At 46.4% G+C, this 143,577-nt stretch overlaps 1 protein-coding gene across 1 annotated transcript; it reads left to right on the top strand.

Moving 5' to 3' along the window:
• Positions 1–13,178: 13,178 nt before the first annotated feature.
• Positions 13,179–56,262, top strand: PLPP3 (phospholipid phosphatase 3). The gene is made up of 6 exons (XM_062581636.1): positions 13,179–13,818; positions 35,665–35,822; positions 42,845–43,128; positions 43,815–43,872; positions 50,298–50,474; positions 55,565–56,262. Exons 1-6 carry the CDS (start codon positions 13,680–13,682, stop codon positions 55,688–55,690), a joined length of 942 nt encoding a protein of 313 aa, XP_062437620.1. The 5' UTR covers positions 13,179–13,679; the 3' UTR covers positions 55,691–56,262.
• Positions 56,263–143,577: the final 87,315 nt, after the last annotated feature.

Below are 143,577 nucleotides of genomic sequence, written 5' to 3' on the forward strand. Positions count from 1 at the left end.
GGGTTTTATGAATACAGCTCTTACTTTCTCCAGCTGCTAGAAACCTTGCTCAAATACGAATTAAAAAAAAAGCCTTGCTAGACACTTTTAGTACTCATAATTCTGCTATTTTTGGTCTGTGGTAAGGAGTTCTTGCATCAGAAATCTTGGTCTGAGAGGTTTGAGTGGCTTCTTTCAAATATTATTAAATTGAAAAAAAAAAATCTGAAAGATGTATGCCTTAATCTCCCGCACCGCAATCATGAGGAACTCACTGTGATTATGTCCCTGGATTTGATGTTTCCTTAGCAATTGTTGCTGTGAAATCCTATCGCTGACATCTGTGTATGAACCTACCCTTTCTTCAGAAACCGTCGGTGTGCATTTTTGAGGAAACTGGCACAGTATGGGTTAGGTATTTCCACTAAATTAGCTGCCAGGGAAAAGATACAATTTGGATTGCAGTCCGTGCGTAGGAATCCTTCACAGCTTTTAAGAGAGCATTTTACGTTACGTCGTGGGATGAGCTTCGGTAAGAGGAGTAGGAAACCATGGTAACGTTACGGGGAGGGCTGAGGCGGGCGGTCGCGGCTCGCGCGGGGGTCCCTGCGCGGCTGGGCGGGACAGGGGCGCTTCTCGAACGGCAGGAATCTGCACCCGAATTTCTGAGCGCGCTGCGTTACCGGGCTCTTGGGCGCTGCCCCGGCCAGCTGGGCTCGTGCCTGGTTCGGGGTCGCTCCAGGCGCGCGTGGCTGCTACCCCCGGAGCACGATGTTTGTCGTGTAGCCGTCCCTCTTGCCGTAACTAACCCCATCTCTCCGGTTTGCCAGGGCTGCGGGAGCTAGGCGTCTGCAGCTGAGAAGGCTGCGAGGCTGTTCCCGCGTACCTACATATAGAGCAAAAAATTCCAGGTCTGGCAAAGCCTGAATTTTGCTTCTTGATATATATATATATATATGTATATATATATATATATTTATTATTATTCCCCCCCCCCCCCCCCCCCCCGTTCACGTTTGCAAATGTCCTTTGGAGAGAGCAGCCGGAGTCCCCAGGGACATCCATAGCAGGCAGCGAAAGCGGGAACGCGCTGCTGGCAGAAGGGCTCAGGCACGTGGTGACTGCGGGGCCATGGGCACGTCAGGACCCTCCCAGGCGTTTGCTGCTGCTGCATTCAAGGGATACAGGCAGCCAGCGGTGAAAGGAAAAACTCTGGACAAATGCAAAATCTCACCCGCTCGGATTTTGAAGATGAATAATGAATATGTGTCTAGGAGGAAAAAATCTGATTGTTTATAGGTTGTGGTGTCATTAAGGGTGGGTAGAACGTGCAGAAAATCATTAAATGGTCTCTTGTAGACCTATGCACAGCAAGGAGGGGTAAAACTGAGAGCAAATCTCTTCTTACAGATTGTCTTCGCATAGCAATGGGGCGCTAGATTTGCTTGCAACAGCAGTAGAGGTTTTTCTTTTCTGTTTCACCAGTTTGAATCCCAAACAGATTAGTGTGTGTGTGTGTGTACACATATATACATACATAAATATATATATATAAAAAATATATATATAAATATATATATACATATAAATAATAATATATATATACGTATAAATAATCTCAATCCTTTCCCAGGGGGACTTTCTTCTAGGATGAAAAGTTTGCTGTCTGCCACGGTGCTGCCAAGGCTGCCATAAAACGTATAGTCAGAAATGACTATACAGCACTGATGGTTTTTGTCTGTGATGTGGAGGCCTGGCTGCAGCTGAAACAGCATCGTCCATGTAGGTCACCAATTTTAACAAGGCGGGAACGGGAAACGAATGAATCGCTACGCTCAGTTGGAGAGAGGACTTAATTATCTATGAGCATCGTGAGAAGTAATTGCAAGCAGCTTTGATACAGCAACAAGTTGCCATTGTCAAACAAGTTCCCATCGATCAGCTGCTCCGCGGTGACATTACGTGCCCAGTCTTGCCCTGATGGAAAGGGGGAGCGAGGAGGTGCCTGGAAATACCTCGCTCTCGCTAAAGCGTGGGACACTGCACAGCAGCAGCGACTGAAGATCAGCCGAAGCATGGTAGCACCCTAATTGTAACCGCTAGATGTGTGCAGCAACGTTCTTATATGATTAGGGATATATTTTTTGCTTGGGCTCTATTGCATGTTAGGCCATCAGTGTAATTTTACAGTCTGCCTGATGTGACTGTTATATAAGCAGGGATATCATTTTGCTTATGCCCTATTGCAAATTTGTGCGTTCGTGTAATTTTATTGCTTGTTCCAAAGTGTGCTGAAAGCAAAAGCTTTTTTCCATTTACTTCAGTTTGTTGTATCAGGAGCATTGACAAATTCAAGGGATAGTATATTGTAATAATCCTAACCAACACATATGATACAGAATGTAGTCCTACGGTAGTGTTTTTGGCTCATTCTTGGGTATTGTGTAAATGAAAACAATCTTCCCAGCTATCTTCCCATCATTTTTTCTCTGTTCCTTAAAGATTAGCTCTCCTGATCTGTTTTTATCATTTTTGTGACTCAGGCACATTGTATTAAACCCCTCCGCTCTGCCAAGCTTGTGGAGCCCTTCCACTTTGAGGGTGCCTTCTCAAAGGCAAACCTCCAGGCTGTCGCAGCCGTCGGAGCAGCACTAATATCCTCTGCAGAAGGCTTTGGAAACCTACTCTGAGATAAGAGTGTTAGTTTTTTTTTGCAATCTGCTTCGACAGAAACCAAAATGTTTTTGCAAAGTTTGCTGAGTCAGGAGGAAAAGGCTGGGATAGGAGGCAGGAGGTGACATCTCTTGAACTTTCCCAGCGGGTCATCAGCACTGAGAAGCAGAGCTCCGTGTCCAGAGGGCCTAGCTGCCCCCTGGGGACTCCAGCAGCACAACGTCAGCAGCAGCAAAATAAGGTCTTGCCAGTCTCCTGGGGATGTCCGTCCATGGGACTGAGCTGCAGCTTCCAACACGTAGGAAACAACTAATGACTTTGTGCCCTGTAAGTCGGCATGTGGCAGCAGAAGCCCACTAGGCTTCAAGACCTCCTGCGTCACGTACCTTCAGCAAGGACGCTTACGTCCTGCTATCGCAGGATAGGGGAGAAGCAGAAGATGAATCTGAAGATTTTCCCAGACAAAAGGAGCTTATCAAATAATACTGGAAACAGAAGGCTCCGAGCACAGCTCAGATTTGGCCCTTATTTTGAGCTGATAGGAACTATGGCCAAAGATCAGCTGGGAAACTGTTTAACCTGCTTTGAAATCGAGCAGCAGCCATGGCCCAGAGTCTGATTTGAAACACAAGCAGTACAGAAATTGTGAGCAGTGATTTACCCAGTGATTGACAGCATGTCATGTAGGGCAACCAACAAATTCACCTCTTGAAGATTGTTCCATGTATGATCATGTATTTTGATGAGGTGGAGCTATAAAATCTGAAAGGCTATGGAGAAAAATGTGTTGCTTCTGATCCTTCTCAGCCCTTACGACATGCCTTGCCTTTCCCTTAACCTGCGTGCGTCTCAGACTCTGTTCTATGCCTCTGTTAGGGCAAGTGATGACAGAGGGATTAGCTCAAGAAAATACGTGCATCCCAATACTAAGGACTTTTTATTTGTTAAATTTCTTACTTTTTGTTCCATCCTGGCTCTCTGACTTCCAGGTCACATTCTCTTTTCCTTTGTTTGACTATACTTTTGATGGTTTTTTGTTTGTTTGTTTTTAATTCTCCAGCTTCTTTCTAGAGTGCTAGTTGGACTCTTTCTTTCATTTGAGTCTCTTCTCTGATCCCATTACCCCTCTCTGCCTACGGTTGTCCTCGTCCCCCTCCTTCTTAGGCCCATTTTCACAAACTCCTTGCTTTCCCTTTCCTCTTCCCTTCTGTCTTTTTCAAAGAAAAGGTTTTTCCCTCCTTTGATCTCTAAACCATTATAGTTCCTTTTTCCTGTTTTTTATTTTTTTCATTATAAATCATCTTAACCTTCAGCTCCTGTTCCTACTTTTTGGATTCCTTTCGCTTTCAAGGAGATTTTTCTGCTGAGTGGCCTTCTACTCCCATCCATATCAACGCTTCAGGTGAGGAAGAGCTGAGACGGTCTTCTCCATTGCTGCTGAACATCTTTTGGGGAGGATGAGGGTGGAAAGTACATGTTGTAGCTTTATTCTAAGCTGTGTTGGGGACAGGGTTGAAGGGAACAAGGGAAAAAGGGAAAAAGTAAACCGAGTCTTGGGGAAAGCTTCTGGGCTGTTGGGCAAACACACTTTTCTCCCTGTAAGTGATGGGTACTGCAACTTTCCTCCATTGTAAAGTGATCTGAGAATATGGGTGAAGAACAGTATATAGGTTCAGGGTATTTTTGGTTAATGGATATTTTAGCAATTTTAAGGCATCTCACAGCTATTGCAAAATGATTCCCCTCTAGTGGTTTAAGTGAGCTGATTTTGCAGGGCTCTGATGAGAAGGAAGAAATAAAAATCAGACCTATCTCATGCTTAGCTGTACAGTGCAATAATACCAGATGGCCAGAGTTTTATACCGAACCACATATATATTGCCCATTTCCCTCTACAGGGGTTCTTGCAGAGTAGCTGTCATAGCCAGCCAGTGCCTCAAATTCCTTCTCTCTGTTTGGTCTGCAGGAACCAACACTATACACAGGTTCATGGTAAAGTGCAGGTACTTTTTACTCTTATGGCAGTTATGATGCTTCTTATGTCCTAGTGAGGTGTTCTCAGCTGAAAAGTGGGACTCGTCACTCAAAGAGTGATTGGAAGGCATTCCATCATCTAAGACATCCAAACTTGTAGGACATGTTCTTACGTTTGCCCGGTATCTCACGGTTACTTTTAACTGATGTATCATCATCTGATGCACTGTTTATAAAACACAGTGCAGTTCAAAGAAAAGAGCTCCAAAATTCTCTTTTTTCAGGCAGTATTGTATTAACTTCTTGAACTCACTAAGAGCTAAATAAACCTTAGGGATGTGTCTCAGGAAAAGTGGAAATGAAGACATCTGCTAGGTTGTCCTCTCTATCCAGTAGAGAGCTTGTAAGGTATTTGAACAGGCCTTGTTTTTGCGTAGTACCAAACACAGTCGAGTTGCGAGCCATTGCTTGCATCCCTAAGCACTACTGCAATGCAGTTAATTAATAGGAAGCGTATACGCCTTGTTCTCTGTAATGTAATGCTGCTATTATTGTAATTATTTTGCTAATATTTAATCTTTTCTTGTGATCATCCCCTTCTGGTTTTTTAATTACCAATGTTTTATATGAAGGAATATTGTTGTATGAAAGGCTAGATAAGGAAACATCCAATGTGAGGAAGCCCAAGGCCCCCCAAGCAAAGAAAGGCCCTGCTCTATTGATTTGTTAAAGCAGAGCCTGTGTTTTATCAGCAACACATAAATCAAATAGCTGTGCGCACAACAAATGTACTTATGATTTCTAATAGGAAAAGAGACCCTGTTCTCCAAGGTGCTTCTGCTTGCTAGATGACATGAAAGAAGGAAAAGCGTGAGCCTTTTTCTTTTTGTATATGACAAATGATGGAGGAGGTCTAGGAGAAAAAGATTCACCTCATTTCAAATTTGAGGAAAGCTGTTTTGCTCCTAATTCGTAGTGATTCATGAACTGTCACACAGCAGAGACAGATCCAGCCTGGCGCTGACAAAACAGATGATCTGAATAGTTTTAAAAACTGCAGCGCTGCTAGGTAGGGTCATCTTTAAAGGCAGGAAACCTGGAATTCAGCTCCGGGAGATGATATCCAGTCTCATTTGCAGCAGAGCAAGCGACAGCTGAGGGTTTTTCCCAGACAAATCAAATGAACAAGCATCAGATGCAAACAGCATTGAGCTTATCTGACACTTGCACCCTTGAGGCTCCTATGTGGCTCCAGCCAGCACCCAAGAGAGCAAGGTCCTAACCAGCCTGGGTTGTAGGTGCAGTATAGTGGTCCTCTGGGCTTTTTGTCTCTATTAACTGGGCTGAAAAGTAAAAGTTGCCAAAAAGCAGAGAGTTCTTCAGGCTGCTTTGGTACTGCATTTAAGGAGAGCACAAGTATGGAGAGTAGGTCCAGATAATACAGCTTGAGTTTGTCTCCTGTGCCCTCAGATGGGGTCTCACGGGTGCCTACAGAGACCACATTCCCATTCAAATATTACCGGTGAGATGATCACGTGGACTATGGATGAGCCCTCCTGGGCCAGAGGACATCACGGGACAACACCTCCCACAGTGGGTCAGGCTTGAAACCTCAGTCTGCTCCGTTAGGACCCAGACCACACGGCTGGTGGGTTTGCGGTGCTGCACTTTTGGGCCATGAGTGACAAGGTGAGCCGTGGGAGGAGTGCATCCATGTAAGGTCATGCCATGGTTTCATGAGCCTCACGTCCAGGCTCCGCCGCTTTTGCCCTGGGCTGGGTGCCTGCTGTGCGACCAAGAGGTGCCAAGTTGCGCTCCGAGGAGACGCCAGGGCAGGAGGGAGATCGTGCGGGAAAATGCCATGCTGAGGGCCAGGGAGTTCATCTCCCTGAGACCAAAACCATCCTACGAGTGCCCTTTGGCAATGCCACGGGGCCTGCAGTGTCCGAGACGGCAGTTTGTGCTACACCCCCGAGCTCAGCCTCGTTGGGGACGGTCAGCGAGGGCCATGCGGGGGGGGGTGTGGCTGGAAGAAGCTGCAAAGCACCTGAAATTCTAGTTTTTTGGTCCTCTATTCCTCGCCTTCTGGCGGCAGTTTGTTTTGCTTGTGTAGTTTTCAAGTGCTAGCACATTTTCCACTTCTTTTTTTTCATTCTTTTTTTTTCTTTTTCCTTTTTTTTTTTTTTTTTTGCCTCCACTCCCCCTCAATGATCCCCAAAGAAAGGTTTTCCGTTTGAATCCACCGCGCTGCTCGTGAAAAATCTCTCCCAATTTTGCCCGAGAGCCATCCGGGTGGATTCACGCCCCCTCCCAAAGAGGCGGCTACGTCTGCACGAGCCGGTTTGGCTCTCTACGGGCCAAGGACGAGAAACAGGCACTTCCCACGCTGGGGCAGCCCGCTCTTACGCGTCGGGTAAGTTGTTTCCTGGAAGCGCCGGTTTCTTTGTGCCGATTAGAAGCAGATTCCAGGCGACCCCAGCAGATGTTCTCTGAACCGGTGTGAACACGTTTGCAGGCAGCAGTTCAGGAGAGCTTTATCCAGGCTCTGTTAGAGTTTGAAATAGTTTTCGTACCAAAAATATGTGTACCTATAAGAAATAGCTTTAACCCCAGCACTGAGTAATACCTAGTTACTACAGACTGCTGCTTGTGTGCCCGTTTCTTTTACCTACAATTACGGGGAAATTGTCGCTGTGTAAGCAGCAGACTGCATGAATAGCTTGATTATTTATTATTATTAGACCTAGATGTGTGTTTTTCTTTAGATTATATCTGCACAATAATAATAGTCTTTTGGCTGCTGGTGGACTAGCTGGGTTTAATTTCTGCGGACCATGGGACTTTGGAAGCAAGGTCCTGTTTATGGCTTTCTTTCTAAACCAGTGATAGTAAGCGGACGGTCAGGGCAGAGGGGCTTTCTCGGGGCTGCTTTCCTTTAAGAGCAGCCTGTCGTGCTGTGCTCGCTTTCCCTGCCTGGCTTCAGCAAAAGGGTCTCTTGCAGTAGCAAAAGCCACTGCACCCACTTGCTCCTCTTTTCTTTTTTTCTCTCTTCTGTTTTAATCCCTTCCACCTCCCGCCTTCAGGTAGGATCCGTAATTCAGACAGTAGCTGCTTCTGGAAATAAGACAGCACCATGTTCTTTGCAGGGGGGAGGCTTCAGCAGGAGTGGATCCAGAAATGGGAAAATATTGGAGAAATTGCATCATTTATGGGGGGACTTTTTCTTTCATTCTGGGATCTCAGCATTGCAAAACAATCTCATGATTTTGCAAGACAGGAAGGGTTTTGAATTTGACCATTTGGCATTAGCTGGGCTGCATAAAGGAGATAAAGTGGCCTGTGACGGGGCACACGAGCGGTTTGTGATCTGCTGTGAAACAACTGTCAATGAATCTGTGTCTTTGTGTGTTTAAAGTGTACTTCCTGACACTTCCTGTCAATTTTAAAGGGATTTACCCTTGGTTATTTCATAATCCCTTGTTCAGAGCAGATGTGCAGGTTGTGAAGAGCAAACGAGACCATTAAGTCCATAGGCTGAGTTCCCATATAGCCCAAGCCACATAACTTCATCCTCTTCTATATTGACCCAATACCTGGTGTTTAACATCAACACGTCCTCCGTAAAGGCATCCAGGCCTCCTGTGAAGGTGCAAAGATCAACCACGAATCCAAGTTTGTCCCAAAGTGTGATCATTATCACTATTTAAAATAAAATGGGTAATTTACTTTTCATTTTGCCTCGTGTGCCTGTGGATAGAGGAAATGTATGCTCAAATGTATCTACCTGTAAAAGCAAGTATTCCCTCAGCCTTTTCAAAACAAAGCCAAAGCCAGGGAAGATGCGTATTGCTGTGATGCTGAATCTGAAATCCCTTTTCAGATCTATGAAACCATCTTCTTTTGTAAGAAGCTTGATAGTTTTTGGCAGGGCTTCCAAAGAAAGCAGTGTCGAGGTGCTGCCGGTGAATAGGAACGTGAGTATATTAGGTACGCATTACGCAAAACCGTACGTCGGTGGAGCGCGAGATAAGATAAATGGCAGCGAAGAGCAGGCTTGGAAGATTATTGGTGAATTTTTTTGTGCACGGCACCTCTTCAAGACCCCACACGGGATCCGGTGCCCGGGGCACAGCACTGCGGGAAGGCCCGAGGGGCTGACACCCATAACGTCACGGGGGTCTCGGCTTGGCTAGGGCAACGCGGGGTGCAGCGTTGCTCTGGGTGCAGAGCTGCGGAGCAATCCCTGGGAAACCTCTTTTCCTGCCCTCCTTGTTGCCAGGGGCTCCGTTGCAGTTGCAGCGGCCGGTGCACATGGAGGAAACGTCCCCTGTAGCAGAAGTAGGCTCTACTACTGCTTGACGTCTCGGATCAAGCCGAGGCTGTGGCTAGAGCAAACCCGATCTGTGTGCCGGAGCAAATATTTGGGCAGGGTCTGGGTTAGCCCCTTGCAAACACGTTAAATACTTCAAGCTTGCTGACAATGAATTATCGAGATAGAAACTTCAGAGCAGATAAGCCCAGAGGCTTAAGCATTGTGTACAAATACTCGGCCCGACCCTTGCCACTCACGTGAGGTGGCATATTGGAGCTCTTCCCCGGAGCATCTCCCCCTCCAGCACGGGGACCACAGCACGTGGCGCCGCACACTTCGCTTTCGGCTGCGCCGCTTCGCCTCTTGATGGGCCCTACCGCTGCTCCACATAGGTCTTTTAAAAGCTTCTGCCCGCTCCCCCAGTTTGGGCTCCCCTTCCAGAGCCGCAGGCCCACGCGCAGCGTCTCGAGCCCGCTCCTCAGCTCGGCACGAGCTTTCCGGCTCCGCCGAAGGTTTACCAAGCCCGCGCCTGCCGGACCCATGCTCTCACGTGCTGTCAGCAACCGGACACTCTCTTCGATGGCTCTGCAAAAAGCTGTCAGCTGGCGCATAAAATGGTTTGTCTAGACCTGGAAAAAAAATTCTTCCTTTTTCTCTTTTCATTTGGATGCTGAGCATTTTCAACTGGGTTGTTTAGATAGTTTGCATCCAAAAATCAGTCCGGGCAGAAAAATGTGGGTGTACCTATTTACAGTATAAACCACAAATGTTTGCATCCTGGAACAAACATCTGGGAAGTGTCCAGACGAGACATTACAAACGTGTTAACTACCTTGAGTTAACTGGTAATCAATTCGGGGCTGAAAACTCGAGTGTAGACCTTTCCTCTGAGACTGCTGTTTATAAGGGGGCTTTCATTTAAATCCTGCCCTATAAGCATAATTAAAACATGTCACATTCTTGACTTTCAAACAAACTCCTGGAAGGGAGCCAGGGCAGAGCACAGGCTCGGGTTTTAGCAGCGCTGAGGCCGCTGGCCCATGTACCACCGCTTTCATTAGCTGCTGTTGACGGTGGAAACGCTTGCCCGGTATAAATCGCACAGAAGGGTGAGCTGTACATACAGCTCTCCAAGGCTGCGCTAGTAAACACGTGAAAGGATTTGAGGGGAACATCTGAAAATAGTGGTATATTGAAAACCTTCCTAATGCGACCAGTTCAGCAGAAGGAGAAGAATTTCTAATGATTAACGCCCGCGCCGCTGAATTAAGCTGCTGCTCTCTATTTCGCAGTCCAGGCTTACTCCAGTTGCTCCATGAACGTGATATTGGACCATTTTACAATTATTGATAAGGCTGTGGGAGATGAGAGCCATGATCCACTGAAAGTAGTTTCACAGAATTGAGGTTTTTGTTGTTTACTGAGCAAATTCTAAAGACGGGCAGCAGATGGTGCTGTTATTCTCTTTTTTGAGGCCACGAAGGCAGGAATTATTACCACTGCACATGCAGTATTACCGATCCCAAGCGTCCAGAGATCATAAATCAAGCTCCTTTGAATCATGGGATTTGGCCTTAAGAAAATCTGAAGATTAAATGAAAAGGCTTTTTCTTTTCTACAACTTCTGCCTTTTGATCTTTCAGATTAGATTATGAGGTCACATTTTCAAGGTTTGTTTTTCATAATCACAACATTTGAAACTTTTTTTTTAATCATGACATTTGAAACTCTTTTTTTTTCCTTTTTAATAATATGAAGTGAAATTCTGTAATCAGATAATTTCAGGAGCCGGCAAGATTTAGGATGGCTGAATTAAATTAATGGGAAACACCAGAACTGTGAAACCTGGCAGTACTGCAGATGCATTTTGTGCAAGGGGCTTTAAGGTGGCTGGCAAATCAAATCCATCTGAGGCCTGAATTTGGGACGCCAGCCACGGGTGTGCGCCCGTGGAGGTCCACATCTGTGGGTCCCCGTGGCACGTGACTGCAGCTGGTCTGCTTGAATCTGGATGCCCCATTTCCTGAGGAGCGGAAAACACATTGCAAGGATGGTATTTATCAGTGGATTTCCCTCTCTCCCCCCCAAAAAAATAAAAGATGTTTATGAGGCTTGATTCTTCACTTGGCTTTACCCGGTGAAATTGGAGAGGGCGGAATTGGCCCCTTCGGAGCTCGCTTTTATTTATCTCCCTGATGTGCAATCGCTGATCTAAGTCCAGCCTCAGCAAACACTCGCAAGCGGGGCGGCCGCGCTCGTGCCTGCTCCGAAATGGGGGATTGGGGGTGGGCTCGGCAGTGCCCCCCCAGGCTACCGTCTGCCCCACGGGCACCCCGCCGACCGTGTTTTCTCTGGAGGAGATGCAGCTGGTGGGGCCAGACCCAGCCTCGAATGGGGAAGCTTTGGTTCAGCTCTGGACTTCCCAGAAATCTGGTGGTATTTTAAACTCGTGACTCCAGATCAGGCCACCTGATGGGTGGCCCGAAACTCTCCTCCGATTTCCCCATTTAGAAGAGAACAGTCTCAGTCATTAACCATGCAAGTGTTAATGAATAAAACCCAGTTGCTCTTTCAATATTGTGGTGCTCTGAAATATTACAGTTGGGTGTAAATCTGTGCAACAACAGTTTTTACTGCAAACAGAATTTGCCTTCATATAGATTATCTCAGAGCTGCATTCACCAAGGGCCTGGTCCAGCTTACACCGAATGTCAGTGAAAACCTTGGGAGATCAGGAGTAGGTCTCTGAAAACGTACAGCAAAATTCAATGCTACTGTAAATCTAATTACTCCTGTAAATCTGCATTAAGAAAAATCTCAGTCTGTTCTAGGAATTTAGAGTATGGATGAAGAACTGAACCCTAAAAAGATAGTTTATACCATATTCAGTAATTGCATTTATGAATAAATAATCTAATTATTATAAATAATGTCTTGCAGGTTATTGACAAAGGCACAGAAGCTGCTTCTCGATGCGGGTGACTTAGCTCACGCTTGACAACGGATAACTGTAGTGGCCGTTCCCTTAAGAAATAATCCAAGATTCTGACTTATTTGGGTGCCGTTGCACGCACCAATTAACAGTAAAGTCACTTCATTAGAAGAACATATATGTTGCTAGCCTGAGGGTCGCTCCCGGACCCGGCCAAGCCTGCGCACCCCGGCTCCCGCTTTGGCAGGAAAATAATTCCCATGTGAGGAGTGGATCTGGGCCAAAACTCAAGCGTTTGCATTCAGGGCCACGCTGGGCAGCCAGGCGAAGGAGAGGCCGTTCCCTCAAAAGCGGGGCTGGAGCCGGCGGTCTCGCTGCAGGCGCAGGCATCGGGCGGGATGCGCCTCGGCGCAGGCACGGCCCCCGCGGTGGTTTGCCAGCGCAAAGAAGGAAGGTTGAGGTCAGATGCAAGGGAGGGGGGAAAAAAAAAGAAAAAGAAATGGTTAGGTGTCATCCTGACCAGCATCCTATTAGACCGCACGTTGATTTCCACCACGTGCTTTCCGCTTTCCCTGGCCTCCCTGCCTTTGCTTTGGAGTTGTTAAAATTACGATCCTTCCAGTTAGGATTCCAAGGAAGTGTTTTTTCCACTTCATGCAATTTTTAATGAGATCAAAAGGCAGATTAACAGACGTAATAATCTAGTACGCGCTCTCAACTCCCAGCTCGCGTTTGCCAACCTCCAAATGCTCTCATTTTTCTAATTTGACGAAGGCGACGTTCCTCCGCGCGGGCTGGCGAAGCTGCTGCACCCAGCCGCCTTTGGCAGGACCTGGCACCGCACCGGCTCCGTCTCCGCGCGTGGAGCAGAGATGATGGGCAGAAAAAAAAACCCACAAAGCACCAGCAGGAAAATGTTTAAAGTCATTTGTCACCAGATTTCTCCCCGTCACACTGTCACCACCTTTTGGGGGTCCTCCAGCCTTGCAAACGCTGCTTGTTTTTCTTTTTTCCTCCGTTTGGCCAGGACACTTTTCCGGTTTCTGAACGCTAGAGGCTCCCTCCTTCTGGTCTGTGAAAAACTTTAGTTCCTTTTTTTTTTTTTTTTCCTAACTTCCCTCAGGAAAAAAAAATGTGGAGTTAATTATCTATGTAAAATGTCAGATGCAGGAAAGGGGCTGTGCTTACTTGGATATCCCATCCGAAGCGAAGTGACTGATTTTTTTCTCTCTCCCCCCCCCCCCACCTCTTTTTTTTTTTTTTTTTCCTTCTCCTAAGGGGTGGAAAGGAGCTCGCTAAATAAAAGTGCAGAAACAAGCCGGTGGCTCCCAGAGCGGTCGGGGCGGGCGCGGCGGGAGCCCCCAGCGCAGCGCGGAGCGGAGCGCGGAGCCCACCTGCCCCCCGAGAGTCGCCACCGCCGCCCTGACACCTTCCCCCCCGCGCACAAAGACACTATATATATATATATACACACACATATATATATATATTTTTTTCTCCCTCCCCCTGACTTTTCCTCCAGGACTTTTCCACCGCCTTGGGACACTCGCAAACTTATCCCTTTCTCCCTCTTTCCCTCTCACCCCTCCTGTGCTGGTGGTTTTGGGTTTGTTTTTTTGTTTTTTGCTTTTGTTTTTGGGAAGACTGCCTGCCTTTTGGGCTCCTGTGCCCCAGCGGAGAGGCCGGGAGCGGCTCCGGCAGCGCGGGCAGCACCTCCCCGGCGCACCGCGTGGGAGCCCCGCGGCGCGGAGCGGAGCGGCGCGGCGCGGCGCGGCCCGGCGCGGCTCGGCTCGGCGCTCGCCGCCGATAATGCAGAGCTACAAGTACGACAAGGCGATCGCGCCGGAGAGCAAGAATGGGGGCAGCCCGGCGCTGAACAACAACCCGGCCAAGGGCAGCAGCAAGAAAGCCCTGCTCATCTGCCTCGACTGCCTCTGCCTCGTCATGGGTGAGCGGCTGCGGGGGCTGCGCGGGGGCTGCGCGCCGCTCCCCCTCCCGCGGGGCTCTGCTCTCCCTCCCTGGGAAAGTTGCGCGCAGGGCGGGCGGGCGCGGGCCGGGGCCGGGGCCGGAGCCGCGGCGCTTCCGAAACAAAGCGGCGGCGCCGGGCGCGGAGCGGGGCCGCGGCGGAGCGGGGCGCAGCGGCGCGGGGGGCTCCGCGCTGCCGGCGCTGCGGAGCAGCAGCGGGGCCCCGTGCGCCGGCCGCGGCGGACTGCCACGCTGGGGATTTACTGACTCCTTGATTTTCATTGCTTTTTTTTTTTTTTTCCTTGTTTTTTTTTTTTTCATTTTTTTTTCCGCCCTCCACCCCAAACGGAGGTGTCCGCACCCGGTCCTGGGGAGGAGCGGGGCGCGCAGCGGGGCGGCTGCGAGCCCCCCGCAGCCCGGGGCCGCGGCTCTTGCGCGGCCGCTGCCGGCGCTCACCTTTGCAGGCGCCGGGGCCAGCTCCAGGTGGAGGCAGTGCTCTGTGCGCGCAGCTTGCCCCTGGTTTATTTGGGGAGGGGGACGTAATGGCGAAAAGGAGGGCTTGCGGTTGTTTCTCTGCTGCTTGGGTGCAGTTTTTACCACTGGTTCTGCCTTTCTTCTCTCCCCTTCCTGTACCAAGTACAGGCATCTCACTGCACTGATTTCTTCCTTAAAAAGATTGCTTTGAAGTGTTTGCAGGCATCTTGTAGTCCCTGGCAGATTTCTAAGTTGCTAGCTCCCTTGGCTTTTGGAAATGGTATGGTTTGTAAAGAAACTGTCAACAGTCTGCCTCAGAAAGATTTTGCGTGCCAAAACATCAACCGTTCAATTATGGGTGCAATGCTGAATATTTAATTGAGAGATGCAGGCAGGGAAATCAGCTAGCTTCCAACAAAGAGATTAATAACACAGCAGCACGTGAGTTTAATACTCCAGACACCACAGTCTTTAAAACAATTGTTTCTGCTTAGAGCACATTTTTAAAAGACTGTCAGTTTGATTTAATTTTTAAGTAGTTTATTGATCATCTGGTGTATATTATGAGGCACTAATGTATTAAGAAGAGAGGCATGGTTTTCTCTTCATGGTCCCACAAGAATAGAGGCCAGTGCAGAAAGTTTCATCTTCTTGTATCTGGAAAAAATAAAAATAGCCAGTATATGAAGCTGATATAAGTAGAAACATACCTCACTTATTTAAACAGAAGGTTAGATTCCTAGAGTTAGAACTTGTAAGCTTTTATTTAGAAAAAATTTCTTAACTTTAGGTGTTCCTGGCGTGAGTAAGTGCTATTTGAATGAGTGAAGCTGTCTGGGTTTTGTGTTTTTTTTTTCTTTTTCCTCTGTAGACTAGGTGTCCTAAACGAAAAAGCAATTAATGGCCATATGTTATACCACTTGTAATAAGTTTTGGTAAACAAAACTTATCAAACTTCACTGGAAGTTATTGTTGGTGGTGAATAATGTAATACAGCAAATGCCGTGATTGTTGCTTTGTTTCAGATTATTGCAGGTGGAAGTCAGAAAGTAAACAAGAGTGGGGTGGGTGTTTTTTTTTTTTTTTTTTTTTTTTTTTTTTTTTTTTTTTTAAGCATGAGGAACATTTGAAAATATTAGCATGAATTAAGCAGTTGAAGGAAAGAGTTTAGATCTGGCTAATCATGTGAAAAATGAAGCGGTGGAATATAGTAAGGAAGATATTTGCGTTTTACTGCTGATGTATGTTTGTGGAAGGTCTTTCCAAGCATACTCAGATCAGTCATGTCAGACTCATTGGTGGATAACTGCATCAGTTGCCATGAAAGTTAGCTGACCTGCTGACAGCAGACTTGATCTGCTCTTAACTGTGCCTTTTGCTAGGAGAGAATAAGTTGTGGTTTCCAAGTGCTTGATTGCCATTTTTCTTCCTTCTTGGGTTTGTTACAAAAGGGAAAAAAAAAGAAAAAATTAAAAAAAACTTGTGAAGGTGAGGGAGGATAAAAAGGTGCTCCACCTGAATTATGCAAGAGAGCATTGGACAGGTATAAGAAGATGGTTATTTACTTGTTCAATAAAAATGTGAGTCCTGTGTAAGGTAATGGTGTTCAGAATTGGATGAAATGACTCATTTTAGGGTGGATGTATTCAGTAGAGGTCTTCAGCTGGTGCACATGGGCTTTGCCAATAGCCTTCAATGTGGTTAAACTGCATCACACCTCTTGTGTGTCTGCCTAAACACATTTGGAGTAACAGGGAGACAGAAGGCCTCAGGCTCTTCCCATCTGAAGACCGCTTTAGGGCAGTGCTAAAACCCATCCCTTGACTTGCAGGGGTTTATGACACAGCATTGACTTCTGCTTCTGTTGGTGTTACCCTTCAATTCTGTTCTCAACTGATTTTCTAGGAGAAGAAAAATGGAAAGCATATGGCTGAAATTTCTTCTAAGAATGACACACACCACCTTTCTTTGAGGCAGTAGATATGGCTAAACCCTTCTTTGCTTTCATACAAATCTAAACAAATTACCCAGAAGACAATTACCATAAACATCTAAGAAAGTCAGAATAAGTAAAGCAGTGCTATCAGGAGCTTCCTTCAGCTTTAATTTGGGGCGAGTGGTTGGAAGGATCCACTTTGTCTTTCATCATTAAGCACAATGGTTATCTTGATAAAAGATGGTTATCTCGCACAATGGTTATCTTAATGCATAAAAGGAAGATTTGTATCATCTTTGTTACTTGAGGATCTCAGGGAGCCAAGCCATTGAATCACTGGCAGAAACCGAGTCTCTTTACTTGCTGTCAAGCTTGCAGGCAGAATAGGTTGGACACAGACCTCCTGAAAGGGCCCCCCTCACTTCTCCTGTGCTCTTCCGCACGTGTAACTTGTGTTATCAGGAAGCTCAGTCTGTGTGAATGCCCAAGTTCTAACGAAGTATGAGCACACCTTGTATCAGGGTATCTCCAGCATCCACACCGACAAAGTCCAGGTTTGTAACACGAGCAACGACGAGTTTGGTCACTGATCCTGTGACCTTCCTGGAAATTTTGTTTCAGGGTTTTGCCTGTAAAAAGAAGCAGGATAGAACTGAGTGTGCATTTCAACCAGGTCATCTGAGGGGGAAAAGTAACTTTCTCCATCTGCTTCCTCCTCTTTGGAGGGCTCTGTTTGGAGAATTAGGAGATACTTCCTGAAATTGTTAGGGCTGCCAGGGAGCCGGTCAGCATATAGGAGTCCATACTACCCCATCTCTGCCTTCCTATGCTTGGGCTGCCAGCAACCAGCACACGTGAAGAGTGATTTTAGGAGTTCAGCTGGGCAGGCCTGGAGCTTCCCAGCTGGTCACCTCCACTCCACCTTCATCTCATCATCCCCTGCCCAGTGGTGCATCCGAGAGTCACCTCCGCTGGCCCTTGGGGTGGTGGTGGTTTGGAGGCTGTGCTGTGTCGATGAGCGATATAGGGTTAAATTTGCCTCTCTCAGGCCTGCCTTTTTGACTTGGCAGGGACTCCCTGAGCTAGGAAAACTGTAACCAGCCACCTGTGCTTTGTTGACAGGTGCTAAGTCGAGCGTTTAATCTCCAAAAAGAGGAAGGCTGTGTCAGCAAGGCTGATAGGGCAGATTAGGGTCTTCGGTAGCTTTTATTTTTGCAGTTTACACAGGTATAACAGCTTCCAAAAAGTCCTGGTTGTACTATAAAATAGAGGGATTTCATCTGGCATACCTGGTTTCTAGGCTTGTGGAAATGAGCTTTATGTGAGCATGTGTTTGAGGCTGGTTAGGTGAAAATTGTGCTTAATTTACTGCACTTCTTGTTTTCTGCCTCTGATTTAACTTTCTCTTTTCTATCAATCCCAGTTAATTTGTATAATGCAAATTTTACTGCCTTCAGGAGACTTTGAAGCAACAGATTGATAGCACTCTTAAGACCTTAATGTCTCTTTAGTTATCTCACGCATTTGGCATCGCTTCTTCTGTAGTGAGCTTGATGCTAAAATGAACTTGAAAAGTAAATTAAATATTTATGCTAGCAAGACCTTGAAATGTTTATGTAAGCAGGGGATATAATCTTGTAATTTGGGATAACAATTTAGATTAGTTTAACTTTCCTCTTACGTATAAAAAAATTACATTAGGTTCCTGCTTTTGGAAGCAGAAAGTTCTTGAGATCTGTGTGAGGCCCTGTCACTCTGTCATGAAAATCAGTGCAAACAGGACTGGGATTGTCACTTAATTGTAAGGAGTGGGAGGAATTAAAAACTAGGGATGAGGTTAGGGTTATTTGGATGCTGTAAAGAAGAATTGGATGAGCTCAGCAACTTTGCTGTGTTTTGTTTTGTTTTTTGTTGTTGTTGTTTTTACGACTATCCTGCTGTGCAGGGCTCATCTGGCTTGTAGGTAGCATCTTTCTTACACTCCTTGAGAAACTGCTGACCCAATTGTTTTTTATTTTTGGCAAGGGACAACCATATCTGCATGCTCTAAACTGATCAGGCAGCCCAAATGCCTCAGTGTTGTCTTCTCCTAATAGGTAGATGCAGGACTCTTGATGAGTTAGTCCATGCCACACATGAGAAGCTGGGTGAGTGGAGAGGCGTTATCATGGTGTGAGTATTGCTAGATCAGTTTTGGTTGTTAATGTTACATACTGCTTATTTTAATACCTGTAGGAGATTTTCTTGGCAGCGTGTTGCCTGTGCAGTACTAGGGCCCATCCCTGGCTTCGTGACGGTGGGTTTGGAAGGACTCGGGCAGAGGCAGGCTTGCAGAGGTGATGTCCTGGTGTTGGGTAGTGTGCCTTGGACAGGTTGCATCCAGCCTTGCCTGTGGAGCCTCTTCAAGCCTTGAAAGGCTTCATATAAAGTCAGTGATTGGCATCCCAGCATGATACCCATCCTTAGTTTTGCTCCCGTCTTGAAGGACAGAATTGGCTGCAGGTGCCTGAAAAAAGAAAAAAGAGGATGAAGCTGATGTGTTTTTTGTGGTATTTAAGAAGCCCAATTTGCCTTAGATTTAGAAAGACTAAAAATGCCTATCAAGAACAGGGTATTAGTGACGATTATACTTAGGTGTTAACTGCTGTTAAGCGCATATCAAGGAAATGATGTGCCTATGACAGACCAAGTCCGCGAGGAAATCCATGTGCTCGCCTCACTGCGGGGTGAGGCAGCCTGAGGATCTGTCTTGAGGAACGATGCAACCGCTTCATGGCAGTATTTGAATTGGTATTCGTGGTATCTGAATTTGGTGTACCTGTTCCTGAGGACAGGAGATGTGATCTAGGCGATACATGTATGCGTATTTTAATCATGTGCGTTTATAGTGAGCGCAGAAGTTAACGTAAACATCACTCCCAGATCGAACAGATTATTTTTATACCCATCAAATCTCGATTTAATATGCATGCCTTTCGCAGGCTATTTTGGTCTGGCTCTGTCTGTCTGGGTACAGGCTCACGGCGCGTTCGCCAGAGCCGGGTGCCTCTGCGCAGGCAGTCGGGAGCTGCTGCCGTATGCCGCCCGGGAATGGTTTGCATACCACGGTTTGGGCACCCGCTCGGCATGGGCATCACCTCTGTAAACCCGGGCTCCTCTCTGGCGTCTGCGTCGGAGCTGCTGGAGGTGTATACGTGCCTTCATCTCCCACTGAAACTGTTTGGGCTCTCCTGTTGGGCAGGGTTGGCTTATGGTCACTTTGGGGGGAAAAAAGGAAAAAAAGAAAAGCCAAAGAAAGAAAGAAAAGCCAAAGAAAAAAAAAAAGCCCAGTCGCTGCTCCGTAGCTTTCCGCAGCAGAGCACGCTCAGGCCTCTCCGTTTCATTCATACAATGCTCCCGCTTCATGGGTTTCAGTCCAGGGGGGACCGCTGCGGTCATGCAGCCTGACTTCCTGCGCAACAACAGCGAGCCTGTTGAAGGCCGCGGAGGGAGGGCGGCAGCAGCCGCCGAGCCCCGGAGCTTAGCGTAAACACAGCCCCGGCCGCGGGCTGCGCTGGGCGGCTCCCCGTCCCCGGGCCTGCGGCTGGGGGCGGCAGGGAAGCCCCCTCCCCGGATGCCGCTTGCCCTCGCGCGCAGCAGGATGCTGCTTAGCGTTTTGCTCCGAGTAGTGTCTTTTTTTTTTTTTTTTTTTTCTTTTTTCCCCTTTCCTTAGGGGCCCCACGGTTTTTTTTTTTTTTTTTTTTTTTTTTTTGATAGCTCAGCTTTCACATTTTAAAAAAGAAAAAAAAAAAGGGGGGGGGGAGGGGGAAGGCTCCACTGTGGTTACAGAGCAAGCTTGAAAGTGAGACTGGAGTAAGATAAAGCCTCAAAAAAAAAAAAAAAAGGTAAATTAAAATAATCCAACTCTTTCACTGCAATAATCATGCTTAAGAATCACTTCTTGGTTTTTAACTGTGCACCGTGGCTTAGTTACAACAGTGTGGGTCCTGATCCAGTGGCAGCAGCTCCTGGATTAGACCCGATCAGGTGGAGCATTGCCAAAAAGAGGGATTTGTAGCATCTTCCAATAGCTTTTGATGCAAAGTATTTGCAAAGCAGCCTTAAAATTAAATTTGTTATCAAGACAATGTATTGGAAAAGTTTGAAGCTCAAGTTTGGCCTTGAAGATTTGTAAGTATCAGAAATTCCTATAAACTGGCGAAGTTTGTCACATATGAGGACGTGTCTTTGGGTATTGTGAAGACAGAGGGCTGGAAACCGCCTTTCCAAAACAGAACGTGTAACTGAACTCCAAAGCTTCTGATGCCTTTGCCTCTGAAGGTGCTTATGCTCTCTGTGATCACGTGTGTTCTTATTCCAGCAGTGCCTCTGGCCCATGTACTTATATGAAGTTGTCTGGTCGGAGCATACGGTGCTTTCAATCATGAACTAGTTGGCTAACCAGGGGCTGCTAGCCGAAATCCAAACATGGCTTCAGCGGGTCTGACAGCACTGATTGAACGTGCACTGCTGGTTCAGGGGGCATAGTCCTCTGGTACTTCCTCATAACTTCTCATCCTTTGCCCCAAAAGGCACAGTGGCTAGGGTGACCTTAGTACGGAGAACCTGGGGAGATGCCTGCAGCATTTCTGAAAAAACACGCTAGCAGGTTTAGCGTGCTGTGCCTGGGAGGCACAGCAAATCTGGAGTCTGGATTGTCAGTGCACTTCCTCAAGCTGAGCTCGGCTGACCCACGTACCAGGACCTTGTCCTGAGCATCTGAGGTAGCTGTGGCCTGAAGAAGCCCTTTGTCCCCTTTTGGGAGATTCTGTTGCTGCAAAACCTTTGTGATTAACTAAATCCACTGAAGCTTTCCGTATTGGGGTCTAAGCTTGGTTTTGACATTAAACACAGGCCTGCGTAAGTTCAAGCGAGTTGAAGGGATTAGGTGCGTGGCTGACCGTGAGTATGCAGTCTTCGCAGATGGTCGGCTGTACCTTGGAGATGGTTTTGCTTTGCCGGTCAGAGGAACTGAATGCGATGTGGTTCTTCCTTCCACGAGGTTAAACAGCAAAAGTGAAAGTTCCTGGTTAGTGGTTTTGGGCAGACATCCCTCTTAAATGCTGGTGCCTTTGAGAGCTTGCTTCTCACAGCACTGTCATAGTGTAGCCTGCTCCTGTGAAAAGGAAGTGACAAATTGCATGGCTCTCCTTGTAATTAGCTTTCAAATGGTTTTACTGTAAATTAGTGAGAATAGCAGTCATTTTTTGAAGTTTTTATAGTAGTGCCCTTTGGTTTGATCATACATGTGTTAGAGGCAGGCACCACAAGTGGATATTAATTCCATTGCCATTAATCCATAGCGTGCTCATTCAGAGTTTAAGACATCATCACATGCTTTCAAATGTGTTTGTCCAACCACTTAATTTGAGAGCAAATGTGACAAATGGGTTTTGTGCTGCTTGTCTTCTTGACGTGTTGGAAGTTATTTATGACCTCTGTTCTGGGCTGGTTTGATGTGCTTTTCTTTAAACTCTCTTGTGAGGCTCAGTTCACGCTGTCGAGAAGGAGCAGCGAGCCGAGCTCCAGTTATCTTTTCCACCAGGGTTGGCAGAGAAGTCTTTGCTGCAGTCTTTGTGCAAGCACAGCAGCCATGGCAACTAGCCCCGCACCCCAAACATTTCTGAGTCGAAGAGTTTTGAAGGCTTCCAAGGCTTTTTGTAAAGCCTAGCAGAAAATATCTCAGCCTGGGCCTTCCGCTTGAAGCGACTGCTTCATAAGGGAGGGTAGAAAATATCTTGTGGTGGCAAAGCACTGCTAAGTGTGTTTTGAAGTCGTTTTAGCAAACGCTGGGTGCGTTTATTCTCTGAACGCTGTTCTGAGGTTCAGGCAATGGTTTGGGATGGTCAATTAGCTGATGTCAGGCAGCATAACTTCTCTGAAGTCGATAGCTGTGAATCAGTTTGGCCAAACTGTTTTACTAAGCAGCTCTCCGACCACCTGTTAAGTGGACCTTGCTCTTTTGGGCGTTGCTTCTCCCTTTGACTACTTATTTACTGTCTACTAGAGAACCTAACAGCTAAAAGAAGGAGTCCTCTGCTGAGATTTGAGCCCTGCTGCCCTCAGTCCTGCACAGACATGTTGCAAGAGTAGTTTTCTGCCTCTGGGAATTTCTAATCTAACAAGACAGGGGAGAACTGGAGCATGAAGGGAGTCCCACCTCCCGTGTGTAGGTGGGGAGCTGAAGCAGGGCGAGGTTCAGGCCAGCATTTTGAAGGCGGTGTTGTCATTAGGGATGCATGCAGGTGCCCAGCGGCGTTTTCAGGGGTGCCTCTAATTCCTAATAATGTCACTGCAGCTGGAAATGTAGAAGCATCTGCAAATGCTGCCAGGCCCTTACCTGCTTCTTTAGGTGCCTTTTTTGAAATCTGGCCCACCGTGATGTGCGATGGTGGAGGAGGCTTGTGGCACACTTCCCACGGCTCAGGCCTAACCATGTCCCTAGGACATGCATGCACCTGCCCCAAAGATCGAGACCTCGATTAGCTGTTCCTGTTACAGCTCACCAGTGGCCTTATTTACATGTTTCCGTGTTCGCCAGAAAGGGGAAATGGCCTTGCATTACCTGTTGCATCTGGAACTGGCTCATCTGTTCCAGCAATAAAAGAGCTATTTTTTTTTCTTTTTCTGGTTAAAGAGACGCTGAGAAAGGTGTGCTGAGACATCTGCTAAACAGTAGTATGCAGTGCAAGTAGCTAATTCTCAAAAGAAGGGCTGGGACAGCATTTCAGCCTCCTTGTAATTGCTAAGCTAAGAAAAATTTGCTTTTGCTGTCCGACCACAAGAGGCTATGTTTTCAGCAAAGCCTGTCTTTTTTTTTTTTTTTTTTTCTTTCCTCCTCTCTTAGGAAAGTTTGCCACTTCAGTGACTTTATCTCTTGAAATATTTCCATATTTTTCCTCTAATGCAACGTGGCTATTTCTTAGTTTAGCATTTCTAGTTTCTTGACTTTCCCTATAGCTTTAGCATGCAACTGTCGTTCTGCTGCAGCACCCACAGAGCGGTTAAAAACCAAGGTAACAGCAACATTTTGAGTGAAGGGGATGAAATGTGGGATAGGTTCAGCGTATTTCTTTGTCATTGTTGGAGTCCTATTCAGTTTGAGGCTGAATAGTAGGGTGATTAGCATGTGGAAGCATTTCTAAAGCATTGGTCTGGGAGAGTATTACTTATTTATTTATTTATTCCTTAAAGGAGAAGTTTTTGTGGCATGTGTTTTTCTGACTGAGCTGGCACGAACCTCTGTCAAATGAAGAAAAAAAAACCCACAAAAAAGGCAGACTGTTTCAGAGAGAGCCTCTTTGGGTGAAATCGTTGCACGCAGGGCTACAAAAAAGCTTTCCAGCGCCCAGAGCTGTAAGAGCTATTGCGGGGTCTGTGGATACGGCGCATTTTTAAAATGATCGGATAAGTAGGGTAGAATTTGGTGCATCAGGACATCCCGGCCTTGGCTCTCATCAAAGCCATGTGCAAAGCTCAGCATTGCTTGAAGAGCTCAGGATTGGCTCCACCGTCCGAAAATCCACCTGCCGGTGGATGCTTAGCAGCATCTTGCCCTCTCGAGGAGAGGTGTGTCACTGTGGTTGATTAAAAAGCTAACAGCAGCTGAAAAACGGCTCTTTGCAATGAAGCTGCTTCATGTGCTAGGCCTGGAGCTGGCTTTGGAGAAGAGGGTTCGCTTCCCCCCAGCCTGGAGGTTGCTTGTGGTGGAAATCGGGCTCAAACCACCCCGACTCAAGCCTTAGCCCGCGCATTGCTCCTTGCATGAACATACATGAATTTCTCCCAATTTTCCCAGTTTGGGGGAGAGAAAGAAAAAAGTGCCTCTCCCACTCGCTGTGCCACCTCCCCAGCAGGAGGGGTGAGCAGCGGGGTCCGTGTCCACCCTGTCCCCGCTGCGGTTGGGTTTGCCGGGGTGCACAAGGCAGCCTGCCTCCCTCATGGTGGCACCTCCAAGTGCCACCGCACTCTCGAGAAATCCCAGGAGTAATATAACAGGGAGGAGGTGCTACCAACCATCCCAACCAACCAGTAGTTGGTGGGTTTTTTCTTTCTCTCTCTTTTTTTTTTAATAGACACCAGATGGTTTTAATAGAGGAAAGCTGAACTTCTTATGACCCTTCCCTACAGACACTGTTTGTTGTTTTGTAATTGTGGCCAGGACAAAACCATGTCCCAAAACCTGCAAGTGAGTGCGAGAGCTTCGTAATTCGCTACCTTTCTCCATCCTTGCTGAGTCGCTCCTCTTCCTACCCCCACGCTCCTCCTTTCTCTGGCATTCCCCTAAATTATCCAGGGGAAGCTCGTTGGCATGAAAGACTTGAGGCTTTCAACCAGTGCCGGTTAAACGGATTAGCAAGAGTACAAATTGGAGAAAACCAAACCATCTGAAAGTAAAGCACAAGGAAGCAATAAAATGTCAGGCTGTGTTTTTTTTTCTGTCTAGTTTATTAAAAATTCTCATGATAAGCGAGAAAGCTTTCCTGACTGGACAAGACCTGTATCCTGTCAAATGCATTGAAAGGTTTATTAGAAGGATAAAGGACTGCAGGCGGTGGGTTGTACGAGTAGCCTGCTGACATCAGCAGCCCTTCGGCCATCAGCCCTTCCGGCAGGGTTAGAGCCATTTTGCGATGGCACAGGAAAGTGCGATGGGGAATCCGCTTCCCCTACGGAGAGTAAAAAACGCAAACGTACGAGAAGGGAGGTGTTTGGAGACGAAGGCGGGAGACCCGGGCGCCTGCTTCCTTAAAAACTGTCAGAAAATTAACATGGAAACCATGATTTCTGAACCTGTAATATCCTCCAGCTGGTGCCTTTGGGAGCAGCGTTCCTCCAGGCTGACCATTTCTGAAAATTCCCTCTTGCTGCCCGGTGCTCAGTTTCTTTTTTGCCCAGAGCATCAGACTTCCAGTAAATCTAAAAGATTCCTAGAATTCCTAGATAGTTAGGCACTGCAGAAATGAGCCGTTATTCCTATTCTCTTTCGTTTCCTCTCCAATAAGGTTTGCTTCTTTACCAGCACATAGGAAAAGAAAGTGATTTTAAGCATATGCTGAAAAATCCTGCAGTTGGCCAGCGAAGTTTGAGAGCAGGTATCTTAGAAGTCTCAGCTACAGTGTAACTTGCTATGGGTTTAGCACATCACCCAGTGAAACCAATGGAAACCTCTCATTGACCTTCATCTTTGGAAAAGGTACAAAAGAGTGGGACTGGCTCTTTGGTGGGTTTGAAAGCAGAAGGAAATGTTTCTGTGGGCTCGGGAGAGCCAGGGCTCAAACATTCAGGCTCATACTGGCAGTGGGGCCTGTGCCTCTGACCTGGATTTACTGTCAACCGCTTCTCCTTGCAGCGTCCTCATGCTTGCCTCCACCCTGGGGAGTGCTGAGTGGAGTGGGGTGGTGGGGCATGTGGCCGTGGAGGGTTGCGCCTGGAGCCTCTGATGGTCCATTTCCATCAAGCGTTTTGTATGAGACCTGCCGGCCTAAGGCCAGAGTGGCGGCTGGCGCTCTGGGGCCCGCTGGGAGTCTAAGGGCTTGACCACAGCAAGGCTAATCAGTCGTTAGACAGACATGATCATTTTTCCATTCTCTCGTTTCCAGCCCTCCTCTAGAGGAGGCCGCCTCCGAGCCCGGTGAAACCAGTGGAAACCTCTCATTGACCTTCAGTCATTGACCTTCAGCCTGAGGTCGGGCGGGTTTTCGGGTCCCAGGGCAGGTCGCGGGAGGGAAGCTGGCGAGGACGGTGGCAGCACAGCCCCTTGGCGGGGAGCACCTGCTCCGCGGTGGTAGCGAGAGATGCTCCACGAGGCTGGTGGTTTCTCACTGAGGAATTAGTCCCTGCGCCGCTGTTTGCGGATCAAATTCTAGACCGGAATTAAAATGCAGGAGAGTGAAGCGTTCGCTTCCGTACCATTGTGCTCGACTTCCCAGCGTCCGGCGTGCCAAGGGCCGCGCCGGAGCCAGCTGGCGCCGAAGGAGCTCTCGCCTGAAGCGCGAGAAGGGCCGTTGGGTCCGAAGATCCACTGAATAGTATATTTTCCTCTGCAGCGGATGCAGCTATGCGTATATGCTCTTTCCCCGCAAAGTAAATTATCACTTTCAGATTCCTGCTTCCTCTGCTGCTGTAGTGCCAGGTGCTGGTAAAGCTCCTGCTGTCACCGCTTTGCTCTCCGTGGTGTTAAGAGGGGTGAAATGGGTTCAATCCCCGTACGGGGCTATGCTGAGGGTTGGACTAGATGACCTCCAGAGGTCCCTTCCAACCTTACCACTCTATGATTTGAAAGCAGCAGGAATGGCAGGTAGGGGCTCTAAACGGTAGCTTAATTTTAGATTTTTTTTTTTTTCTCGCGGCAGAGGAGCGTGTCTTTCGCGCGGGAAAGCACAGGTGATTCAGCCTGTAAGCCCTCGGTGGAGGCCAAGTGACGGGCTACTCGGCACCAGCCGTCAGGACCGTCCAGTTTTCTCCGAGGCGTGTTTTGCCCGGTGAAGCGGCAGCGGATTCGCGGGAGAGCCGTCCTCGTTTCGCGGCCGCCAGCAGCGCTCTCGGCGCGGAGCCCCTCCGGCGCTGGCGAGGCCGCGACGCCTTGGGCTCGGGGCGGGGGGAAAGGGCCGGGCCGGTCCTCGGGGTTGCGAGCAGAAACGCCTCGGCCTCCCTGGCGGCGAAAAAAAAAAAAAAAAAAAGCCTTCTCAGAAACATGAAAGTGCTTAAAATAGAGGTCGGTAGGGGTGTCCGCGTATCTGGGCTCGCAGGGGAAAGGGGGCTCGGGGCAGGAGCCGCGCTGCGCGGCGCTCGGTCCGGGCGCTCGCCGCACCGCTCTTCCGTCGGCGCGGCGCTTTCTTCCCGCCGCTGGATTTCGGCCGGAGCGCTTCTCCTCCCCTTTTCGGGTCTCCTTTCACAAAGGGAGTTTTGTGTGTGTGTGTGTGTGTGTGTGTGTGTGCGCGCGTGTGGGAGGGGGAACAGTTTCCATGAAAACCTGCGATTTTTTTTTTTTTTTTTTTTTTTTTTGGTTGGGGGGGGGGGGCGCAAACATACCAGGCGGATTTCATGGCAATACCATGGTGAGGAGGAATAATGCAACTTGGCATGAAGCCCTGCCCAAAAGAAAAAAAAAAAAAAGGAAAAAAAATGAGAACAGTAGAGGCTTTGTCAAAATTTACCGCAATAGAGAAAAAGGGGCCTGCTATTCCCCTGGGCTCCCTTAACCTTTTTTCCCCAATTTATTCACACGCTTCGTGGCAGCGGGGCACGGCACTGTTGCACTGCGCCGGGTCTGGGAAGGGAAGTTGGGCGTTACCCGTTTTTATTTTTGAGGGAACGCTCTCCACGTCGCGTCCCCTGGGTCCGAGCGAGCCGCAGGCCGCCGGGTCCGCTGGGGTTCGGTCCCGTTTCAGCCGTGCCGGGAGCAAACGCGTGGGAAGCGCGGCGCAGTTTTCGCCAAAGCGGTTGAAACGGCGCGATTCCTGCGGGCCGCGAGGTAGCCGCTCGGCCCGCGGGCGGAGGCCGCGGCGAATCTGGGTGCATTGGTGCCTCCGGGTCGCCCTGCGAAGCGCGGGGCTGAGCGGAGCCCCGCGTGCTTTGCAGAGGTTGAGGTTTTGGTCTTGGCCCCGAGGGCATCGGGGCGGTCTGCGCGCCCGCGGCGCGCTCCGCGGCAGGTCCCGCCGCCGTTCCGGGCGGATCCAAGGAGTCGTCGGAGGTCTCATGGGCCAGACTCAAGAAATCTCCCGCTGAGGACTGTAAGGTCCATCAAGGATGGACCTGAGCACCTGTCTTGGTCAAGTTATTTCCTTGAGTGTGGTTTCCCCGTAACGTGAAGCTATTTCGATGAAAAGCGGGTTTTTCTTCTTTTCTAAGTAACACCAGCAGCACCAGCGCAACCTCTGCCATATCATGTATTCCTATCCCTAGGATGCTACTCCAAGCAGTCAAAACGAGGAGGAGAGAGCAAAGACATAATCTCTCCCCTTTTTTACCGGTGTATAGGCAACGCCATACGGGGCTCCGGAGTCCGCTGAGGTCAAGCTCCGATTGACTCGAGCGGCTTTTGAACCGTACGCCTATGGGTTTTGACTTGCTTTCAGCACCGAGCGCTGCGCGTTACAGCTTGGAAACGATACCCAGTCTCGACTACCGAGGGGGAAAAGTTTCATTTCCAGTTAATCAAGGGAATTGTGTAATACCGTTTTCTCCTGGGGAACTTCCAGAAAAAGAAAGAGAGGACCGGGGGCGGGGGAGGGAGGAGAAGAAGAAAGGAATTATGTTAGGCAAGTATATTAAGAAGAAATAAATTATGAATTAAAAGTGATTAGTGAACTTTTAAGGAAGAGGTCAGAAAGCACGTTTTGGACTACAAACTTTTTAAGCTTTCCGTGCTTGTATTCAGTTACAGAGTTATAGCCCTCCGTTATTTGTGCAGGTGGCCGCCGCTTCGAATCCGAAGCGGGGCTGTGCGCGTACAATAGGGACATTGACAGAACTGGGTCACAGAGCTACTTGCGGCGGTCGGGCTTCAGCCTCCTCCTGCAAAGGGGCGCTTGCTCCAAAAAACATGCTTAATTACAGCTGAAGCGCCTGCCTGGGCCGCTCGGAGCAGAGGAAACTTTGGAAGTTCAGCAGATGAATTAATTTTGTTGTTTTAAAGGGCCTGATGTTGACCGGGGGAACTGGCTTTGTTTTCACTTCAATAGCTTCTGCGTTTGCTCCGTTACTGCATTTAAATATATAGTTTATAGAACATATAGCTTGTTAGAAAGCTCCCAGATTTCCCCCAAAGCAGCTTTGCGGAGGCGCTTGCTCCGCGCGCCGCTCTTGCTCGCCCCTTTCTGGCAGCGCGAGCTTTGCTGGAGGGCTCCTGGCCGGAGTTGGCCCTGGTTTCAGCCCTTGCTTTGCAGGGAAAGCCGTGGCGGGGCAATTCACGGCAAACGTAGAGCGAACCGTGTTTGCTTCGTTTGTAATTGAAAACATAATAGTTGTTGCTGTATATCTTTCACATGATACATTTGCCCTGCGTATTGCAGAGTTCAGAGTCCCTTTTTAAATTTTTTTGTCTCCCCCTCTGTTTGCATGGGGTCATCCTAGGTCAGACTTGTCATAGCTGCTAAGATCTTCCAAAATGCTGGGATTTATAGAGGTACCTCCAAAGAGTGGGCTACACCAGGGGGATTTACTGCATATCATGTTTTATTCCTTGCTCTAGACGATCTGCAATAATGTCTCTGCTTCCATCACGTTTGACTGCAGCTTGCTCCAGATTCCTGTTTATATTGTCTTATGTAGTCACCCTCTCCAGCTTCTGCTGGTTGGCCAATCTGACTTAAATTTGTTTTACCCCATGAATGCAGAATTTCATATGTGGCTTGGATAGGTATTGTGGCTTGGATAAGACCTTCTGTTCTTGTTAATGCATTTTTGGGGTATGAAAAATACATGCACACCTTAATATAAGGCTCTTTAATACATCAGTTCATTCCAAACTCCCAGGAGGAACAACTTAACATGCTTCTTTGAATTCCCTTCTCATCTTTCTTTCTTTGTGTATGTTGTTTACCTCTGGAAATAGGTAATAGGTACTTTCTAAAGGAGCAGTATTTCTCCTAGCAAAAATGATGGCAGCGCTCCCATTAATCTGGAACATTTTGAAAAGGAGAACAAGGGGTCTGGCACATTATAGCTCCAGTCGTATGAAGAAGCATTTCCTGCCCAAGTGTTGAATCCAAAAGAATTTTGCAGTTCATGTGAATAGTTTGACATTTGGTTTAATGTATCTGTGACCAAGATCTTTTCTATAATACTCTCCCAGAATGGCTTGGTCAATCATCATAGTCCAGATTACAGACTTGGATTTGCCGCAGAAGATCGGTGTGTCATTGCCACTTCCCTGCGTGATGGTTGTGATCAGCAGGTGAAGATACCCATCAGTCATCCTTTGGAGGTCCCTCTGCTGCTGCAGGCTTCTTTAAGAGGCTCTTCTCAAACACCTGTACTTTTGGGGCTGTAAATATTATAGGGTTGTCCATATAGAGAATGAATGTTCTCTGCTTTCTTCTTGATTGCACTGGGAGGATCTTCTCACAAGGCCAAAGTGCATCTTGCCCAGGGTTATGGTGTTATCAGATCATCTTCTTATTTTTTAATAAGAACCCAGAAAATATGATCATCTGACTCAAAATGCATCTTTGTCTTCCCATGAGGAAGTATCCTGAATTCTGTAGCAGCTGGTGGATCTCAGAATAGAGGTTTAAAGTAAAGTCCCTATGAACTGGCTGAAAGGCCACTAATAATAGAGTGAAGTGTCACCCTCTTGATGGGCAGGAAGGACACTAGACAGACTGACATAGGTGGGAGCAAAGGTCAGTGCAAGTTACGTGGAAAAACATGCAGTCAAAAATGAGCTAGTGCTTTTTGTTTTGGTGGAAATCAACTCATCATGTCCATCACTTTTCTAAAGGAGTCAAATCGGTGTAATATATGCTGATCCTTCCTTTTAGGTTCTTCAGTGGTCTAAAGCAGGTACATGGTCTATAGTAAAGTCTAGGGTTTGTTTGTATATTTAGAGAATTTTTTTATCTTTGCGCATTTCTGTGTAGCTAAGAGCAGTAGAACTGTGCTAGAGTTGAATGGGAATCTGCTTTGAAAACAAAGATGTTAGATGTGTTTCCAAAATACAGGCAGATGCAAAGAGCAGTCTTCTGTACTGCTGGAACGAAGATGAAGAGCAGTTAAAATTGAGCTGAAGATGCTCTGTGTATTTCTGGTTCTAGTCTAGTTGTCTCTAGTGAATGTAGGGGCATCAGGTTCCAGATTCCACTGGAAGTCACTGGGAAGGAGGCATATCACTGATGCTTTTAAAACTTTAGAAAATCCCAGCTTAGTGTCCCGTTCCAGCCTGTGGTAGAATCCTTCCTTTGGCCACTGCTGAACCATAGTTCAAGTCACTTGAGATTAGTTTTCGGTTGATTGAACTCCTATCCCTTTGTCCCCCACCCATTTTGTTGGTGCAGGTGCAGAATCAGGCCTTAGAGTGATTGTCGGCGTATGCCTGATATCATGGAAATGTGGGAAGATTTCTGTTCTTTGGGTTATTACATTTTATAATACATACATATATATATAGCCTTGGTTGTTCACTCTTGCAGCAGCTGGTGGGGCTGATGGATTTTTTTCTGATCTGCAGTGGTGCAGTTCTTCTCTAACAGTTGAGGAAACCTCAATAAAAACCCACCTTAGCCTAATCTAGCTTTTATGCATTTAAGCATACTCGGTTTACAGTATTTGTACATAAGTTTATATGTTCCTAAGATTAGCCACTAATTCCTTCAAATAGAAAGCCTGTCACTTGCTGGAATCCAAATATTTACACGGTATACCTTGAATGAGGAATGAGATGCCTCACTCAGTCCCGCCGTATGATTTAATAATCTTTTGCATTTATTGAGCCAGACCTCTAATCTAGCAAAACTTTAAAAACACGCCCAGGGCCTGGACACTGGAAGCCAAACACATCACAGCGTGCTCGATCGAAACTACCGTTGCTTTGTTGAGATAGCCGGCAACATCCCACTGACCTGCAATGCCAAGAGATGAAAGACTCTCAGAAAGATTTATTAAAAAAAAACATTAAACCCCAAACATTAATAAATAAATAAATAAAAAGGCAGCGGTTAACTTGGACGGGGAAGGTGAGTGTTGCATGGGTGGGTCGCGGCAGGAGCAGCTCTTCCCATCCCGTTCCCTCCACGACTTTACCAAGGGGTGGCCAATCGAAGTTTATCCCTTTTATTTTTTTCTCCCACTTCCCCACCAAATCTGCACAAGTATTAACTTTTCAAAGACTCTGGGATTCAAAGCACTATATATAACAGAGAGCCCTTTCTTCTGCCTTCTTGATTTTATGCACATTTCAAGCTGCTTGGAGAGTACACTGGGGTTTTTCACTTGGGGGGGGGTTATTTTTGCTTGATAGTAGTGTTTTTGGCATTTTCCTGCATGCTGCCAGCCTTCCAAGGGATTACTGTCTATTAATTGCTTGTTGATAAAGGGGATGAACAAGGAAAGGAGCAATTTTTTTGCTCGGTTCTTGGATTTTCAAACTTGATTGGCTTTATTAAATGGAAAGACAAATAAATTTAAAGCGCGCTCTGAAATATCTTAGTGTAGGACCCCAGCAGCTACAGGTCAGAAAGTCACTTTGACTTCCTCCCGACAAAAGCAACATCGTTTTTCACCGTACAGCACCGCAACGTCCTGCAGTGCCTCGTGGAGTTCATTAGTCCCCACACCTGCTCTGTGCGTGGACTTTAGCCACCCTCCGGGTGCAACCGATAACCGAGCTCCCAGGGGCTTGGATGGGGCGGTGTCGGCCCCCGGGGGGGCCGAAATTGATGGTTTGAGATTCCTGATTATGTTGTTATAGCAAAAAATCCCTCTTTACGGTAGGTTGGAAAAACTCGTCCGTCACAAGGTGAAGGATGTTGCATTGAGAAAGGTGCTGTCAGCTCCATTTACCTCCTCGAAGGGCAGATTGCTTTGTCGTCCTCTGCTTTGGTTTGCCCTAGCTCTGAAAGGGGGATAACAGTGGGCTCACAGTTAGAGTTGCGTATTAATAAGCTAGCGTGCTAAGGTATGGTCCACAGGCTGCAGCGTACCGTCTCAGCGTGGAAACATCAGTGTTAAGGAGGATTAAAACAAATCGCTGCAGCCAGGAAGGCATGATCTGAGTTGCCTGTTAAAGGACCACGTTGGAGGGTTAGACGGTGGCACAGAAAGTGCTGAGGCCAAACTTTATCCTGGTGGTATAACCCTGCACTGGTCACCCTCCCTTTGCAGGGGTGTGTAGGCTACAGCCCCACTTTGGGATACCTTTGTCTCTGGCAGATATGCTAGCGTAAATAACGTCTCCATGGTGTTTTGCTAAGGGATCCCAAAGGCATCTCTCTCCACATTGGATTTTCCGTGTTTCTCCAGACTTCCTTCTGGAGCATTTTCTGCAAAAGTGATTCTCTGGATGCCTTTTGGCACCAAGGTAGCCGTCTCCGTGCTGGAGCCCCGTTGCCAAAAGAATGTTGGTGGTGACCTAGTCACTGAGACAACCTGTGCTCCAAGAAATAATCCCTTGGAAGAAGAGGCATCTCTAGCACCGTTTACAGTTCGGTGTGGACCGGGGCCGTCTGTCACGAGGGTAATTGCAGCTGGAGGAGCAGCCTCTCGCCCAGGCTTCAGAATTGGGGGCATGTTATGTCTTCTAAGTAATATCCGTTCAGCTATGGAGAGTATGTTTATGTTTCTCATGTTTAAAAAAGGGAGAGTGGAAAAAAAAAAAAAAGGGAATCTGAGGTTGCTGTTTTGCTGGAAAAATGTCAAGACTCGATTGGCAATATCCCACTAAACCACAAGTTTGTAGGAGAGAAAACAAAACCATTGGATTTTCTAAACGATGCCTATGTGCACTTTAAGAAAAAATACCATATAGGTCAGTCGCACTCTTATTATAGCTGTGGCAATCGAAATTGAAATGCGGAAATACTACCCCATACTGTTCAATGAATGAAGGGAAAACAAATCTTTATTATTCCTGTGTTCACATAATATATAGGAACGCTATTGTCTTTTTTTTTGTTTGTTTTTTGTTTTTTTTTTTTTGTTTGTTTTGTTTTAAGCCAGTTTTAGCTTTCAGATGTATTTTATTGTCTGTGGGAACATGTGTTTTACAGACCTGTCATGTGAAAGCTATTAGCAAGAGGAACTGGAGAAATAACAATAAGCCACGTAACCGTGGCATGTCTACTCCCCAAGTTCAACCGTTACGCTGCCGCTTCAAGTGGATGTGAAATTGGATCACGCCGAGCAGCGTTAGCTTTTCTACTGCAATTTTTCATTGGGAAGCTAAGGATTTTTTAAGTGGCCTATTAATATCATATTGCTGGCATGAAAGGCACTTCTCAGGGCCAAACTGGCTACGTATCAAAACGGTTAAATAGTGGAATGAAGATCAACTGGATTCACACGAGATGTCTGATTTTATTCGTGAAATCCGAGTGGAGCAGGCAGCTCCGAAACCTTTATTCGGCTTCACATGTGCGCTGTGAACCGCACTGCCCCTCAGAGCAGCACAGGGTTCAGTGCTTATACTAAACCCGTTGCCAGGGTCGTTACAGAAATACCTCCTGCAGATCAGGTACCCACCGAGGGGAGGGTTCACGTCTGCGTGGGGTATCTGCTCGTGTGGAGGGGGAGATGGATAACGAGGACGGTCCTTTTTGTAAAGACTAACAACAACAACAAAACCCTTAGTAATCCTGGATTAGAAAATCCTATTAGAAGTGCAGCAAAAGGTGCCAAAATCATTTGCACAAAGTAACCCAAAACCATGTTTGCATGCAGACGGGGAATATTGTTTTGATGACACTCAGTTTTTTAACTCTCTGGATGATACCTTTGCTAATTAGGTATAGCTGATCATGATCACTGAAAATATTCTGTGGTAAGTTCACAAAACCAGAGCTTTCCTTGTAATTTTAAAAGAGAAAAACTGATCTTGTAGAACTCTAGATGTGTAAACGAAAACATGAATGCTTAAGCAAGTTAGGGGTCAACAAATATTCCGTAGTGCTTTTTGTAAAATCTGGGTGTGAGACGTGTTGTTTTGGCCAAATGAAGGCATGAACTGCTCTGCTTTGCTTACCTAAATGAGATCCCCCTGTATCTTCCAGCTGGCATGGCTTATGTCTCTTGTGTTTTGACTGGTGGGCTTGTTTCCCCTTACCTGGATTTGGTTGTGCAAGTGGGAGGAAAATTTCCTCTAAAACGTGGCTTATGAACAGGTTTGGGAGGATTGTTTTGGTGGGGACGTGCTAGGAATGTCCTCTTGGTGATGAGCCTGGCAGCAAAGATGGATGGGGAAACTGAGGCACAGAGCATAGGTGTGCACAGCCCAAGGGAACATCATGCAGGAAAATAATTCAGTGCAGCTCTTCTAAGCTGGAGGCAACGCTGTACTTCTCCAAAATAGAGCCCGCTGGGCTCAGAGCTTCAAGCCCTCTGTAGAGAGAAGTGCCATATTCGTTTTCATGGCTTTTTGCAGAGGGACTACTTTTGGTGTCCTTTTCTGTAAGTTAATATTTGCAATGCACAAGGCTTAACTCAAACCAGGCAGCACAGACATTTGATAACCATAACAGAAGAGATCCTTTTTCCCCTGCAAGAGAAACTTGGAAAAACAAATCCTAAAGCTATTCCCTTTGGAAAGATATCAATATGAAAAGAAAAGCATGAAGAATGGTGCTGCCTTGTTTTCAAGGGGTTTTCTAGTTATTTTTCTGCTGGAGGGTGTTCATTTTACCTGTGTTACTGATGAGTTTTGTTGTTGTCTTCCCTTCTTTCCAGCTGGATTGCCCTTCCTGATCATTGAAACGAGCACAATCCAACCCTACCAGCGGGGCTTTTACTGCGACGATGACAGTATCAAGTACCCTCTTAAAACGATGGAGACGATCAACGATGCAGTGCTGTGTGCTGCAGGCATCCTCATTACCATCCTCGCTGTAAGTACTGCCTCCAAATCCACCTCTCTTGGGCATCCCCAATGTCTTTTTGTCAGCTCCCTAAGCCACTAGCACCAGCATGGGCTTTCCCAAATCACCAAAATGCAGACAGCGTGGCAATCTGCACCAAAGCACTGCGTCCTTCTCCAGCGTGCATTTGTAAGGCTCTATTAGGGCTATGCTTTGAACAACTGAAAAACCCCGTAGGGGCTAAGTCGTAAGACACACAACTTTCCACCTCTACCTAAGCTGATCGCGTCACCAGCTAGAGGTGGTCCCAAGGCTCTTTGATCCCTGTGAGATGAACTGATGATGAGAAGCTCATTGCAGTGCAGTGTGGCCAGTTACCTCTGACTGCTACAGGAGACTCCCCTAGCTCGGAGGCCACAGTAGAGCTGGATACAGGCTTGTACCTGGCTAATCAAAGGAGAGATGCTAAAAGGCCTGTATGGCATTAAACTCCTCTTGAAGTCAAGGTTTTCACTGGCTTTCAAAGAAAGCAGAGGGGACAGTGGAGAGGTCTGTACTCTGTCAGACTGTCTGCATTGGGACTTCAACCATCTTGCCGATGCGTCCACCCGGTCTTCAGAGGTGTGCATCTACCATGCTACTATGTGCCTTCGGCCTAAGCACAACGCCGGAAATGTTTGCTAATGAAAGCTTGTGATGGAAGGAATGAGATTACTCTTGAAGCACATAAATGGGCCCAAAGCTGTTTGGACAAGTCTGGGAGCATCACGATACAGGAGCCTTTTCACCCTCCAGTAGTAATTCAGCACAGAAACAAAAAGGCTTGAGTGTCAGTAAGGACTTGGCATGGTTTGTCCCTGTTCAAATAACTTCTGGAATTTGCCTATTTCATAAGGCTTAAAAAAAAAAAATGCATCTTTGCAGCTAACCAATGCCTGGAAAAGTTTCACAGATTAGTATTAGATTTTAAGACATAGATAGTGCAGCCATATTTATAAAGGTGGTTCAAACCTACTGAAGGGAGTCTATTCCCATAGCCTTAACTGTAAGAAGTAGCTAGTATGCCACCTTCCCAGTGTCTTCTCAGTTCTTTTTTCCTGCCAGGGTTCCCAAAGCTGTGCTAGGAAATGATTGCGTGGTGAGAGGTTTGTATTTCAGCCAAAAAGCTGAATCCAGTCAGTGGCCCTGAGAAGCCATTTCCTAACGTTCTCTATTTATGAAGACACGCAGACAGACAGCCACATGGCCCTCTGGGCGGGTACCTGGTGAAGATAGCTGCATAGTGCTCTGTGCCGCTGTCAGCAAATGCTGAAGCGAAACCAGGAGGTGAAGTTCAGTCTACTCAATAACCCTCCTGAATGTGGCAGGCTTGTCGCTGCTTGCGTACTGAGACTGCAGCAGCCCTTCTGGAGACACCCATGGGGAGACTGGTCTTGGTCGACACATCCCTGGCTCTGTGCCACCACTTGAGTCCTCTGCAGAGCTGTGGACTTTTGCATGCCACTGCTGGCTGGCATAATATAACTGGTGGGTGCTCTGATTTGTGGTGGGTGAAAGACGCAGACCCTCAGCCCCACTTGGGTTTTAAAAAGGTGGCTTTGCGCTAACATACGTCCCGTACTTGGGCAGGGTGGAAGACCTGCCTTTTGAGTGCTGTTTGAATGCCCACTTCCATCAACAGATGAAATTCCCCAGGGATGCTTCACAAAAAGTACCTACGTTTCCCTTCCCACCTGCTGCCAGCACAGCTCAGGTGTTTTCCGAAAGACGCCGTCAAAGCTGCCTTCCTCTGGTTCCTCCTAGAAATGTGGCAGTCAGAAGCATTTCTTTTCCCCTCTTCTGCTTTCATCGTTTCTTGTAGGAGCAATGCCGTGGCCCGTAGGTGTCTTAGCACGGCACAGTATTGGCAATACCCTATCACGCTTGTGTTGCTGACTTGAGCACAGATAGCCCGAGTGCCTTCCCCTTGCTCGACCTGCGTGTCCTGCCGTGGCCGCGGCCCCGCTTGCTGCGTGCCCAGGCACCGGGGTGGCACAGGATGCAGGGAGCCGGCGTGGGTGGTAGTGCAAGCACCCGGGAGCACGAGTGGAGGCTGCCAGGGTTTTCTGGGAAGCTCGGCGTATCTCCGCAGCGTGCGAGCGCTTTGGTCTCCCGAACGCGGGGGCTGATCCCTGATGCTCTGCCTTCTGCCCTCGGTCCCTTTTCATTTCCGTGGGAGTGGTGTGTGGGTCTGCTGCGCAGGCGGAGCAGCGCAGCTGCCAGGTTGCGTTGACCTCCGCGTCGTTTCCTCCCCCAGTGCGCGCGCTTAGCAAAAGCGGTCCCCGACACCGCGTTGTGCTCGTTCCCCTCCCTCCCCCGGGCAAACCCCAGCAGGCGACAAAACCCCCAAATCTATAAACAGAAGAATTTTACCCTGCAGGGGAATTACCCCCGAGTGTGGAAAAGCCATAAAAGCAAAATGAAAAAGCCTCTCATTTTCGCATTACTGCCTGACCTGTCGTCGTTGCAGCTCCACGCAGAGGGGGCTTCTGATCGGTAATGAGGCAGTGGCAAATACAGGAGTTGGAACTGAAGCTGGAAACGTAATCAGCTGCCTCTTGGATCCATCAGCTTTCTACCATGAAATAGCAGGTCAATTAAAAGGAAAAGAAAATCCCCTAAAGAGTTAGATGCTTCTGCACTGGTTTCGCTGTGCCCACAACAAATGTAACTTAATAAGGTAAATTCAAAAGCTCGGTTGTTTGCTGTTGAGTGATACAAATGGCTAACAAGGAATTGAAGGAGCAGATTTCTTTACTGTGGCAGGATGTATGGAAAATTCAAGTCAGTCTGACCTCTTTTTCAGATGTAACCCAGATACCAGAATTATTGTAGCATAATAGGAATTCCTTCCAAATCCACAAAGCGCTGATTCCTCTCCTCTCGCTCAAAACGTTTGCCTTTCAAAGGCAAGACAGCAGGATGAGGACTTTCAGGGAGATGGGATTTTGGGCAGTGAAGCCAAAATTTCACACCCTTGCTTTAAATGGCGTCATTGGCAGTCTAGACCAGAGTAAAAGGTCCAGGTCATGTTTTAAATGGCTCGAAGACAACCGGAGTTCGTGTTAAGTAAACATCAGAGACTAAGACCTTTGCTTCTACCAGGGCATAAGAGGATATGCATTTGTTTTTAAAACCTACATATTTACTGACTGAAGGCAAATTTCTCTCTTTGCCATTACGCATGCAGATGGCCCTTGAGAGGATCCTGCTCCCGGGCTTTGTGCTCTCAGATCTCTCCTAAACACTTTTGCTGTTGAGAGATGTTTAATGTGACCATGTGGGGAGTGGAGGACTGAGTGTCCCCAGGATGGCCATGCCGTGGACCAATCTCCCTGCTCAAGCAGGGTCACCTAGAGTGTGTTAGACAGGGTTGCATCCAGGCAGGCCTTGAAGATCTCCAGAGAAGGAGACTCCACAACCTCTCTGGGCAACCTGTTCCACTGCTCCGTCACTCTCACAGGGAAGAAGTTCCCCCTCACGCTCAGGCGGAGCTTCCTGTGCTTCAGCTTTTGCTCATTTCCTCTTGTCCTGTCACATGGGACAACTGAAAAGAGTTTGTCCCCATCCCCTTGACACCCTCTCTTCAGGTACTAACAGACATTGATAAGACCCCCCCTCAGTCTTCTCTTCTCTAGGCTAAAGAGATCCCTGAAGAGCTTTCTGCTCTCCCGCTGCGTTGCACCCTCTGAGCTCAAGCCCCGCAGATATGTTTGCTCATGGGTTGCTGAACAGCCTCAGGATGATAACGACTGCCAGGGTTTTCCAGTTGGGGCTTGGATCTGGACCTGTGACCTCAGGGCAGAAGGTGCTCTTCTCCACTTCATGAGCCTCTGCATCCGTATTGCCACTGCTCAAACCCCAGGTCTGCATTTCTGATGGATCGTGAGAGTGTACAGAAAAATACCCAAGAAATTAATTTTCTAGACAATCGAAGTTACGTAACTGGATTAGCTGAATGTTTTACAGTTAAAAGCGATATGCTCCAATGTGATTAGACACACCGAACAATACACCAGAGACCCAACTGATTAGAAAGATTCGAAAAGTAATTACAGACTAATTGGATCACTGAAGATGACTTACGACAATGACGACACAGGCATGAGAAGCACAAATCTGCGAAAGGCATTCATCAACAGAGAAAAGTTTGGTGTTAGCTTCTCACTAATGACCATCTTTAAGAGTCTCTGACAAATCCCCCTGGCAATTACGCACTTTGTATAGGCGCTGCGTACGTCCCAGGCTAATGGCTTGCCAGAGACGCAAGGCAGAAGAAGAGCTTAATATCTCTAAGACTTGCTTTCTCAGGATGCATTTTTCATTTGTGCCCATCTGTGTTGCATTAGTTTTTCCCTGCCATGTTTTATCAGGGACAGCATTGCCAAAATCAAATTTACCCAATTTTAGCTTTTCATTAAGGTTGAGCCATGGTTATTACTAAGTGGGGAGGGCTCATGGCTGCTCAGCGTCGTGTTAGTGAGGGAGTGAAGTCTCCAATTTACAATCTGCTACATGTGTGCAATTACCAAGACCACCAACAGGGAGAGAAAAGTATTAATCCCTAGACTTTTGTCGGTCCCTGTTTAAAATGGTTGTGTCTTTTACCAGCCAAGAGCCTTGGGTTTAAGTGCATCTATCTGGGAACTCTGGATAAAATGAGCAGGTTTCAAATGCCATCCTCAATTCAGTTAGTTTTTTTTTTTCCTCTGCAAAACCCACGCATTTTGAGCCATGCAGCTTTTTTCCCCTGTGAATTTAGGCACCCAAGGTTTTAGGAGGCTGCGGTGGGCAGCTGAGCACCCTTGTCACCGTGCATAGTGGCATCCACAGGGATGCTCGTGCTGCGCCGAATGTACCAGGCACCCCCATGGGATGCAGGAACGGCAGCCAGGCAGGAGGACTAGCCTCTCTCATGCAAATACATTTTCTGGCTGCCAGCTTGTATTTGAAGATAGTCCAAAATGGAGATAAACCTTCATCCACGTGATCTTTGGCACTTGCAAGAATTAAAAAGGCTTTGGACCAGGGTAGTGGCAGGTCCCTGGATGATGCTTGGTCCAGACCCAACTCCCAGGGGCAGATCTTAGCTGTGACTTGCAAACTTTGGGTGGCAGCGCAGCCACCCAGCACACTTCTGTGCAAAACATGCTCTTGGGAGCTCTGGCTTGGCCGGTATTTTTTATTATTGTAGTTGTGTCTCCCTCTGATAAAGCCTGCCTCGCTGTAATTCCAGCTGCTTTGGGTCAACCTTTGTTTTTCAAGCCGCGGTGCTAGAGAGTTCAAACAATGATACGGTTTCATCTCCTCTTAGTCTAATTGCCGTGCTTCTCCAGTTTATGGCTTTCCAAGCGTTGTGCCAAGCTTTTAAAAAGGTAGGCAGGGGAGCCGTGTCTCCTGCCTGCAGCTGGCGGGCTGCCACGCGGGGAGGGATATTGCTGGCTGTTTCAGAAAGGGCTTAACATGAAGGCGTTTTTCCTGATAGTTAAATTTCATATCGCAGTGCTTTCGACTGGAGCAGCAAAGGGGGCAGGGACCAAGGGGCCGCAGAAAAAAAAATACACCTCCTTTTACTGCTCAGGTATAAAAACATTTAAAGTAATGAATGAAATCCTAAAGCTGTAAATCGGGAGCTCAAAAAGTAGGTGTGTAACACGACCGAGAACAATTTAAGCCTTTGCCTCTTTCGGAGAGGTGAGACATTTGGACTTCATTTCACAGCCTGATTTTCATTAAACGGCTTTTTTAAGAGTTAGGATTACAAGAAGCCGGGCCCTCTGGTTCATACCGGAGATTTACGGCATCGTTGTCAGGACCCAACGCCCCCATAAGGGGCACGAGAAATACATAATTTGCTGCTGAGCAACTGCGAGACCCCTTGAAATTCCCAGAAATACCTGGTGTTTATGCAAGCTTTGCACTGTTCAAATTGGGTCTGGTGGCTGCAAATTTGGGGCCAGAATCTGAAACCCTTGGGGCTTTCTGAGCCTTCCCCTGTTGTTGTTTTCAGAGAGCAACGTAATAAGGCTCTGAGGTTGTTTGAGCCTTTTTTCCCCCAAAACAATTTGCCAGGGCATCTCTGGCTTCTCCTTCCTAAACAAATGCCAATTTATCTGTTTTGGGATAAATTTGTATTTCCATTAAACCACCATAGATCTGGGACACCACTGTGGTTCTTTTGTGCAAAATAGGACGCTAATGTGGGGTCCTGTTACTTCCTCTGCTGCTGGGAACGGGCAGCCAGCTCCATGCAGCAGCCGGTTAGGAAAGGAGAACGCTTTTGTGTCTTGTCATTGTGCCCGTGAGCAGAAAGGATGCTCGGACGCGGTGGTGGTTTGGTGCTAGAAGAGCAGTAGTGCCTGAGGTTTCCCGCAGGCCAACCTTGCTGAGGGCGGTTCTTCGGTGGTCTTCTCCATCTGGAGAGGTCAGCTGAGCTGCTGGGTCCATGTGGCAGCCGTCCAGTGGCAGGGACGCCCGTCTTTTGTGCCCTGGTGATGTGGTTCATGAGGGCTGTGTTAAGTCTACGGACAAAAAACATGAAACCTCTTTCTTTAGGTGCTCGTTTGGGAAAGGAGGGCAGAGGCACGGGTAGAGAGGTGCCTGGGGAAGACCTGCTCGTGCAGAGCTCCCTGCTCTTGCAGAAGCACGTTTCACTGTTTTAGCCAGGGTTGCGCCTGAGATGCTATCGCCAGCCTGAGGGGTAATGACATCTCGCAGCTCCTCTACAGGCAAATTGTACTTATCTCGTTTGAGCTGGCTTTCAAGAAGGGATTTGTGGATAAATATGTATTGTTCAGAAAGTTATTTGTCTTCTGTATGAGACACGATTCTGGCTTTCAGCCGACAAGTCGTTAAGCAGCCTGTTTGAGCTGGAGTTTGGGACCTTGCGGCTTGCTTAGTGGCGGATGTTTGTCTTGCTGTCTCAGCTGGGCATTTGTCCCCATGAGTGGTTGCACACAGCATCTTTCCTGCTTTCTAACCATGCGCTCATCTCTCTGGTGTTTCCCCACCAGATTATAACGGGAGAGCTCTACCGGGTCCACTACTTGAAGGAGAAGTCGCGATCCTTCATCCAGAACCCGTACGTGGCGGCGCTGTACAAGCAGGTGGGCTGCTTCGTTTTCGGCTGTGCCATCAGCCAGTCCTTCACAGACATTGCCAAAGTGTCCGTCGGGCGCTTGAGACCTCATTTCCTGGACGTTTGCGATCTTGATTTCTCGACGGTCAACTGCGCCAAGGGAGTTTACATCCAGAACTACACCTGTAGGGGAAGCGACAGCAAAGTCCAGGAAGCCAGGTGAGAGCCCCCTTTTTTAAATTTTGCATTAAGAAGCAAGAAAAAGAAAAAAGAAGAGACGTTTGCTGCTGCCGCCAAAATGGTGTATCGCACAACGTATTTCTCAGGGTTTCTCTGGCAGCGGTAGATCGTTTGAGCGCTTCTTTCTCGGGGAAGGCTGTAACTTCATCCAGCAGCGCCGGGCAGTTTCCCTCCGGAGCTGCTGAGCTCTGCTGAATAATCCTCCTTTTCCTCCCTGTTTACTCCTACGCCGTTGTTTCACAAGCTGTTGCTCAACGCGGGAATTGGCCGGCGGAGCCGAGTTAGGGGTGAGGGGAGAGTGCCGCCGAGGAGGAGCCGCCAGCCCGCTCCTCCCGAACCCCGCAGCCGGCTCGTCGGCTAGTTAATTCAGCAGGGGTTTGGGGGTGGGCGGGGAGGGCGCCTTTTTATTTCGGTGCGGTGTCCTGGCGTGCCTTGAGGCTAGCCGGTGAGTTACCGGGCCGGCCTGGAAGCCACGGGGCTGTCCGTCCGCCGCCCCGGCGGCGAGCGGGACGAGGACCGGGGCTGGGGGGGGGTCGCAGCGCCGGCGGCCGGGGGTTGCGGTTGCCCCCGTCCCGCTGCCTTTGGCACCCTCTCGATAGCAGTGGGCAGGCTGCTGTGTCGCGTTTAGCGTTACAGCGTTGTGATATTATATCTTTGTTTTGCAGGAAGTCCTTCTTCTCGGGGCACGCGTCCTTCTCCCTCTACACCATGCTTTATTTGGTGGTAAGTAACCTCAGCCCTGTTTGAGACCTTATTCGCCCTCCCACCTGGTGGCTCCTCCGCATCCAGCAGCAAAGAGGAAAAAAGCCAGGAGCGGCCTGGGGTGGCGGGATGTGCTCGGGGGGCGGGGGGATGCTCCGTACTGTGCATCCCGGTCCTCCTTCGTCTGTGGCTTTGCCCCTTGCGGTGGCCGCTGCGGAGAGTTTTGGGGTTGGCCGGAGCGTGGCTCCAGCGAGCGGTGGGTACGTCGGCTTTCGGCTGCTTTCCGTGCCCCGTTTCGGGTCGGCTCCGCCAGCCGGGTGCGCGAGCCGAGGGCCGGCGCTGGCTTCCCTTCGCCGGTGAGAAAGGGCTCGACCCTTCCTGCGCTCGGGCTCTGAATAGCGCGGCGTGCCAAGGTGCTTCCTGCCCGGAGCTGCTGGAGGTGCTGGGTGGACCTCCAGCCAGCTCTTCCGGAAGGGCCATTTGGATGGTGATTTGTGCAAAAAAAAAAAAAAAAGGGGGGGGGGGGGAATCCTTTAAAAAATTCGTGGCCCGCCGTATCCCCTCTAACCTCAGCTTGGAAAGCAAAGAAACAGCATTGCATTTAGACGCGGCTGCGTCTTCTGCGAAACTTTTCTGAGCCTCCTTTGGGGTGGGCAGTGAATCTTCTGGGCTTCCCGGAGGGAAGACCCTCTGGGGATTTGCCTGTGCTGAGCAATGGAAAAAAAAATAGCATGTGGTTTTCTGATGCTGGTTTGCACCGATGCCCGCTGCCTGCTTTTCTGATAGTTTTGCACCTTGCTTCGAGGGGCGGCGGGGGCCTTAGGGGAGGAAACGAGCCCTTCAGCCCATCCCAGAGTTGCAGCACGGTCCCATTCTGCTGAGAAAATGCCGCGAGGAAATCGCTTTGATCGGCTTAACCGGGAGATCGGCTCTCCGGCTCCTGAGAAGCTGCTGCAGGTCGCTGCCGTGCCGGAAGGGCTGGCGGAGACCTTTGGGAAAGGGGGAGCCTCCGCGTTTCCGGGGAGTCCCTTGCATCGGCCGCGACGGCCGTTGTGCCCCGAGAAAGGCCTTTTGGGGGCATTTATAGGACTGCGTGATTACTGCAAAAATATAACTCATTAGTAAGTGCAGCGTCTTCCTAAACTCCGCATTAAACAATACCTCATATTTGGAGACAAAGTCACTTCCTCTTTTTCCTGCCGTTCCCTAGCATTAATCTTGCAGCACGTTTAGGGTTTCGGGCTGTTTTAGAGTTGCAGGCCCGCCTGACCGCGGGGCGCCTGGGCCGGAAAGCTGCAGTTTGTCGAGGGACAGACCCCAGCTCTCCCCGCGCTTTAAGCTGAGCCCCATTTCCAATGCCGAGTCTCGGGACACGGGCAGGAGGGGTGCGCCTGTGCGTGCTCTCGCAGGTGGCAGATCGGTGTGCAGAACCTTCTCTGCAGCTATAGGTTTAGGTTTTCTCTGCCACGTGCTGACGCGGTGGAGCTGCCGGTAGGGAGAAGCGGTTTGGCTGTTGGCTCCCGTTAGGGAAATGTGAATGTATGCCAAGCACTGGAGTGCTTTAGGGGAAAAGTTGCACAGAAAGGCACTTACAACCCTGTAAAAACTCCTGGGATTTACTTATAAACACCGAGACTTCAGGGCTGCAATTTTTCTGCAGTCTTCTTGTCACCAGCACTGCCCAATTAACATCAGGCCTTTTGTATAAAAATTTAAAAGGGGAAATTACACTTGGGTAATCCTCTTTGTTTTAATTTTCCTTGCTTTGTTGCTCCTTGGCTGAGCAAACCTGTAATGCATATTTATAGCAGGCTGCGGAAGGAGAGGTAGGCAAGGGCGCCTTGCGCACAGCCCTCTGGACCTGGCCCATGCCGCATGGTTTTGTTTCGCAGCATCGTCTACCTGTAAACAGGGAGCCTTTAGCACACTATGGTGGGTGTCTCTCACTCCAGCCAAGCCCACGAGACCCTAATATGATTTTTTACAGCACTCAGTTCCCTGAAATCACAAATAACTGCGCAGAAGATGCATCATCACAAAAGGCTCATCCATGCCCCTACCAACATTGGTGGATTTGGGATAAAATGGGAGTGAAGCAGGGCAGCTTCTGGATTTAGTGTGGGATGGTGGGTGAAGCTGAAAACTTCAGATCAGACTAGATTTGAGTGTGTTCTACTGATTTATCTAAAAGATGACAGATGTTGGTGGGTTTTGTGTCTTTTGGTGAACATGAGGTTTTGCGTTGGGGTTTCCTACTGAAGTCGAGGTGTAGGGGTGAACTTCTGAAAGGTCCTAATGATGCTGAATTAAGAGGTGCCTGCACAAAGGAAACTTTGGTGTCCATGAACTGTGATGACCCTCCGTTAGCAAATAAAATGGAATTATATCAGGGCTGGGGCAGAGCTGCGCTGCCAAGTCGGTCATAATATTCCCACGGAGGGTGGGACGGTGCTGCTGCAGCCACTACCCGGGAGCCACGTGTTTCGCTGGGGATGCTGATGCGCCTCGTGTCTGGTTTACAGACCAGGATTGGCTTTCCATGCCTCGCAGGCCAACCGAGCTGAGATTTCCCCAAATGTCCTTACCCCGTCCCACCTGTGGCCACACACCATGTGTGCTGCGCATTGGCCATCACGGCATCAACTTCTTTGCAGAGCTAGTTGAAGCTGGGCTCCAGTGAGAAGGCTGAGATTTTGGTGGGACGTGGGCTGATTTGCTGGTCCCTGGTTAAACACCAGTGTTTCAGTTTGAGATGATCCAGTCAGCAAAGGGAAGGGACAAGTAAACAGCATATCCATGTGGCATGAGGAGGTCTTTGCTTGTCTCTTGTCCTTGCCAATCCCCAACTTCGATACTAAAAGTCAAATCCTATTGATTTTGTCCAGCCAGGCCCAGTGTTTTATGCCAGGAGTGAGTTTGGGTTGGAGGGGTTTTGCCCCAGTAATGCTCCTGGGTACCACTCCACTTGCAGATGAGGGAGGAGAAGGAGGAGAGTTCAGGTCAAGTCCAGATATTGCAGTCGGAAAAACATACTAAAGCCAACCATTTCCAAGAAGCAGATCTTAGCAATGAGTAAAAGATGTGGTTGCAAGAGGTCAGCCTTGTGGGCAGGGTGTGAAGTAGGATGGGATCTGTAGGTGGCAGAAAATCCCTTGGAGGCTAACGATGACCTGAGGCCATGGAAGTCCCCTGACAAGGGAAAGGCCATGTAGTGTCCCTCAAACCATCTGCTGTGCAGTAGCATGTTCCTGCCAGGAGCTGGGCAGAAGACGGGAGCTCCAGACGGTTTCTCCTGCGCATGGTCACAGATTGTTTCATCCATGCGCTCAGCAGGCATGTGCTGTCTGGCTTTCCCGACTTTTTGTGGCTGTGTGATGTTCTGCGGTGGGATTGTGGTCGTGCTTGTCCTCCCGCCTCCGGCGAGGACTTCATCCATCCCCACGTTCCCATGAAAACCTGGCAGTGCGTTGCGGCGATCACTGGAAATTTCCTCATAGCCGGTTTCAAAAGCAGGTTTGCAGATAAGCTGCCAGCAACTCCCCATTTCACAGTAATAGTGCTAATTACTGATCCAGGAAAATCCTGGCCTTTTCAGTTCCCCCTCGCCCCCTGTCTTTCTTCGCTGTTTGATCTTCTCATATTAGCTAGGTTTTTCTTTCATACAAAGGCAAAAGCAAAGTTTCGAGCACCCTGAGTCAAGCCTTTAAATTACTTATGGGCTCCTCAGCATCCTGGCGTCGGAGCACAGTCTCGTATGTAGGAAAGTGCTGTTATCCTTTTTTTTTTTTTTTTTTTTTTCATTCCTTATGAATGGAGAACCGAAGAGCAACTCTTGCAAGATTCCTTTTTTTTGTGGCAATAAAAAGGAAGTCAGTGGTGGATCCTCACATTTGTGGTGCAGTGTCTGAAACGTGCGCTGTTTTGGAAAGAGTGGCTCGGAAAGTATCCCAACCCTTGTACTGTAAATCCAGTTTCCTTACGGAAACCGTCCCCGTGCGTTTGTCAGTCTGGCAGTACGCAACTCCTGATAACTTTTGAACTCGTGGGCTGATTTCAACCGGGGCTCAGGAGTCATCAAGCGCCTGCGAGGCTGGTGGAACGAGGCATCACGTGTGTGCAAGGTTTGCCCCAAGGGAGTTTTGACCCTCTGGCCAGCTCCTGGAGCAGGACGGTGTGACGTACGGTGTTGTGAGTGCGCTGCAGCAGAGGCTGGTCGAGGGAAGGGATGGTGGTTTTGTAAGTGTTGGTAAAGAAAAGGTAGAATCTGAGCGTAATTTAGCTAATAAGTCAATTTGCCCAAAGCACAAATCTGAAGCGAGTCGGGCATCAGTCTTTCGCCTGCTGATGGAACTGTTCTTTAATCATTTTGCCCCCTTAAAAGTCTGCTTAATTGTGTGTACAAACTCAGCGCTAGCGTTTTATGGATAATTTTTACTTAATACTGTGCTATCTCACCTCTGACTTGCCTGCTTAGTCCTAGCTTGTGGGATGTAAGGATTTGAGGGGACCTACTGAATCAGACAGCGCGGAGGGGACACATGTCAGGCTGGCCAGCAGGGAGCTTGGGAAATTTCCCTTTCTTGGGGGATTTTGGGGGACATGGCCTGAAGCGTAAAGCAAGATGTCGGGTCTCAAACCTTCCTGACAGAACTAAGGAGAACAGTTGGCAAGATCTAATACTCAGCTAATTTTGCTCTGCAGCAGCACACTGGAACACAACTTTTGCGTAGTGCGTCTTCGCTGCGACATCTCCCTCCGTGTTTCCTTCCGCATGCCTATGGCAATAGAAGCGTCTTTTATACCTTTCACCTGCTTTAAAAATGCTGCTCTTTTAGCAAATGCCATCTTCTCCAGGGACATAGTCTCTGCACAGAAGTTTATCCGAGCACATCAGGCCCTCAGCCCTCCCTGCCCATCGCCGCCTTCCCCAGATACTTCCCAGCACTGTCCTGCCTGCGCTCTTCAGCCTCGGTGGCAGATCTCTAGCTGAGAAATTTCAGGACGCCTGAGCATTACAAAGTAAAGATAGTTCCTTGCTAATGCAGCACATGGCTGTTTGCTGGCAGAAGAGTGTCTGCCGTTAAACCAGTTCAAGTGACTGTGCAGGAGGAGGGTTATCTTGCAGCCAAAGCATTCGAGCCCAGAAGTGGCCGAGGGAGGGAAAGCACCTTTTCAGCAGCCACACTTTTGAAACCATTTTCAGATCCTTCTGGGCACCGCGGGGCCAAGTTTGCACGGTGTGGGGCCACGGTGCTGATCCCGGACGCTGGCTGCCTGCGCGGATGGTCCCCCCAGACCACAACGTGCGTTAGCCAGCACCGAGCTGGTTTTGTCCTGCTCCCTTCGATCCTAATGGGCGAGCAATTCTGAATAATTTGAAGCATCTGCTTGATTCAAGTGACATGATGCATCGTTTCCTCTAAAGAGCCTTGTGCATGTTCTTTCCAAAAAGGGTAAATAAAGGTTTATGCAGCAAAAGGGGCACACTCAGTCGGCTAACGCAGCAGTTCCCCCTTGCTTTCTCGTTATTTCTACTTTTATAGGTGTTACCATGCTGCTTGTGGCTTCAGGGAACCGGGCGAGAACTTGATTCTCATTTATATTTGAGGGACGCTGGCAGGTCCTGGCCTCCCTGACCCACAGCCTTCCTCGCCGGTGGCCTCCTCCCCCCCGCCCCGGCTCCGCTTCCTCGCTCCGCGGCAGGGCCCGGGCAGCCGGGCTCCGCGTGGCTTTGATTTGCGGGCAGGAGGTTCCCGTTTTCCTGTCTTCTCTTCCCATTCGGTTTCCCCCGTTCCCACAGGAACCCGGGAAGCAGGTTGCGCCTGCCACTTGCAGCGGAAACCAGCCCCAGATAACTGCCGGGGGCGGGGGGACAATATCCATTTGACGTCACGGCAGCTTCTTCTTTTTCGGGTCAGGTCATTTTGTTTTCCCTCACCGAGTCGCAGCGACTTCCCCCGCGGCCCCGGGATTTTGTGTGCCCGCAGTGCTCTGCGCCCCGGCAAACGCGGGTAGAGGGGGGCTGCAGAAGAGCAAGGGATCACTGCTACCCTATGGGCAGCCAAGAGGGAGAGTATGTCCATGAAAGCTCTCTGCGTTTCCTGGAGATGCTGGAGAACTGCACTCTTTTTCATCTGTATTATCAGTGGTCTTGGCAATGCTAAGGGAGCCGCAGTTTGAAATCCTCCGGGCTGTTCGTGTAGGTTCAATGTGCTGTATTTACTGCACGCTCGTGTCCTGCGTGGCTGAAGTTAAAAGTGCGTGGGCGATGGTGACCACGTGCATCTGGAGAGATGCATCCTTTTATCCAAAACCACCCTTCCCTTGAGCAACGGGGCCGCGTGCGCGTGTGTTTCGGGAGCTGCTCAGGGCGCTGCTGCTGTTTTGCTGCGCTTGCGGCAGGGAGAGCCTGAACTTACTTTTCTTTTTCTCTCTCTTCCCCGCAGTTTTATCTGCAGGCCAGATTCACGTGGAAGGGCGCCCGGCTGCTTCGCCCCCTCCTCCAGTTCACGCTCATCATGATGGCGTTTTACACGGGACTGTCCCGCGTGTCCGACCACAAGCACCACCCCTCCGACGTGCTGGCGGGGTTTGCGCAGGGCGCCCTGGTGGCTTACTGCGTGGTAAGTAGTGGCTGCAGGAGCTAAGGGAAGGGAAAGGCAACCGGGTGAAGGCGGGCAGGGGCTGCATCGCCGCTGAAGACGTCCAGGTGCCTCCTGCCCCTAAGAGCTCGCGTAACCCCGAAGCAGGATGCAGGTCAAGGCCCTGATAGGAGGCCAAACTTCGCAAACAGCATATTCAGGGAAAACTGCAACATGTGGGGTTTTCCCCGCCCCCCCCCCCCCCCCCCCCGGTCGGCCCTGAGCTCGGCTCCCTGCTGCAAAGGGCCCCGTTAGGCGGGCAGCGCCGGGGCGACCCGCTCGCCAGCCGCGGTAACCCGCCTTCCTCGGCGGCCGAGAAGGCTTGCGGGCCGGAGGGAGCGTTTCCTTTTCAGCCCGTGGCATTTGCTTCGCCAGCCTCTCTCGGCCAGCTCGTTTTCCCAACCCTTCGTGGGGACCCAGACGGGGCATCCCGAGCGGCTGCAGATACAGTGCTTCCCCACTAGGATCCAGCCCCAAACCGACCGTCCCCCAGGGACCGGGGAACTCGTGTCTGCCGTGCTGCAGGGCAGCAGGATGCTGCACGTTTTGTTTTGTTTTGGGGAGGGGGTTTTGTTGGGTTTTTTTTTGTTTTTTGTTTTTTTTTAGTAGCAAAAGGGCTCGTGAGAAAACGGTTAACAAAAGCCATGCTTGCTTGTCCGTGGCTGCCTGGTTTGTTCTCATGCAATTTGCTTTCAAAAGAGTGACCTGATTGCACAGTCCTTTAACTCGAAGTGACACATGTAAATGTTTAATGTAGGCAGAGCGGGGGGCGCTGGGTCTGGGCAGTGACGTGCTAGTTTTCAGCGGGGCTGTCTTGCCCTGAAACAAAGAGGCTGGGGGCTATGGGAATTTGTGTGGCTGTATGAGCTCCCAAATCCAAGATTTTGAAAACTTACCACTTTCTGTCTTTTCTTTGTGTGTATGTGTTGCCTTTTTTTTTTTTTTTTTTTTTTTGACTGATCTAAAAGTAAAGTAAACCTGGAGGCAAGGAACTAAGCTCACTAATGATTTATTTTGCAAGAAAAAAGATAGATTATTTGGCTACTTTCCACTCACTGATAACATTCTAAGGTCAAGTCAAAAATGTCATTGTTGGGAAGTTTTTGTATAGTATTATTAACCCTCTGGGTATTAGCAGAGTTTTGCCATTGCCTAGTGCCAATGTCCCATTAAGGGCCAGCGTGTTCGGAGTGAGGGAAACCTGAAGAAATATGCATATGCATGTGTATGTGTAGAGGTGTGTTTTTCTTCTTAACCTTGCTGCTTTGGTGCCTCGTAGTAGCGATATTGTTGTGGTTCCTCTGTCTTGTATCCAAATAGCATCAGGGTGTTTCTTGGAAACGTTGTGCTGTCCCTGCAGACAGGAGAAGCAGCAAGAGGTGGGTGCTGAGGGTGCTGGGGAGAACCGGCCTCGGGCAGCTTGCAGAACAGCACCACGCTTCTTCCTCGGTTCAGGTGCCTGAATTTGTGCCACGTGGGTTTGTCTGGACACCGAGCGCGCGTGGTCAGTTGGAGGAGCATGTATTTACTGCTTCATACGTCCCGCTCGGAGAGCAGGGTCAGCACAGTGTATCGGGAGCGTGGACCAGGCTGTCGATCTCTGGGTCAAAGCAGCGGCCTCTAAAAGACCGCAGGGCTCTGGATGCTCAGGACAGACGGGCGGATGCTTCCTGGCCAGTGACGAGCTGCAAATCCGGTGTCTCCTCCCCGGCCCGCAGACGGATGGCAAACGGTGCTGGGTCAGGGCAGAGGACACTGTGGCTGCCGTAGGGTGGTTTTCCTGTGCCGAGGGAAAACAGCGTAGGAAGCAGCTGGCTGGGAGCTGTACAAACACGCCTGGTCCTTCTCCCCGAGCCCTGGCATAGCGACTCTGCTCGCTGCTCTTCTGTATGTCTTCTTTCCTCTCCAGCTCATGGCGTGGGCTCGATGCCCTTTTCAGGCATGGTTTAGGGGCTGGGAAAATCTCGGGCAACAGCAAGGGATGGTAGGTTGGGTCTAGGGACCACCTTTAAACCCAGACCTTGCCTGTTCTTTGCAAGCTGATGAACCAGGACAAGATAGTCTTGTTCTTCTGAACCTTGCTTTGCTGCCATGAGAGAGGCTGGTAGATTTTCTTTCCTTTTCGGAGGTGGCAGCAGGAGACCACTGGACAATTACTAGTGTGGGCAGAGAGTTGGACTGCCTGGGGTTAGAAGAAAATGCTCAGGCTTAAAACATGGGCTAGGGGCTGTTCGCACAACCCTTGGCTCAGGGTCAAGCTCTGCATCCACTGCTGATCTGCAGTTGATTGTTGGGTGGGTTTTTTCATGTCAGCAGTGGGGACTTGCAAGTGTGGCACTGGAGGGGCATCTCATGCTGCTATGGACTGACTTGCAGCTCACTCTCTTTCAGGCCCAATCACAACATTGTCACCATCTGCAACATGAGCCTGGAGAGCTTGGACTTAGCACATGGGAGTGATGCTGCGCCATGACCAGAAGCCTTTGAGTTGGGTCTTGTGGTGTTCAAGGACAGTTAAAATGCAGTAGTTATCAGGCTGTAATTTTTGGTGGAAGCGCATTGTAGGATTTATCTCCGAGGGTTGCCAAAGCTCAGATCCAAATTGTGTTGTAGCAGGCGTGTTTGTCCTTCCTTGCCTGAAATAACAAGCATAAGACATTAGTGTCAAGCACTTCCAGCTGATGAAACATTTCTATGTGGTTCCTAGGTGAAATACGATGAGAATTTCTTAAATGGAGATAGTTATTATGTCTGTGGTAGGCAGCCTACCACGTGTCATGTAGTTTTTGTCTCTTCTGATGGAGAGGAAAATGGGGGCTTGTTGAGGAGGCATATTCCTTTCGGTGTTGTTCTTGTTAACTCAGATTAGCTTTTTTAACCTTTCTCTATGTGATTAGGGATTTCTTCGGTACAGTGAAGAGGAATTGTTAGGTGGAAATGTAAGATGTTGACTTCCTTTGTGCAGTACATTCTCAAGTCTTCTGCTGTCAAGTTTTCTTTATGGGTGGAGAGCACCTTCTACAGGAAATGGAGCTAATCCAAGTGAAAAACTTTGCACGTTTATTAGTCCTTTTTTTGTGTTAAACAGTTCAAGCATTAAGAGGATTTAACACAGTTTTAACCCTGAAAGATCATGTTTCATGATTCCTATAAGTGTTTATATAACCTCAAGCCACGTTAAAGTGAAATACAGCATAAAGAGAAATTAAAACTCTTACCCAGTCTCTGAATTAAAGCCTGAAAAGCAGTCAACAGCAGGCTAAAATACTCGGGATGACACTCGCCCGTAGCTTATTCACGTCCAAAATTAGGGCCAGGCTCGGTGCAGTCCCCATATGCTGCTTGCGCAGAGCAATCCCCTCCCACAAATTGATTTGTCATGGCTTTCTTAGTGCAGAAATTGGACATCTTTTTGATTGAATGCAGCTCTCCGAGGTGGCCAAGTAAGAGAGAGGGCATCGGAATGACTCAAAGCCAGCTGAATGCGGGTTTTACAGTTATTAGCAGCAGAGAAACGTTACCAGGGCAGTTAAACGTGCTTTTTACACTGAGAGGGCCGATTTCAGAGGCCGGGTTCGAGCTCGTGATTTGCTGTGGGTTCAGCTGGACTCTGTTATCTCCCCGCCGGCCCGCGGGATGCCCTGCGCGCTGCGTTGCCAGCGCCACGAGGCGCCAAGCCGCGCAGGTACAGCCATGTACACCCGGAGAAGTGTTTTTCCTGCCATGCTTTTCCACTGAGCAGTAAAAGCTGAAGCACAGCGAGCCCGCTTCCTGAATCCCTAGTTACAACTGTGGAAAGAAATTGCCATTTATAGCCGGTTCGCTGGCTGCGCGGCTCAGCTCCTTATCTGCCCGGCTCTGCTAGGAACTCATGGAAGATACTTCCAAGGACAACTAGACCTGCGGCTCTGGGTAGCTAGAAAACGTGGAGAGGCGAGAGGGGGAAAGCTGCTTGCTCCCTTCCCTGCGGTCCAGCCCGTAAACCCTCATCTGCTGTTCCCCAGCTGAGCCGCTCGGCTCGTTCCCCAACTTATTTTAGTGCTTGAACGTTGCACCCAAGGACCGCGGGAGAAGAGAACGCAAACGTGCTGCTGACTCCTACGACTTCCAAATACCGCGCGCTGCCCTTCCCGCCGCCGCCACCGCGGCTCCCGCGGGCGCCCGCGCCCGAGTCACCCGGGCTTGGCGCGAGTCACCGGGGCTGAGCCGGCCCGCGCTGTCTGAGGCTCTTCCCTTCTGGCGCGGGGCTGAGGGGTGGCGAGGGGGGATGCGCGCCGGCGCGGGAGCCCTGAGAAGCGCCGCGCGGCGCCCGCCGAGGGAGGATGTGGAAGTTTCCTCCCAGCACTTTTGTTTCTCGCGGCGTCCCCGCCTCCCTAAATTGCCGAGCGCCCGGCTTCCTCACGTCCGGGAGAAGCTTGTGTCACGGGGTATTTGGGAAAAAGTAGCCAGGAATAGGTCGTCCCCTCCGTGGACTTCGGCTCGCAGGCGGGCATCCAGACCAAGCGCAGGCTTCGCGGCGACGCTTTGGGGAGAAAAGTGGAAAGAGTATCGCTCACCTTTGACTCACTGCCGATAATTCCCCTTTTCTTGCGCAGCTTTGTGTTTGTGTGTGTGTTTTTTTTTTTTTTTTTTTTTTTTTTTAAGGCTTTTAATTGCCTCCCTGGTGTCTGGCCGAAGGAATTGCTCTGCACCGATTAGCTCCCTAACCCTGTTTGCCTGAGCCGGAGGTTTGGAAAGCCCGGCCGCTGCACCTGAATGCGGCCTGTGCCGCAGGCCCCTGGCTTTTGAGCCGCTTCGGCAGGCTCTTCCGCGTCGCGCTTGCTGGTGGATGAAGCTGTGCCGTCGTGGAGTTTGCGCTGGGTTTCGCGAGGTCTCAGCCCCGCTCCGTATCGCGCAGCGAGGTGGTAGCAGGCGCTCGGGATTTCACAGCGTTTGGTGTTTTAGGCAGGGGCTTGACCGCTCAAGACACGTTTGCACTTTAAAAAGTCTTATATATATATATTCTGTAAACCAGATTTGGAGCCAGGCATCCCCCAGTGTGGCTAAGATGCATTTTCCAATTGTTTCTACAGGTGTTTTATGTCTCAGATCTCTTCAAACCCAAGACAAAGACTTGCCTGCCTCCACCCCCCATCCGGAAGGAGATCCTTTCGCCTGTGGACATCATTGAACGGAATAACCATCACAACATGGTGTAGACCTCTGAAAAAATCCGATTTGTTTTTTATTTTAAATTTTTTTTTTGGTTTTTTTTTTGCAAAAATGACTGCTGACAGCAACTACCTGCTGCTCTCAAATCTCATCAGACAGTAGAATGTAGGGAGAGACTTTTTGGCCCGACCAGCGAAGTCTTACTCTGTGGTCTTTCCAACTGGCGACATTTGGATGAAAGGGGGGTTGTTCAGCTGAGTCGAAAGCAACAGCGAGAAGCAAAACAAAACGAAACAAAACAAACAAACAAAAAAAAGCCGAACAAACCAAGAGAGGTGCCGGAGTTCTGGATGTGCAATTGGTTTGAGTGTTCATGTTGTAGTGAACGCCAAATTGTTCATAGCGTAATGAACACTAAACGATTTTGTAGAGCTGGCCATCTTAGGTTTTTTACTCTGAAGATTTCCAATGCCTGTGCGAAAAAACACACAAAAAAACCCAACTCACAGCTAAATTATAGAGCACTATATACAAGACACAGCACTGAGTCAAGATTTGGGATTGGTGTATAAGAGTTGCTTTTTTTTTTTTCTTTTTAATATTTTTTTCCTCCTCCATTCTATACTGTGACTTAGTTTAGAAGAAGCTTGCCAGGTCAAAGATCTCCAGAGGGTCCCCGTTCACACTACACGAGTCTAACAAGCAGCCGTGGGACGCTCGGAGCGGAGGAATAAATCCGCCGCCCGCTTAGCTGCCGCATCTCCTCTGCGTGCTCCCTTCGCGGCGACGCCGGCTCCGAAGGGCCGTGGAGGACCAGAGCATCCCTGCGCTTCCCGGGTTCCCCCTCCCCAGCCCGCGGCAGGTTTCCGGGGCCCCCGCGGCCACCCTTGGCGGCGGGCAGCGGTTGCTCCGTCGCGGATGCGTTCGCGCGACGAGCTCGGGGCCGAGTCCCGGGGAAACTCGGATCCGGCGCTTTCGGGACGGGCTGCTGGGCGGCGCGTCCCAGCCGGAGGCGGTCGGCGCGTGCATCCCTTGCTCCGCGCCGCCGGGGCCCCGGCGCGCCCCGCTGGCTGCGCGGCGGGGAAACCGGTCGTGCATGTAGCAAGGGGTGATTTTTTTTTTTCTTTTTCTGTTATTTTTTTTTGCCCAGCAACCACAGGTGGTTGGCATTCTGCTGGAAAAGCCACGGCAGAGGTTTGCAGCCCAGTGGCAGGCCTTGCCCAAAGCTCCTTTGAAAAGGGATCATGCAAATCATGCAGAATGGCCATTTGCACATCCTTCTGCACATCCTACAGAATCCGTCCTATCATTTCAACTATAGCAAGCTATGATTTTTATATATAAATATTATATAAATAATGTATAAAAAAACCTTAAAAATTAACTATGTAAAATATTATTTCTGAAACAATTTTAGATATATCCACTATGACTATAAACTGTGTCCTGACCTGTGTTATTTACATTTTGCTGCTTAAAAAAGCATTGAATTAATTTTTTTATAGTCGACTAAAATATTGTAGTTCTGTGGTAGTAATATTTTAATGAAAATAACTACAATTAGAGACATTTGTATAAAAAAACATATTAAATTGTCTGTATTTTTGTAATGTTCCATTTTGTAAAGAGAAGAATATTCAAAGACTTTTGTAGAATACAAAATTAAAGTTTGTATCTGCGAAATTATTGCTGTATAAATGTGCTTTTTAAATAAAAGCTCATAACACAACTAAGTAACTTGTAACTTGTGTCGTGCGTTGCGGTGCATCTCCGTGGTGCAGCTGCCCTGCTTCTCCTCTCCCTTGGGACAAGAAACGTGGCCCTTGCCCAGCAGTGCGAGTCAGGGCGACCGTTCGGGGTTTGACGGCGCACAAAAGCAGCGTTATTCGGACCAGCTCTGGGTAAAAAGGCAACAGCGTCGGCTAGGCGACCCGACGCCGCTTTAGATGGTCGGGCGAGACCTGCCAAGGTCTGTCCAGCTGGTGATGGGTATGAGGAACACGCTCACGGCTTTGGATTGAGTTGCTCTTAGGGATGGCTAGTTTGGATCGCATCCCTTTTGATTTATCAGTATTATAAGCTTAAAATGTAGCTATAAAAAAAGGTTAAAGATACAAATACATTTTAATTCTGCATCCGTTTCAGCCAGGCTGCTGTGTGCGAGCTGTCTCGCACAGGTGTTACGGACAGTCGCTGCCTAGGAGGGCTTACAGTTTATAGAGAGGAGTCTATATAGGCAATTCATATCATACGGACGTTTCTATAGACTATGTACGTAGGCAAAGCAGGCAGCGTCAGCCAAGGCGAGGTAGCGCCGGAAGCTGGTTTCTTCAGCCCCACGTACTCCCTGCGCCGCGCTGCGGCGGCGGCGGCGTTGGACGTGGCCGTCCGTGCAACACGGGCCGGCGCGCGCCTGCCGGGCGTGCAGCGCTCGGCCGTGGGACCTTCTCCGGGCCCTCACCCACTCCATCCTCCCCCTCCATTTCGGAGCGCTGAAACGCCTTTTTCCTGCAGAACAGGAGCTCTGCAGCTGAACGCGAAGTTTGCAGCCTGATGGGTTGCGAAGAGGTGGGTGGAAGGGGGGGAAAAGAAAAAACCCAGTGGCGTATATTTGCATAAACGCATGTGTGTAGGTGACAGTTAAAAGTCGAGCTTGGGTTTTTTTTTTTTTTTTCTTCACTCCTTTCTACAGTAGCTGAGAAGAAAACTTAACTTCTCGGTGGTGACACACTAGGTCAGGAGTGCATTTCAGCCGCTCCTCGGGTGAACCACGTTGGCAAAGAAATAATTTGCAAGAACACATGACCGGACGTGGACACCACATCAAGCTTAAAATAAACAGCAGGTGGAAAGCAAGGAAGCAGAGCTCAGCTAGCACTTGCCATTATTATCATGATTTTTGCTAATATTCTTATGCATGGAAAAGGCTTGGTAAAGCTGCACCCGTCTTAAGCGCAAGGGAGTTTCGTAGCGTTGTATGTGATCATGTCTCTCACCTGAAAGCGCTCGGGGCTTGTCCAAGTGGCAGAAGGTAGCTCTCAGCATGGTGAAAAGCTCTGGAGATGCCTGTTTTGGAGCGAAGGCTGTAAAGTCGGTCTCTTTTGGCCCGTATCTTATCTCCAGAACCTGCTTCCTCGCTCTCGCTAACCTGGGTGTTGAAGAAAAGCCTGCCACGTCTGCCTCCGTCTAGCAGGAACTGACCCCGCGTGAACTGTTTCACTTGCAGAAATTCCTAAGGCCTGATGAAGCCAAGTTTAAGAACGTGTTGGGCTGAGTAAAGTGTTTACTTGCATCTTAGCACCCAGCGCCTCGCAAGAAAACAGGAATACAGATGTACGGGTGAAAGAGTAGGACTTGGAGAGGTGTCAAAGGGGAAGCGGCACGGGCGGCGATAAGGGCAGCGAAGAGCCCGGAGCCTGATTGCGGCGGGGAAGTGTGAACGGACGGCGCACAATGCGTGGCCTCCTCCCCAGGATGCGCGGGTCACGCCGGGGAGAGGCAGAGGAGGCTGCGGAGGCATTCGTAGGAGAAACTACGCCATAACGTTCGAGCACGGAGCCGAGCACCAGCAGCGCCGGGTCCTATTTCTGGCTGTGCCGCGGAGCTCGGGGATGGTTTTAGCAGAGTCATTTCCTCCTCGGCTTCCCCTCGACCGCAGCGGCTGCCGTGTCCTTAGCGCCCCGTGGGGTTTGCCGGCTCAGGACTGCTTTGCACGTTGCTGTCCTGGTCTCAGCAGGCCCGTGCTTTGCCAGGGCTTAGCAACCTGCAGGCTGGTTGGCAAGCAGCGGGCAGTAAAAATGCTGAAGAAGCAGATGGGAGAAGGTGCTGTGGGGACTAGGGCCCATATTCATGGTTGTGGCACCCTGCCCGAAGCGCAGAGACCTTTCAGGATGAGCAGAGCATGCAGTAAGCATTAGATGCTGGGGGATGGAGGAGCTTTGAGGACTTGGCACATGGGAGAGCCCAAGCGAGGGGCCGAGCTGCGGCGAAAGGCAGTGCTATGAGGGGCAGCATCGCACCAACGCAGGACAAGCACGGGATTTATCCCAGAGCACGAGGAAGGGGAGCCACCGCTGCCTGACAACGCTCCAGGAGGAGCCTGCAGCACCAGGAAGGGGATGACAGAGATGAACCAAGCCAAGCGTTTCCAAGAGGCCCGTCAGAAGTGAAAGCACTGGTAGGCCAACGGAGCGGAGGCTGCTCGAGCAAACAGCAGCAATGTGCGATTAATCAGCACGGGCTGGGCGGAGGCGGCCGACCTGCAGCCGCAGGGGACACCCAGGCGGTGCCCGGCGGAGGAGCACGGCGACAGGGCACAGCAATCACGACCGGTTCCGGAGTGGCAGGAAGGAAGTGAAAGAGAAATCGGAGAAATTGGTGGTGGGGGGGGGGGACAAAAACAAGATGCGTGAGTGCTGGCGGCCAAAGGCAACGGCTTCTGGTGCAAAGGCAGGTGGGTGCCGAGCAGCACCCACGCCGAGGCTGCCAGGAGCTGGGGGTGCCCCATGCTGCCTGCTCTGCCCTCCCCTTTGCTGAGCCCCCCCCAGTGAGCTCCCTATTGCAAATGCACATGCACAGAGATGTCAGAGTCACAGGAGTTTGCAGCTGCTTGGTCAGGCACCGAAGCAGTTTTCTTTCGTGCCACTCTGCAGATATCTGCAGCTATCACAGTGAGGAGGGAGCTGGATTAAAAAAAAAATCAGATCTATTTTATGCAAACAAGGAGCTTTGCTGGTGCCTGAGGCTGGATGCCAGTCGTGGCCTTCAGTGCTGCAGAATCAGGGCTCTGTCTGCACAGAGGCGAACCGCTGCTGGTGGAGCGCAGCCGTCCGCCTTTGATGCTCAGGTCGTTCCGCGCAAGGGGCCGTTCCGGTCAAACCCGTCTTCTCTTGCACCCCGACCGGTTGAGCATGCTTTAGCACGCAGGGATTCATGCATGCACCTGACTGTCATGGGAGCAGATCTTTTGTTCCAGGGCAAGAAGGGTTGAGGCAAGCCCTGGAGTCGGCAGTGTTTCAGTGTACAGAAATAGCTTCTCTCAGCAAGAATGCTTGGCCCAGCCTTCAGACGTGAAAGCTGCTCTGGTTCAGCTCAATGATTTTCAGATATGAAGTTTTCAATCAAAGGAGGGGAAAGGAGGAGATCAGGCCCACAAGCAGAGACCTGCTTTCTCATGTTCCAAGCTTGACCTGTTTTGGCCATCCAGAGCTTTCATCCAGCTGTTTGCAAGGATAAAACCAGCGGAAAACCATGGAGCCAAATAACATTTCAAGCCCTCCTACAGTTCAGATGTGGAGGGCTGATTTTAACCCCTATATCCACAGCAAGAGGGTAGCTGGATGCAGGCACAGCAGAGCCGCTTTTGAAGACAGCACGCTGCATGGGCTGCATCTCCCATCACCATCACCCCTCTCCTGGCACACCCTCTGCCCTAACTCCACTGCTCTCCTTCCCAGCAGGCAGAGGGTTCCTACCTGATGTTTATCTCTGGTTTCTAGATACTACGTCTCTACCTCCAGATACCAGATCAGAGCTTCAGATTTTGTGAATGGTGTGAATCACCCGGCTTGTTTCACGTAGCTTCTATAAACACGGGTCGGTGACCTGCTTGCAGGCACAGGCTGCAGCACGTCCCATCCAGACGTACCCACCTGGGTTCCCCAGGGCCACACCAGGGTTCTGGCACCATGCTCGCGCCTGAGTGCCCTTCTCAGGAACTGGAATCAAGGCTGAACTGAAGTTGTTGCCTTCACTGGAGAAAGTAAAGGTAGAAAACACAGGCAAAACAAACCAGCCAACCCCAAACCCTAACAACTTTCAATTACCACCTCTACACACCACCCTGCTGGCACCAGCTGGAGTGGGAGTGCCTGCTTTGGCTTGCCTAGGTTGTAATTTCCTAGGGGCACAGACTACACCTCAGTGTGTGTTTGGATAGCAGCGATCAGACTGGTTGCCCCATACTATCTATAGCTCTAAGGGGGTGAAGTCACCAGGAAGAGTGGCTGGTGCCCTTTGTTTTCCTTCGAAAGTCTTGTTCTGCGAGTTCCTGCCCTGCTCAGAGCCTCCTGGGATGGCCGCGGCGGGAGCTGGTAGGCACTTCTGCATTTAATGATGTGTAGTGGGGCTGCCTCACGTAACGTTTGGGGTTTGTCCAGAAACAACCCAGAAAACAATCATCTTGATTTTCCCTGAGTAGGTGACTCTCCATGCAGTGTTTTGGGACATGCCAAGCGCAAGTTTGTCTGCAAATTCACTTCTGGTAGCAACAACATTAGCATGTGGAGTTTTTGAAGACATGAAGTTTGCAGGGTTTGATCTCGCTTTATATTAAAGGATTCATAACCAGCAGAAGCAAGAACCACCAAAACACTAAAATACATTATGTATGTACACACACAAACAAACTCATTCTCATGGAGATACTCCTCTGACTTATTTGTATAGATGGGAATTCAGCCTGCTCCTGATTGGAAACCTTTGAAGAAATTCAAATTATGACAAAACTTGAAAAAAATGGTGTGACTTCTCTGAACGAGCAAGGCGAGGCACAGCCAGCACTCGCTTTGTACAGGAACAGGTGTGAAATGCTCAGCATGTCACCCGAGCTGGGCCACCTCCGCTCGCAGCGCTGTAGCTGTGAGCGCATGCCAGGTGAGGTCATTCTGAGATAAAATTGCAGGAGGGAGCGTTCAGTTTGTGTGATGCTGGTCTTTTCCCTAAAGAAACAACACAAACAGAACAGAAAGAAGTGTGCTGTTTTAATAAAGACCACAGCAATAAAACAAAATTTAAAAAAGAACCCCCCCATCCAAAAGAGGGAGGGAACTAGACCTCCAGGGAGCACAAGTCTTGGAGCACCACTATTTCAAACGGACTTGCTTTCTGCATAAGTGCAGAATTTGCTTCTTTTCGAGGAAATGTCAGTGCTGTGGTAGGCAAATAAGTAACGATGCTCCAGCCTCTGAGGGGCTTGTCCGAACAAGAAGGGTTGTTAAGGTTTAATATGAGGCAAAATTGTATTCCATTTCATTAAACTGTGTAGATATTCTTAGTACAGTTTTAAGCAGGATTATTGCTGTTTACCTCAAGTCAAGTAAGCACAAGTATAACTGCAACTGATACAAGCCTTGCTTAAATTAAAACAATAAGGGCTTCCAAGGCTTAGCGGGAAGTTCCCACTGGAACTTTTTTTTTTTTTTTCTTTTAAACAAAAAATGGATTTTGCTTTGATTTCTTTTTTTCTTTACAAGGTATTTCTTTCCACGGGGAAATAATAAAAGCTACAGATGATAGTCTACAAAAGTTTCACTTATAAATGATGAGACAATTGGAGCTAAAACAATACTACTTATTTCAAAGGATGCAGTTCGTTTTAGCAGACATACATAGCCTAACTGTCCTCTTTCCTTACCACTGAATGGATGCAGAACAAGCCTGGGCCAGTTAGACATGAGACGTTCAGCTCACTGATTTCTAAAAGTCAGCAAAACTGGCAGTATACAAATTAATCAATATGTCGAGGCCAGCAGGACACTGAAGCTTGATCCTTGCTCAGAAGTCATACAGCAGTTGTTGTATCCAGTCTTATACCTATGGCTTAGTTAGTGCATATCCTCTAGAAAGACGTCCAAGTTTGATGTAAAAGTGCCAGATTATTAGGATTTACCACATCCCTTGGCCTGCTGTCCCACTGGTTCTTTGCCCTCACTGTTAAAAAAATGTGTTGTTGATAATTTCCTTATTTTTCATTATTAACAATCTCTGTATTCCCATGTCCCATATCCCTTTGCTTTTATTTTTCAGAATAGTTTATTCTTATTAAATTATCCCATTTTTTCCCTAACCTAATCCCCTGGTAAGCCTTTCCTGGGATTTGCTGATAACTAATTCTTCTAAGTTTGAAGTGACTTTCTAAGTCAGCTTTTTGCTCCCTCTACAACAGTTTCAGAGAAGTTGCAAGTTAACACAAAATCAATGGTGAAGTGACTAGAAGAGGATCAATTTTTCTTTGTACAAGCCATATGCTTGTAGGTCAGATTTAATCTAATGCACTCAGAGAAGAGAGGCTCCTTATCAGGTCTCCACGCCTCCGCCTGCCAGTCCCCAGGAGCCTGGTGGCTTGATAACCTTCTCCCTCCCTGATGCCTTCTTTAATCAGGCACCTTATCTACGAGATCTCAGAGTACTTCCAACAAAAAGGACAACCCTCTCTTTCAGGATTGTCCACAGCTGCAGAAGAGGCCTCTTTTTAAGATGAACATTGCCTGCCTCCCTGTAAGATGCAGTTCTTCAAGCAAGGTTAATGGGCAGGCAGCGTTTCCAAGCTCAGGGTGGGCCTTCATCATGTCTTACTCACCCTGGTATAAATTGGGCGTGACTCTGTTAGTCATGTTAGTGGGGCTACTGTGAGCCGAGGTGCATAAGATAAAAGACTTAGAGGTTTGGAGACCACTCCTTGGGTGTGATGTGAAGCCGGAGAGCAAAGATGTCTTGGAAAGGCGGTTTTGTCATGGATTGATGTGCACCTCAAAATTCTCGGCAGCAATGCCTATAATCATTTCAGCTTTCCGAAGGAGCAGCAAAGAAACTAGAAGTTATCTCCTCGCTTAATTCTCGCAGTGCAGCTGACTTACCACTACGGTCAGAGCAAAGCCGAACGTAGATTTGACCTTGCTAGAAGCAAACAGGAGCATGTGGAGTTGATAACGGGTAACTGCACAGACACCAGCTAACGTGAGCTAAACAAAAGACTTCATAGGACTTTCCACCCACTTCATGCTAAGAGGCCGAAGGGGTTATGGGGAAGGATGCCAGACAGAAGGTTGTATCTTCAGTCTTGTTTATTAAGGACAAAATATTCAAATCACTTGCATGCCTTCTCCTTGTCTGAACTGGCACTGAAAATAGGAATGCAATTGTATTTCTAAGTTCTTGTAGGAAGATTTGAATAAAGAAGGCAATGTTACTTGAGGTATTCAGCCATGCATGCCTTATCCTGCAATAAACGGAGCAGTTCCCAGCAGGAGTGGGCCAGGCTAGGCACCAAGCAGGTGGATTAATGGTTTAGGGGAAAGAGCATGGAAAGTACTTCTCTCGCAGAGCAGGTCTCCATGCAAAGAAGAGTGAGGTAGCATGGACTAATGCTCAAGCTAATGAACCACCCGCCAGACTTCTCCAGCAGAAGGCATTAGCACAGAGCAGCATGACCTTCGACAAGCTGGTACTTCTGCAAGGAGCCAGAGGGATCCCTGCACAGTGCACTGCCTATAGCCAATCGACTAATATTATACTTTATTGGCAACATAACACAAACATTTCCAGCACAGGACCCATAAAGAGCTTTGAGTTCGCCTCAAGATGTTTTTCTCCCTAATTGCTTATATTTATGAGCAGCTATTTCTGTTTAAGTATGGAGGGGAAACACTGAATGGCTTTACTCTACTTGCCTAGTGTGTCACTGCCAACCCATGGGTGCCAGCATGGGTATGGGGAGACCTTTGGAGGCAGTTCACATTCCTGCGTTGGCTGTTGTGCTTTACCTTTCCTCATGGGGGAAAATATATGTAATTTGCTCGTAAGAGGTTGGCAGTCAAGAGGTTTATTAACCAGTCAATGAACTGAAGAATGCAGGGCAGGCAAAACCAGTCTCCACGTCCATGTGGCATAGTCCTGAGAGAGAAAGCCAGGGCAGACAGGGGCGAGGGGCCATGTCCTGCTGGTGGCCCATGGCAGAACATTCGTACTCTAGAGATTCCAGGAAACTGAGGTGGTTGTAAGGCATTAGAAAGGAAGTCCATCTGCAAGGGATGGCTGTAGATTATTCCCCCCCCCCCCCCCCCCCCGCCATCTACACTGTCCTCTGAAGTGTAACTTTATGTGAAGGAAGCAGGTTTGCGGGTATTTCTAGTTACCAAAAATGTTGAGGGTTTCTCTGAGCCATTCCTCTCTTTATTAAGACGGCTTAGAATTTGGAATTTCTATCCCATGGGACTTTCTGATATTTTACTATGTATTTTCATTCTTGAGACCTAAAGTCAAAATATGAAAATGGGAAATTCCAAGCAATTTCCATTAGGAAATATTATACATTTCTTTGTAGGTATTCATATTTTCCTTACTAGGATTCAGAACTCATCTAGCTGTAGGTATGAAAGCCAGAAGAAGCCTCATGCACCACAGAATCACTTATTTTCTTTCCTTTTCTTTTCTTTACTGCCTCACCTGCAGCAAAAGTTAAGTTCATGTTTGCTAAAGCAATTTCTGGGCAAGTACATTTGCTTACCAGCCTGCGTCTCCACAGCGAGATACTGCCTGGAGCCTCACTGCTGAGTTGGTGAAATGAGGGCCTCCCAGCAAACCTGCTGGGCTCGTGAGCTGAGAGGTGCCCTGCTCTTCCCCCTGCCCGAGCTCTGCAGTCACCCCAAGCTGATCTCCCCTGAGTGCGTAGTGGAAGCTAGCAATGACGCACCAGCACAGGGCTAAGACCTCTGGGGAGGGTAATATTTGTTGTAATAACCCATTTCCTCTCTCTAGAGCAGTGCAGGGAGCTAAAGGGGGCTTTAATATGCCAAGGATAGTGAACTGATAGAGGTTAAAACTACTCCGGCAATACAGGTAGCTGGACAGGGACCCATGTCCAGGCTGTGCACCATGCACCGCCCCAGCAGGCGAAAGGCAGAGAAGGACAGGGTGGGTGGGTAGCAATGTTTCCTAAGGTCAGTGCTAAGTACTTGTGAAAACCACAGCCTTGAATGCCTGAAAAGCACCTGAAATGTCTCTGTGACTCTCACTGTTGCTCTGCAAGATTGCGTAGGTGTCCTGTTCCCACGGATTTTAATTGGGGCTGGCGCTAAGTGGGAGCAAGGAGGCTAAATAAATAACCTTTGCCATAAGGGCCCTGGGTCCTGCGCGTGAGCTCTGCTTGCTGCACCAACCCGTGCTCTGCTAGTGATGCACTGTGCCCGCCATAAAGAGCGTAATTCATACGGTGCTTAATCTGGATAAGCTAATAATAATTAGATAAAAGTCAAATGAAACATCCTTTATCTTCTGTAAATAACTCAAGTCAGAGTCAAAATAAATGCTGGCAGAGAGAGTGCAGACAGAGTGTGCTCCTACATAAATGAGATTTCCAGGAATGTTGCTTTCCTTAGTGAAAAATCTCTGTTGTCCGATGGTGCTCAGTGTTTGAACAAACACAAGCGAAGTCAAAGTGAGAACTAACTGAACTAACTGCCGGGGCTCGACAGCATATGTTTTGCATTAAGAAACTGTTTGAGGGGCCTCTGTGGCTTAGAGGATAAATCATCAGGTTTGTCCCCTTGCAGCTCATGAGTTCAGAATAGCCTGTGGTCCTCGAGGAAAAGAAATCAGCCTGAACTCAGCTTTCTCCATAGTTCCTGTCACAGAGCTCATGCTTCGGCGTGAAAAGGCATGCCGTGGGCTGGGGCTGGGGGCTCGAGCCGCGGGCAGCCGTGGGCCAACGTTTCACAGGATGCGAGACGCAGCTCTGGTGGACCTGCCAGTCTGAGCTTCCCTGCAGCTGTGGGAGCAAGCACTGTCTCATGGCCCAAAAAAAAAGGGAAAAAGTGATGAAAATAGTGATAGAATACAAGACCAAGCATCTAGCACACAAATAGCAAAGGAAAGGAAGTTGAATACTCTTTAAATATTCTTTAAATATCTGAGGAGGAAACCAGTAAGGAGCCAGTCTGGCTAGGGGGAGACGGGCTGGAAGCTAGTGACAGACGATCCCGACATTACTAAGAGGCCAAGCAGATTGCTGGCCACCATTTTTGCAAAAGAAGCTGAATGTCACATCCTAGAAATGGAGTTCATTTTCTTGGGAGGAAAAGGACTGCTAAAAGCTTTTAATAGCTTCTTTGGGGGCAATGCTGATGATTAGGAGGTTGCGAGGAAGCAGGGCCTGATGTATTACATGCCAGAGACTTGAATGCAGTAAACACGGTTGGAAGGATATTTGTTTTGACAGCACACTCGGTACACAGGAAACATCAAGCAATACGAGGATAGCTGTGTACAGAAGTTCCCAGTCCTATATTTAAGAGCAAATAAAACCAAGGGAGGACTCTGCAAATTATAGACATCTACAAACAGTCACAGACCTTTTGTCTCAGCTGTGGGAAGATCCTGAGGACACTGATAACAGACTGAATTGCACAACATGAGGAAACATGGGGACTCTTGGTGTGTCCACTCTGCTGAGGATCTTGGCTCTAACACTGGCTACATGCTGCAGGGGAAGGTGGAGAGAGCCCAAAAGAGGATAATTGCGGAATAACCTGTCACTGGAGGAAGTGGCTTCCTAACCTCTCTTTACTTAAGTCTTAAGTTCTGCTTGAAAGCAGGAAGATTTATAGCCTTTGCAAAGTTGTGCTGTTTTCTCCTTCTAGCCAGATTAATTCAATGAATGAAAGGTAGGAAAAACTGATGAATAGCAAAAGCCCCTATAGTAATTCTGTGTGCATCATTAATTGAGGAGACTTTCTAACTCATAGCTAATCAACTAATCATAGCTAGACTCGCATTCGGAAAATGACTTTCAGTCTGTAGAGAGCTTTCCTGTAATTTCAGCAGAATTCAAATCCTTATCCTACTTTAAAGGGCAGCATACAGTGATTATGTAACACTAAATAGCAGCTAGTTTTCAGTCCAAAAGGGCTCTTCATTGCTATGTGATTCTGCTATACACAAAAGATCTTTCTGCAATCAAATATGCTGTATAAATGACAAATACGATTTGGTTCCAAGTTCTGAAGTCCCTATACAATCAGTTGTAGCAAGACCTAGGCTGAAAGCTAAGCTGCAGAAGCACTGGAAATTTCCACATCCCAGCACCAGCGGAGTGGCTGGAGCACAGGGTATTATCAAAGGTGAAGACATTGTGGGATCCCGAAACATGGCTTAACCACCCTTGCAGTGTTTACTGTCCCCCAAGACGGGAACAGCGTGTATCGACAACACGATGGCGTGTCTAAACACACTACCTCGTCGCCACTTAGATTTAAACCAGTTATGAATCTGTAAACCAGCTTCGAGGTCGCAAGACAGCTTGTTTAACGATAATAATAATTAAGTCCTTTGCATTTACACTGCATTTTTCACTTGTAGATTGTAGGATGCTTCATCAAAGCAGGCAGTAATCATTCCTTCCCACTATTACCAGCAGAGAAAATGAGGTGCAGGGAGGTTAAACATCGTGTTTGTCCAAAGCTGGAGACCAGGTTATGGGGATGGCAGGAAACAGGAGCCCCATCGTCCTTGTACAAAGGATGAGCCAGAGCTGCTGAACTCATCTTCCAGATGGATTAGTGTGCGATTGTCCAAAGCCTAATGGCAAGGAGACGGTTGGGAAGTTATTGATTAAACACATCTGTTTTGGTTTTTATTTTTAAAAACGCTTTCTTCAAAAATAAGCTTTTCATGGGAACAAGTTCACTTCAACAATGCTTTCCTGAAGATTCTTGACAACGTAACATAACTTGTAGTCAGCAAGTGTGTGTTTTTAGTCATAAAGGTGCTCAGCTGGGATATGGGAAGCCCAGGCATAAGTCCTGGCTGTGTTTGAGCCAGGTTTTTATGGCCAAGTCTCCCAGATCCCTGGCGAGCTTGCTGGTGGCCATCTCATTGGCCAGGTGCAGCTGGTCTCTGTCATTCATCAGGCCAAAGAACACAAGACTAACCGTCTCCTTTAGTCCAGGAAGTTTAGCTCCACAAAAAATATCGGTTAGTTTTTTTGACAAGAAATATTGTTATCTTGAAAAAAAAACCCTCATTTTGATGTTTTCTGAACAGTTCTTCTAATATTTGAGCTGTGATGGTTTAGGATACATAAAGCCATTTGTGTTTTGCATTCTGCAGTGCATTTGGCTTTCGCCTGTAGTTGTGCAAAGTTTCATCAGAAATAAGACAATGAGAATTATTTCAGTTCTTGTTTCACATTTTGGTGTTAGAAAGGAATTGAGATCTCAAAGATGGAAAGGAATTACTTCTCATAAATTTGTAAGGCTGCATTTTCTTTAATAGTTGTGTAAATGATCTCTGTGAAAGCCCTCGTTGCAATTGTTGTCCTAGCTTCTTATTCCTACCTCTTCACTAGACCAGGCATATTCCCCGAAACGAATAGCTTGTAAACCAGGGACAAAAGAAATACTGGCATTCCAGGCTCTTTTAAGTAAGAGAGTACATTTTGCAACTTCATTTTTTTTAGGCTGGTTTCTTTTCATTCAGTTTTGCATTTGAGGAGAGCCAAATTCACTTCCATCTCACACAACAAAAGCCCAATTAACAGCCCTGTTGAGCTCTGTGCTTTGCACTGCTTTGTGAGAAGGCAGGATGGCTATTTTTTTCTGTCAAAACAGTTGGCCTACTGTGGGGCAAAAGGCTGTAGTCTCACAAACTCAACCCGAAACCCTGAAATGGAGGCTGAAAATCCTTGTGTCTTTCAAAAGCAGCAGAACATTTTATTGTAAGGAGTAAAAGTGATTATTTTAGGGGAGGATGTTTGCTGGAGGCTTTGGGACAGATTCGTGTCTCCGTAAAGTCTTGCATAAGCTGCCGGTTTTCATGTCTCTGTTGAACCTGAAACCTGTGTTGTCTTTTGTTTTACACTGCTCCCAAGGACAGAGAGAGAAATTAAATCAGATACCAGCGAGGCTCCCTGCGCGTATCACTCGTGTTGGTGTTAATGTCCATGATAAGACCATCCCAACAGGGAAGTGTTGGGAATCTCTCTCCTGACGGAGATCATCTCAACATCAGTCCTCCGTGGCAGGTCCATCTCAGCCCTGGTCCACCATGGGAGCACGCTGGGACTGTGCAGACTAGCAAAGCAAAGGATCTTCCTGTGCTTCCCACATTCATCTCCTCGGGGACGGCTCAGGGCCCGGAGCGGGATGTTCATCCCGCTGCCCTGGGGAGCCCGAAAGGGAGCTGGGCACCAACAACGTGCTGCAAATCAACTGCCAAGTGCTTCGCCGTCCCATCTGGAGATGTACAACGGAAGAGGGACCTGATTTCTGTGGGAGATGGGCAAGCTGGGACAGAGTGGAGTGTCGCGGTGAGGAGGGTGTCACTGGCCCGGGGCCCGCGCTGCGAGGCTCGGGGAGCCAACCACCGCCCAGCGGCACCGCAGACGCTCCGCAAATTCCAGGGAGATAAAGCAAAGCTGAGGACATTGTACATTTAAGCTGATTTAGATAGGGTTTGCATGCTGGGAGTTAAAGATAATTTATTTCTCTTGGCTAACGACCCATTCTCTTTGAGGGCTGTATTTTCTGCCCGGCCACAACCTTTCTACCTCTGGCAGTTGTTGTTATTTTAATATTAGGCTAAGAGCTAATATATTAGGCCAATACATTAGGCCAGACTCTTTAGCGAGTCTGTTTTGGTGACACATGGAGGAGATTTTATAGAGAGGCTGCTCAAACCCAGATCAACCCTAGTCTGGCATTTAACTGCGGCTTACAGAATATAATGGCTGAGCGCATTTAGCCTATGCCCACAATAACTCTCTTTGACTGTAAAAGAAGTTCCAATAAACATGTCATTCAAATGCGAATGTATTCCAGTAAAAATTAGTGAGCTGATGCTATGAATAACCTGCGGAGCAATAGTATATTTTCAATTGCCTGCCCATCAGACAGGCCTGAGATGATTAACACCAGATCAGCTGTGATATTTATATTGTTCAGATCATGGTGTGTCGTAAGCAAAGGCAAAATTGCATACTGCATTGTAACAGCAGGGATGAGAAGAGCCACGTAATGAGCTGGTTTTATAGTGAAAAACAAATGAGATTGTAGTGCAACCCTGGAAAGAAGGGACTGCTTCCAAGCGGAGTGAGGGAAGAGGAGGACTGCAAAGTGTGAGAGCAGCCCTGAGAATGATTCTTTGGTTAAATGAAGTAATTCATATGAACAGATCTATTTTTTTTTCTTTTTTTCCTGCAGCAGCCCAGAATGATATAACACAGATTTGAATAAATGCTGTGAACAATATGGCCCCAAACCTGGCCAGTTTGGGAAAACATTTGAAAAAAATTAACTATTTTTGTTTGTTCTGGCTAAAACTTACCGCTGCAAAATTAAGAGTGTTTCAGTTTTCTTGCTGCTCAAATTCTCCCCTTCTCCTCTCTTTCATTAACAAGCTGGGGGGGGGACCTTTCGTGAATCTTCCCCTATTAAGAGAGCCACCCTCCCCGACCTGCGGCCCCTCACCATGAAGCACGAGTTTGTAAGATCTCTTGTCACCAGAGCTCGGCGAAGATTTTTGCCTGTAATGCAAAACACGTGTCTCTCCCCGGCGCTTGCAATCTTACCCCAAAGAGCTCCAGCGAGGGCTGAAATGGGAGCGCTCTCGGCGGAGCCAGGGAGCAGCCGGGGAAAGCTCCGAGCCAGAGACACAACTTGGGCGTTTTTGTGTGTGCCAGAGGAGCAGGAGCTCGCACAACTGGGACAGCAGCAAGCGCTGCTTCGGTAGCAGGGCGGGGGGATGTTGGGCAATAGGACTTGGCTCCTGTAGCACTAAGTCCAGACAAAAGGAAGATAAATGGCTTTTTAGAAGAGGGCAAAAGCAAAATGATGGGAAAATAGCCTTCAGACTGAGGTTCCTACCTGCCATACTTTTGCCCCCTTTCCTGAGCCAGACGGAAAAGAGGAAGAAGCTGGAGAAGATGCAGAGATGTTTGGGGACCATTATTTTTTTCTCAGTGCTATACAGTACTGTATCTTCTATGTATATATAAAAATATATATATGTATATATATTGTATAAATATAAATATAAATATATATATATATATATATATATATATATATATATATATATATATATATATAAAATACAGTAAGTCTCATTCCTTTCTGGATGTTTTAAGCTGCAGCCTTCTGCTTAGAGGAGATCCCATAGAGCAATCAGTACACCTCACAAGGATGCTGGTCCCAGTCCTTGGGCAAGGTTTACTCCAGCAATAAATGCTGCTAATCACCCTGGGCACCTCCTACAAGTTTCCTGGGTGCTGGGACATGCATGCCAAGGCAGACAGAACGTCTGGAGCTGCTGGGAGACACTGAAGCACAAGTCTGGGGTGTCCTCATTTGCCCCTCAGATGATATCCTCATTTGCCCTAATGACAGCATCCACGGGAAAACATGTAACTCATGAAAGCACTGTCCCCCAAATCTTCATACAATGGGAGACATACTTAGGAGAGGTACAAGAGTAGAAAGCTGTTGATAGCAAGTGTATGATAGCAGAGAACTGCTAGCCTCAAATTTGGAGGGTTTTTTTCTGTATCTTGGAGCCAGAAATACAGCATAGAGTAGTGAAACTATTGCCATGTCTAAAATATGAGTAAAAGTCGGCCTCATCTGGGATTAGACGCTGAAATAACATAGGACCCTGGATCTGGCCAGCATCTAACAACTGCTGCCTCTGAGCTTCAAACAGCCTACTTCATTCCAAGAAAAAAAAATATATCCGCTTTAGGCTGAGCCCTGTTGTTGCCTCGCAAGTTCACTTGTGGAGGTCTCTGCTCCTCTCCCCCTACCCAGTGACTCTCTCCCTGCAGCTCTGTTGTTTGTGCAAAGCTTCAGGAATTAAAACCTCATTTCTAGGGCTCTGGGCAGACCTACCTTGCACAGATTGCCAGCAGCAGGCGAGCTTTTCCCTGTCGACTCTTTAGCCACCGTGGTGTGCAAGCTCCCGGCGGCTTGCAGTGATTCTTCTTTTTCTCTAGCTTGCAGGAACCCCGTTGCATTAGCAGAACAGACTTATGATAAATTGCATAGGATTATATTGTTACAGGGAATTGCCATCACCTCAGCAATAAGAGAGAGGGGGAAAAAAAAGCTTGAAAGATAGATAAATAACTGCAGGAGAGCTGGGAGTACAGCGAGAGCGAGAACGGCCCCCTTAGGGAAGCAGATAGATGTCTTCCTCGGTTTTAAAGATCCTGTTACACAGCCAGCACGCTGGGAAATGTTCGCACAAATGAGTCGAGCTGAAGGAAAGTAACTGCCTTTGGGGACGAGGAGGATATTGCACAGTGCTCTCGGGGTTTAAGGTTTCTAGAACCAGGAGTTCTCTTGCCCTTGCAGTGATGAGCACATTATTTGCAGAAGTGAATAGTGATTTTTGGTGTCCTAATTTCTGAGCAGACTCGTGGACAAGCCATGAAAGACACTGGCAACTGCAAATATCCCCCATTTGGAAAGTCAGGTCTCTCGCAAGTGCCTCCAGTCCAACCTGTGAGACCTGGGGGAGCACCAAATCACTCGATGCTTTCAGAAACGAGCACATCGTGGATTAGAGGCCTGGCAGGATTGTTATCTTGCCTGGCCTCTTGCATCATGGAGGCGAGATAATTAAATTTTATAATCTTCTCATCAAGCCTTCAATTCCCTGATTGCGTTAGAGAATGTCTTTGAGAAAAAGCCTGACCCAGAAGCCCTGAGAAGTGTCACAGCATCCCTCTCCTCCCTCGCCTGTTGAAAAAGGCCATGGCCGAGAACAGTTTAATGCCTCAGTTCGGTCTGCTCTTACCTGACTTCGGCTTCCTGGATGGTGTCTTTTGGCTAGATTACAGAAGGATTTGCCACCAGAAACTCCTTCCCTCCTGTCAGCACCAGCAGGTGGTGGTTAAGCCACCCCTCAACCTTCTCCTTGGGAGCCGGGTGGCTGCAGCTCCTCAGGCGCTCGCCCCATGGCCAGCTTCCCAGGCTCCAGCCCACGGTCAGGAGCACTCTCCCGAAGCCTTGCTCGTTCCTCAACCTCCTTCCCAAAGCCCAGCCTCCAGCGTGAGCCTAAGCCAGGCGCGTTCCCAGCAGCAACGATGCTCGCTCGCTTCTAACGTCTGCCCCAGTCTTTCTCTGATTTTGCTATATCATTATGTTGATGCAATAAATACGCAGAGGAACTCTAGGCACCGGCCGTTCCCTTTGCTTGAAATGCTCCACCGCGGTCTCCCAAGTGGATATTATCGTATGATTATACCCATGCCAGAGGAATAACTGCCTGTGTCAGTGTTACTTACATCCTGCAACTCTCTCTTCGTGCCTTCCTCTTTGCATTTCCCATCCTGCGTTCACACGCTCGCCCTACAGGGCTAGCTTATACTTTGCTCTCCCTGTTCTAGCAGCAGATCCTCTTGGTAGAGGAAATCTTGATTATATGTTGTGGCCTGGAGACTGAAATCACAGAAAAATGAACACAGAGCAGCGTTGCCTTGAGGTCAAGATGAAGTCAGAGCTCTGTGCTGCCGAGTGCCGCCTTTCACTCTGCCTGACCCTACACGTGCCCGCCAGGGCCGGCGCAACCACCCCGCTTCCTTCGGGGGAAACCGCCCATCCCAGGTAAACAGGGTGTAAATCACAATCTTATAAAAGGGCTGCAACCTTCAGGCCCCGTGAAGATCCTTGCCTATTTCCAACACTGGGAAAATGTATGAGCAGGGAAGTAATATTTATATAAGTCAAGGAAAACACTGTTTCCTTCTTCGGCAGGAAACAGAAGTTATTCTCCGAGTTTCAGCAAAAGAACAAGAAATTAAATAAAGCCTTGGCAGCCTAAACTTGTTTTATTCCTGCGGTTTTACAATCTCTGAGTCAAAATAAACACATTTTCCATCTCAGGAGAATTACTAGGGTAATAATGGAGGTGGGGGGAGTTATTTACAGGCTCCGATGGAATGATTCAATGAATCATATGAACCGAAACAACAGATTCAGAGTACCAAAAATTAACATTTATGCAACTATCATCTGGTGTGATCTTGATGCTACTGGGTGCTCTGGGGCAGCAATACACGACTGGGCAAACACCTAGGTGATCTCAGAGGGAGTTCTGCTGGAGAAAATTGCAATGACCAAAACTACAACACCCAGTTTCCTTCAGTTAAGCATTTTAGTGGCTTGTAATGGTGCTCTCTCTCCTTATGACTAGGGCTGGCTCTCATGGATGGGGGCCAAAGCAGAGCCCCTGGGTGAGGGCTCATATCCTGGATACTGCTGGGTGCTAATCTGCATCACCTTGTGATACCAGTGAGGCAGATTAAATACAAATGGGAACTTTGAATCCTTGTACTGTAATGTGTTTACCAGTTCAACTTTTAACAACATTCAAAATTTTGCATTTAATTTCCTCAGGGCAAGAGGGAAGATTTTCTTCAGCTGTGCCTGGACACACTGAGGAGCGCACAGCTCAGTAGGAGCAGCAGTGGGGCGAAGCCAGTGTCCTGCTGTAGTGAGCCCGGGCACTCGCACCAACTTTTTTCCACCCAAAATGACCAAGCGTGCTGCTCTTCACTGTGTCAGCCAACATCTTCCAGGCCGTTGTAGGAAAAAAAAAAAAAATAAAATAACAGCCTTTGCATCAAGTTTTCACTGTGAAATTCAACGCCATTGTAAAGGCAGCTCTTTTCCAGTTGAATTACTGTCTACCACTTTGTATTTTTGCTTGCCAAAATCAGCCCGTGTAAATCAGTGGAAGAGCTTGGTCTTTTTTTTCCATTTGTTATTTTATGATTTGCAATACACAGAGAGTTAAATTAGGATCATGATGCCATTTCTAAGCAGTGTGGTAAGAACCAGCCATGCCATGAAGGTCCTTCTCTCTGAGGTCTGGCAAGTATTTAAAGCAGCCAACACTTCCCTTACAAAAGTTGACTCATTTACTTCAATGAAGCTATTTATATAAATAAGCCTTCCCATGTGCATATTTTAAGGGACAGAACAGCAGTCATTCTTGCCAGCGCTGGAAGGGATACCAACATCCTTCAGAGTGCCAAACTTCACAGTTTGAGCTAAAGATCCAGGTTGTCCAGCTGAGACCAGTGAGAAACTCATTGCCTTTGTTTCCTGGGGGTGCTGGAAAGGGCAACAACTGGGAACACAAAGCCCCCACTGATTTCATGCATTTGTTAAATATTATAAAAATATTGAAGCAACATGAAATGAATGAGAGGTCAGTATCTCCCATGTGTGCTGTCTTAGATATTTATTGGAGGCAGATTATTGCTCTAGGGAGCTAGCAAGAGTAGGTAGCTACAAGGCTCATGGTACCGTGAGCGTGCAGGATGCAGGAGGAGGAGCCGGTACATGGGTGCCAAAGCAGATGGGAATGATACCATGAGAACAAGCCTCGAAGCTCTTTGCAAAGTGCTTTCCTTTCACTAGGATCCTGGGAGACAAAAGCAAACAGCAGAAGGGTGAGAAAATCTTGAACTGCATATTCCCTTCCAAGCAAAACTGCACCCGAAGAACATTGTGCTTTGTGCAAAGCTATTCCTAGGGTTAGGCTGATGCTTAAAGGGTAGAGTTAAACTCTGAAGCAAGCATGTAATTTTTATAAACAAGGCTCGTATTTCCCTTCTGGAAATATATATATGGAAACCCACGTACGCATGAAGTCTAAGCCATGCACGAGAAGATCATTGAAGCGTTGTTATCTTTGCTTTTGTTCTGCTTTCCTGATGCTTTTTTAATACTCTTACCGGTACTGACTTGGAATTTACTCCCTTTTCCAGCAGAGACTTTTCACAGGGCCAAAGGAGTCTTTGTTCTCCCCACCGCCGCCCCAGCGCGTTGTTGTTGTGCTGTCCCTGGGGTGTGCTTCTGCTCGTCCAGGGAGCCCATGGCAGAGAGGAAGAGGCAGAGGATGTGAACTCCCATGTTTGAGCACAAAGAGAGGGAGAGCGGGCGAGAGGAGGACCTGTTCGCTCCTACACAAAATGCTCCCCAGCAAACAGAGAGCTCTCCAGGCGGTTAAATAAAATGGTAAAAAAAGTGGTGGGCGAGAAGGGATGCCTCAACACTTGGGTTTTGCATTGTCAGGCGGCAGTGTGGCAGCGTTTGCAGAGCTTGCCATAGCTGTTGTTATGTCAACACTTACATGCGTGGGAGTTGCAATTTCCAGGTAAAAAATCTGCTGGCTCCGGTGAATTTGCTTCGCATACCAAGGTAAGGAACATAAACACATCAGTGTGGATAGCGCTTTGAGAGCAAGTCATGGCCGTTCCCAGGCACATCGGACTTGGAAGGGACCACCCATGTCACAGAGTGTAGTTGCTAGCTCCTCACAAGCGCCTTGCACAAGCTGGTCAAGCACCATCTACTGGGTTACTTCTGGGTGATTCTTGCAGCTGCTTCCTCTTATTAAAAAGTTGGCAAAAGTACTGAACTAATTCAACTTGCCTTATTTCTTTCAACTAAAGGCTCATTGGGCTCAAGAAACACAGGGCTGGTGGTTAGCAGGACTTGGCTCCCTCCATAGCAGCTTATTGCAACATGAATGATTCGTTGTGATACAAAATCAGCTTAAACATTTTCTGCATCTTGATAAAGGTGTTGCCCCCTTATCTCACTCCCCTAAATTACACAGTCACGTAATTGGCCAAATTTTGCCATGGTCTGCATCACAAATAATATTGTTGGGGAGAGGGAGAATTATTTTTAATCTGGGTCATTCCTCCCTAGCCCAGCATGCACTGTGGACATCAGATAAGGGCTGGGAGCCAGAAAAGGGCAGGAAGGAACTTCCTAATTTGCTTTTTACAGCAGAAGCTTCATATCATGATACAAGAGCCAGAATTCGGTGATGGCCTAAGAACAGAGAAGTATTTCGGAGGCATATTGTGAAGCTAATGTAGTCTCAGCTGAAGAAAAGACTGACCTTGAGGGGCTCTCTAAGGTGGTAGCCCTTTCCTGGTGACTGTTCTGGGGAAAAGGCAGTGGGATTCACTGATACTGGAGCAAAACTTACTTTTACTGTGGATTAACCAAGCACTGCAGACCAGCCACTGCACGAGGACTCAGCCCCATCTCGCACCTTGTGGGAAGCTGCTTGTGTGGCCGTACCCACAGTGAGGGTGGATGGTAGCAATCTCAAGGTCACACATGCAGGAAGCAAACAGGCTGCTGCAAATATCGTGCAAGCGGAGGCAGGCTTGCAGGGCTATCAGCACTTTCCAGGTCAGAGCGGACACACAGGGAGGTGCCTGACTGCAGGAAGAAGCAGGAAGAAGTGAAGATGGTGCTTAAAATCCTGGCGAGAAGGTTCAAAGTCTGGCCAGAGAGCCTGACCCTTGCTAGTACAGAGAGACCTGGGTTCATTCCCAAGCTTGGCCTCCTACAAATCTTCACTCCCCACTACTATCTCTTAAAGTGAAACATAAGCTCACCCCACCTGCCCTTACACCACTCCTACGCCTTTGGCTGCCCGGGTTTGAATTACATTTATAATGCTGTGGTTTTCATGCAAAAGAGCCTAAGGACAGACACGTAATTATAATTGTCTACGGATTTTTTTTTGCCAACATTTTGCATGAATGTCCCTACCGCGTAGGATTTGCCCTGTTCCGGCTGAAATGATAAAAGTCTTTGCAATCTTTTGGCTTTGCATTTATACGCTTCATCATATAAGAGCATTCTGATCCATAGAGGAGCTTGTAGCAAATAAATGACAGCAGCTGAAATAAAATAACCACCAGCATCTGGATCCTCTTGAGGGTGAAAAGTAATGATGATGTGACTGCACAGCCATAAAATCAACAGCAGCTTTCCAGCAAAAGCGAGAGGACAACAACTCTGAGCACCAGCCATCGTGAACATCTTCAAGGGTTAAAGAAGCATGCTGACAAAAGCCCGAATGTTTTACAGCACACAGAACATGTAACATACAATAGAGGACAAATTGTTCTACTGATGTCTAAAAATGCTTAATGGAGAAACAGGCTGTTAAAATACAGGATACTTTATAGGTTAGCTCTTCTCCATACTTCATCATCAGGCATTTGCCAAGTTAGGAAAAGCATCAGACTTCAAGTTAGATTTAGGCTTCTTGAGAGCAGTTTTTCCACTAAAAGCTTAGCTAAAAGACATACATATTAATGAAAAGGAGTCATTCATTCTTGTCACACAATTTGTCCTCAGAACAGTTGCAAATCCTGCATATCATTTTTTTTCTAATCAAGGGGAAATAAAACAGCTTTTATATAGCTACACAATTGTCCACAGTCTTTCCCAAGAATGGAAAATGCACTAAAAGTGGAAAGCAGGTGGGTTGTCTCTACAAAGTTACTTCTGCACATGAAGTAAGCTACATCCCCTGTTTTCTATTCAAAAAAAAAAAAAAAAAAAAAAAAGCTATAATCATTGTGCTTTTCTGCTCACTTCTTCTGAAATAGTACTGTGAGCTAGAAATCAGTTGGAAGTGTTCTTGGTGCCTGTATTAAACTTACATGTATACAGTTTCTTCTTATTAGACTGAAAAACTTTCCTACTTTTCTATGGTGTAGTAGCAACCTTGGCATCCCACCTTTCGTTTCCATTGCTCCTGACTTGCGAAGTTCTGCACATTTCTTTCATGTTGCTGTTGGCTTGGGATTGACAAAGAAGCAGCAGAAAACAGAAGTCTCAAGAAATACTGATGGGGATGGGGAGAAGAGAGGTTTGTCCTCCCTTAGGTGGCCCGCTCTTAGGTAACATAGAAGAACCACCTAAGAAGTGCAGAACATAAAGAGAGGAAATTATCCAAAAAAAAAAAAAAAAAAATCCACAATCCCTGCTCTAGGCCTCTGGTCCAAAACTCCTTGGTATTTCCCTGGGGTTTTACTTTGATACTTCTGTGCGTCTTTATTAACTCAGAGGCCTCCTCAGTCAGAGTATAGTTGGTAAAATGTGGTGCAAAATAGACAATTCTGGCACTCAGAGGCTCAGCCCTGTGCACAAAAACAGGATAGCAAGTTATACTGACATTAATGAGATACGAGACAGGTCTGAGTTTGGTTCAAGGTCAAATACGGGGGTCCTCCTGAGTTTCTGGAGAGTGAGTTTCTCACCTTTATTGCTTGCAAGTGACTCCCTTTCTCCATCTACTCCTTTTTAAAGCAAAACATCTGCCCCAGTTCTAAGCCTCTGTAGGGTTTTGTAGACTGTTACCAACAAAGACATAACTTGGCAGGGAAGGTCCAAAAGCCTGGGAAACTACCTGAAACACAAGGGGCTGATAACTGCAGCATGTGGGCAGGGGGTAGGAGGAGTCGAACTATTAATCTTTTGTAATCTGCACGAGAGCCGCAGCAGGTGAACAATTTTAATTCCCTGGGTGCTGCAATCAGCTGACATGACCATTGAGCTATCCACAGGAGGTGGCAGTAATGATTCCCAAACCTAAAAAGCCTGGAGAACTCCAAGCACTCGCAGAAGGAGAGCACTTTGGCAGGCTGGACTTCGGTTTGGCACCCAATCCACCCCAGCCGTACAGGGCTCAGCTGGTGACTGGTTGCTGCATCACTCCCTTCTGATGAAACTTCCAGTCTGAAAGTTTGAAATAATAATATGTCTTCAGTGGAATAAGAAATTTTGGAAGAAAAAAATTCTTCATGGGGTTTTTTTGGCTAGTGGTGAACGACAGGCCATCTCTGAAGCACATGGGAAAAAAAAATGTCTCTATGACCATGCTTTTCTTCTGTTATAATGCAGGGCTTATCCTTGCATTTGCTGCGACCACAAAAAACAGATTCGCAGTTTAACCAAGACCCTTTACACAACTGTGGCAATGAAAAAAGGTTGGACGATGAACATATATTATTATGTGTGAACTATAATGTACAGAAGCATCCAAATTGTTTGGCAGACAATTTCTCAAGAGAGGTTGATCAGAACAACCTGTACATTTGCGTCTAAGATCTGTGGTCTAACATTTTTTTCTCCCAGCTATCTGATTCTTCTTTCATTATCTGTCTGCTTGCAGTTCATACAAAAGCCAAACAGCAGAAGGAGCTACCAGGCATTTTTGCATCCCTGTCAAACCAGTCTTGAAGGAGTAAAAGGCAGATAGATCCATGACACTGGACCCCAAGCCATGGAGGTATGAATCCATCTTTACGACCAAGATCTACCCCTACACCCCTGGACCAGGACATGCTACCGCATCGATAAGAACAGATATACTAATAACAGATCTTATAGGCTTACATGTCTTCCCTTGCAGATCCTACAGTCCATTGGCCATCAAGGAAGGAATACCAATTTGTGTCAAGCCAGACAATCATTTCTTGCTATTTTTAGCAGTGAAATGGAAGAGAAAACCCTAGAAAATGTCACTTGTGGATCAACTTGAAACTTTTTGTTAAATGTGAGATATAATGCTTTACTTCATACTTTACTTCATACAATTCTTTTGGTTAGCCTTTTCCTTTGTTTCAAGCCAATTCTGAAACCAAAGCACTATGAAAAAAACATTTTAAAAATGTGAACATTCAGAAAAAAAATGAAAGGAAACATTTTGATATTTCCATGGCCAGTCTTTTAGTTTACACTGATAGAAAAGCAGGGGATATTTTCAAGAGCGAGCGCATTCTCCTTTTTAGCAGAAACTATTGACCCGATTTGAAACCTTTCCTAGTCTTTCTCTCTCCAAAGCCCCATTTTGAGGGGCAAGCTTTTGATCAAAACTTGGCCCCACCTCTGAACTGTTACGATCTGCCCCAGGTAGGGAGCAGATGTTGCTGAGCTACGTAGGTCAGCCCTATGGCCTCTCCAGATCACACTATGGTAGCCAAAAACCTTCTTGATCCCCAGACAAAAGCAGCATCAGCAGCTGCACTGAATCCCTCTCATCTGGCACAGCCCAGGGAAGAGAGAAGAGCTAAGGCCATAGGGACATCTCCATGCTTATCCGCAGCAAACACAGAAAGAATAAGCAGATCCATCCCTTTCCTCCCACTCTCTTCCTAACTAGTGTCCAACACAGCGCTTCTTGCTTTACCTTTTCTAAATGATGAGCCACTACCCATGGAATGATGTCCCACTCAAACCCCCTGAGCATCACCTGGCAAGCTGCTCCATCCAGTCATGGAGGTCCGGGGGAAGCGGATGAGTTGCTAACGTTATGGGTGCCATTTATTGGGAGCAAGACACCTGGCCAATAACACCAGCCTACGCAGTACTTGGATCTCCTGTGGCACATCTGCAAAGGAGTAAATAGGCAGTAGAAGTGTCATGTGTTTGGCAAATGCCCACTCTTGTTTGTAATTGTCCACAGATGGAATATGACATTCTTCCTAGAAGCTAGTTCACATCAAAGTCAAGTTACCTGGGAAAAAGATTAGGAAAAACAAACAAACAAAACAAAGAAGCAGCAATGAATCAGTGCAAGACTTGTACAGATCAGGCTGAGTTGTTAAGAAGCCCAGGACAAGGGCCAAACTCAGGAATGCAGCGTGTAATGTCCTCGCTTATCACCCTGGCATTGGATCTCAGAGTTATTAATGGCCTCTGCTGCGTAACGATGGTAACACTAACTTGAGGAGCAGCCTGACAGAAAGAGGCTCCCTGCTCCAGTCAGCACAGCTGGATCACTCGTAGACATCTCAGCCTCAACGTTGCCTCCCAAAGACAAGATGCAGTTTGTCCCCAGTTTTCACTGCATGTTTCCTCCATCTCCACAAGCACAGCAAGGATACCGATAGGTCCCGTGACAGCTGAGCTCAGATTATTAAGGTATTAGAGAATAAAAGAAAGCTTCCCAAAGGCCTGGGAAACTACCTGAAACACAACAAGGGGCTGATAACTGCAGCATGTGGGCAGGGGGTAGGAGGAGTCGAACTATTAATCTTTTGTAATCTAGCTGGAATTAAGTGACAGTGATTAAGTACTTTGTAAAGGACTTCCTGAATCCTCATACAAATGGAGGAAGTGACCACCCTCTACCAGATTTCTGCTCGTTTTGCTCATTTCCCTGCCTGCATTACATATTTTTCCTTTTGCAATCAGCTTCGATCCTGTTTCAGTAGGATTAATGAATTAATATTGAGCCAATCTGTGAGAACTGCAGTTTTGAAGGGATGGGGTGTGCCCTGGGGAGGAGTCCACAGGATATCATCAAGCAGAAATCCTTGGAGCAGAAAGGCCTTTGATGTAAGGGAAAGGCAGCTCTGGAGCGGCCCAGCACCATAAACGCTGGATGGAAGGATGGCGGCCTTTGGCCAGTGCCATCAATGTGGCGAGCATCTGGTCCTCTCAGCAACTTCAATTCCTCCCTCACCAGCGGGGACATTGTTTCTACAAGATAGCCACTGCACAGGAAGAGCTGGTGCCTTTCAACTCCAGCACTGTTAAGGCCTCACGCAAGAGAAGGTGCTTTATTTTTGGAAGGCATCAGTTGAGCTCTATTGTCCCTGCGTATCCATGTTACAAAAAAATTTTGGGGACCCATCTCTGCCTTGTAACAGGCTTATACAACTCTCCAGAAGCATTTGTGTTGAAAAGGGAACATGACCTTTCCTTTGTGGAACAACGTTGCATTGCCACAACTGGCAGCTCTGGCAGACAAGCCCCTGCAAGCTTCTGAACTCACTGTCTTCCACCCAATGAGCTGGCCATGAACATACGCCTAAGGCTGGTATTGAAGAGTCAGTGGAGAACAAAAGAGAGACCACAGATTACAGCCCATGGGAAATTCAAACCACGCCAGAAGCACGCACCAATGGACACTATAGCCATAGAAGGGCATATTCAATGTCAGTTCCCATCGTCCTGACCTTAGCTGCAAATGCTGGCTCCAAAGACGCTGTCTGGCAGTCTGTGTGGCCTGTGCCTCTGGCATCGGGCTTGGCAGGAGTAGGTAACTGAAAGACAAATGGAGATCTCAGACATCCCACTGCAAGTCTGGTGCAGGGAGCCTCACGAGTGCGGCAACTGTAGCCAGAGCCCCAGCTGCAAAGCTACTGCTGCAGAAAGGGATCAGAGAGACCCCATGGGGATGCTGAGCAGCATAAGGGGCGTGAGCCAGGTTGGTCATGTAGGGTACCAAGATCTACCTGGCTGTAGCGCAGTCAATCTCCCTACTCACTGGTGTTGCTTCCAGCATGGAGCTCCCACTGCAGATGTTCTCAAACACTGGTTTGAGGACATTTACATGATATTGGGATCTGCAGAACCTCCAGCAGCTGGGGCTACACTGTGGCCCTGACATCTGTGGCTCTGTGATGACCAAAAGGCCATTCATCAGCTAAATGCTCCTGCTCCTGCAGACAGCCCAAGGCTGTCTCACAGCCCAGCCCTCATTAATCTTAGCAAGAGCAAGGATTGGCCGGTCAGACTCAGCCCAGGTGTTGGCTTTGATTGTTTAGCCCTTACTTGAATCACATCCCCAGCCATGCTAAGCAGAGGTGGGGATTTGGGAGAGAGATGCACCCATTGACACTAGCTGGATTTGGCTACTTGGCTCTGGCATATTTTTAAAACAAAAATTACATCTGCAGTTGTCTTTTGTCCCCCTCCCTCCTAGTTCCTCGTGCCTGCCACTCAGCGAGGAGCCATCTCTGCCTGGTTTTGCAAATGTGGATTCATGTACCTCACTGGGGAGGGTCAAACTCAGGCACTCCCATTCACGTTACCTGAATGTCCTTTAATATAGATATATTTTTAATTCATCTTATTCTAGTCTTCAGTCTGTTAAACTCCCACTTGGTTGCACCCGAATCTGGAAGGCCAAAAGACTTAGTATAGAGTTCAGGCTACAGTTCAGGGTTTTCTGTCACTTACTAGGCTAAATACTGCGTGCAGCGCTCCTGCGCTGCAGCCCGGGCTGTCTTTGAAACGTGTAGAACAGGAGAGGCGCGAAGGGAAGCCTTGGTGGCATTAGGTGTTGTTTTTCTAAACATTCCCCATCAGCAAGCAGGCAGTCTCGCAGTGCTGCACAGTCCCACAGAGCTCTTTAAATCGTATTTCTAGGATTTCTCTAAAGCAGGGGCCTCAAGCTTTTAAACACAAAGGGAGCTGGGGAATGATTTCTTTAGCAAGAGATTTGAGCAAATCAGTGTTTTTCGTCTCACTCTTTTTTTTTTTTTTAATGGACATCTGCTACGGTTTGTATTTTTGAGTCATGGGGGCACAGGGGGTTGAGGGGGAAAGAGAGGTTTGCAGACAGGCTGAGCACAACATATTCTGGAAAAAATCCCGGATGCTATAAATGGGAGCCCCCTAACAGTGCAGCTCATCTGAAGCAAAATGAAAATATCAGGCATTCAAGAAACATATGTGCAGATGGCTTAGAGCCCAGTCTCCTTACTAGGGCTCTGCATTAAATAAAATGCACCGGGTCATGTTGCTACAGATATAAGAGATTACTAGGTGCAATGTGCACCTCTCTGTGAAACTGCAGGTTTTTAAACAATTGGAAATACAGAACTTGTTTATGGATCAAGCAAATGGCTTCAGTCAGGCAGAACTTTTCTTTTTCTTTTTTTTTTTTTCCTAAGGCTGGGGTCAGTAGGCTCATATTAAGTTTGTGAGACTTTTCCGCAGACTCTCCTCAGAAAGGGAGCAGTCCCAACACCGGCGTCCAAAGCGGCATCCAAGAGGGCTATTGACGATGACCTCCATTTCTGAAGGATGATATGAATCAATCCCAAACTTTGGCAAGACCTCGTGGCTGGGGCTTGTGCTTTCAGCCAATGTCAATTATGTCATTACTGAGCCTGCAGAAGCTATTACTAATGTTACTTTTACAGTTCACTACCGACCAGAGAAAAGAGTTTTTCACACTGTTGTCGTTTTGTTGGAGCAAGACTATACGAATCACAGATGGCTTCCTTGCCAGATGCAGCCTTGCAGGACGGCAGTTTGGGGTTTACAAGAGGTTTAATGAAAACTTGGCACTTTCCCAACTTCTGGCAAATACTCTTGGGTTGTCAACTCATGCAAGCAAGTTAAGATCCTGAAAATGTCTAATGACTTGTTCTCACTGAACAGGGAGGTGAAAAGTTTTACCTGAGAAACAAAACCCAAGTGAGCAAACCAATGCTCTATCACACTGGCCCTGAGCTCACCATCGCTGAAGTTATTGAAAGACTCTGCCTGAACACTGGATCTGTTCCCAACTCTTTGTTATTGCTTTCGAGAGGTCCAATATATTGCAGCTGACAGGGTATATTGAACATGAGTATGTGAGGGGGGAGGAGCAACATCCAGGTGTGTCAAAAGTCACATCGTCCTTACTCTGATGTCTGCTGCTCTTTCTTTCAGTTATGACAGTTCGCTGCTTTGTACTGGACCAAGAGCTCATTTGCTGGCCTTCGTGCCTGTGTTTTTTTTCCTTGGTGGTATGAGCAGTTCATTAAAATTGTGCTAGAAGAAATTGCCAAGTGTGAGCCTTCAGGCAGATGACATCTTCTGTACTCAATGACATGTCCAAATGGCACAGAACTAACTGGCGTCTCCAACAGTGAGCTGGAAACTCTTCACATTATCTGTGTTTTCAAGCATATTATTTCCTCTTTCCTGTTCATGGATATTTGTGATCAGCAAGACTCGACATAGCATGATATTATTTTAAACATAACTCTTCTCAGTTCAGCAGTCTCACCGTTCTCCAGTCATACCACCCTAGAGTGATATTCATCTTGGTATAAACTCCTAAATGGAGTCAGCTGCAATGATTAGGCCATGAAGCTTCTTTAATCCTGATTTGGAAGAAAAATACTTTCCTAGGTCCCAGTGCCCTCCAAGCGCTCCCTGACATGTGCAATATGTGGCAAAAAAAAAAATACTAGGAGCTCTCTCAATGTGGTAGAGCACAACTGTGCCTGCATGTGCACGAGAAGCATGCGTTTGAGCCACTAGGAAAAAATACCACCAACAAACAAGCTCTGAAACTTTATTTGCACTGAGTCTCAAAGTAATAAACCTGTCTCATTTGTGAGCCTTTTGCAATCTCCCATCACCAGCTGTCTGTGCATTAGCCCGTCTGCCTTTCTTTAAATGTCTTCATCCTGAGCCTAACTTGAAGAGCGCATTTTTTTTTCACCATTGGTGCACAAACCAGATGAAAGAATCCTCCAGAGGAAGGAGGAAGTAGCACTTTACATCCATGTGGCAAAGGGATTAACTGCTCAGCCAGAGAAATGTAAGCATGGAGATGTCATCCTTTTTTCCACAGCCTGAGGTTTGGATGTAGCCCTGATATCTAACCCTCCAGCTTTCATTAGCACTCCTGTGGATACAGTCTTCTTTGGGATCACTCTTAAAGAGGGTTGTTCTGATTTCTTTCAGGATGAAGTGCTCAGAGGCTCTGCAAGAGTGAAGTCCATTAAGGAAGATACCGATTGAATCAACATCCATAAAACAAAGCACACCAAACTCAATGGGAGTCCCTCTTTTTGCTTTGGCAATGGTGTGATTGAGTTGCGGAATGGCTTACAGGAGCTATAGTTGACTATAAATTCCTCCAACTAAAAACTGTAGGCATCAGTCTTACTCAAATTAGGTTTTTAATATTCTTCAGTTTTATAGATGGATCTTGGATAACAGCAGAAGAAATCAGATGTTTTATTATAACTAGGCTTTAAGAAGTCTCAAGTCTCTTTACATAAAACACTGGCTTGCTGGCCTGGCAGGCCTATTGCTAATTAAACTCTTCAGAGCTGCATGATATTCCTGGCTTTATATAACAGACTTATCTTCATATAGTAGTAGCCCTAATAATAATTATCCCTGAAATATGTTCAAACTGCAATAATCTTTCCTTGGACAACTAATTTTTTCTCCAGTGATATCTCAAACACCTTTATTCCTATGATGCATAACACCTCAGTCCCTGGCTAGCACATTTTACTCTGTAGCTGGATTTCAGACCTCGCAGGGGGTCCCACGGCCCAGAGCCCTGGTCCTGACCGAGTTGAAAGCCACTCCACCTGATAGAGCTGCCGTAAGGACTCAGACCTTACAGAGAAGAAAGTGCTTAAATGAGCCTACATGAGGTCATGGTAAATACCTACATTCAAAAGCACAGGGTAGGTGATGTATAATGTTCCCTAGTAAAATCACAGCATTATCAATTTTGCTGACTTTTATACCTCTGGAATGGTAAAAGCAAGAAGAGAAATCTGGCCCAGTGATCCATCATCCCAGGTCTTGAAACAGAGCCAACATCAGGGAAATCTGAGTGAACCCAAGGAGGGCTAAAGCAACAAGTGCATTTTACTGAGCTATGATATCATCCTCCATTTGTTTCGACTGGGGGGAACGGTTTATCGGTTGTGTAGGAAAGAAGAAAAAAAAATGAAAAGCACACACATATATTTAAATATCCAAAGCTGCCTCAGGAAGCAACTTAAAATCTGATGTAATTTCTATGGCGAGTTTAAAAGTTCATTTGTCACCCAGAAGAAAAAGAGAAATAAAAGAAAGACAAGAAATGTCTGTTATGCCCTTGCCGTACGTGATTTTGACGGGAGCTTGTTTAGCGCTGATACGTGCCAGCACCTGACGGGTACTGCTGGGGGGATAGGAAGCGGTGGCAGTGCAGCAGGAGCGAGAGCGGGGGCGAGCACTGGGAAACGGGAGCAAACTGCAGCGGGGGCCGCGGGAACGAGCCTGCTAGGATGCCCTTTCGATCTATTTCTGGCTGTCTGCAAACTCCAGAGTGGCAAAATTCAGAGAAGGAAGACCAGGAGACTCGGCAAATGTACGATGCCCAGCGTCACCCTTTTGCATTTCCTTTCTGTGGAGCGCAGAGCCGTTTGCCAGAGCCTCCAACCCTCGAATCACTTTTCTCTTCCTTGCCCCGTCTAGCCCATGTATGTTTGGAGAGAGGCATTAAATTCATTCTGGAGACAGAAAAAAAGAGCAAATCATTAGGAACGCAGAGGATGCTGCCTAATCAGCTTTCACAGTATATCAGATGATAGCTCATTGGTTTTTATGACTTGACTTAATAGCTCCCCTTGTGGACCAGTACAAAGCGGGCATAATTAGAAGTCATTACATAGTGTAATTGGGTGGAAAGTGCAGAGAGGGCCCCTGACAATCAGGACCGCCGTTCTGATTGCTGTGCAGGGCTCGGCGAGGGACCCCATGAAGAATTCAGGGCCTGGGAGAATTCAAGATGAAGCAGCAGGACAAGCCAGGGCTCAGCTCGGTGACTGGTCCACGGGTGGCCAGGGAGCATTTCAAGGGGAGGGAGACCTGAAGGGGCCCTCCGGCAGGACATGTGGTTTAGGCAGCTGTTTTATTTATGAGTACTGATGTAGCTGGGGAGACAGACCGGGGCAAAGCTGTGGGGAAAGCATCTTCCCAGGAGCATCGCTGTGTCCTCTCCTTGGAGGTGTATTGCTGCCCTTGGAGCTGGCGCTGGCTGGCTCTGCGAGAACCCTCTGCAACGACTCTGCGGTCTGCCCAGAAACATCAAACTGGCCTTTTGTCAGCGGCTGCTTTTTAGCTTCTGAATTGCACAGCTCCAAACATATAATTGGTTCACTTTCATCCAGGGCTCCAAACGCACTGATTCAGAGATCCAGGAAACATTGCCATTCCCGGCTGTGGGAACTGTACATTTTTTCCCCCAGTGCATTTGACTTCAGCCACGTCAGTTTTGTAAGACGCCAGTCTAAGAGAAGACTGCCAGCTTTCGCATGTTCACCTGTTTGAAAAGCTGCACTTAGGGCATCTTGCATCTCAGCTGAGGGAAGCTCCTTGAGTGTTTGCTTCTTCCATAAAAAAGAAGGTTAATAGACAGCACATGATGTATTTCTTTTTGCTGAAATTCAGACCAAGGAGAAGAACACCAGTGGCTGTGCACAGCAAACACTGTCGCGTTAATGCCTGTAAGTGGCAGCAAATGATACCCATCCCCATCTTTTGCCACAGGAAGGTTCATTGCCCACTGCTGAGTCAATATGTGGGCATTTCGGTTCCCTAGAAGTCGGAGAAGTCCCTCATCAGTGCTGCTTTGAGTAAGTAAATCCCAGCTGCTGGGCTGCCAGTTTGGACAGTGGTACAAACCAGCCACACTAAGCCCTAGGGTGTGAGTGCTCCCTGGGTGTTTCTGGAGCTTGTTTCAGCTCTCTGCAGATTTCTGTAAAACACAGAATAAAATGAAGTGATTTTTTAAAAGGCTTTTCAGCTGTTTTAAGGCCAAAAGGAACAGGCGTGACCCTCTGGCACAGCCACCTGCATCAGCATCACACCCATAGCTTCTGGTGCAGCAAGTGTCTCATTTTTGTCAAATGTGGAAAAGATTGGCTTCATCTTCTGGTCTAGAAAATCATGCCTGATGGTTTTTTTTCTGTATTATAATTTTAAAATAACAAACTGGAATTGCTCAGCAGGGCAAACTTCAGGACTAACCACAAACACAGGCCTAGCTGGAGGAAGCAACAAACTAGGAGGCATTACCAGGTTGTTAGCATTAAAACCAACAAACTGGAAGGAAAATCCATTCCCTAGTCCCTCCTCATGTGCTGGCCTCTGGTCAGTACTTCCAGGCTGCTCTTTCCACCATCAACATTAAAATTACCCAGGCCTATCCAGTCATTTAAGTACAAAGCAGGAAAGAAGGGGGAATGTTCTACAAAACAGCCGTCATCCTAATCACACTGCCATAATCCAAGCCAGCTGAGTTATCTGTCATTATTCAAAGCCAAACAGAGACAGATTTAGGCAGACGTGATGGGGTCATGTAGTAGACTCATCACAGCAGACTAGTGTATGTTTGTATCACTAAATGCTATGTTGTCCTTTGCACACCACCTCGCTGTCTCTCTGGGTGCCACCACGAAGGTGTTATAGACACCCAGTGTGCAACCTGCCTTGGGAAATACCTGTGTTGCGTCTCATAACATCTTTAAAGCAAGGTCAAATAAGCTTTATTGTGCCCAGGGTGGCCTTGAGGGCAGGTAGCAGAAGGTGTCTCACCGCATGCCGTGACAAGATGTTTTGCTGCATTAAAACACAGTGCTGAGTGGTGGGAAACGGATCCTGTGAGGATGGCAAATTGCATTCAGTGGTTTACACTTAACATTTTTGTTTGTTTCTCTTGCTCCCAGGAAAGTAGGAATGGGCCTTTCTTACAGGTGCTACGTTATCAGTAATTTTTTTCTTACCTAGATACCTGTTTGCTTCTGCAAGATGGAGAGAGGCTAAATCAGCTGTCTCTTATCTCAGCATTCTTCTGTTTCAAGCAAGTGATGTTCGCTGCAATGTGTCCCCAGCTGGTGCCTCGGAGCTGAGCAGGTTTGTCACAGCCCATGGGAAGTAATTGTAGCAGCCGTCTTAAATGAAGACTTACGGAGCCTCTCTGTGTCGACAGAGGGAAGGTAGGAGCTGTGCAAGAGCTGCAGATCCCGGGGAAGGAAATGGGCCCTCTGTGAACCGGAGATCTGGCTTCCGACTTCCCGCATGCCTTTGCACAAGGACTCTCCACTCAGCGCAGTCCATGTTCCGGTGTGACATTTCCATCCGTAACCTTGCCAGGCTAGCTCTGGGGTTTGTCAGGACAAGGAGTTTTTCTTCGTGTGCAGTTTAATCCTCCGCTTGTCCCGTCCGTGCTCCGTTGCAGCCTGCAAAGGATGCAATTGCAGAAAGCACCGGGTCCTAAAACGGAACTAGATGGCCCTTTAACAACAGTGCGGCTTCAGATACAACGGGGTTAGGGCAAAACGTGCCAAATGTCAGTTTGAACGATAAGAACCATGACTTTGGCTCCACGCAGGTTTGGAGCTGCACCACTAAGTTCATGTGAATTCGGTGTGGTCGAGGATGGGAACCGCACTTCCCTCCAGCTTATCAGCAGGGGAGGTTTTTATGAATTCTTCCCTGCTGCAGGCAAACCTTTGGCCCAAGTGCTGCTCCCAAGAGCAGACACTCTCAGGGCTATTTCAGCTCTCAGAAAAATACAACAACAACAACTGTGCTTCCCAGATACTAATATTTCAGAAACGATAGTGCATTTTTCAAGGCAGAAGACAGCGGCCGAGAGTTCAGTTACACTGTCCGGGTGATTAATGTGTTGTTTAGGGAGCCGACAGGAGCAAGGAGCCTGAGAGAGGGCTGCTCCTCTCCGTGCCTGACTTCTAGCACTGCAGAAAACAAGCGCAGCCCCTGGAGATGCTGTGTGGTTTGTAACTATCTAAGGAGCATTTGAGGTAGCTGCACGTACAATGGGAACGGCCCAAACAGCAGCTTATGACTGGATGCTCATGCCTATATGCTAAAGACAAGCGTTTGCATTTAACTGCTTCATGGGCGTGAAAAAGTACAGCAACAAGCAAGTGAAAAACCCAGAGGAAGAGAAGAAGATGAGATCTTCCTGATTTAACGTTATGTGTGTATAAGGAGCAGGATCCAAGGTGGCATTGGGGTTGGTACCACAGGCACAGTGTCTCCTTCCCTGTCTTCTCCCCTTCGTACCACTGAGGTGGCTGAAAGGAGGCAGGAGTTTCCCACAGGCCCCCAAAATGAGGCCCTCGATGGCAAAGGTTCCTGGAGCTGCCCCTCTCGGGGGTGGCGGAGGAGAGCCCTACCAAGTGCTTCCTTCAAGGCGGCATGTATATTTTGCAGAATACTGTATTTTTCATCCCAGTGGTCCCTCTTGCTCCTTCCACCGCTGTCTCCCCCTCGGAGACCATAGCACAGTGCACACATTCGGTAGGCACTGAAAAGCATAAATAAACCAACATTTTGCTGGGTCAGCCCTCTATTGGCAACCTCCATGTACTTTGTCACTGGAGGCTACAGTCCCACTTAAAGTGACCATTTTGTCTTGGCAGGAATCGTTCACTTATTCACTCGCTCCTCAGCACGGCGACTCAGTGCCAAAGCACAACAAGAGCAGCTCCTCAATTGCTCTTGGCTTTCGCTCGGAAAATGACTGCTGAGCTGTGGGGACAGCCCGTGCCATAAAAAATGAAAAGGGAAAAAAGAACTGCTTGCCAACATCTGAAAAGGAGGAGAGAGAGAGACTCTGTCAGGTCCCGTTCACCCATCGTCCGTAGGAAGAGTTGCAGGGATCCTTCCGATCGCAAGCTGGACACTGCTCTGCAAAACATCAAAAATCTTGCGTGACTTTGCAGAACGATGCCCCAAACGTCCCTATTTTGTAAACAGGAAGTCGCATTGTCTGAAGAGGATATTTTCCTCCTTCAATAGCTGCATGCAGCCTTTTTAAATAAACCCCTTTTACAACATTTCAGGACTGAGAAGTTCATTTCCCTCTCCCGAGCAAGCAGGAGAATGCAGCTGCCACCCAGACGTCCTTTAAATGGGACCACATGTATGCGCTTCGGCTCCAAAAATGAAAGCAAAACACAGCACTGTCATCACCGCACGGCACCGTCAATCAGAGCTTTTCATAATTTGCTGCACCATGCGTATCTCATACCGTGTTCATTATAAGCTTAGACCAACCCATAATAATAGAGCAAAATGTTTCAAATGTTAGGAGCTCCGGATTAGTAAACGCCGGCTGAGTGGAAATGAAGTTCAGATCCAGTTTCTTGAGGGCTAGTAAAGAGGAATTCCTCTGCTGCTTGCTTACTGAAGTATTTTTCCCAGTGTCACCCTGGTCTGACCATGGTATCTGCTGCCTCCTAGACAAGTTTCTGCTTGTGGTCTGCACCTCCTCCACCAAACAATCAAAATAAAAATTTTTGGCCTGTAAGTTCAGTAAAGTGAGTTTCTCAGGGATGGAGGCAGATCAGAAGAATATTCATATTGCAGTAGATCTATTGGAGGGGTCATTTGGAAAACAAAAGGAATTTACAAAAACTGGTCAAAACTCGCCCTGCAGCGCAGAGCGCCTGCGCGTGCTGAGCTCTGCACGGGAAGGAGGTTCCTCTCCTTCCAGCATTCGCTGCACGGAGAAGCAGTTGGAGCCTTATACAAACCAGCTGGCATGAGTTTTAAATATTTGTTTTTATTCATCTGCATCTCCGTATAACACAAAGGCTGTATATGCTGAGTAAATAAACATCCACACTAATCTCTGGGTGAGGAGATCTGTGTCATTTTATTCACGCTTTTTACCCTGTACTCTGGGGTAACGTGCCAGGCTGGGAATAAACGGCGTCTGGTACTTTAACCCACGGCTTCATCTCCATAATCCTCTTTTTGCAATTATATTTCTCTCTTGCCTTCTGAGGTGCAAAAAAAAAAAAAAAAAAAAAAAAAAAAAAAAAAAAGAAAAAAAAAAGAAAAGAAAAGAAAAAAAGTGAGGAAAATAAATCCACAAAATGTCTTAAATGCATCTGAAACCTCTGGGCCTGATTCTGTGTTTATTCCGCTTTACTGCCACCACAAAAGGGCCAAGAATCTGTCTGTCTGCGTTTGATTTGCATTTAACTAGATTGCACTGTGATATTTGCTACTAATTTGTTCAATCTCCCTAAAAGCAGTTAAACAAATCAGCTGCTTTTAAACATACATGTATTATTAAATACATAAATAAGTACATGGGAGGATTTAATGAGAAGCGATTTTACAGAAGGAAAAATGCTGTCTGTGGGAAGAGGAAAATCGCCCATTTCAAAAGTCCATTCGTTCAACAGTAACATGGAATTCACCCCAATGTACACGATTTGACTTCGGTCAAGTTTCTGTGTGCCAGCGCCACCGAGACAGGAGAATCGGGCCTAACGAGCAGCCTTCACTGAGATACTTGAACTCTATTATTTCAATAAACACACCTTATTATTTTATTATGGTGTTTTAAACTAAAGAATAATTTGCATCTTGCTGCAGCTGAAGGCCATGAAAACCTCCTCATTGACTCCAGTGGAAAAGGAGAATTGTGAAAATGCATGTTTTTGTTCATTAAGCCAAATGCTGTAAACACTTGAAAACAATGTAAAAAGACCTGAGAGAAGGTGGGAAATTGATATACAAGGGCATCAATTCACTAGCTGTGCCGACACCACCGAGGATCCAGGTTGGTTTGGATTTGGGAGCTGGCACAGAGATGCCTGAAGTCCGTAGTCAGGTCTTTGACCACCTTCCCTCAGCACCACCCCCGCACAAGCATGCTTGCTGCTTCCTGAAGCCCTGGCCACCGCCTGAAGTCATGGCGAGGCTCCTCCAAATAAGCAATCGAGATAACTTGGGTTTTGCCACTGCCAGGCACTATAAGGAGAAGTAAAGGAGCGATGACTGAATGCTTGGAAGTCCTGGATGACAGTGGTAAATGTACGGCAGGGTCTGGGCAGGACAGAGAAATTGTGGGCACATCAATGATCCACACCAAAGCCAAGGCTGCAAAGCTTGGGGTCAGATTGGTTTCCCATAGCAGATGGCAGGCACATCACTGGAAAATGTGGCATGCTCATGGGTCCCTGCAAAGCCCTTCCTGTGCTATTAATGTTTGTTAGAACCCTTTATTATAATTTCATTAAATAATAGCTCTCTTAAAATGCTCTTTGAGCATTTTTCATGCTGAAGGCTAAGCACTGAACATGCAGCCATTCCCAGTGGCCTTTCAAGTCCAATATTTTTGGCATCATCTAGCTTCCAGTGGGGGAAAGAGAAGAGCAAAACCGGAGACAGAAAAGCTTCAATTCATCTGCATGTTGAAGGCCAGGTGAAGGTAGATATCTGTGGTCCAAACCTGCTGCTACTGAAATAAATGGCAGGTTTGACCACTGCTGCCTGTGGGAGGAGGATGAGGATCGGACTATGACACGGGCATGGGCTAGAGAGCTGCTGAACAGCATTAATTATGGGGTGGTTAGAGGAAAAGTGAATCCCTGGCGGTACGAGAGATTACTCAGTGGTGGAGCAATGTGGGGTTGTGCCTTCTATTACTGGACTGCTCTCGTCCAGTGTTCAGTCTTGGCTTCCCCAAAATGTTTTTTTTTCGGTGGAAGAAGACAGCACGCAAACACGTTCCTGATGAATGCATTGTGGCTGGCTTCATACATCAGCGTGAGTGGGGATTTTTCAAGCATGGTGACAGGGGAAAAAAGTCTTGTGCACTCTGCAGATGTATCTTTTAAGATAGAATACAGGTCATGTCTAGGAATTTAGGGACTGTCATATGGGAACAGTTTACAGGGCTTTTAGAGTTTCTTTGCTGCAGTGTTTCACAGCAAGATAAATTCTCATCTGCTACCTATCACACATACCTAATTGCACAACAGTATACCGTGGGGAGATATGTTTTCCTTGGTCTTGGCTCTTTGCCTTGCAGTTTCCTCCTACCTGATACAATTGCAGGTATAATCCCTATTCTTACACATGGTACACATGTGTATCAGTTTTTCATATCATAGAATCATAGAATCAGTAAGGTTGGAAGGGACCTCTGGAGATCATCTAGTCCAATCCCCCTGCTCAGCAGGGTCACCTAGAGCATGGTAGACAGGGCTGCATCCAGGCAGGCCTTGAAGATCTCCAGAGAAGGAGACTCCAGAACCTCTCTGGGCAACCTGGTCCAGTGCTCCATCACTCTCACAGGGAAGAAATTCCCCCTCACGTTCAGGTGGAACTTCCTGTGCTTCAGGACGGCACATGTCTCTCTAAAAGCTCCTCACCTTGACAAATCCCAAAACAGCTTTCCTCCTGGCATTTGCATTTTCCTAGGGTTTTGCATTTAACTGGGGTTCCTGTTGCTCCAGGCACGGAAGCCAGCCAGGGCTCAGGGAGAGGGTTGCCCAGTCCTCACATGCTCCACGCCATGGGGTCTCTTCTCTCTTCATTGAGCAAGGTTGACTCAGCAAAGACTGTGGGTCTAATGCCCAGGGAGCCTTGTGGAGGAGGCCAAGCACCAGCTGGGATGGGAGCAGGGTTCACTGAGCCCCACACCGATTCATTGCCGAGATGAATATCCCTTCAGATAGACACATGGAGTTAATTAATTCAATGAAGGTGTGTTTTTTTTTTTTTTTTTTTTTTTTCCTGGAAACAAACATTGCTTTTAGCTCTGGGATATACTATTACGGCACAAAGGGAGGAAAAATAAAATTTCAAAGTTGAACTTTTTTGAGGCTGTAAAGACTGCAGCTTTCAAAGTGCATTAGTAATAGTGCTGGGTGGTAGGAAACATGAGACTCATCCCAGGTCATAGAGAAGTTCACTTGGCTTTGCAAATCAGGCAAACCTGGGTTATGGCTGTGCGTCAAAACCATAGTAAGTTCTCGTTAGGCTTGGGCCAGCTCCAATACCCAACCAGGAGAAGCAGGGCAGCTTGACGACGACCTGTTCCATTTTGGTTAATAACACACTAGTGACCAGTCCTGAGACATATGTGCTGTAAAACAGAAGACAGCTCTGTGAAACTCAGCTATAACCCGTACCACTGAGTTTCATCAGCTCTAGGGACTGCTTTGGTTTTTGAAGGGTTTCTTTCTTTCAAAAACAGTATTGCATAATATGTGTATTTACTGCTCTGTAGTTATATTTGGGGGACTTAAAGTAGCAGAGCAATTAGCAGGGCTCTATTACTCTATTTACCTTTTCTCTTGTTAAAGTGACACAGCACAATTAAAAAGCCGAAGCTGCTTCAGTGGTCTTATTTTGATTTCCAGACACCTACATATTTACTGATGGAGATGCTGATCCCCCGGCAACGGGTTTAAGCCTAATGGTGATAGGTTATGTTTTGCAGACCTAGTTATGTTTTGCAGGTCTTAGTTATGTTTTGCAGATCTCTTGGAAGTAGCCCAGGGACCTGCACGGGTCTGTGGGCCACAGGTTGAAAACCACCGATTTATTTATTTGTGAAACACTACCCTCTGCTGAATGGGATCCCAACTGCTTGATGGTGTTGCTTGCACCTCATGCTCGGTCACAGCAGTGAAACGGACATTGTGTTCAGAGCCCACTCTCCTGCTGATGCCTGCTGCCATTTCATGCAACCCCCTTCATAAGCTGGTCAGGCTTTATTTTTAAAGTAGATTCACAATTTATTGCCCTTGCTGCAAGGTTCTTCCAGGCCTTCGTGCGCTCACAGTTGCAGGAGAGCTAAACAAAATTGATCCAGTTCCCCTGGCAGTTTGACATCTTTCTGGCAGGGCTCATGAGGCATTTGATCAGAAGTTCGAAGTTCTTGATATTTTGGCTGGCTTTCCCTGCTGTCAGCCAAGGGCTATCGTCCTGCCATGTATTTGGGGGATCTGCTCTTCTCCAGGGTAGGGTGGGCTAGAGGCACCCATACTGCATTGTTCAGCAATAGCTCAGGCATCTAACATGGTACAACCATGAAGTGCAGAGCCTAATCTGAGCTAAAACACCTTGCTTCTCACACACAGTCTACACCTGTGGTACTTGAGGTAGCTCCAAAAACAGCAGAGATCTACTGTTAGGTTTGACCAACCCCACTATGCTGTGCTGTTTCTATTAAAATAAAAGATCACAATGCAGGTGCGTCAGTTAACTCATTAAGGTTCATCCTGGTTTCCACATTACACCAGTGTTAAGTCGAGCTCAGCACAGTATTTACATTAAATAACGGCAAATAAATAGATTTGGGTAGAATAAAAATGAGGCTGATATTGTCTCAAAGATAAAGTGTCCAATTCTTTCCAGAAAAAATATGGTCAAGAAAGTGGGAAAAAAAAAGATCTGCTATGAATAAAACCAATTCTTCCGTTGTTTCCATCAAATGCAGCCAAAATCTGGAGGTATCAGATTAGTGCTGAGAAAGCCTACTCTTGTCACTGGTATGTTGGCATTCAGCAGTTGGGGCAGTTTGGAAAGCTTGACAGTGTTTGTTTAGGGTTCTCTTTGTTGGCTTTTTAAAAACACATTTTCCCTTGAACCTAGAACAATTTTGAGTAACAGTACAAAGGTGATGACAAGGCAAGTGGTGTTGTAATCCCTTGCATGGACAAGATCAGAATCCAAAATGATCTTGACAAAATGAGACATCAACTGAAATAAATAGTATGCAACTCAGTGAGGACAAAGGTGAGTCATAGTACTTCACTAGCACAGGGTAAGAGGTCCATGGAGATGGAGGAGGAACTGGGAACCTTCTTCAGGAAAGGGCCTGGGGGCTGAAGTGGGCCACAGACTGGGATGGCTGTCAGAGAAGTAGGCCAAAGATAGTCAAATGCACCATATGACTTTTTAAAAAAAGGCAGAGGGCACACTGAAATGCAGAAATGAAAGCGTCACGTGTCATATCTGTCTCCCTGTCATACGCGCATACACAGTCCCTCTGCTTGGCTCAGCACTTGCAAAGCTGCAGCTGCAGGAACAGGCCAATTTTTGTGATCCAGATGTCAAGGAAGATCTGCAGAGAGTTTAGCCAAGAATGATGAGAGGTCTAGAAAACATGATTTCTGCAGAAAGACTGAAAGAACTGCGCTTGTTCAGTCCTGAGTAGAGGAGACCAAGGGGGAAGGCATGATACTATAACCCAAGTATTTAAGCAGAGGGAAGGAATAATCTCTTATTGCATCTGCTTGGGAGTAAGACAAGAAATCATGGGCTCAAGCTGTAGCAAAAGAGCTTTAGGTTAAAGCTAATGGTGCTCAGGCATGGAAGAGAAAGTGTCTTCACAGGGCACCTCTTGGGAGAGATTTTGATAGTGTTTGGCACTTGCTAACGCTATGTGACCTCATGAGCTCCCTTGCAGCTCCGTTTTCTGTGATTCCATAATAATGACAAAATTACATGCTGACAACATAAGAGCAGGGATTATGTGTTTTAGGATTAATATAATTAGGCTAAGTATGAATCAGATGTTTTTAACTACATGTAATTAGAACGAGTAGAGGAACACCTCCTTTTGCACTGCACAGTGAAAAAAAGATCGAGAGAGAGTCATCTCAGTGTTGGGTCCAAACCTGTAGCAGCACAGAAAGAAGATGATGAGAGACATCTGCCTTCCATCCTCTGATCCAGAAAGTCAGGTAGGACTGTTCAGGAAGATTAGGACTTGTGAGCTTTAAGCCTGCTGTGCAGTGCTATGCCAAGTTTTGTTTGTATAACCATAGCATTTCTGCAGCCATGCATTCACTGCCTTAATTAGCATCAATAAACATTAACACTGGCTAGATTTATTAGGAAGCTTCGGGTGCCAGCTTATTTTAACTCTGACATATCAGCACATGAATTCCAAGGTTTGATTATCCCTAGAGCTGTCTATTTTAAGGCCATAAAGGCTCGTTCTTTGTTGTCTAAATCTCCTGCATAATGCAGGAAATCTGCATCATAACTCTGCATTGAGCCCATGTGCTGGAACAGAGCCTTGTTCTTGGATTGACACCCAATCTTGATTGAAAATCTTCAAGTGCGGAACAGTCAACCACATCCCTTGGGAGAGCCCCGATGGATAATTACATTCATTGCTCAAAACATGCCTAGTTTCTTGCTGGAGATGTTTTAAATCTGGTTTCCAGTCACCGGGTATACCTGGGTTTCTCTTTATCTGATAGATCACAAAAATATCAACTAGCAGTTCAGGAAAAAGCTACTTATTCCCTACAGCCACACACAGCCTGCAGCTATCAGGCCAAGAAATTCGAGATTGGTAGATATCTGTCAAAGAGCTTGTTCCAACTTCAGCTAAAACTGCTTTTGGCACCTGCTTCCAGACAGTTTAGTGGAGGCTCTTCTGGTTTTCTCCAGTTTTTCTTCTGGTAGTAAGTCATTTACTCAGAAGCAGATTAACGATTAACCCTGTCTTGGCCACAGTGCTGCCTAGTGAGACACGATCTAGGAAATAACCTTTGGTTCCAAATGATTTGGTGCTGAGGAGGTTTTTTTTCTTTTCTTTTTTTTTCAGACGCTCGTTTGAAGGCAAAGTGAGCTGGCAGCCCCTCTGCCATGTGTGAGCAGAGCTATTGGTGCTCTTTAAGTGTGCTCAGTGTGACAGCTCTAGTCGGACCTCAGTGGAAAATTGCTTAAGCACTAGCAGCACGTCCATCGTAGTCCTGTGTTTCAACACCAGCATCTCCCTTCAGGCCAGCGGCAGTGGGTGTCTGAGATCACATAAAATAGGCTCAAGAAGAGATAAGACCAGCAGCATGCCATGGATATATTTTAAAGGCAACTCACTGTATTTGTTCACCGCCCCCTCCAATACACCCACGTGTTCCAGGAGGGTGGTGCATGTCCAACACATGGAGCAGCATTTCTGTCTGCTCCAGCACCCCAGTGCAGAAAGTTTGGCGGGAGCAACTCTTGTATGTGAAGAGCCAGACCCTCCTGTTTCTTGCACAGCTCCCTCTCAAAAGGGGATGCCGCGCTGTAGGCTCCGCCCTAGCAAGAACCGGAGTGGGATTTTGGAAGGTGGGGTTTGAAAGTGCTAGCCCCTAACTGATCACTGGTTTACTGGAGAACTGTCCCAGCATAGCTCCAACTGCTAGACACAGAGCTGTGAAGATGTGTTTCTCTGACAAATACTTCATTTCCTCAAGGAGAGAAGAATCTAGAGATGTTCTGAAATCAGGCCACATTCTGGAAGACTCTAAGGAAAAAAAGAGAGGTGGACAGGCTGTGCTAACCACCTCAAACTCCTTCGAAACTTCTTGCTGGAAACAAGGATGTGCAATTCCAGTCTCCCGGTTGCTGTGCTAGCAGAGTGGTTAAGCCAAATGTCCAACAGACCCCTGGTTGCAGTGGTATCATACGTGGTTTGTTATCAGAGATTTCATACCAGCTGGGTGACAGGAGCTTGCCTGAAATCCAGGTCAGCTCAGGAGCTGCTGAACTACTTAACTTCTGCTTGTATTTGTCTTATAAATGTACTAATACTGTGTTCTGTTGCCATTAATGTCTGACATTAAATGCATTAATTTCCTAATAGATCTAAAGCAAGAGCTACGAAAGGCTTTTATTTTTAATGAACTGAAGACTGTTGTGATCTCATTCATCCATCCATGAAATCCACTAAATGACAAGGTCCCATTTCTGGGCAGCAGGGTTAAATGCGCTGCAGACAAAAGCCAGATTTTCCTTTCTTCTGCATGCCATGGGCAGGATCAAAGGACTGGGGAAATGGACATTAAAGCTCTTGTAATCAAGGACACAGACTCCTACCCAGCATGCGCCAGCCCCCTTGCAGGCTCATGGAAATGCTGCTGAGAGAGTTTGCATGGGAATTGTGGGAGCTCTGTGGAGCAAGGTGGGCAAATAGCTAAGGCCAGTGAGCAAGCGCTGGATGGCCCACGTTCTTCAGGCATCGCAAAGAACTTCCCCCTGGAGCCCAGCCAGAAGGGCATATTCCTCTTGCATTTGGTGCTTCTCTCGGTTTAAAAAATGACTTTCTTTATTAGCCTGTAATATCGCTAGGACTCACCAGATGGTGCTAGTATAGATAACCCTACAAACTATGTGGCTGAATGGATGGGCAAGCAGGTCTGGGGAAAAAGCAAAGCAAGAGGGTCAGTTTGGTTACAGTTCTTTTTGGAAATGGTGATAATGCACCAGAAAAGCTTTTCTCATTAAGCACATTTCTCTGCGATAGGAAAAGCGTCATAGCAGCAGTGGCATGGCTTCGTTGTCCAGGCTTTCCTCAGGTAATAATGACGACGAGTAAAAGGCCTGGGAAGCAGTTCTCCAGGGATATGGTCAGGGATATGCTGAGAACCTATGTGATAGAGATCCAGGTGGGTCTGCAGGCCATTCCCCTTGACTCACCGTTCAAACTACAGGACCTGGCTTTTGAGGTGAGGAGGAAGGTGACTTTCAGAGAAGCTGGCCAGTCATTTCTCCCCTTGCATTTCCCTTTGGTTCTTGTGCTTGTTACTTATTCAAGTAACCTTTTCAAATGGTCTTGAAAGGAAGGTGGAAGAAAGCCTGCCGATGTCTCCCAAAAGGCAGCAAACTGGGAATAAGTTGTTTCTAAGCACATATGAGTTCATTTGCTTTTCAAAATTTGCATTTATTTTTAACTGGATTAACATCCAGCTAATGTGGATGTCAACCAGTTGGAATGCAATTATGGGAATTATGGAGGAATTTATTGCTGTTGATACAAACCAAATGTGATGAAGTTGGAAAGCATATGAGCTTTATCTGCATGGACTTCATGTCACGTGTACACTCTGCCTTTCTCCTAGGTTGACTCTTAAGCAATCCAAATGGAAAGAAATACTTCTACTGTGGCTCCCAAATGACTAATATGATACAATGTATTGCTTGGCTTGTGGTTTAAGAGAAAGAATAGGAAGCTTATTACTCAAACTTTCTTTCTTCTGATAGGAATGGCCTATTATATTACACATTTAAAATATTTTTTAGTTAGTATGCTCTTCTGTTTCATTTGTCACTATCTATCTGAGTTATAGTACACACATATGCATAAAGATAGCATCCTTAGTAACCATTTATTCTAAGCATGTTGACAGACCAGGTCCACCGGCCTTCTCACTGCTGAAATTCTGTTTTCAGGGAACACGGACAGCAAACATTCAGAAGCAGAGAGGACGAGCTGTTCCTCTATCAAAATATCAGGAAATTGTAACCAAAGATTTACTTTTCAAGTTTTGTAGATAGGTAGGATGACTGGGAAGCTTCAAGGGAGGCTATCAACCAAATGTTTTTTGGAATCACATGCAAGGCAGAAGGGAATGTGCTTCCTAAAGGTCCCATTGACAGATGAACTTCTTTCTGTGATCATTAAAGTTGTAAAGTTTCCCTCCTCACCCCCTCATGAAAGCTGATAGGCTTTGCATGACAGCCCAAACCAGATTTTGGAATCAGACATTCCCCACTGCAGGAGGAGTGTGCCACTCCCCCAGCGAATATGCTCAGGGAAAGCACAGCGTGGACCCGCTCCTCATGCCAACCGGCTCACGGATCCCTTTACAGCACACTAGCGGGGAAAACAGGGGCCACAACTGCTGAACCCCAGACATGGGTCAGACTCTATGCAGAGACTCCCCACCCTGGTGGCAGGATTGGCTCAGAAGCCAGGTCGTTGCTTATGGCTGACAAGTGCTTTGCCTCCTCTTTCCATATAAACAGTAGAAAATGAATAGAAGAGCTCGCAGGGCATCAGCTCTCCCACAGAAGAGGATTCTGAGATCCTACTGCACTTAAGGACAGCTGGCTACTTTATTGCTTCATTATGCATCTAAATCTTACATGGGAAAAAATTCATTTGGGAATGATGAGGCTGCCGCAGGCTTCTGGTATTGCCATTCCTACAAAGACGTTTGCTGTGTGTATGTTCTCCTTTGCAAAAAGACCTAGCTTTACAGCAGGAGACCCCCTTGCACTGAAGGATAGCAATGTGAGTGATGGGTTTGGGCATTCCATCAACAAGTTAGAGAGATGACAAAATATTAATGGCAGGCTTTAGACTCCTACCTCATATATAGGATTTCTAGTAACCCTATATAAGGGTGCTGTCTTTGGCAATGTAAGAGCACTGAAGAATATGCATTTGAGTATAACTCCTAATTTCTCAGCTTAGACCAATTTTTAGTTCTATTTGACAGTCTTCAGGAATAGAGGTAGGCAGTCTTTGGGTAGTAGCTTTGGGGAAAGTGACTTAAATTCATCATTCTCTTCCTTGTAACAAGGAAGAAGTTATAACTCCTTACCTCCTTGCATTCCTACGAAGCTTGACTCATTATGGTATTACAGCATCTTTGGCATAAGGTTAAATTCAAAATTAGTATTTCATATTATTTTATTTCTTTTATTTATTTCAATATTTCACATTACTTCATGTCTCATGTCTCCTTGGAATTTCAGGCCCTTTGAGATATTACTTCAGAATCACAGAGCTGCTGAATTGTGATGGTGGTACTGTCCTTACACGAGATCTGACTTGGACTGTTTACTCTTGTTTCGCAATTCACAGCTGAGCTATTCCTTATAAAGTCCCTTGAACGGCTAGAGGGCTTTAAAAAGTCTCTCATCATTGACTAATTCCATAATTTTTGGAAACAGAAACCTCTTGTGTTTTTTCAATAAGCACTTCTCCTCTTGACAGTGCTACATCTTTCACAAACACAGCAAGAGTAACCTCTGGACTTCGCCTGCAGCAGTGAAGTATGAAATTTTGAATTCCATGGGTCACTGTTTTTGCTTTAGCCAGATGTGGATAAAAGGCAAATGGTGTTTTATTGTTGTTTTTTCAAGAAACAGAGAAAGGTTTGTACTAAGGTACACTCTGTATCCTAAAAACAAGTGGCCAACATGTGGCTTGAATATCGCGAATTGCCATTTCAAAAGATGAAACTTGAAAAAAATATTTTGAATTTAAATATTCTGTCTGCAGCTAATAAAGTACGTTATGACTTTAAATTGGATTTGAGAAAACTTACAGGACTGCTACAGCCTTACTGGTGAGCTGTTCATTAACAATGTGACTGGTGGTGTAGTTGATCCTGTCTTGGTGGTTTTGCTGGCATCACAGGTATCAGTGACTTGTGGTAAATGAACAGAGGAACTAGTTTTGGAGAAAAACATGTAGTGACATCCTTTTTTTTTTCCTCTCTCTCTCTCTCTCTTTTTTATTTTATTTTTTTTTTACTCTGAATAGATTGGGTTACTTATTAAAAATAAATTGCAACCCCTGTTTGCAGTGATGGATGAATCTATGGAAGCATTCATTACTGGTACCCATCTTATGTAAACTCTTTTGGAGAGTGAGGCACGTTCAAAAACTGCTTAGCTCAATCTCTTAGAAGTCCTAGTGTCTCTCTGCTGATTTAAACCCTCTTTTTCTTGCTTGGGTGGCTGGATGTTGAGTAGCCAGAAGCAAATACCTCACTTCTTGAATGTCATGAGGAAAAGCATCGTCATGGCAAACCTCGTGGATCTCATCACTTGGCAACACTGCCAGAAAACAACTGAAGCTGTGAAATCCATAAATAACCAAGTGATAGCTTCACTGTTTATTTGTGAAAAGCATTTTTGTTTTGCATTACTTAACCCGGTGCTCCTTATTACATACACACTGGACAATTTTAGGTTCCCAGCCACTGTCTGTGCATCCCACTACGGTGGCATGATTTTGGCTTCCAACAGAGTCTCCTCCAAGGGTCTTGTGTCCTTAAACTTTCTATTTGAAAACCAAAGATAAAGATGTTGATCACAGTGAATCACACAGCAGAAATTACTGGCTCATGCCGCAGCCTTGATTGCTGCTGCCTTTGGCCTGGTGCTTGACAATGCACTCACTGGATGCACCAACAGCCCAGTCATGACCAGCCACTGAATTTGTGGCTTCAACAGGCTCGCTACACTTTAAGGAGGATGGATTCAAAGTACTAATAACTGTCAGTTGTATATAGTCAGGTTCTCAGCAACTAGGGAAAGTTTTTTAGAAATGCTAGAACTTAGTTTTTCCCTGTTTTTCTGATGCTGCTTAATTTCATCTTGTCAGTAAGATCACAGTACTGCAGAGGTGCACACCAGAGAAAATGCATGCTAGTTCTCAGACACCAGCCAGTCCTCTAGAGTTTCAGGATAATCCTCCATGCCTTTACCTGAAATTCCTTCAAGTGTCTTTACAATCACTTACGACCATTACTGGACTTATTTTATTACACATGCAACTGCTGCATAGAAAAAAATGTCAAGAAAAGGAAAAGTGTTCAACTGTTCATTTGCAAGTTTTGAGAGCACCCACTTCATCTTCAAATAACGGGATGCATTTACTTGTGCCTCAGGAGGCTTTCCACCTCTGCTTTTGCAGATTTATAAGAATAATCTCTCCAGGGGCTCCCTGACAGCTTGGTGTGGGCAATGGAGGGCACAGCACAGCTGAGCCCTGTCCAACTGCTCGTTCCCAAGACTTGGGCAGACCTGTGCCTGCCCATGCTCTGCTGCACTGTCTCTGCCTAATTCATCGCCAGTGGCCATGGTTGAGGTTCGAGGAGATGCAGTGAGAGAGCTGACTGGCAGCTGCCTGGGCAAAGGCAGCTGGGCTTTTTGATGGGTGAGGGAAGGTGAAGACATCTCCTCCCTCCCATCCATCCTGCTGAACGGTAGGGCAGGGATCATCTAATCTGACTTGCCACCTTGTGTGCTGCACAGCTTGTTCTGCTGTCAGTAAGGCCTTCCAAGCAGGATCTGTGATACAAACAGTAATGGAAACTCAGACCCACCCCCAGTAGTTTAATGGTCTCAATAACTGAAGAACTTTGAGGATCAGATATTTTCATCCCTTTCTAATTTGCAATTGAGACCTAGGGCAATTCTTGTTCCTAAAACTTTGGAGTTACTTCAACATTTTAAGCCACAGAACAACTGCTCATATTTGCGCTACAGCCATTTGAAGTCTCCCTGTGAAACAGCTGGTCTCTGATGTGCAAGATACCTGCTTCCCACTATTTGGCTTCCAACAGCAAGAAGATGACTTACGGCCATGAGCGATCCCTTAATTTAACACATCAAAACTGAGTGAAAATAAACAAAGCAGAGTGAAGAACACATGTAGATCATGAACTCACATTCTGCACCTTGCACTTTCGCCCAAAGCACATGTTTTTGCAGCTTATCTCCCTAGGTATCTGTGATGGTGTCTTCTCGTCTGTTTGTTTTCTTTGTGTGGGGATACTGGGCAAGAAACTGCTTCTCTGGGAGAAAAAGAAGTTTCTGCTTCTCTGTGGCCATGGACCAAACAAAGACCATAACTGGACATTTAACTGCAGGCTTGCTGCAGGGCATGTCCAAATAAGTGAAATGACTTGCACTGATTTCAACATGTCTTGAGGTAGGATCTGTCCAGATTCTGTTTTGTTCCCTTTCACTAAATTCCTCTCCTTCATTTAAATCAATTTTGCTTTCATTTGACTCTTTTTTAATGACAGAAAGCCCTTCTTCAATCCCACAATTCAATTTAATGTCATAGGAGTAACAGAGGTTGAGTCTTGCCTGTACCTCTGAGATGTGAGCTGTGCCTAGGGCAAAAATGCCAAAAATGCTTTATTAATTCTTCTTTCTCTTGCCATAGAGCACTTTTTCCTGCTGTTCTTAAGTGAAGGGGTTTCAAGGTGGGTCATTCAAAGGGCCTTTACAAGATATGGTAATATGAATACTTTCCTCTTGGAAAAACCTGGTGTTGCTTGCCAAGGCATAGCTCAGAAATGGTTAGACTAGGGATCTCTGCTAAGGACCCTGAGTGCTGCTGCATCCATCGATTCTCTGATTCTGCAGCTGGAAAACATGCCTGGTGAAGCTCAATTCGAAGCTGACTCAAAGAGCCTATAACCTCTCCTGAAACAGCCCATCTCTAAATTCGCTTGTACTCATTTTCATACGAGAATAAACGTCACTTTAGACTTACCTTACAGGTGGCAGATGTGAGAGTTACCATGTTCCTCACCAGCCGCAAAGCTCTTGATCTCCAAACAGTTTTGCGGATCCCCACCACCTACACAGAAACTCCCTCCATGTCAGCAGGGATCTGCCCACAGGTATCTCTTGGTCTGACCAGAGTCTAACTTGTGAGTATAAAACCACACTGGTCCAGCCAAGAAGAAGGTGTTACAGGCAATACATCCTTCTTGGTGATAATGAGTGAAAACACAGCCTTTTCTATGTTCCTGTCATCAATACTGCTCGTAATGAATTGAGAACTGGAGGGTCACGTGTAAAGCTAATTGCTGATCCATGATTCAGTCTGGCAAGGGTTAAGATCAAGTCTTGGGGAGTCAGGAAAGAGAAAGGCCCCAAGTGTCCTTGAAATTTCCATATGACATTTAGGTATCAATAACATCATTGTTCGAGAGCAAGAGCTCATTTTCTGAGAAAGGAGCCTCACTCATTTCAGACTGCGCTCTTTGCAACTGAGGATGCCAAGCTGCTCCTTTGCATAGAGTTTGGTAGTTCATTTTAAAAATGCCCGAGTTAAAAGAGGTATAAATCAACACTGTTCTGCTGACATTAAGACACACCAATTTAACCATGCTGAAGACACTGACCTAAAAATATTTAATGATGTCAACATTTCTGAGGAAATCTTTTCTATGTGGCATTTCCAAAGATTTTTGGAGTTTTCATAGTTATTTTTCTTTTTAAAAAGCTACCACCATCTTTTTCTTTAAAGGATTATCTGTTAATCTTACCCTGTTACAAAATACATTCATAATCCTCATGGCAGTCACTTAGCAAGTCTTAAACCTGTCATTAAAATACCTCCTCTTGTTACTACAATCAGCAGTCTTAATCCATTAAGAGGCTCTCATTTTTTTTTCTTTTCTCACTTTGTTCCCAAATGACTTAAATGAAGGTATGACAGGTAGCAAACAATCCCCGGTCTAATTACTTGGAAGAAACAAATAAAAGGAAGAAATATGTTTGTGTGGCAAATTCTTGAGAGTCTGGAAACGAGAGGAGGTAGGAATGTGCCCTGGGAAATTTTAAACCCACTCAAAAACTGCGGGTTTGAACAGTGGTGAATTTAGTCCCTTTAAGGCATCGATAGGGAGAGGCGATGCCAAAAGAGGGGGCGGCTGCGAGCAGCTATAGGCACGGGAAAGTTGTACAGGAAGCTGCGTGGTGGGAAACAGAAAGGACCATGTTGCAGGAGAAGTTACATAGAGCCTGTTATGCACATTATCCCTAAAGGGTATCTTTGGAGAGAGGTATCCATAACCACTCTCAGCAGGTGCTTTCTGTGCAGATTTTGAGCGAAAAACAAGAACTCACTTTCCCTATTCCGCAGAGATCCCAGGCTTTCCTGGGAGCTGCCTGGTAAATGCAGTGCTGGCTTGAAATTGGATAGTACTTGTACAAAAGGCTTCAGAAGATAATTAGGCTGCACTGGGACTTATAAAGGCATTAAGTCCATGAACTTTTCAATCCAAAACAATGTCACAATGATTACATTGGGAATAAGGCATTATGGCCCTTCTTGGGTATCATGCGTTGAAGTTGTCTTGTTAGTAGGGAGACACTTAAAGCAATAAAAGAAAGCATTGTGGCCTGGAACAGCTGGACTTTTCTAAGAGCTTGCCTGTATGTGTGTGATTAATGACCAAAATGCATCTTTGTTAAATGGCATTGAAAGTTTGAAGGTATTTCATGGTATTTCCCTTTTTCCATTTTTGTAAGAGATTTGTTCCACACAATGACCCATTGACATAGGGCCTTTTCATATACGCAAAGTGAATACCGTATTATTGCCTATCTGTTGGGTGGCAATAATGTCACATTGTTATCGCGTTTCATGCTGGAGGACCTGAAGATGCTCGACGAACCATTTGCTGCTATTGAGACTGGAGCCACTCAAACATTTTAATGTTGTCATTGTTGTTGGAAAATGCTGCTTCCTCCAAAACGTCTTGCATTGAGATAGTCCCATTAATAATATTTCCATGGAAAAGTTTTCAGAGTTTCTGGGGTCAATTTATAAGTGGAGAAGGATCAAAATGAAAGCCCTGATCTTCATCTGAAAACAGATGTCTCAGTGGCAACAACAAAAAACAAATCTATTTAGGGGAAGCATTTGAAAGGTTTGGTTCTCATTCTACACCAGCATGAAAACACATTTCCAAACCTCAGAAACTTTCCTGGAATTAGACTCCTGATCTCTGGCTATCTCTTCCAGTAACTTCATGATCTGGCACAGAATGGGCCAGTGTGTTGGCCTACTACATAACAGCAGCTCTCTGGTGGCCTCCCCCACAAGCCTCCAACAGTGCAGAAGACACGGATGACTTTTCATCTTACTCTGTTCACCAGTGGAAGTGTGCAGAATGGTTCATAAAATTAAAAAGCTCCTTCAGACATAGGAGGCATCTATCCAGGGGTGCAACAGTGAAACACAGTGATAGTACAGAAATGAAACACAGTCCCCAAATTAAAAAAAAAAAAAAAAAAAAAAAAAAAAACAGAGGAGGATTACAACGTTGTTACCAGGAATGCATGGGAGAGCTGAAGCCAAGGACTATGGCAGTCTCATTTTCCATGCTGTCCCAGTGTTGCACCCACAGCACCATAGATGTGGTGTTGGTTTCCATAAAGTGATGGAACCAGAGGTGACACCAGTGGGCAAACTGGCACATATCACTTGGCTTATCCCATGTCTTCCTCTCAGAGTATACCTTGCTGCAGGATGGATAGCATCCCAGAACAGTCCCCAGCTATGCCTTACTCCTCCTGTCCCCCAAAACATAGTCTGTGCAGAAGGTGACACGGACAGGATGAGCAGGTGTATCAATGATGGGTGCACCAGCTCCATCCAGAGGACAGCTGCTTCTATAGTGTCTTCCCAACACGGTGTGCAGGACTCCAGTCTTGCAGTCCATTTACTGGGAAAGAAAGGAAAAAAAATTTTTTTGACCTCTCATCTGCTCACTGACCCTTCTCTGCCCACCAGTACCACATCTGTATAATGATTTTCTGCACCTAACGGATATTACTCTGACTGGAGAAGGTACAAGTTCGATTTATCCAAGAATCTCACTTGCAGGCTATTTTTTTCTCCTCCACCAACACGTTGGCTTTTATTATTCAACAGGCCATGAGATTGTTTTTCCTAACATCCCCTTAAGAAGGATGTATTTTTCAAAATACTGCCATTCCATTTACTAAAACAGGTTTTGATGTGGCTCCTTCAAATCAAAACCATGAGCTTTCCTCTCCTCACACCCATCAACTTAAAACCTGCCTCCAATGTCAGTGGTTCAGAACTATCCAAATAAAGTAGATACTTTAAGGAGTGTTTGCTTTTCCTCCCAGACTCCTTCTCTTGACGCTATATTGTTTGTGGAAAAAGAGTTCTCTGGGTGGGTCAGTTAGCTGTAGTGGTTAAGGAGCTGTATTTGAAGTCTGGTTCTGTGTAGAAGAAAAACATGTCAAAACTGCCTTGAAAATAAGAGTTAACTTTTTTTTTCCTCCATGTCAGGATGTTACCTTTTTCCCTCTATGAAACAGCTCTTTCCCATGAAAAACAGCTTCACTAGGACATTTGCTGGGTGGTTCTAAAATGTAGTGAACATAAACCTCTTTTCATACCAGGAAAACAAATTGCTTCTTGAATAAGAGCCCTCTGCATTTTAGTTTTGCTTGAGCATTTACTCCTGAGTATCAGGAAAACATGCTTAGTTATTCTTGAGTAAACTTGCCTCCTGGACTGCAATCCCTCAAATTAATGCTATGTGGGGTTTTGTTGACAAAAGTTTTTCATTTGAAATGATGCCAACAAGCAGGTTTCCCTCTTCCATTTTCCCCCACCTCTACCTTTTGACTTTAAAGTAGATTCTCCTTGTTACTTAAGTAAACACTCCTTGGAGATACTTCTACGGAGTGGCATGTACGCTGGGAGCCAAAAATGGCATTAATGCATTTTTCTGCTGTGGCTTTGGAATGACGCGCGTCTAATGCGAATGTGTGTTGCCTCGGAGAACGCTCTGTTTTCTATTCTCCCATTTGATTTTGTGCAGCTGGGAAGCCACGTTTCACAGGTGGTTGGTAACCCCATTAGATTATTCATAACAGGTTTTATTTCTTTTCTTTCCCTGTTTTTAAGCAATTAAAATCATGTGGTAAAGGAGGTCTGCAATGATTAGAAGCACTGCTGACATCTATTTCCCAGTTACCTTTTTCTGTTTTCACTCAGGTTAAAATGAGCCCCGCGCTGCTACTCCTAAGATCATGCCACTTACATGAACATGGTTCTGTAGGCCCCATCAGCAAAAGGAGCAAGAAATGTGTGCTATTTCTGAAGGAAATTATTGTAAAAAAAAAGAGGGCATTTGCTGATGGTTTATCAAGGATTACTTACTGTGTGAGACACTTCTGCTGCTCCCCTGGAGACGAGCAGCAATCACAGCAATAACAATGATGATGATGAATGTTTCTAGGCACTTTTCTGCTGAAGATCCTAGAGCACTGACACATCGTGGACATGGAGCAGTTCACCTGCGGCTGAATTGCAGATCTATGGCAGTCTCAAAGAAAGCACATACAACAGGAGGAGGAAAAGGCCAGAGAGAATCACGGATGGGGAGAAGCTGAGCAAACAGAAGTGGATGTCTCCAGGGCTGCTGAAATGAACCTGTGGCTGCAATTCAGTCTTGACTACAAGGATGCAGTGTGCTAATTTGCAAGCACCCTCCAGGGCCTTCTTGGCCATATGTAGTCCAGCTACTAAGTTTGTGTCTGCTCCCGAGGAGGACTCTGCTAGATCTAACGTGGCCTGCTCAACTTTTGGTTCCTACAGAACACAAGGCCCTATTTGCAGATGTGTTGAGCTTTGATTGGCCTTTGTTCAGGCTGTGCCCCAGCCCAGCTGGATGGTCAGCTCCAGAAAAGCTGAGCTGATTTTCAGAGAGGAAATTCTAGCAAAGGAAGTACTTCACAGCTGTATGTTGTGAACAGGCTTTTTAGTCCTTATGTTTCAAAAAGAAATAGATTCACGTTTAGTTGGAGCTGCTGAGTTTTAGAAGGATTCATGTGTGCAATGCAACGAGAAGGGATGAAAAGAGTAGTATCAAAAAGAGAACCAGCGGCAGGTGGTACCCACAGCAAGAAAATCTTGTGGATATACTGTTTTGTTGACGACACTCAGTAGTCCTCAAAACTCTTAAACGTCTGTCTTCAGGACAGATTCCAGGAGCAAGTCTACAAACCCTCGCAGCAGGGACGCATGTATAATGCCTTGGTGTCAAGCCCAGCTAGCCACCGTTAATATGGCCCTCCTCTGAAGCCTCACACATCCCCAGAACAACATATGCACATCGACACGCTTCAGGTAGAAAGTCTTTGTCTTCCTCACTGTGGTTAAAGGCAACTGCCTTTCCCTGTTGGCTCCTACCATGTAGCTGCCTATTTTCACAGTAGGCCAGTAACCTTCTCCTTTTCTCTGCTTCTACTGGACAGGCTGCTAAGTAATTCAGATGCTGAAAAGCGTTCTTTAAAAATAGTCCCGGCTTATTAGTACCCTTCATACATTGAAATTTTCTGCATTGTCTCTTCTCTGCCTTCAGGTCATTTCTTATACACAGGAAACAAGAACAGGATGGCAAAGTTTGCATGAAATATCTATTCTTGCCTAGGAGAAAACAAACTGCTGCCGCAGGCTATGCTCACAAACAGTTCAAACACTGCAAAATCTACAGCCCCACCACTTCTCCAGCTGCGCGTTTTCCCACTCGACCCTTCTGCCATCATCTGCTTGTACACTCAGCCACTTTGGAAATTACCCACCTTTAAGAGCTGACCTTTGAAAAATTCAGGGGGGAAATACTTGAAGAATATTTTGGAAGCCAGAGGGTGTCTAAGGTTGAGTACCCACTTCAGCTCACCCAAAGCAAACAGGAGTTGTGAAATGTGTTGTCTGCATGGAAGTGGTGCAGGATTTCTTCATGTTTGCCGGGTACACATGAACCAGGGGAGATTTGCATGAGTTGTGTCCTCTGCGACCCTTCCTTCACAGCTGGAAATGAACTTCTTTGCTTTATCCTGACATCTGTGAGCAATCTGAGGCTGCTCCGTACCGCACATCTTGGTTTTGAAACATTTTGGGGAGGAAAGATCACATGGGAAAAGCCGAATGATATTTTCCAGTTTGCCCAGTGGTCTCACCTCTGGGTCTAATCACTTTGTGGAAACCAGCATTGTGTCTATGATGTTAGGATAGCACATGATCAGAAGTGGAGTCAGAAGCGGTGCTCAGCTATTGAAGGATTTTTTTTTTCCCTGAGGACTTTCCAAATGGGTCTGAATTCCCACTTTTCAAGTGAGCTAATAGAGGGTTTCATTAAGTAGTCATGAAAACACCTAAGAAAAAGAAGCAGACAAACAATTGACTCACATGGAGGTGAAAAAACAAATCTGGTCCTAATCAGCAGACTCTAGAGTCATTTTGGAATTTTATTTTGCAAAAAACAGGCTTATTGCCCCAGAAGGCTACCCACTTTCCTGGCTGAAGGTCAGTTTGTACTAGCTCAGAAGCTTTTCATCATTTCCAGTTTTGAGTTTGGGGCCTTAAGATTCTGCTCTGAGAGTTAAGAGAGGTGGGTCCTCTGCAGGGTGATACTCCTGATGTGCTGGTCAGCTTGCAAAGGCCACTTGCAAGGTCATTTTCAAGACACTCTTTGCTAGCTTAATCAACAGCAGGTTTCCTGGGAGGGATACTGCACAGCTCTGTCTGCTCCCTGTCCCTGGTCATTATGCTTCTATGGATACCAGGAATAAAACTTCAATTCGCCTCAACGAGAGCAGACTTTGTTCAACTCTGAGTGATTTTGAAAATCCCACCACTGTTGTCTCACCTGTTTGGTGCTTCCATTCCCCATGGGATAGTGTGCTTCCTTGGCATTTTCCACTTAGGAAGTCACTGGAGGTGGAAACCATGCTACTGCTTGTTTGGAAGCCAGTAGGATCACTGGCCAACACCAGAAGGCACAAATAAATAACCACACATGGCACCACCTGAAGCGTGTCCAGATTAAGGCAGAGGTTTTAGTTGGCTCGTAGCGGAAACTGTGCTTTTGTGGGTGGCTGGATTCCTATTGGTGACATGAGAAAAACACCCTTCTGCCAACAGCCTTTCCAGGATTCATCCAGCTTCTCCCACTCCTGGTTTTTTACTGTTAGATCTTGATTAGCTGAAGTACCAATATTGCTTGTGTTTCCCTGCTCATCTGCACAAATTGCTTTTCACAAATGTTATGGTCTTTTCTTACCCAGTAAATATGATTTTGTGAGTGTGCTTTCCACTCTTCCCAGCTGCAAAGTGACTTTTCCTGCAGCAAGAAGCTAGTCAAAGGTTTTGCTGCAGCCTTGTTAAGCTGGAGCTACAGAGAGCTCAGGCAGACTACGCGCTTCTCTCGTGTTTCAGCCCTAGCTCACTTACTGGCAGCTTGAGCTCTTTATTTTATCTAGTGCAGGACCCACAGCAACTCATGCTATCTGTGCATGCCCCAGTTCACTCCGGAGGCTCGGGAAAGCGAGATTCCTTTGCTTCAGAGAGTCTGATAGGATGGTCGCATCTCTTCCTAACTAAACAGAGCAGTTTGCAGCAGAAACTGCAGAAAAGAAGCAATCTCTCCCCCAAACACACCTTCTCCCCCGGGTGCTGCTGGTCACCCACATCTTTCCCAAGTGTTTTCTCGGCTTTATTTTCACAGAGTCAAGGAAGCAGCTTGCTCTCTGGGATTTGCATGCCTTGGAGGTAAAGGCAGAGGGGCTTCGAGAGAGGAATCCTCCTTGCTGCTGCCTGCCTTGTGGCTAGCTTTGCAAACCAGGGAGTCATTTGACAGCTCAAACTCTGCAGCCTTTTTGCCCTGCTGTCTGAGCTGACCCCTTTCCCTTGAAATAGAGAACGTGGCAAGTGCTTATTATACAATAACTTGAGTCTTAATCCAAATTTTGCAAGGGATTCAGGATTCCTCTGCGCAGTGCCTTTTTTTTTTTTATCCCCCCCCCCAACCCACTTTGCTGGTAAAGTATTTCTGCAGAGGGGCAAGTGCAGCCAAAGTGAATAGCTTAAAATCTTTTCTCAGTAAAATAAAAACCATAAAAATGATCAGTCTCTGATTCTCTTTGCCACTAAATTAAAACTTTGCTCAGATGTGATTCACAAACAAAAGCTGCATAAAGGGCCTGGCTCTTAAGTGGTCAGTACTTTCCAATGTTACTTACGTTCATGCAATAAAGGTTGTGTTTTCTAGTCATTGTGCAATGGTAATATGGTGTTAAATCTGGAAGCTGTTTTCATCCAAACTTAGCCCAGTGGCCTCATGAATCTTGCATGATCAACCTTTCCCAGGCTGCCCTTGAGGAGCTGAATGCAAAACAAACCTATACAGCTGCTATTCTGACTCCATCTTGCATTATTTTCTGAGGGATTCTTGTAAGAAGTCAGACGGGAACATTACCCTGTGCTAACCCACGCTGCTTGCGGAGCGCAGGTTGGAATAGCTCAGCGTTGCAGTTCGAAGCTCCTGCAGCAAGTACGGCCCTCACAGGCTCTTTACTCAGCCCGTCAGTCAGCTCCTGAGCCCTCACGATTTCCCGTTGGTTTGCATATAAATTCAACCGAAGGGAAACACAGCCAGGTGCCTCCCCAGCGAGGCCTCAGCACTCCCCAGCCGCCCTGTCGCAGGAGCGGCACGGCCCGGGTCGCGGCGTGCAGCATCTCCTGCTGCACCCGAGCGTATTTCTACCCAAAGCCTTTGCCAAGAGAAAAATCTGGCCACATCTGAAATAGCCTGAAATGCAAAGGTACTCGATGCTTTTCTTTTCTGCCTGCCAGTCCTCTTTCTTCCAGTTGGTCCTTATGTCGGGGCATTACAAGGAAAGATTGGGGTTTTTTTTTTTTTTTTTTTTTTCTGTGAATGTTAGAACCAGTCACCAGATACTCTGGCAGTTACCTGATCGCTCCCGCGTATCTTGCCAGGACTCCCAAAGGAGCCCATCTGCACCTCTTCAGGAGCCTGAAGTTATGTCTGTCTTTGCTGACTCTAGATAATCAGGTAAAACTTTGCCCGTGCCCCAAGGACAGATAATAAAACAAACACAGAAATTCAGATAAACTGTAGGAGAAACCTAACCTCAAACTCATGCTTTGTTAATACAAACAGAAATATGACATATTCCCTTGTCATAGAATTTCATCTGATTCACTGCGTTGTCCCACTTTGCTGCATGGCATTAATGACCATTAAATTATTTTTTTAGTACCTTGAATCAGAATGTTAAGGCAATTTCATTTCTTCTGGTCCACGCTTGTGGTCTGAGAAGAGAAACTCCTTCATATGGAAAAGACTGTGAAACACTTGCTCATTTGCCCTGATAAAAGCCTTTCTGGGGATAAAGTGGGAAAGGGGAAAGCAACGATTCCCAGTACTCACTGGAGCAATTAATAGGAATTTCATACGGAACGTTAGTTTATCTTACGGTTTCAAGCCTGGCAGCCTGATCTGGAGAGGATGATGTTCGTCTGTCGTATATCACAGAAGCATCAAACGCTGCTCAGAACCAGGGTTCTTGCAGGGGGGGCAACACACTGCACCTTACACCCCGTCCCGGCTAGCGGGAGGGCCAGCTGCCGCGCGCCCGCCGCGCTCCTCCCGGGCTGCTCCGGAGCCCCGCGGCCGAGTCCCGCGCGTCCCGGCCCCGCAAGGACTCGCCGAGGGGCAGCTCCGGCTCCCGCAGGCGCCTGCCGCCCGCCGCCTCCTTCCCAGGCTGCCGGCTCGCGCACCGCAGGCGCGGCCCCATCTCCGTGCTCTGCCTGTAGAAATAAGAGGGCCACGTAAGAAATATGCTTTTAATAGCAACGTCACCGGTGAACGTCGAGGGTCCAGGTATCAGCCATTAAGTAGAAGCAGGGGTGGAATGAGCATCGCTTGTCTGTTGCCAGCTTCTCTCAACTGGCTTGCATTTAGAAGAAGGGGAAAAAAAAAACCCCGATCACTGCGATCCAGGTAACAGTGAAATATATTTATTGTCAGCAACAGGTCAAAATGCAGAGATATGTTATTCTCAGCAAGCTGACTTCTCATTTTCTGAGCTAAATGCTGGATTCCCTTTCCTCAATTATTCACATATGTGTTCTGGTTCAATAACCACCCATATGTTGTCCCCCTGAAGAAACCTTGCAATTCACAGGCTTCACCATGTTCCTCTAGAGCACATACAGCTGCTCAGCTGCTCCCTGCTCCGGAGGTCAAGCCCGTGGATCTCAGGGATGGAATTAAGAAAGGCACCAGTATAAAGCGCTTCCTGTTGGGATATAAAAATAAACAATTTACCTACCAGATTGCTAGTGAGGAAGGTTTTAATCCTGCAGCTTCAGTTTAGTGACTTAAACAGAAACGGTCACACTGAAATAACAAACTGATGTTTTCCCCCAGTACAAAAACGCCTGGTAGTTCAGCACCTTTGGAGGTGTCTGCCACTGCGCTGCAGCATAACATACTGCATTCCGCCCTGAGATGGAAAATAAGTACTTTAACCTGATAAACGGCCTTGTTTGCTGCTTAGCAAGCGCTCTGTGGCTTTGATGCACAGTTTTGTCTGGCGAGAGGCATGGGGCAGCAGGATTGCCTGGGTAAACAAGTATGTGCTCTGGTCCAAACACACAGATCTTTTCTGTTAAGAGCTGCAAGGGAGATGTCTCTCTTTCTTTTCTTCTTTCTTCCACCCTCTACATCCCAGGCCTTCTGCAAAACATATTACTTTGCAGCCTGCATAGGTTTGGACTGATTTTACATCAGCACAGTTGCTACATTTTCTCATCCCTTGAATTCTGCGTAGGTGCACAGGTTCATTCACCTTCAGAGCAGCAAAGGCAAAATTAAAATCACAAATGTGAGCTGACCGGGGGTAATGCTTCCTTATAAGCTGCTCAAGAGTTACCATATAAGCAACCATCAGAGTTACAAGCAGGTTCCACAGCTGATCAGCGAAGAGAAATCATGCCGGCTCTCGTGGCCTCTTACCCCATCTTCAAAAGCGTAAGGATGCTAAAGGCAGAGCTGATCTAGGAAGACAGTCACAGCACCCAGGCAGCGAGCCGGATGGGGAACATTTCATGCCTTAGGATGCCCCAGGCAAGAAACGAAGGGTGGGAATGGCCGTGACCAGAAAGTCCAGCTCACTTCAACATAAATGTCTCGTTTTCAGTCCCATGACAGCCAGTGAGGTGTTAACACTGAAAAGAAATTCTGCTAAGGAAGCAACAACATGATGGGTGACGCTGCACTCATTTTTGTTAAAAATCCCCTTGTCAGGTTTTGGCTACAGAGAACCGGCCGGTTTAGTGGTGGGGGTTTCAGTTTGCAACAGAAAAAGCAAACGCTTTGAGAACACAGATGGTATTTACGTAATCAAAACCCGCATTCTCCCAGGAAAAAAGTTCCCGGAAGATTTTTTGACCAGCACCAAATACACTTTCAACCAAAACAATTTAGCAATCCCCTAAAGATGAAAGAACTGAGGAGTTTTGGATTCCCTTCCTCCCAGGCATCACCTCTGGGCGATGCCTCGGCAGTCAGGCATTAAACAGCACCCTGTGCCTAGAAAGCCCCCACATTCTTAAAGCGATTGCTTTCAAGTGTAATGCAGCAAAAACCTCATATGATTCCCATATGTCCCACTGCCTGAATGTTTTGCAACTGATTCACAACAAAAAAAACCTTACAAACGCATTATCTTGACGGGGCAATTTTTGAAGTAGGAGATACACGAGCAGAGCTTTTGGAAAGGAGGTCATTACAAAACAGTAGCAGTTTTCACTGAAAGTATGGAATTTACATCAAGCATCACATCATTTGGGGAAAAAAAAAAAAAAAAGGGATGAAAAGTGCCCTGTTGGACAGGTGAGTTCCTCCTCGAGCCTCTCACGACCATTTAGCTCTGGAGCTGTTTGCAGCCCCTGCCAGCAAGGCTGTTAGCTGAACAAGCCACAGATCCAGATGCCTCAGCTGGGAAAGAAAACGATCCAAGGTCTGACATATGGGTTTTGCTCCAGCTGTAGCCACAAGTGCTGACTCCATTGCTGGAGGACACAGAAAGGCCAGATGGAGAGAAAAGCAACACTACCGCTGCTGCCCACAAAACTGGACGGTACAATCCAGTCGGTGATGAAACGGGACACATACTTCTAACATCACGTAACTGGCAGTGAGAGCACCAATCCAAGGGAGACATTGCTCTCGTGACCTTCAAAGGTTGCGAGCATGATGCAAAAGCCCCAAGACCCACTACTCGGTGCCACTTTGTTAGTCTGGAAGTTATAGTTTTCTCTCACCTCTGTGCTAAAGGACTGATTTTGAGGCCCAGGAGTTTTTCAAAGTAATGACCTGTTCTAAGGTGTCCATCTTGAGAAACCTTAGAGAAACTGGCTTTTTGGAAAATGCTAAGCAAATGCTCTTCTGAGAACAGCTGTCTGGAGCCCCAGAGTCAGTATTACAACTTCACGCACTGTCAGAAAGGACTGTTATCTCTGCACCAGTTCCCAGGCCGGTCTAACTGTAGAGCAACACGTTGAGCACATCTGCGGGGCTACACCCACGTGGAAGTCTTGGGACACCACAGGGAGCCCAGGGAACAGCAGAGAGAGACCGGCAGGGAGAAGCACTGCCAGGCCCATCTGCTGTGCCCCACGGACGGAGGCGCTGGCTCCTCCTGCTTCAGTGCAGAGCGGAGAATAACGTAACCTCAACCACCGCCTCGGTCACAAACGTCAATAACGGCTCACGGTCTCGTCTCAAACAGAAGGTGGATTTCCTCTGCGTGGCTCAGTCCTGGCTGGAAATCTTTACTTACTAGTGTTTTGCAGGTTCATTTAACCCCCTCTGACTTCATACACACTTTCTCCCTATGAAAAGCAGCAAATGTTCCTCTGCCTCTGATTTCAAATGCAACAGATGCTCACCTCTCCCAAGCAAAGATATTTTGAACACAGCTACTTGCAATGACCTCCAATCAGAAATCCTAATATTAAGCACATTTTCAAAGCAGATCAGTAGCTGAAAGGCAGAGCTGTGCTTTGACCACTCCAGGCTTGCTAATCCCATAAACTCATCCTTGTAGGCGGCATCAGATCTGGATGATCTATCTACAGGTGTAGATGAAGATCTCCAAAGCAGAAGCAGAAAGGGGATGACAAACTCTCCTTAAGGACCTCTGACACTAATCATCAGGGCCAGACCATTTTCTCAGGCATAGCTCCACACATAGGATACAGCTAACCTGGGCCTAGTCCGAGCAGGATTTAGCATATCCCTGTTGTGTCCTGCAGAACTCTTGGGTTCTCAGGTGAGAAGAAACGTCTGTGCTGTTCGAGCTGCTGAATCCATGAGGAGCACTTTACATCTGCCCTTTCAGTGTCTTCCCTTCGCAGCTTATGTAAGGGGATTACTCCCATCTGTGAATGGGGAATTGGAAAGATAGCTAATTTTGATAGATAACGCAACCTTTTTCGGCCACTAAGCACTCAAAACATCTGAGAGAAGCTCGTTAGAGTTTGCGTTTTCAGCTTGAAGTTTGTTTTTAGCTCTTCATGAATTTGTAGTAAATCAGCACTCCATAATAAGAACAAACATTTCATTCTCACTTAAAAATTACTATAGTTAGAGGCTTGTAATATTTAGTTTTCATGTAGGGGTTACATGACTGGAACTTAAACATGTTCTATTTTCATCTATAATTTAAAATGTGTCATTTTGATCGATGAATTAGTAAAGGAACCCAGGATAATTTTGAAACTACCAGCTTAGTAACGTTTCCTGACCTTACAAATAACCTTTCCAGTTTAGAAGCCTTTAATAGCGTAACTACTAGCTAATCTCCTGGGAAACTTTTTCCCTGGGCAAAGCTAGTATGGAAATATAACACCAGTAATAAGGTTTCCATCTTTCTTCTATCTTGATCTTTTTAATTAATTGCCATTCAGTAAAAACATAGATTGGGAGGCAGGGAATAAAAAACCTTGCAAGGGGAGGGCAGGAGTTAACCATTGACTGTTTCTCTCCTTTACCTGCCCTTTTTGCATAGATTCATTACCTGCTGAAATATATTAGCAATTGTTAAGGCAAAACCATTGCCCAATTGCTTGACACTTTGGGCTGAAAGCTGCAAAATAGATCACTTTGTAATGGAAAAAAGCCACTCAGTGCCTATAACAAGCAAACACTATAAAAACCTTGAGTGCTTTGTTGCTCACTTGGAGGAACCCTAAGAGCTTCTGTGTTTTCAGTCGTTTTGTAGTTAGCTCTTGGGTTTTGTGGGTTATTTCTTCTCGAGGGAGGGGCAGCAGTTTTGCTAGGGGCAACCAAGGACTGCAAATATGTGATTTGTTAGAGAAGAACAATGAGTTTTGTTTGAGGGAGAGGGGGGGAGTTCATGGCCCAGGTGCAACTTAGACAAGGAACGAGTCTAAAATGCATCTTAGGTCTCAGACATCCAACGTAGATTATTTTTCCAAAGTTTCTAGTACCATTTTATCTAAGAGCCATTTAATACCCACACTATGCAAATTGTTGGGTGGTTCTCCCTGTGTCAGGCTTATCTGGCTGATAGAGGAGCTATCATTTTATTTCCCTTCAGGAGCATTTTATGCTACATTTTTTCCATGCTATCTGGGTAAAGAATGAAAAACTATTCCCTAGACTATCCCAGCCTTTTCACTGACACAGACACTGACTACCAGCTTACCTCCAGGTTCAGCCACTGCAGTCCTCCTTCCAGCAAAAGCAGAGGCGGCCTGGAACCAGCACACTCATTTAGGTTCTGAGAGACCCAAAATGTGCTTCAGGTGCTGCTCTCCCCACCCTGCTTAACCTTATTAGCCCCATTAACCATTGCTATTCCAGTAATAAGAAACTAGAGACATGTAATTGAAGTGAAAGGTCCTTTCAAGCCACAGATGTGAATGTTTCTGTTTAAAATAAAAAATGCTTCTTTTTTGTGAATGAAGAACTTACTTACTGAAATCCACATTTATTTGCAAGTGTTCTGCAGCATTTGTTGGGAAAGGGGGTCATCTGCTACAAAGGTAAGGGCACTGCAATAACACTTTCCCTGATGAAGATGTTTTTCATGTCTGCTTGTATCCAAATAGGAAATTGCTGTGACACTTCTGTTTTTTGTGTGAAATAATAGCAAAGAGACTGAGCCTCGTTGTGTGAGCTGGGGGCTGGATAGAAACTTTGTGATGGTACTTTGCTCCTGGAAATGGTGAGAAAGAGTTACCGTTCAGTCTCTGCCTCCATGCACTCCACCGAGGATGCAAAGCCAGCCTGTGTCCTCTCTCTGCTTGCTTGGCTAACCCGCTCCCAATAAGGCAGGTTTCTGGGTCTGCCCAGCTGCTAGGATCCCTCTCATCTGTATCTTGCCCCACCACTTGGGTAGCTCATATAGGAAAGCAAAAAGGCCTTTTATTCCCTTTTGCCAGCATTCAGATAAGCCCCCAGGCATACACTAGATGCTGCAGAGTTTTGGTACAAGTGAACTGAGCCACTGGTGTTTCCCTCAGGCTTATCTTTAGCTTCCAAAGTTTATTTTGCAGGTCTGTACTTCAAACTTTTGATTACGTGAAGGAAGGTAAGGGATCAGCTATCTCAGAGCCAGTGGCGTAGCCAGCATCTGTTTTGGCACCGCACGTCTGTCCCATTGATCTCTGAGCATCCCCTTCCCCACTGAGACTGTCCAGATGCAAAGCGCATGTGATTGACTGAGCACAGGGGCCTGCTCTGCAGGCTCTGTTTTTACTGAAAATGAGCTTCATCCTTGCTTGGTTGCTGGTGTTGCCTCATGACCTTTGAACCAGCACTTAAGCCCCTGGAGCACAGAAATTAGACTTCAGTCTGGAAGGACCTCTGCTCCACCAGATGACCTGTTATTTTATCTTGAACAGCGGCAGCCGCAGAGGAGCGTTGGCACATGGCTTTTAGAGCTAATCACTCATTCTCTTTGAGGAGAGCAGGAATTTTTCTCCCTCCCCCCTCAGCATCCCTGGACTTTATTGCATGTCTGGATCATTTCAGACTGATCCTTCCTTAAATTTTTCTATTTATTTTCCCCCAGGCCCAACCTCTTGATGCAATCACTGAACCTCTCTAGCACATGAGATGGAGGCACTTCACCTGAGCTGGTTGATTCTTACCCTTCCCTATTGCAATTCCTTTTTATCCTCTTCCCTAAGCCCAACCTCAATTATTCTTCTGGGATCTCCCCACCAAACCCTGATTCTCCCATATCCAAACCCTGCCTTGCCTTTCACAGCCGTCATTCATCCTGCATGGGAGATAATCCAAGTAGGAGGTGCAAAGAAGCAGCTCTCCTCATCCTTTTTCTCTCCTATTAAGCATATAGTCAAAGCCTGAGGCTAAGGTCAAATCAGAGACAGGAATCTCCACTTTCCACATCCTGAGGCTGCTAAATATTTGTTGTGTATTCAGTCAAGTTCTGCTCTACCTAACAGGGTTTTCAGCTGTGACTGCAAGGCAGTGTAATGACACACAAGCTTGTGTCACGTATGAAAAAACGACAAGTGTCACAACTAGCTGTGTTGAGCTGTGAACCAAGAGCTCTTGTGATTGACACTATCCCAAAAGCTAAAACTCACTGTTTTCCCCAGCAAGTCTCTAAGCCCACATGAGATTACATAGCAGAATAGTTGTGGCCTCTGGGTTTGTGGCCTGGAAGGTGCTGGCAGTCCCTAGAAGAGTTGTAATTTCTTGAAGGCCAGTAAGAGAGAAAAATATGAGGAAGAGGGAGCCTGGCACGTGGGAAGCCATCGGCAATGTGCTTGGAGCTTGTATCTGGGCAGTGCTGCACAGGCGAGCATCCAGCCGATCCAACTGGGCTGTCGTCCCGTTGAGTTGAAGTCAGCCTTGCGGGCTCCTGCAGAGCGGCTTGTCTCCAGCTCCACCCATCAGGAGATCTCTGCTGGTGGGCCAGACCCTAAACTGGCTCCAAGGAGGAGGTGTTGAAGACAGCTCGCCCCAGCCCTCCTGAGGATGCTGCAGGGAAGAGCTATGAGGCTCCCACGTGGCAGGATGAGGCCCTGTCCTACCCCACAGGAGGAGAAGCAGATCCTACACTGAGGACTGCAGACTGCCTCGCCACCCACGGCAAAAACATTTCATGATAACGCTGGACTGAAAAAAACTACAGTCCGGTTTGGGGCATTGCAACTGCAGAGGAGAATTTGTGGCCTCTTGCAGAGGACTGCATTCAAAGTAAATAATGTTATTTTAGAAAACAAAATTCATTTTGCAGTCTGCGACCAACTGCAACAGGATACGAAGCAGGGGGAAATAAAAAAAGTAAAAATGCTTTGCCCCCAGGGCTATTTATTATTTATACACCCCTGTGCCTAGATAAACTACCCCTTGAAAGAGTAGGACAAAAATAATTCTGCAATGTGGAAACAAACTACCTATTTAAAGTGATTTTATGCCTGAATGGCCTCATTATGAAAACAGTCAGCATGCAATAACTTTTTACCTTTTTCTACATTATCCAATGAACTGCTTTTTGTCACTCTCACCAGTTCAGTGCTTTCATGGAGCCACCTTGGTAGAAGGCCTCGGTGGTTACCTTAGAAACGTCTTCCTTCCTGGATGTTGACCCACAGTGGTTGAGGCAGCTAAAACCCTGGAGAGGCCTTGTTTAAACAGGAAAGAGCAGACAGTTTAATGGCCAGCTTTGCAGCTCTGTTCCTCCACAGTTTACAGTAGTTGGGAGCCATAAAAATCATAACGAATGTTTCTTTATTTTTACGGCCAGCTTTGTGTTGGTGTTTTCAACAAAATACAGTGGGGTCACAGGCACAATTTGTGGCTCGCAGGCTATTGTCAGGTTCGCTCGCAAAACGCTGGTGCTCGGGAGACGGCTTCCCACGTGTAAGAGGCCTCTGTCCTTTCAAGAAATATACGCTCTCGAGCTTCTAGGTGTGTTCATAAGTCGGTGGCACACAGCCTGAAAATCCATAAATAATGTCACCTTTCAAGTGTTTTGCCATGCTTACATGTGAATGCTCTGGAATATCCATGCAAAAATGAAAGGCTAGAGTACAGATGTGCATGTGAGAACTGGGAAAACACTCATCAGGACAGGACTTTATTACTCCAGGCTTATCTCCAGCTCCGTTCACGGGCAAACAACAACCACTCTCAGGTGGCAGGTATCCGCCTCACAAGTCGGGCACTTCTGTTGGCATTAACAGAAAGCTTGCCAGCAAGCTTTAACAGGGGACTCGAGGTGACCTTTGTGTGTAGGCCCTGGTGAGCCCTTGTCCCATGCACCTCCTGCAAATCAGTTCCATCCACTGAGATGCCAACGACAACTTGGCCATGTGGCAGGTTATACAGGTGGTCCAAGTTTGCTGCCTCCTTGAATTTTTATTCACCATATCAGACAAGCTCATTGAGTCTGTGAGCTACAAAAAGGCCTTGGAATTTGGTGCTGTCTAAATATTGATGGCATCTTTCAAATACTGCATCTTCCAAAGATGGTATCTTCCAAGCATTGCCTATCCTCCAGGCTTTGTGGCTTTTCCACAAAGAATGAAAAAAAAATGAAGAGGACAATTGAATTACCAGCAAAGATCTGCTTTAGCAGTCCCTTCCACCTTCTTTGAGCTCTCATCCCTGCCTGTGTACTGGCAGACATAGGCTTAGGAAAGCCATGGACCCAAGAGCAGTGGAAAATCTACAGCACGCTTGCACCTGGAGCAGAGCTGGCCAACACGCCAGGCTGGCTGGTCGAAACCGTGTCTCTGGGTGAAGGTGGCTTGCTTGGAGTGTCTTAAGTGATGGGGAGCACCTGCAGAAAGCCACACGGGCATGGCCGGAGACCCACGGCACAGTAGGGTAACCACAGATGTACCACTTCTGCATGCCCAGATGGGTGCATGTTTATGGGAGGAAGGTCTGTGTTGCTTCTGTCTCTAATGCACTTACTTCACTCTCTAATGCCCTTACTTCACTGCTAAATCCACAGGGAAATGTTATTTGCAAGGGCTATTCCTAAGCAGACCGAAACAACATAAATAGGCACAAAAGGGAGAACTGTAATTAACAGCAACAAAAATAAATTACTCAACAATATTTCTCTCAATGTTTTGAGTAGCATTACAGAAAGCAGATTTTTTCATGCCAAACAGGAAAGAAAGCAAACAAACAACTGCAGGCATCTAATTCATAGACTTTTAGAAGTCAGAGTATCAGCCAGGGACCCAAGGACAGGAACTGATGAAGCACAAATTGCCAGGGAAGCAGATGAGTTGTTCAAAGAACACAAACACATTAAACCTAAAACCTACATTTAAAAGTAAGTCCAAGGAAGAACTGGATACCTGATTCCCAGACTGAGAATTATGAGCTGGAAGAAGAGTCTGAAGACTCTTAATCCAGACTGTTAAAAATCTGAAAATGGTTGGGGAGGTAATTTGAGTGTTTGCAAATCTTAGCTAAGAAAAATAATGTTAGTGAGAGTGACCACTGCCACTCTAGATGTAACAGCTGATGAATATATATATAAATGCAGAGGCCAAGCATTAGGCAGCTCCATACTCATCAAAGGGCAGTGTTTGTTGGATATAAAAATGTCCCACATAGGACCTTCAGGGCAGAAAAGCTATTATTAAGCTTTCACAGCATATCAGAAGCCATAAGACTCCTGAGGGAACCTGAGTTCTGCTTAAGGGTGACCTGCAATGGGCCAAGCTGCTTTCATTTCTCTCCAAACATTTCTCAACCTCTAAACAGTTTATATTTTCAATGACACAGTAAAAGATAGGGTTTAATACCTGCAGGCAAGAGTTAAATAGCCTCTTGGTGATGTGTAAATTAGCAACTGGACAGTTGCTCCAGAGAGAAATGGCAAACAAATATTATTAGTTGTTTCAAAGAACCACAATCATAAAACCTCATCATTTGATTGCAGAAATGTTCCTGCTTCTATTGAAACCAATGCTAAAGGTGATGGCTTTATTCCTGACTGAGGTAATATCTGTACCTGTGTGATTTACTGCCTTCGGGTAATAAAAATTCAAAATGCGTTTTACAGTACAGTGCTCAGTTCTCTTGCACTATGCTAGAAAAATACCAAAGGAGGGATTTCAATATCATTTTATTTGAGCAAAATTGTGGTTAGCGCTGCTAAAAGATCTAATTTTGTGACTGCTGTGCTCTTTTTCAGAGCAGTCACCGACTTCCTGGGCAAAAATCTCTGGCTAAATGATGATGGGGGCAAATGGTTGATACAATAGGAGGGTTTGCAGCCATTCAGAGGAACCTCATCAGGCTAGAGAGATGGGCTGACAGGAACTTTATGAAGTTCAGGAAGTGGAAATGCAAAGTCCTGAACATGGGGAGAAATTACCCCCAGGCACCAGTACAAGCTGGGAGCTGACTGGCTGGAAAGCAGCTTTCCAGAGAAGGACCTGGAGCTTCTGCTGGACAAGTTGACCACGGCCCAGCAACGTGTCCTTGTGTTCTGAGCAGGAGGTTGGCCTGGGGGCCAAAGGCTCCTACCAACCCCATCCACACTCTAAGTCAGTGGTTGGGATGTAGCTAAAGGAAGGACGCTTTGGTGCTTCGAGAGTTTGTGCAACTCGCTGGAACCAAACCTCGTGGCCAAGATTTCAGAAAAAAAAAAGAAAACATTACCCAAATCTAAACTGAGAAACCATATTTAGGCACCCAATTATGTAGCACAATATTCAGAAACTCTAAGTGCATGTAAGAAGTCTTTAGCTTCAGTAGAGACCACAAGTAAAGTATCATCCAGACAGAGAAAGATTATAAGAATCTTGGGATACGGATAAATTCCTGCAATTTAATATAGACATGCGAAAGACATATGTGCAGGGATATATAACACATACAGGTTTCCTAAATTACAGTGACCTTTAATAAAGTCCATGCAGAGCAATGAACAGCTTGGCATTAAGTGAATCAGTCAATATATTTTTTTTCTATCATCTTTAAGATATCACTAAGATGTACTGTAATTTGGGAAAGATTAACTTGAAGAAAAGGTTAAGTTTCTAAACCCACAGAGAGGTTCCTGATTAGAGCTTAGTCAGAAAGGCACCAGAGACTGATCAAGGATGAGAAAACTATATAGGCTCCCATTCAGCAAGGCAACTGGGTATGTGCCTAGCTGAAACTTTTGAATTAACTTCAGTGTGCCTTCAATAAATGCTTGAATGAATGAATGGCCGGAGTATACACAACGGGGGTTACAGTATTCACAGATTTGAATTTAATAGATAGTGCAGCAAAAGCAATGGAAAGCCTCTGAAATCTCCTTGTTTTGCTGTGTGCTGTTTTCTTCTTCTTTTATTCCTACTCAGGCACAACAGTAATGGCTTTGGTCTGAAGGCTGTGATTTGCTACGAACATTTAGAAGACCATGCTATGTACGTTTTGGTCCAGCCTTTGAAATAACTTGCATTTCAGTGACCCCAGCATCCTGAGTCAACTTAGTTAAGGAAATATGCAGTGAGAGGTCATAAAAGAGGCCAGGCCCTCTATAACTCTGTGGAGACTCATCAGTGCCTGGAGACAGCCATCGTTTGAGCTCGGCTTCATACAATTCCTCTGTGATCCCCATAATACTGGATATAACAGACACCTCCAAAATGGGCGCTCTTTGCAACAGATGGTCTCAAAATACTTGACTTGAGGATTAAAATGAAAGACAGTGAGAATATTCGGAAGAATAAAAGCTTTCAAAACACAAAAGAAAGTTCAATGATGATTATTCTCTGCAAGAACTTCCCAGTTCTGCAGGGAAGCTGTTTTTTAGCCTTATTGGGGGGAAAATGTAACCGTTAGTCTGTTTACAGTGGGAAAAAATTCATTCTTTTCAGCATGCATGTCTGAACAGTAGCTAAAGTATTTAACTGCTCTGTTCATGTTAATTTACCTTTCTGGTGAGACCACACCAAAAAAAAAAAAAAAAAAAAAAAAGAGCTGTCCTCAAAGGAAAACATTATTTTTCTGGGATGACATAAACTAGGGCAAATTACAACTCTATTCACATAATGCACTTATTATAATTAAAACTCTTTTGCAGTCTTAATTATACCATTTGTTTCTCATTTCATTGTGTATTGTTATTGAAGCAACTTAAAAAGGAAGAGCTGCTGCCTTTACGTGAGTCACCTAAGCCTGGGTATTTGTGCCTTGGCAGCTCTGACTGCATGTCATAGACAGCTGCTCCCAGCCTCGCGAGGTGCTATGTTCTCCGCTCTTGTTTAGCACACAGGTATTACCCTGGAGAAGACCTACATGTCCTGTGGAAAGCCAGGGAGCACAAGCACCTTCCAGGAGATGTTACAAAATGAGAAGCAAAAGAGGAGGACGCAAAAAAGAAACCTAGGGTGAACTTCAATGAGCTTTTTAATGCTGGTGGAAATCTCCTCATTAATCCCTCCAAATCAGCTCACAGTTCTTTGATTTCACTGAGAGGAAAAGTTGCAGAGAAAACTAAAATATATCAAAGGGACTAAGCCTTTCGTCTACGCAGCAAGCGGTGACACGAGATAAATCCTTATGGACTCTCCCTCTGCAAATTTATGCTGGTTATATCCAAAACAACTGTACGGTCACCCATGGAGTTGCTCCCCTTTCCAGGAGCACGGACGGGAACCGGATCTGGAGCCGAGCGGCTTAGTCTGTGCCCTGCCAGTCACATCAGCACTACTCGGCCTCTAATCCCCCCCAGACTACTTTTCTCCTTGAAGACTACTGCTTCATTGGAGTGGAAGGTGAATTTTGTAGTAACACCAAGGTTTGTTCTCATGTGTTATCTTTGCCTAGAGAATAGGACTTTTGACATAAACCTGGAAGGTAGTTCAAAGCCTTGCTGCATAAACACACATCCATTTTTTGTACTTTAGGAATAGGTAATGTAAGAGTTGAAAGGTGAAGGTTATGGCAGTTCGTGTTTATTTCACCAAGAGCCAAGAGATGGGAAACATCTGGCACTTACACACCATGTAAGTCTTAAAAACAAAGAGACCTAGACTTTAGTCCGGCTGAGCAAGCACTGGGATAAAAGCTAATGACAGGCTGCTTATTTAAAAGGATCATAATACAGAACAGCCATGTAGGGAACCAGGGAGGATTCAGGAGGGGGAAAAAAGCGGGTAAAATTCAGCTTTGTGTTTCCAAGTTAAGGGTCAAAGCCTGACTTCAGTTACACTCCTGTGTCAGTCCGTTCCCCCAGGCCTTATACAGCATCTAGGACCCTCCAGATTTCACCCTTTCCTGCTGTCTGAGACAGCCAAGTTTCCAAAGCAGCACCCAGAAGCGCTGCTGATGGGTTTCAGGTGTGACGACATGCAAGTCCTCAGGACTAAGGGTTTTTCCTGCAAGTGGAAGGAGAGGCGCAGGGAAGTGACTCACGGGAAGCCGTGGGGAAGTTGAGTCCAGCTTCAGTGCGCTCTCAGCAGTGTCCTTCTACGTCACATGTGTCTGGAAGAAAAGCCCCCAAGCACCACCAGAAAGAAGGGTCCTGCAAGATAAATGGGTAGTGAAGGGAGGGCTTCTGCCAGCTGTGCTTGCAGATAAGCAGTTTGGCACGTTAACGTAAGAAGCTGATCAGTATTGCTCAGGAACGCGAAGGCGGATGTGTTGCTCGGTCACCTCTGCCTCCCCATCCTCCTGTCTTTTTCTAATGCCCTATCCACATCCTGGCAATTACACAAGAGATTCATATCCCATCACAAATAATTCCTGTAGGAGGAGAAACAAGAATGATTTGGTCATGATGTGTTATCCATGTGTCATTTCTCAGCCAAGAGCACACATGCTACAGCCATGCTGTTTTGTTCCTATTCCCCTACCTGCTGCTTTAATTACAGTGCAGCAACCATAGAGCTAAAGATAACTCCACTTTTTACTTTTGGCAAGGGAAGTTTCCAATCCCATCCCCTCAACAACACCGAGAATTAATATCTAACATATCTCCAGAGTAATGAGGAGATACAGACTTCTCCTTCTAGGCATTTAAAACTAAGCATTGAAAATTGAGTGTTCTCTGCTTTTTAGCAAATACCCACGAAAGTTCTCTATAATGTGCTGATTATCCAAAAGAAAAGACCTCCCACAGGTATATATTTAAACAGCACAAATCCAGAACCTTATCCGGCGACATCTGTGGTAAGGAAGCATGGGTTATAGCTTTAGAAAAAGGCTCAGATTTTCCAAGGGTAGCTATATGACTCAGGAGCACAAGTGCTAATTGTTATTAATTAAGGCTGTGGTTTGAACCCAGCTCTTAAGATTTGTGGTATCATACCAACAGTGCCATGATGAACAACATGCTGCTAAAATAAAGACAAATGTTAATTAATAGAGCACATTTGTTAAAAGAAAACCCCAAAACAAAACCCCCTTTACAGCAGTGGGTTTTTTAGTAGATCAAGTATCGTCTTAATTTCATGTTGGACCAGCAATCTTCTGCCTTTCCGCAGCGGGGATGCAGCTAACATAGAAGTATAAAGCTGGTATAAATTCCATATCATGTCCCTTGGCTAATTTGACAAAACACAATCATGTGTCCGTGCCTGATGCACTTTAGATTTATAGTCTTGGGTGAGCTGGTAGTGCAGAGATCTGGTATTAATAACCGTGGAAACACAGCCTAAATCTATTAGCTGGAAGCAGTTATACGGTTCTTAATCCTATTTTGTGTCAGAGCAGATGACTGCAACCAAGGCTGAGTAGAAGTTACATGTCTTTTGCCTGGCTACACTTGCACTGGGTCTGAGATCTTGAAGAGTTTGAGCTACTAAAGGCACAAATATTAAAACTGATGTTTTGGGGACACCTCCTGGGAATTGAACCTAGATGTCTGAGAGGCAAAGAACGAGACTTTCTTCCTCCTGTGTGAAATAGATCCCTTTTATTCAAGAGATGCTTATATCACATGCAAAGAAACATCATCTACCTTTCCGAACCTACCATCCAGGGCAGGATGAAAGCTCACGTGCTCAGCAGAGTCAGCAAGCGTGGTAAAAATTTGTTCATGGGAAACTTAATGAGAGATCCGCACTGCAAGAGTTTGCCATAAAAACACAGCTCCCTTCCCTAGAATGATTTGCCCATACAAAATATCTGAAATATCGTAATCATGCTGTTTCCTTGGCAATTAGATATTTTTATATACTGCATTTCTTTAATAATAGTAAAGCTTTTTTGTTTTAAAAAAAATCCCCTTACAAACACATTATTAAATTACAATTTATAGCTCTTGCAGTGGGGTACATTATTGTTGTTTTATTAAAGTATTTTAAAGATTAGAGTTTCACCTACATGTTGTTTATTGCCAATAGTTGGCCAGGCCCACTAGTGCTGCAAAGGTGCGATTTTCATCTCACAGAGCAGCAGAGACCTTCTGCATGCCAGGAGGGAAATCTGCCCCAGAGCCAGGCTCGTCAGGCCGGCATGCAGCCATTTCTCAGGACTCCTGCCGAGAAATCAGCTCCGGCTTCCATTTCTGGTTCATATTGACACTACAGTGGTGGTGATGTCCATTCCTGGACAGGAGCTCTAGTAATTTCTGATTGGTTTCCCAAGTATAGGAGATACCATAGATCACAGAAAGCATGTCCCAGCTCTGAGCGTGGCATTTAACACCCTTCATCTGTGTCACAAGTGTAACATTTCCTCCCATTGAGAGGCAGTCAGATCCTTGGAGAAGGACTGCAGCATGTTATTCTTCTTCACCTGTTTATTCTTACAGCATTCGTTTGTTCAATTTTTTGCAAGCGACCTTGGTTCTTACCAGCTGCTGTCCCACCAGGACTTCCGCAACATGAAGAACTACACATGCTTACCAAATTGCAACGCATAAATACAGTTTTGGCAAAGGTCTGGCTGCATAAAGACACAATGAAAACACAAATTCCTATCAGAAGGTCAGCTATGCCAAAAGGCAGGTTTGCCTGCAGGCCCAATTCTCTGCGCTGTGCTCCCTGGGGTTACACTGATGTAAAATTGACATCAATAAGAGGAAAATCACATCTGAGATATTAAACAGAACACTTAGGTCTTGTTTTGAGTCAATACCACATTTTCCTGCTTCCACTGGCTTCTATCTGCAATTGATAACTATGTGCTTTTGTCACTGTGCTTTCTGGTGTTAAATTGAATCGAGACCCAGACTTGCCTCCGCACGCAGTCACGGAGCTGAAGCAGCGACAGCCCGCTCGCTGGGAGCTGCTCCTGCGGGAGAGCTCCCTCATCTTCTGCTCCAAGCGATTTCTGCGCACGGCATTTGGCACTCGAACAGGAAATTAAGGGCTGTAGGAAAGCAACCTTTGGCCTTTAATTCACTTTTTAATAAAATCATTAAAAGAAACTTACTCCCTGCCAGACATTATGGGAAATTGCTTTAATGATACTTTTAAGCAAAACACATCCACTCAGCTGCATGCACGGCTTGCTCAATAGCTTCAGCTCTCTTATTTATGTGTTTGCAGCATGAAAAATGGTTTGAATTATACAGTCAGGCTATAATATTTTATATGACCCTGGCCATAATAACAACGAGACTCCAAGCTCTGTCTGTTATATACATCTCTAATACCTAAAGAACAATTTGAAAGTTTTCCTGCAAAAGACCAATTAGTCTGAACCAAAGAGGATCATCAACAACAGAGAGGAGAAAGTGAGTGCAGGCTTTTTGCATCCTCCACCCGTCTCTGCTGGGAAGAAAGTAGTTGCCATTAAGTGCACAAGTGCGGAGTGCGCAGCAGAGCAAACCGTGCAGTTGTGGGAACAAAACGCCATCAGTTTCACAGATAAAAGCCTCACACAGGAGCTCCTAATCAGCCTAATCTCCCTCTGACCTCAGAATTTGGCACTGCATATTTATGTAGGTTCTTGCAAAAAAAATCATGGGATTCTTGGACTGGAAAAATATGCAAATCTTGCTTTATAACTGCTAAATCCGTAACTTACCACTTGGGCGTGTATAACTCTATTTAAGAAATTTTATTAATTGAACTGAGACTGTAGAAAGGTAGATGGTCACTGAAGACATCTTAAAATTACAAAAAAGATCTATGTTCAAGCAAAGTTGTTGTCTAGTTGCAGCAGTGAAATTTAAAAAGACTTAATAACTTTTACTTAGTGCAAAATTTCTCCTCATGTACTTCAACTCTTTCTTTTCCATTGTGCAGAAAAAAGTTCATCAATAAATCTGGTAGTCAGTTTTCTACAATCAAGTTCAACTCACACAGTAGCTTTTATGTCTGTATGTTGTAAAAGTAAATTTACATCATATGTCAAACATTGTACATGAAGACAAAAACAACACTGATTTCTAGTTCTAAAAGATATATGTGCATCCATAAAATCAGCAGACTGTGTCCTGAATACAGCTGGATGATCATACTCTGACCAAATGGCTTTTTGTTGTAGGATGGAGATTCGTTCAGACCCGACTGTTTTCCAGAACTGTGTCTGTTTTCAGGGAGCTTTGGGAAAACGCAGGAAAAGTTTCTGATTTCCTACCGGTCCCTGCTCCATGCAGAGGAACCCATGTTATCCTGGTTCCTTGGCTGTGGAGAAGCCACGGGGTCACGCCAGGCTCCCAGAGGTTTCGGGATGCCTCCACAACGCCAAGAGCCAAGCCCAAATTAGAGCTGTGATGTATGTACTTCCCCAGCAGATAGCCAGCCGGTTTGGTATGGGCTGGTCACCCGAGGAAATGACAAGGAGGGGAACGAGCCAGCTGTGCTAATTAATCACAGGATGGCTCCGCATGGGCAGTGAGATCATGAGAAAGGCAGACTGGTACGTCTGGCAAGAGGTCCCATGCAGATGTAAGGAGGCAAGGAAAACTTTGCAACAGGCGTTGCTAGGACCTCACCAGGTGTATGGCATACAACTCTCCACGTTCTCCAGCACGACGAATCCAGACCAGAACAAATGCAGAAAGGCAACTAGAAAGGTAAGAGGCAGCCTTGCTTACGAGATGAGACTTACAACCTGTGAGATCCTTCGCCTACCAAAACAAAATCTGAGAGGGACACAATATCTATCTAGAAGTATACAGGAAAGGCAAGCAGTAGAGAGGGAAAAAATCACTGTTAATTCTGAAGAACAGATGTGGCACTAGAAGGACGGACTATAATCTAGGCCATAATTGCATAAACATACAAAGAACTCCAGTGATTAGAAGAAGGCCTCCTCAGCTCAGTTTTAAGGCTCATGATATCTCCTCAGAGATTCCTGCAGCTTGCTGCATATAGCAGAAATCTTCTCTCAATGGCCATGAGAAGGGAAAATACATTCCCCAGAGAAGGGAAGATACATTCTTCAGAAGGGAAGATATAATGTTATTCCTGCGCTTTGGGGCTGAGGAACACAGCAGAAGGGGGGAAAGGTGGACCCAGAACAGATTTGTCTGTCGTGTTGCTGGGCTTTTTGTGAGTGGCAACATCCTCCATGAGGAAAAGCTGCTTCTGGAGAACACACTATGAGAATCTTTCAAGAATATTTTTTCACTGCTTTTCAATGGAATTACGTTAGTTTATTTGGTTGGATGCTTTTCTTTGGCAAGTTGTGTCCCTGTTCTTGGCTGGAAATCTCCATGGTTGAGTAAGGAAAACGGTACCACCTATTCCCACAGGAAAAGAGGCTTTTGGAGCTGCAGTCTTTATTTAAGAAAGTCCCTGTGTACCTTCCTCATGGAAAGAATTTAATGGAAAAATAATTTATTTATGAATTGAGTTCTTAATATAATACCTCACCAATAGCTCACTGGGAAGCGACTGGGTGGAGGCAATGGGATTTCAAGCTAGACCAGGTTAATATAAACAGTTACTTGATGAATGATAAAGAGTATTATTGTCTTTGATAAGTGTAGTCTGGTTTACACCTATGAGAAGAACTGATCCTCAGATAGTCATGTTGCACTGTTAGAAGTTACAACACAGGCAGGGACTTCATGAAATCACTGTGTTCCTTCCTTCCAGCCAAACTGCACAGAGAAAATCATTCTAGCACAGTGGTAGCCTCTAGGACTTCTAGGACTTGCCAATACTTTCTAACAGGAACTAGCACATTAAGGGCAATGGATGAGGTATCTATAAACCGTGGAGATGAGGCTATAGCAGCGTCCAAGAGAGATCGGGGATGCCAGGCCACGGAAGCTGCTTTCGGACGGCTCGCAGCACCAAAGACCTGCTCTGAAGCCCATTGACACTGAAGGACTCCCACTGACTCTTATCAGCTTTGGCTCACATCCTTGGCATCTGGCTCATGCCTCTTTTATAATGTCATGCATATCAGAGGCAGCCTCCCAGGGAAAATACGCCAACTCATCTCCTTGCTCAAAGAAGCCATTTAGCTACGATCGTAATCTGTGATTTCAGTGCTAGCCCCTATTTGCCTTCACAGTTAGGCTCTCCAGGGATGGAATTTTACTCCTTTGGCACAGCTTAAGCATTGTGCTATGCAGATCTATCTCTCTATTTATCTCACACATACCTATATAATAAGCATATGTGTGATGAATAATAAGTACATAGGTGTTACTGGCTTCTTTATATTCATTTGGCACTAAAATAGCTCTTAGAAGTGGGAATAACTCTCACTTCTGCCAGCTCTAAGCCTTCCGAGCATTACAAGGGAGTTTTATTATAAACAGAGCATTTCTGAATAATTAATCATTCCCCTATAAGACACACATACCAATTCCATATAACCCCTGTATGCATTCTTGGTTGAGAGGGGCAGATGAAAGATGGGGAAAAAAAGGTAGTCAAAATAGAGAGTTAAGATATGGAATCCAGGCAGAAAGTATGGATCTTTTTTTCCTCCTTACTCCTACAATTCAGAACATGTTTCCGCTATAAAATAAATGGGTAGAATATTTAGGTGTACCTCTGACAGTAACTCAGCTACATATGCAACAGTGAGGCATAACTATGGAGTGCTGGACAATGTCTTCTGCTATCAACCACCAAACACAGGCTCAAAAAGTGCCAGGCTCTCAACACTGTAGTAGACATGTAACCGGTGAGGCTGCCTGGAGGCATCTGTCGGTGCCAGCAGTCAGCTGTGTGAGCTTTAGGAAAGCCAAACAGTTATAAACACATGCAATTTTTACTTTCATCAGCTGTGACAGAATTCACTAGGGTGAGATGGTAAAGACACGAGCGCGAGACAGGAACATTAGTGGCCTATTCGCAATTTCAATGGATATTTTACTGCTCTCCACAGTTATCATGACCAGCCGCGTGGACACACCCCACGAGGGAACTGTTGCTGGCCATGGGGACCCAGCTTTCATGCTGCGCATTGCTTTCTATCCACCATGCAGCTATGTTGCCATTCCTGTAAGTAAGTCTTGTCCTGCCTGAAATGAATCATTCATTAACACACGGAAATGGAGTTATGGGACGTTCTCTGTATGGCAACATGAGATATAAAATGACCCTGAGTTTTTAAACATAAATCATGGCTTTGGGGAACCCATATGGATATGTTGTTTTTGCAAAGTTAATCTGACACCCAGATCATCTTAAGAATGAGAGCTTAATCTTGCTTTTTCCAGTTGTCTCATCTATTTTCTTCTATGCCATTTGAAGTCTCTCAAATCCAGCCAAATACATCTTTTGTAAATAAAGGTTGAAAGAGCTTTGTTTGCCAGTCATGTGTAGCATGAAATTATGTGTAATATATGAAATTAAAAGCAAACAAACAAACAAAAATCAGAGCGATTTGCAAGAACAATGCATTTCTTCTCTGACTAATATAAAAAGCATTGTCAGAGCACTCCCAGCACTGGCAGCTATAAATGGCCTCAGCCTTTGAAATCCTGCAGCTGTATATTTTTAAAACGCTGATGAGCTGGCAGGCAAAGGTTTGTCCATGCCATGCGATGTGGGTTGGAGGTTTAGAGGGAAATTTGACTTCTCTCGTATTCAGGACTCTACTGAGCAATGGTCAAGTTTCATCTCACCTGTGCAGTGGCAACGTCAGCATGGAAGGAAGCGATCGTGGTGCTGTGTTGCAGCATACCTGTCTGGGCCCAGTGACCTGATCCAGCCTTGTAACTGAAATTCAGATCCCGGATGAGTTCACAACTGGACATTCAATCTGGTACTGTGGTTTGGATCATCCATGCTAATTTCTGCTTTCTAAATTGTAGGAGATTCTGTTGCTAATGGCTGCAGGACCACATTTTATCATTAAGCTCCAGGGAGACATAGACAGTCTAACTACAGCTGAATCTCTCAGAGGAACCGCGTGAAAATATCAAGGAACTGGAGTTTAGGCAGTTGTTCCCTAGACTCTAACAGCAGTTGTGGTATATAGTGTGGTTTTCCTTTTTTCCTTTAAGATTTCTTTATGATGGTTTTAATGGGAGAGGCAAATTGAGTGCCTGATTTTGCAGCCTTCTTTGGGGATTTGGAAGGTTTTTTTCAATACTAAGGATCAGAACTTCTGTTGCAAATCACTCCTAAAAGCACCTAGGCTAGCACCCTAAAAATCACACCTAAAAGCACCCACTGTCCCAGGGATACCATACCTGAAACATGCTTTGTGCACAACAAGGGCCCCTTAGATCTTAACACGTTGGTCTCTGGTGCTAAACGACTGATAAGCAAATGAGATTTAATGCCATTAAAACAGGGCACCTTATAATCATACAGATAATCAGACGAAGCTTAAAGCCTCTGTTGCAAGGCTATAAATCAACCCCATTTATATAAGTGGACAAGTTCAAGCTGATGTTATCAAGTAGGACTGCTCAAATGGCATCCTGTACGTCAGATCCAGAACCAAATGACCCCTCTTTTCCTTTGCCAGAGAGACAAATGGAGAGAATATGTCAGATTTTATCTCTGATTCATGTTTTTAGCTGCGGACATAGGAAATTTTGAATTGAAAATAATATCTTTGTAGGGGTGTGCTACAACCCTTTCCTGATACAGTCTTTATTTTTAAAAACAGGGCAGTAAACAGAACAACACCCAAATAATGAGAAGGTTGAACTATACAAATGGTTTTTAGCATTTGTTATCAAGGAGATACTGCGCTTCTTGTTTCCAAAGGCCAATTTCTGAATGATTTGACTTGCGGCAAGACAGTGTAGCCTGCCTTGGCCTGGGCTACTGCTAGCCTGGCCAAGATAAGCTACTGCCAGACCTTTCATCTTCGTCCCACTGACAGAAAGTCCCCAGTGAACCCCCGCTGAGATATCAAAGCACTAATGACATACCACACTCATTCTCCCACCATGAGGTTCCCCAGGACCACGATCGTGACGTTTTATAGAATCCAGTAGTGCATCAGCAGGGATGATCTGAGGCTTGGTTACAGAGCTTTTACACTGTCAAAGTGCTATAAATTGGATGTTGCTTGCTGGGAGATGTGACCTTAAGCCTTTACTCTCTACTTATACAAAGGTTCCCACACATCATGTGGGATAAACATGTTTATGTTATTTTTAAAGTGGATTTAGCATCATAAGACTATACCACTTTTTAAAACACAGGAGATAAAAGCTCTTACTATTCACAGAAAAGAGACAGAAGAGGATCTTCACAGATCTTTGAAAGCACTGTGCTCCTCTTCTAGCTCTTGAGCTAAAAGTGTTGCAAGGTGTCACATGTACCACGTGAGTCTTGACTCTCTGCGGGAACTGCCAAGAATGTGCCCAGAATATTGATAGTTTTCTGTCCCTGAGAAAGTGAGTGGGAAGGTCGACACCATCGGCTCATTCAAGAAATGAAGGTTGACCACCTTATGCCAGTGTCTGAGGTCACATTTGAACTGGATTCGATTCAAGTTAGTGCTTGTTTTTCCTGCAGTGTGAACTTACCCAGCGTTTTTAGTGGCCTGGCTTTTACAGGGGATGACAACTTGCCATTTCATAACCATCCAGCTTGAAGTCTGTATCAACAATAAACAGGAGACGATTGTATTCAGATTTCTATCTGCACCTGGACCCAACATAGTGGTTCATGGCAGCCGTGTGCTTCATCTCATTTCACAGTTATCTTCCACAAAGCAAGCAGGATGTTATCCAGAGAAGTTCTGTAAAGTCCAGTGAATAGTAGCAGAAGCACTTCTTAAAATTCTTCATTTCACAGAATTAGCCTCCCAGTCTGCAAAGATACGTTTCCCAGAGAATTCCCATTTGACTACTGTAGAGTAGAGTTAATTAATTTCACTTGATTGTACTACACTTTTGATCTGGAAACATCCCTTTTTTAAAGAAAACTTTGTGACTAACCAGCCTAGAGACAAAGAGAGAATTTATTGTTCCTTTCCTGGAAGAGATCTTGTGCCATGTGCAGGCTAAAGTGTGGTTATTAATCCTAATCCCTCCAGCCAGCATCGCTCTAGTCCTGCAGACCACTCTCTCTTTTTGATAAGGAAGGAAAGCATCAATACAAAATTTATTGGTCATTACACAGCATATTGTGGCTGGAATTTTCCGAAGAGCTCAGTGCTTCTGACAGTGGCCAAAACTTCTAAAGCAGCTGTTTTCTTATTCCAAAATAAATGTCTAGATTTTTCAGAAGACAGGCAAAGATTAGGCACTGTCTGGGAAGAGACTTCATATTTATTGTTTCCAAGTTTTATTTTGGCATGTGAATCTTGCCCTCATATATCACTGAACTTGGCGAGGCGTGTGCTGTGCTATGGCGTGGAAGACCTGGCTCAGCACTGGGCAAGGCAGATGCACAAAGAACGCCACGGAGCCATGCACACTGATTCAATGGCAATACCAATCGTTAGCCCTGGGGGATCACTGCAATTTAGGGATGGTCTGGCCATAGCCAGCAGCCTGGTCTGGGTGGAGAGTGACCCAAGAATCAGTGAGACCTCTTTGGAGGACTCCCTAGTCCAGAAAGACCTGCCAGGTCTGGAACAGAAGAAAAAAGCCTTGCAAATTCTTGCACGCCAGTAAAGCACGTGCACAGGTCATACCATATTGCCTACTATAATGCAAGCAAAACATGAAATTAAAGACACTGGAGACTTTTATTGTTCCTTTTAAGTTCTCTCCCAGCAAATACGGTGCCCATATTTTACAAGGCTAAAACACAATAGTCTGCCACCATCATTCTAATGACCAAGCAATTGCAGAACTGATCTATAAACTGATGTTGCCATTTAATGTGGTTTCCAGTGAACTGTAAAATTTATAGCTGTAACTAACCCCCCTTTCCCAATCTCTTTTATATTCTCCTCAAAAGCAAGCTGCTCCACGACTGCAAAGGGCAATGCACAGAAAATCAATGTGTAACCTGAAGTGAGCTAATTAGGATCATATTTACATCACACAGATCTGTGACTTTCTGGTCATTTAAGCAGAGATTAATGTCTAACTCTGGATGGAGTAATATCACCAAAAGGAAGGCACGGAAATATTCAAATCCATCCTTCTTTCTTGCATAGCCTCTTCCTCACTGGCAAAAACAGCAAAGCAGAGATGCTCTGTGAGCTTCCTCCTGGATGTTTTCCCTCCTGTGTTTGTTACAGACCTCTAGGCTCCCTCTAGACAGCGTTGCCACCACCATCTCAGCAGCACAGTGCCGCTGCTGGTGACAAGCAAGAAGCATGGCAGGAGGTGGCAGGGCTAAAATGTCTCTCCTCCTCCCCAAAGCCACTGGCACTCCTTTTTGGCAGATGCCTGGAATGTGTTTGCTGATAAGAGTGGGTGTAAAATGATATCCACTTCTGCTCATTCGGCCTGGCCCTCCTAATGTCCCATTTTAAGTGACTGACATGATTTAAATGGGCTTCACTTCAAGCCCACTGTGTAGGGGTGAATTTGGTCCC

This window comes from Rhea pennata, chromosome 8 (assembly GCF_028389875.1).
Source record: "Rhea pennata isolate bPtePen1 chromosome 8, bPtePen1.pri, whole genome shotgun sequence".
In the NCBI taxonomy this organism is placed as follows: domain Eukaryota; kingdom Metazoa; phylum Chordata; class Aves; order Rheiformes; family Rheidae; genus Rhea; species Rhea pennata.

What these genes read in the sequence shown, in the direction of transcription:
- PLPP3 (XM_062581636.1), top strand. Translation starts at nt 13,680, where the DNA reads ATGCAGAGCTACAAGTACGACAAGGCGATCGCGCCGGAGAGCAAGAAT. An exon ending in TCCTCATTACCATCCTCGCT is followed by an intron (nt 35,823 to 42,844) that starts GTAAGTACTGCC and finishes TTTCCCCACCAG; the next exon opens with ATTATAACGGGAGAGCTCTA. An exon ending in CCCTGGTGGCTTACTGCGTG is followed by an intron (nt 50,475 to 55,564) that starts GTAAGTAGTGGC and finishes TTGTTTCTACAG; the next exon opens with GTGTTTTATGTCTCAGATCT.